General features: G+C 30.8%; 12 protein-coding genes and 1 long non-coding RNA gene across 20 annotated transcripts; 5 read left to right on the top strand and 8 right to left on the bottom strand.

The window, feature by feature from the left end:
• Positions 1-20,780: 20,780 nt before the first annotated feature.
• On the bottom strand, positions 20,781-22,645 carry LOC121175303 (uncharacterized). Its single transcript, XR_005892570.1, has 2 exons — positions 22,386-22,645; positions 20,781-21,566 (listed from the first exon to the last, which is right to left on the bottom strand). It is a non-coding gene; the product is annotated as an uncharacterized lncRNA (long non-coding RNA).
• Positions 22,646-35,878: 13,233 nt separating this feature from the next.
• LOC100788720 (CTP synthase) lies at positions 35,879-42,670 on the top strand. 4 transcript variants are annotated; one of them, XM_003531420.5, is made up of 22 exons: positions 35,879-36,272; positions 36,667-36,869; positions 37,363-37,442; positions 37,744-37,830; positions 37,927-37,977; positions 38,074-38,191; positions 38,505-38,561; positions 38,678-38,742; positions 38,936-39,019; positions 39,106-39,156; positions 39,245-39,307; positions 39,518-39,564; positions 39,720-39,789; positions 39,905-39,967; positions 40,140-40,229; positions 40,328-40,366; positions 40,497-40,724; positions 40,814-40,899; positions 41,108-41,156; positions 41,243-41,323; positions 41,416-41,509; positions 42,027-42,670. In XM_003531420.5, exons 2-22 carry the CDS (start codon positions 36,752-36,754, stop codon positions 42,236-42,238), a joined length of 1,833 nt encoding a protein of 610 aa, XP_003531468.1. In that variant the 5' UTR covers positions 35,879-36,272; positions 36,667-36,751; the 3' UTR covers positions 42,239-42,670. The 4 variants fall into 4 exon arrangements, with proteins under 4 accessions (XP_003531468.1, XP_003531469.1, XP_040874144.1 ...); XM_041018210.1 differs by lacking the exon at positions 35,879-36,272 and adding an exon at positions 36,294-36,580; XM_041018209.1 differs by lacking the exon at positions 35,879-36,272 and adding an exon at positions 36,294-36,589.
• Positions 42,671-50,972: 8,302 nt separating this feature from the next.
• LOC102661014 (ABC transporter D family member 2, chloroplastic) lies at positions 50,973-57,869 on the bottom strand. The gene is made up of 10 exons (XM_006585320.4): positions 57,303-57,869; positions 56,811-57,036; positions 56,315-56,382; positions 55,321-55,647; positions 55,023-55,187; positions 54,342-54,570; positions 53,629-53,867; positions 53,190-53,508; positions 51,952-52,220; positions 50,973-51,261 (listed from the first exon to the last, which is right to left on the bottom strand). Exons 1-10 carry the CDS (start codon positions 57,537-57,539, stop codon positions 51,067-51,069), a joined length of 2,274 nt encoding a protein of 757 aa, XP_006585383.2. The 5' UTR covers positions 57,540-57,869; the 3' UTR covers positions 50,973-51,066.
• Positions 57,870-60,778: 2,909 nt separating this feature from the next.
• Positions 60,779-61,299, bottom strand: PM41 (seed maturation protein PM41). The gene has a single exon (NM_001250240.3). The coding sequence runs from the start codon at positions 61,238-61,240 to the stop codon at positions 61,004-61,006; it is 237 nt and encodes a 78-aa protein (NP_001237169.1). The 5' UTR covers positions 61,241-61,299; the 3' UTR covers positions 60,779-61,003.
• On the bottom strand, positions 60,783-66,106 carry LOC100784835 (uncharacterized). The gene is made up of 6 exons (XM_003532846.5): positions 65,858-66,106; positions 65,554-65,688; positions 65,390-65,427; positions 65,073-65,139; positions 61,432-62,581; positions 60,783-61,322 (listed from the first exon to the last, which is right to left on the bottom strand). The coding sequence occupies exons 1-5, from the start codon at positions 66,038-66,040 to the stop codon at positions 62,201-62,203; spliced, it is 804 nt and encodes a 267-aa protein (XP_003532894.1). The 5' UTR covers positions 66,041-66,106; the 3' UTR covers positions 60,783-61,322; positions 61,432-62,200.
• Positions 66,107-76,455: 10,349 nt separating this feature from the next.
• IDH1 (NADP-dependent isocitrate dehydrogenase) lies at positions 76,456-82,101 on the top strand. 2 transcript variants are annotated; one of them, NM_001249274.2, is made up of 15 exons: positions 76,460-76,804; positions 77,218-77,261; positions 77,350-77,459; positions 78,449-78,486; positions 78,618-78,695; positions 78,785-78,838; positions 78,929-79,030; positions 79,216-79,307; positions 79,408-79,511; positions 79,635-79,703; positions 79,785-79,900; positions 80,021-80,055; positions 80,175-80,317; positions 81,347-81,469; positions 81,569-82,101. In NM_001249274.2, the coding sequence occupies exons 1-15, from the start codon at positions 76,756-76,758 to the stop codon at positions 81,660-81,662; spliced, it is 1,251 nt and encodes a 416-aa protein (NP_001236203.2). In that variant the 5' UTR covers positions 76,460-76,755; the 3' UTR covers positions 81,663-82,101. The 2 variants fall into 2 exon arrangements, with proteins under 2 accessions (XP_014633867.1, NP_001236203.2); XM_014778381.3 differs by lacking the exons at positions 78,618-78,695; positions 78,785-78,838 and having other exon boundaries at positions 76,456-76,804; positions 81,569-81,998.
• Positions 82,102-82,228: 127 nt separating this feature from the next.
• Positions 82,229-85,549, bottom strand: LOC100784301 (serine/threonine-protein kinase RHS3). The gene is made up of 2 exons (XM_003532845.4): positions 84,679-85,549; positions 82,229-83,372 (listed from the first exon to the last, which is right to left on the bottom strand). The coding sequence occupies exons 1-2, from the start codon at positions 85,512-85,514 to the stop codon at positions 82,493-82,495; spliced, it is 1,716 nt and encodes a 571-aa protein (XP_003532893.4). The 5' UTR covers positions 85,515-85,549; the 3' UTR covers positions 82,229-82,492.
• Positions 85,550-92,832: 7,283 nt separating this feature from the next.
• On the top strand, positions 92,833-95,351 carry LOC100788188 (pentatricopeptide repeat-containing protein At5g50390, chloroplastic). Its single transcript, XM_003531419.5, has one exon. It carries the CDS (start codon positions 93,096-93,098, stop codon positions 95,169-95,171), a length of 2,076 nt encoding a protein of 691 aa, XP_003531467.1. The 5' UTR covers positions 92,833-93,095; the 3' UTR covers positions 95,172-95,351.
• A 1,292-nt stretch (positions 95,352-96,643) lies between these two features.
• LOC100787657 (mediator of RNA polymerase II transcription subunit 22a) lies at positions 96,644-99,385 on the bottom strand. The gene is made up of 3 exons (XM_003531418.5): positions 99,040-99,385; positions 97,461-97,526; positions 96,644-97,033 (listed from the first exon to the last, which is right to left on the bottom strand). The coding sequence occupies exons 1-3, from the start codon at positions 99,208-99,210 to the stop codon at positions 96,794-96,796; spliced, it is 477 nt and encodes a 158-aa protein (XP_003531466.1). The 5' UTR covers positions 99,211-99,385; the 3' UTR covers positions 96,644-96,793.
• Positions 99,386-100,573: 1,188 nt separating this feature from the next.
• Positions 100,574-103,571, top strand: LOC100306509 (uncharacterized). The gene is given in 4 exon segments (NM_001249150.2): positions 100,574-100,792; positions 101,696-101,836; positions 102,492-102,560; positions 103,269-103,571. Coding segments are annotated over 4 exon segments (507 nt in total). The 5' UTR covers positions 100,574-100,615; the 3' UTR covers positions 103,389-103,571.
• A 2,605-nt stretch (positions 103,572-106,176) lies between these two features.
• LOC100787121 (ATP-citrate synthase alpha chain protein 1) lies at positions 106,177-111,206 on the bottom strand. Of its 2 annotated transcripts, none has more exons than XM_003531417.5 (13): positions 111,015-111,206; positions 110,667-110,816; positions 109,236-109,412; positions 108,952-109,113; positions 108,764-108,844; positions 108,558-108,609; positions 108,321-108,435; positions 108,104-108,185; positions 107,745-107,840; positions 107,121-107,222; positions 106,831-106,947; positions 106,623-106,739; positions 106,177-106,514 (listed from the first exon to the last, which is right to left on the bottom strand). In XM_003531417.5, exons 2-13 carry the CDS (start codon positions 110,763-110,765, stop codon positions 106,443-106,445), a joined length of 1,272 nt encoding a protein of 423 aa, XP_003531465.1. In that variant the 5' UTR covers positions 110,766-110,816; positions 111,015-111,206; the 3' UTR covers positions 106,177-106,442. The 2 variants fall into 2 exon arrangements, with proteins under 2 accessions (XP_003531465.1, XP_006585382.1); XM_006585319.4 differs by having other exon boundaries at positions 110,667-110,875; positions 111,015-111,204.
• A 4,022-nt stretch (positions 111,207-115,228) lies between these two features.
• On the bottom strand, positions 115,229-118,593 carry LOC100786575 (40S ribosomal protein SA). Of its 3 annotated transcripts, none has more exons than XM_041017618.1 (6): positions 118,456-118,593; positions 117,621-117,823; positions 116,742-117,004; positions 116,360-116,557; positions 116,000-116,222; positions 115,292-115,603 (listed from the first exon to the last, which is right to left on the bottom strand). In XM_041017618.1, exons 2-6 carry the CDS (start codon positions 117,769-117,771, stop codon positions 115,497-115,499), a joined length of 942 nt encoding a protein of 313 aa, XP_040873552.1. In that variant the 5' UTR covers positions 117,772-117,823; positions 118,456-118,593; the 3' UTR covers positions 115,292-115,496. The 3 variants fall into 3 exon arrangements, with proteins under 3 accessions (NP_001242462.2, XP_040873552.1, XP_040873551.1); XM_041017617.1 differs by having other exon boundaries at positions 117,621-117,904; positions 118,456-118,581; NM_001255533.3 differs by lacking the exon at positions 118,456-118,593 and having other exon boundaries at positions 115,229-115,603; positions 117,621-117,865.
• A 120-nt stretch (positions 118,594-118,713) lies between these two features.
• LOC100786062 (GPI mannosyltransferase 1) lies at positions 118,714-127,754 on the top strand. Its single transcript, XM_003531415.5, has 7 exons — positions 118,714-118,851; positions 119,247-119,435; positions 120,274-120,546; positions 121,259-121,441; positions 122,648-123,180; positions 123,383-123,693; positions 127,459-127,754. The coding sequence occupies exons 3-7, from the start codon at positions 120,276-120,278 to the stop codon at positions 127,460-127,462; spliced, it is 1,302 nt and encodes a 433-aa protein (XP_003531463.1). The 5' UTR covers positions 118,714-118,851; positions 119,247-119,435; positions 120,274-120,275; the 3' UTR covers positions 127,463-127,754.
• The last annotated feature ends 233 nt before the right edge of the window (positions 127,755-127,987 follow it).

Genomic DNA, 127,987 nt, shown 5'->3' with positions numbered 1-127,987 from the left:
TATGGTGACTCATACAAAATCATGATTAAATCACCAAAAAAGTAATTATTTGTTGCTTTCAAAATTTATGATGAGTTACTTGCCATCAGTCCAAACAACACACCCTATATAAATTGTGTGTCCAGTCCAAACATACACTAATTAAATTATGTGTGTCTACTCAACTTTAAAACAAAATGAAACCTATTTGATTAGTTGATTTTTATCAACATCGTGATATTTTTAGTAATTGCTAGAATTTACAAATTACTTTGATATTAACAAACAAAATTTTGTTTATTGAAACAATATTTTTAAAGTTGGGAAAAATATATAAAATAAAAAATAATAATTGGGAGAAATTATATATGAAATTTTAAACACTATATATAGAATTAAGAAAAATATAAGAGGTATATATTATAAAAGAGAAAAATTATGGAGAATTCTAAGAAAATGCATACATAATTAATTTCAGAAATAATAAAAAATTAATGTATTATTCATGGTTAGATAGGCCAAATAACAATGATACATTAGCCACTAATAATACTTATCATTAAAATTAAACATTGTACTTCTACGATAACTTTTACTTTGATATAATAAACGAATGAAACTAGCTAACAGACGTGTTCAAACTGGCCATGGAGGGGCAGTGAACAACGTTAAAACGAACATAGCCACAGCCACAAGTTAAATTGAATATAGGAGAAAGATATTTTGAGACCTATTCGGAATGTATATACTTTATTGAACAAGAAAGAAAGAAAGAAAAAATAGGATGAATAGAATGTTAAAGCTTCCCTACCAAAGAAAAAGGAAGGTACGGGCTAACTTGGATTTGAAAATGAATTGGAAAGATAAATTCATCTCGTTTTTTCTTTTTATAATATCGTTTTATTATACAGGTTGGCGGGTCTCAGTTTGTTTAAACATATAAGAAATTAAAAATATACAAAATAATAATAGAAAAAAGTGTAAAAAAAACCAGTATGATATTTTTTAAGAAAAATAATTAATGGGAAAAAATATATTGTGAACGAGAGTTTAAATTAAGAAATAATATGATTTAACTTTAAGTCATAATCATCATAAACTTAAAATTAAAAATAAAAATATTCCAGAGGTTAGCTCATTTTTCCTTTGATCCTTCTTAACGTGGATTATATAAGACAGGGTAAGCGGATTGATATATAATATTATCCCAGGTTCTAAGAAATAAAAGATAACATTTTTTTCTTAATTATTAACATTTTTCTTACTTATAATTAATTGTAGGATCTAATAATGATATATATTCTTTTTTTTTGTATATTTATTAAGCTATCAACAAATAAGTCATACTCATTTATTGGATTTAAAAAATAATCATTTCTTAAATCATTTAATGTCATAGATAATCTTTGTATAAAATTAAAATTTATGATAAATCAATCCATCTCATCACTTTTATTGATCTTGATAAATTAAAATAATTAGTTTTTTATATATAAGACCAAGAATAGTATATGAATTCCTACTTACAAAATGATAGGTTAAGCAAATTGACCCGACATGCCACATGTTTAATTTTATCATTTTTAAATCAGTGATATAATATGAAAAAGATTTTATTGGAGAGGTAAAACATTTCAATGATTTTTGCCTTGAGGCAAAACTCAATCCGCGACATGTTTGATTTCTTTTTTTTTTTTGCTATGAGGGCTTCTTGCTTTAGAAAAAAAAAAAACTATACAAAAGTTAGTATGAGAATATCTGAATTATCAAATTTTGTCTTTTTGAGCCTGATGCTTTAGACTTATAGGGCAATATATTCCAACTTTCGTTTAATTACACATATGTGGTTTTGTAGAATTTGTTTGTATTCGATCTTTAAGAAGAAAAAGCATTTTACATGAACTAACAAGTGTCACATGGGTGACAATAACACCCAACTTTCCATTTAGCAAACGAAGTTCTAAGTTCTATCTTTCCTTGCACATTAACTTGTTTGTCACTTTCCCCCGCTAGCTAGTCCACACACACATAGTCAACGTACACAAGCCTAACTTTTGAGAATCTAATCCTCAATTAGCTCAAAGCTGATGGGATAGGACTGCCAACAAAGGATATCGATGTCAAAGTCCAGAATTTTCAACCATAAAAAGAAGATTGTTATTATTAATTTTTATACATATATTTATAATATTTCTACAACTTTTGGTTATATTAAATTTAATTTTATATATTTTCTCTTCTTTTTCTGCAATTTCCCTAATTATTAAAATTTTATTAAAAAAATGTGTTGTATAAATAAGATTTTTATAAAAAGAAATGTCTAGTGTGATATACAATTCTCCCAATGATCACAAAGGGCAATATATGCTCCAACAAAGTGGGTATGGAATCTACATTTTTTTCTTGGTGATAATCGAACTTGGTTGCTTTTACTAGATTAAGAAGAGTTAGGCATCTATCTAATATCTACGATAAAGATTTGTGGACACCACATAAGATAATGTCCTTTTCCATATTTTGCCTTTACCCTAACATTATCGTGTTAAATTGATAAAGATTTGTGAACATCATAAAACAACGTCCTCTAAATTTGCAATATTTAACCTTTACTCTAACATTAGCGTACGTTACGTAGGAATGGGTAGTTGGTTGACCATGATACGGACAATAGTATCCACACACGTACGTATTGTTAATTGTTGCTCGTTAAAGGTTGCGTACGCGAAGGAAGAATATTACGTTCATGAATCATGTTTTACTGAGTTCTTTCTAATAGGATCAGTTGTAGGGTGCACAAGTGTGTTAAGTACATCTGTTATAATGCATAAATTATTTTAAATTCTTAGATATAACAATAAAATAATTAAGGGTGTAGATCTTGAGATTGTATCATGTAACAAGAAGCATATTATAATTTTTTTTTCTTCTAATTGACAATTTTTTTATGTAAAGCTCTCTCCCTCTCTAGCTCTTACAGTTTCTCTGTCTTTTTTTTCTAATTGACACTGTCGCTGAGAACGTTCACCACCACCACGTTCATGACCTCTCCTAGGTGACATCCAACCATGCGACCTCCATGGTGGTTTCCGTTTTGGGGAGGGGTGAGAGTAGATGAAGAGGACATTGTTTTTGAATCATCTCCTCCTCGCAGTGGTCACAGATCTAGTCACGATAGTTGCACTAGTGGCACTGCGAGCGAGTAATAGGAAACGAAGAAGAAAGGGGAGAGAGTGAGAGACAAAGAATAGGTTCATCTATCCATGTGTTTTTCCAGAGCTATGACTTAGGAGAATAAGTCCAATCAAGAATGATATATAGGTTATTTTATGTAAGCTTAGAAGCTTGGTTGAAAAGATTTAAAGCTTCATCCTTAACACAACAAGGCAAATATATAAGACTTCTCTCTCCATATATCAAATGGTGTAAAAAGCATAAAAGCATGGGACAAGACGGCACTACATACAGTCAGCGACAAAGTAGTTGGACACAAGTAATTTAATGTTAATCAGAGTCTGAGATTTGATTTCTTACTTGAATATGGAGTCATAACTTAAGGTATGGCTTGACCTCAAAATGAGTCAATCCAGTCAAAGGAGAATTAGATATAAGTGTCAAATAGAAATCCTAGATATATATACCTCCTGATAACATAAAAAAATACAAAGAAATGAGATAAAGCATAGTATTTTGTATTTTCAATTAGCATTTATTGCTACATTAAAATGCATCAATTTTCATAATCTCTTAAGAATGAAGAAGAGCTCCAACTAACATATTCAAACTCTCTATAAAACCTCAATAAAAGACAAACCTTACAAAGATTAGAAATTTGAGAAGTTGAGATAAACGAATGGCTTTAAATTCTTTGTGAAAACATTCTCCACAATTTAGATTACTTTCTTAGCACTTAGGCTATATTTGTACATTAGTTTGATAGGATGATAGCATGTAAATTTTTATTTGCCTTGTGACTTGGAGCACAAAAAGGAGGGCTTGGGAGGAGATTCAGCAGGTTAAACCAGCAAGTAATTTAAATTTTTGGTGCATCTTGGGAGACTTTAATAATTAAATTGCATCAACCGGCCTTCGGAGAGAAGTGATAATAGGAATCCTTCTTTAGGTGGCATAGAGTCTAGAGAGTTCAACAAGTCCGTTGTGATGTGGAAGTGGAGGATGTACCGTTGGTGGGGAGAAAGTTCACTTGCATTCAGTCGAATGGTAGTGCCATGAGTAGAATCGATAGATTTTTTGTGACAGGTTATTGGTTTAATGTTTGGCCCAGCCAGAAGTACTATCTATGTGTTAGAGAGAGACATCTTTAACCATTATCTACTATTATTGAAGGATTGCTATTTTAATTGGGGCCTGAAGTCGTTCAGGGCTCTTGATTGTTGATTGGAGGACAAGAGGTTCGAGAAAGTTATGCAAGATGGATGGTCCTTTTTGAACATTCAAGGGAGTGGAGCTTATGTCTTAAAGGAGAAACTTAAGGGGCTCAAAGTTTGCTAAAAAAGGTGGAATAAGGAAGACTTTGGAGATGTTCAAAAAAGTTTGGTGACTATTAGAAGAGAGATGAATTAAATTGAGGGAAAAAAAGTGAGAGGGAGGGTTGTTGGAAGAGGAAGTGAAGTTCAAGAGGTCTTTACAAGAGCTTTTTAGGAGTGTGGTGATATTGTTAGGGTTTTATTTCACATTATATTCAACTTATAGGTCAAATGTAATTCAATTATGATGTAGTAATTGAATTATCGTCCAAGTTGTCTCCTAAAGGAATAAAGGAGGAATTTCATGTAATTATTTAACTAAGGACTAGGTTTTTGTATTTTTAATTTGTTTTGTAATTATCACAAAATAAATTACAAGAAAAATTAAATGACAATAAAATAATTAAGTAAAGATAAAAATGATAGACTTGGATGATGATGTCGATCTTGATGAATGAATGTCTAGATTTAGACTTGAAATATTCTTGATTCACTGTAACTTCACAATTTTTTACTCATCTCTCTTGTTCACCTCTAATTCACTAATGTATTGTATTATTACTCCCGCATGATCGCAGATTCTAAACTACTTGTCTGATAGTCAATCCCCTGGACATACCACACAAGCAATCTAGATTAATGGTTGAGAATTAACGAGACTTAACCAAGATTATTATATCCCTAGAGACAATTCCAATTAAATACTTGATTCATATTTGGGTTTCAACAAGGCTTGCCAAAATGCAAGTCAATTTCTAAATTCATCTATAAGATGGTGAATCAAATAAAAACATTAAGTACAAAAACAAATAAAGAATTCAAGATGAAGTATTGAATTGATAGAATTAAAGCAAAACAAAATTCATCATTTCCTCTCCTAGGTGGAAGGAATTGCACTCATAAAAATAATAAAATGAAATATTGGTGACATCTAGTAGGTGCAAGTTCAAAATATAATTCTAAGAATTGTTCAGGACTTCTACCACATTACAATCAATGTCTAGCCTCATATTTATAAAATTGTAATTAGGTTTAATTAAAGAAATATAATTATAATAGATTACAAACAAATAATATTTCTAACTAATTCAAGTAACTATTTTCTTCCGCTGATTTATCTTTAAAAAATATTTTACTCTTGATTTTTTTTAGTTTATCTTCAATTTCTATAATTTCTCCTTCTAGAATTTTTTGATGATTTTGGGCCTTGAAGCTTTGTCGGAATGACTTGTTTTTGCTGAAAAATTATTCAAAGTTCATTAAAAATAATTAAAACATAAAATTTTACTTAAAACAAAGTAAAAAATGAATTTAAAGTTAATTTAATTCAAAACAAAACCTAAAGTTAACTAAAATGTCAAATAATTATCACTACAAAATACATATGAAAATCTGATAAATTTAATGTTTATCCAACATTTAATGAGAAAAATAAGAAATAGAAAAATGATGGTAACAACACTAAATCAAGAATGAGACGTATCTCTAATATGTGAAATTGATTATTTAATTCTTGAGTCTACCAATAATTTCGTGATCAACTCAAAAGAAAATGTTGGTTGGGAAAAAAGAAATATAGAGGCATATGCCCTAATATAGCATGTGATAATTTGCTTTTCTTATTTAGTTGTTCCGACTATTCTAGGAAGCCTCCACTAGAGTAAAATAATAGTTTTATTCTAATAAAGATTTTCTCTCAAAAGATGAGATGTCTCTACATTTCTTTTGTGTGAGGAATGTCTTTAAATCATTGAGTAATCCTCCAAAATTAGCTACTCAGTCATTTTGGTCATCCTGTAGTGCTAAAATAACCAGAAAAGCTAATTACAAATGATCCACTCAAGAATGAAAATCAAATCCTTTATATAGTCTCCACTAAGCCTTGGATGTCACTTACGAAATGAAAAACATTAAATGCATATGAATGTAACAACCAATTAGTAGAAGTGGTTTGACAACGACGATAACTAGGACAAAAATTAAACAAAAATGTGAAACAAGTGAAAGGCGCCGACTTGACTCCATAAAATATTTTTTACAAAAATGGGGTAGATTTATTTTAAAATTACCTAAGTAGTGTTGTTATATAAAAAAAATCCATGGAAGGTGTAAGTCGACACTCTGAATGTCAATTTTGGTTTTGTAAAACAAAATTTTGGACAATTTTTTCCTCTTTTCCAATGGTTTAAGAACACTACAAGTTTTATGGCTGCGAAAAACTGCCAAAATAGTTTCACTAAATTAACCAAAATATATTTTTAGAGTGGTGACTTACACCCTGCAAGGAATTTTTTTTTAAGACTAAATTACTTTGATAATTTCCCAATTACACCCAGAAATAAGGAGGACATGCAATTTAACATGCTCAATCCATGTGCATATATTGAGGTAGGAGGCTAGTGTTCTAGGTTAGACTTGAGACTTAATTCAAATAATTGGTCACATATGCCCATATGTTGGATCAACTCAAATTGTATGCGTTGATTAAACTCAGCCCTCAATCAAGTACAAGATTCCTAATATGCATTCAACAATCAAATAAAATATGTACTCCATTAGTTTCAAGTAAATTAATATTATCAAGTACATTAGTTGAAATTAACAATACTATACCCATACTTCATATCTCTTATAAATCCTTCTAGGTTAAAAAGAAGGTTACTTTTCTCACTTAATCCCTTAATTTTATTTTAGATTGTAATTTGGTCTCTTATTTTATTAAAAATTATAAAATGATTCGTTAGCACCAATCATTTTTTTTATTATGAGACACGATTTTGAATCTTTTAAATTCAGTTAGTTATCTTTCATTTTTTTTATTAATGAATAAATTCACATCTAATTGATAAAATTTATAATAGGGTAAAATATGTTTTGATCTCTTTAAAATTTCCAAAAAAAAAATTGTTCATGTTTCATCCCTCTAATTTTGAAATATATATTTTTGTCTAAAGCGCTATCTAAACAAAATTATATTTTTATCCCAACAATGTATATGGAAATATTTATTTTTTTGTAAGATAATTTTGAAATGTTTGATTTCCGTCTCAAAGCTATCTAAATCTCGTCCTAGAGCAAAGATACCTTGTTAGACCAACAAAGTTATTGTCTTTGAAAGTGCTTGGCACCGTGCTAAGGAATTTAGCCCTATTTAGAGTTCAAGCATTATTGTAGCATTTAAGCATTACATACTACTAGTGGAATTTTTACTACGTCAAGATATTTTTTGCAGATACCTCCTCATTTCTCATGATGTATCGACCTTGTCAAACATCTCACAGTCATTACAAGACCTCTGGCCATAGTCCACTCATAGACTTACCCCAATCAGCATTCACTACTAGAGTTCAATTTCAGTGAATAGTCCACGTACTTCAAATGAATAAGAAATGATGTAATGTTGGTGTGAGAAGAAAAAATAATAAATGTTATTTTTGAGTAAATTACTGACGTAGTCTCTTAATTTTAGTTTTATCTTAGGTTGTAATTTTATTTGATTTCTTATTTATTAAAAAAATTAAAATAATTTTTTGAAGTAATGTTTTTATAACAAGTTTGTCCTTTTCGAAACACAGATTATTTTAATTTTAGGACACAATTTTTAACTTTCTTTTATTAATTAAGATATGAGAATTATCATATTTGATTCATTTACATAAAAATTATAAAAATCAATTGATGTAATGGTGAGAATACGTAAAAAATAAGTCTCATGAGTACCAAAAAAAGTACCATGTATATTAGATGTTTTAGTTCTTCATTCCTTATGAGACACATTTAAAATTATGTCCCAAAATAAATAAATAAATTATATGTGTTACTTAAAGAATTATTTAATTTATAACTTTTAATAAATAAAAAACTAAATTGCAACCTAAAATAAATAATGGATTAAGTGATTAATTTAACTTTTTTAAGAAAAATTTGTAAGAGATTGTAATTTAACCTAAAAGTATGAGTATATTTATTGTTAATTTCAATCGAAGAATATTAATTTACTTTAAACTAATGGTGTACATGTACCAAAAAACATAGATATGTACCCAAAAAAAAACTAATGGTACGTGTACATATTTTTATTTTGGTTATTTGATTTATTCATTCACTTTTAATGAAATACAATTGAGATGATTGTTTTATGAAAAAAACATGAGAAACGAACATTAATTGTTCATGTTTGGAGTGTTCTCTGAATTCGAACTTATAATTTTTGTCAAACAATGTTACATATACATTGCATATTTTTACAATAAACTATACTCAAAGGATAGAGTCAAGAATCATTGAGAAAAAATAAAATAATATAATACAAAAACATTAAAAAAAATTAACATATCAATAAGACTATTCAATTTTTGTCTACCTGATCCGTTTGAATTGAGTACGTGCCTTGTCCAATCGACCATAATAACTGATGCTACATATCTATGTAGACATGTCTATGGTAACTCTTGGAGTCTTGGGTGTGTGTGGAATCCCTATGCATTCTGTCTCCTCCGATGCAATCAAATGTCTATTCGACATTCCGACAATGGTGTAAGCATCACACACCCTGTTGAGTGTTGATCATCCTTACATAAAATTTGTGACACGTTTTAGATAAAGCCTAAACACTACGTTTGTAATTATATATATTTTCCCTATTGTTCTTAATCTATGTGTCGAATTATCGTTGTAGATACCTTTACGGGCTTACTACGTTTTGTGTTGTGGATGAAGGTTTCGGGAGAATTCTGAATCTGACGTGACGCACCTCGCCAACTATGCATAGACAACCCCCCCAAAGAAAGCCCTAAGCATACCACACTTTGGGAAAGGCTTACCGTGACACACGTTGCTTCCTTTCTTGGAATTGATATGTATATATACATGTTATCTTTTACTAAAACAGTTTTAAAAGTTGTTTTAAAGCGGAAAAAGTTAATAATAACTTAAGAGGTTAATTTAAACCTGAAAAATTATCATATTAAATCATAAATGTTTAATAAAAACTAACTAAAAAATATACAATTACATCAATTTATATGTTTAAGTAATATTTAAGGATAAAAAGAAAATAAATATTATCTTAAATAGAAAAGTTTAAAAAAAAGTCTAATAAAAAAGAATAAATATAAAAAAATTATATTTTACAAAATGTTACTTTAAATATGGTCAACAAGATATTTTAATTAATTTCTAGTTATTTTTATTTGTTGAAAAATTTATTTGACTGTTTAACTAATCTTTTTTTTTAAATAACTTCTTGATAGATTTTAGTGTTTTTTGAAATATTACTTGAAATAATAAAAAAATTAAAAACAATAGTTTCTAGTTTCTAAATTTTTATATTTTCTTCTATTTTTATCTCCAATATATTTATTCAATTTATTGATTACCCTTTTTAATGAAACATAATTTTATTATTTTTTTGATATTTTAGATTTTTTTCTACTTTAATAGCTAGTTTTATCAAATACCTATAATTTAATAAATTAGCTTTTCAATATTTTTAGCTACCAAATATTTTTTTTAGCTTTCAACTAACTTTTCAGTTTTCAATTAATTTTTTTACTAATTTTGTCAAACATAACATAGCGTATAAAAAATACTAGAAGCTACTTAAAAAAATCAAATAAATTTTCCACCTAATAAAAAACAAAAAATTAATTAAAATATCTTGTCAAATATATTCATAGAGTCCATGAGTAATAGGTTATCTATTTTTCACGAGTTTTTTTTATTTAATACTAATCAAAGGTATTTTTTTATAAGTTATTTTGCAATTTTGCTCGGTTGTAGTGATTATTATAAGTAATAAATATTAAATGTAATCATATACTTTCTCTCTTCCCTTTTTATAAAAGAAAAATAAATTTTCTTTTGTATTAATTCTTTTTTCATCAAATATTCTTAATTATTTTAAAAGATTTTATACAGGAATATTCATTTTCATTAATATAAAATTCAACAAAAATAAATGTTATAAAATCTAACAAAAAAAAATTGAATTTTGGTTTTGATTTATATTATTAGTTCTAAAAATTTCTTATTGGCGAGAGTCACAACAATTACACCTATCAAAGCAACTAAAAGGATTATTGAAATTAGTTCAAAAGGAAAAAAAAAATTGTTGATGATAAATGTTGTGCATTCTCTCTTATAAAGATTGGAGAAGAAAATTAGCAAACATTAATTAATAAGATAAAAAATAGTTAAGTGAAAAGAGAAATATGATAAAAAAATTTAATTTTAAGGATAATTTAAAAAAAAAACATAATTAGTAACAAATTTAATACTGCTTACTAAATTAACTTTGTAAAAGGTGTAAATTATTTAGAGTCATATATTTAGAGATGAAGATAGGATTTAAGACTTCAATTCAAAATATCAATTATGTTGGAACAAGTGCTATATGGTACAAATACCATTTGCATGAAAATTGTATGAATACATGTGGTTAAATGCTATTGGCTGAATTTTATATTAAAAACAGAAAGTTCAATCTTTTATGGAAATTAAAGGGTGATTACTGTGTGATAAAAAAAATTACAAGGAAGAATTCGTACCTAATAAAAAAATGTTATTTATGACTTAAATGTTTTAAGTAATTATTGCTTATTATATAAACAACAATTGTTTATATCAACAATAGTCGTCGAAAAATGCACGACCAGCAGAAAATTAAGTGCATGCCAAGAGAACATGATGTAATCATATTGGTTAAGAAAGTGAAATGTCGTTGGCTATGTCAAAGGGTGAAGTCTTCTTTGTCTATCCATATCTCTTTTTTTTATTGAATTTCAAAGGTCCATTGAGATACTCTGGAAGCCAAATTAACCATTCGATTAGAATCAAAACAAATAAAGGTTTTCAATCGCGGTCAAAGGAAGAGAAAAAAGATAACAGGATATCAATCTGATGGTTTAATCCATAATCTGGGGCTGTCGTTATAAATTGACTTTTTTAACAAATATAAAAAGTAAGAACAAAAAATCATATAATGGTAGTAGTAGAAAAAATCCATTAATTTTTAAAATATTTTGTAAATATATTTTTCTTAAATTTAATAGTAGTAGTAAATATATCCTAATTTTTATTTTATATATTCTTATTTTGGAGGAAACAGTGTCATTATATAAAACTAACTACTAATTAGTCACGGCAAAAAAAGTGATTTGAGTGGTGTTAAATTAATTTTTTAATAGAGATTAATTATAAATAAAGTGGATGCATATTTTGTTGGAATTTTAGAAATCCTTTTAAAATATCAATAATCACCGAGAACGCATTATATTAGATTATCAATAAAGAGTTTTAGGGATACTAATGATTGATGAAGCACATTGAAATTTGAAGAACAATAACGAACAATTAATTTGATGAGAAGATGAAAAAATTATTTTTTATTTAATATATTGGATATCATAACCGTCTCATGTTTCAAATCTATTAAGGTTTTCATTATCCCTTCCTTTGATAGGTCAAATTAATTTTCGTTTATTAAGCTCATATCAAGCATTCATAATAGAATAGACTCACCAAATTAGATTAGTTATATTGAGCTAATAAAAAAATATAAATAATTAATATAAGTAATATAATATATAACCTACGTTAATTAATTAATTAAAAATTATAAAATTCGTTTTCACTTAATACTTATAATATGATTACTTCAAAAAACTATAGAATAATCTCTCCATTGCCCATGGCTACGAAATATTTTGCACAGTTCAATTGGATCTGACTTAATTAATGACTATAAGGATAAGAACACTTTACATGAAGGATAAGAATATATAATATTTTTATAAATCAAGTTTTCCTTGAGGCATTCCAAAGGTTCTTTACCCCCATTCCTAAATATTTACATTTCAATCGAAAGTCCAATAAATATTATTATCTTTAATTTTATGACACAAACACAATTTTATTTTATATATACCCATCTTTGGATGGCATAGAGTATGCTAGGTACGACAATTAGATGATGAAGTTCATCAATAATGAATTACCAAAAGGAGAAAAAGTATACAATTAATATTATTAAGGATATATAGCTGCTGGAGCTGTGGCTTCTGTTCAATTAAGTTTAAATCCAAGAAACAATTATTTTATTTGTAGATTTTAAATTTATTTTACAGTGTGGTAATCGGAGAATGTTAACTTTAATGAGTTTTAAAGGTTTAAAATACTAAAATGTAAACTGAATATCCATTTTTTTATCGTAAAGATAATACTATAAGTTTTATCGTAAAAAAAATAAGAAATGTCACATTTTAACTTTATTTCTCTAAAGTGCATGCACCTCTCATTAAGGAGTTAAAAATCATATTTTATTATAAAGATTAAAGTTTTTCACACATTACTATAAAGACTTTTATTTTTAGGAGACCGAGATTTTAAAAAGCTTATAGATACCCCTAATGCAATGTTATAACCTTTCAAGAACCTAAAATAGCAAAACAAATAAAATAGGCTTCAATGTGTTTTTAGTCTCCTAAATTTTGGATAAGTTTATTTTTTATCTTTGAAATTTAAAATTGATTTTTATAATCCTTGAAATTTGAAAGAAAGAAAATAAAAACTTATTTTAGTCTCTATGCACAAATATTGTAAGAGTTTTTGCTTACATGACTAATGAATTACAAGTCACTTACATGATAACCCAATTTGGTTATATATTCTTATTATCAAACACTCAATCATGTGTATTTTCCTTTTAAAGTAATCACACTTCTACTTTAACAATCTCTCTCTCAAGTATGAGTTTCCTCCACATGGTAATCTCTCTCTTGAGCGAAAATCGTTATAATTTACGAGTATTTTCTAATAATCATTAGAACTCACATATTCTAGATACTTACACCGTTACTCAACTCACGGGACATATTGTCTAAACCCACTACTAGAAAGACTTTCAATACAAAGAATCCTCAGGCCAAGAATCCATGGGACATGCTGCCTAGACCAACAACATAGAAAAGGTTTTTCTCTAATTCCAAGAGTGAGTTCTCTCATGTTTGCAAGGTGAGTTTCCTAAGTTATTTTGTGGTGTGTGATTCCTAGTGAGTTATTAGATAGTAAGTAAAGTGAGAAAGATCTCAGGATTGAGTTGTCAAGGTGGGTATACCTTGAGTGTAAAACAATTGTTACATTATAACATCTAATCAACTAGTGAAAAATTTTCAAACATGTCTTGAGAATTCGAGGTAGGTCACAAGTTATGATGGAACCAACATAAAATTATAGTTCATTATTCCAAACCTTTTTTTAACTTTCCATTTGTTTGTTTTGTTGTTATTTTTAAATAATAATAATTTTATTTTCTTATTTATTATTATATATGATTATCAAAATAATAAATTTTCTATATTTATTTAATAATTTATTCAATATTTATAATTTCTTTACTAATAACAATTATTTGTTTAAAATTTTGTATATTTAATTATTATTTTTTAAAATAATTGCTAGTGTAATTTATATAATTAATGGTTTGTAAAATAATTTGTTAATAATATTTGATATATTCTTTACTTAAATTAATAATCATCTTATTTAATTGGTTATTTATCACATTTAGTAAATATCAATTCTTGTTCACAAATCAATAAATAATGATAAAAATAAATTACTTTCTTTATTAAATACTAAGTTATATATTTATTTTAAAATCACAATAATAAATTTGTTATATATATATATATATATATATATATATATATATATATATAACGGTTACATAAGAATTGCTAACAGAAAAATATTTATTTTGATTATTATTTTCAATTATTTTTACTACTTTTGTAAAAAAAAATCCCTAATAAAATATTATTTCAATAGCAATGATTTTGAAAATTACTAATATATTTTTCATATTAAATAAAAAAAACATTTTGTTAAAAAATTTATAATAAATAGACATTAGCAAAGTCTTTTTCTATAATAGTAGTGTATAATATGAAAAACTTACTAAACATCTTTTTTCTAAAAATTAATTATTAGAAATTACCACGTTAACCGATTATTAACAAGTCAATTATTTTTCTGCATATATGTTTGTTGAAATTTTGAATATATAGATCTAAGTTTTGCTGTGTTTTGTTTACCCTTAAAATAATAATTAAGATAAAAATTATTGGATGATATTATATAAATTGAAAAATAATTCATCCTTAATTTTAGTTTTACACATACTAATTATGTACATATTCGCGATAGATATGCCCAATAAGAGAATTCATGGTTTTGGATAAGCGAACAACATTCTTCCACGTGTTTCGGATACTCCAAGGAATCAAATCTGGGCTCTTAAACTAAATTTCTTATTAACTAAATCCCAAATATTGATATTGCAAATGAGATTTTGTGGAGAATATTTATAATCATTAAACATGTGTTATTCTATTTATACTAAAAAAATTAAAATTATTCAAAGCTATATTATTTTATAAAAAATGTATCTTAGAATTTATATAGAAATTCTGCACTATCTAATAATTAAAACTTGTTTCATAATTTGATTCCGGTGACTTAATATTAAAAAAATACTGATTTTTTTTAATTTAAAATATTTTTTAATTAGGATTATTTTGATCCGATGGTCCAACATAATTACATCAGGTCGAATTAGGCCTAAAAATTACAGTCTTAAACGAATGTGTCTGACTCCTTTTAACTCTATAATTTTAGACTTATAATCGAACTTAATAATATTGTACCAACGTATTAGTTTTGTTCATTTATGTGAGTCTAAGTCTTTCAGATGAGGTCCAAAATATATTGTTATTTAATTTTATTGAAATTACTTTCTCTTTATTATTTTTTAATATTTAGGTTATTTGAATAATCTAGGTATCAATATCTACCTTTATTAATTGCTATTATCTGCATATTTAAATTCTCCTATTAAGACCTCTTCGATAACATTAGTATTACCACTATATAACTTTGTAATTGTTCTTTAGGAGGCTTTGTTCATCTACGTTAGCCTACGTCTTTTAGATCAGATCCAAAACATATTGTTATTTAATTTGATTGAAATTTTCTTCTCTTTATTATTTTTTATTATTTACGTTATTAGAATATATTTAGGTATCAATATCTGCCTCGTTTAGTATTTAATTAACTGTATATTTAAATTCTATTATTCAGACCTCTTCGATAAGATTACTATCACCACTTTATAACTTTGCAATTGTTCTTTAGGAAATTAAATGCTTCTATATTCTATAGTAATTTTAGTAACGATGTTATGCAAGTTTTATTACTTAACTAGTATTACCTCTAATCCTCTATTAATATCTTGGTCGACAACAACTTTTCATGACCTACCAAGATGTTTCATTAATATTACCATTTTGAGGTTAGTATTATGAATAGTTAAGATAATATTATTGATTATGTTTGGTAAGATATTTTGATTAGTTTTTAATTTTTTTATAAGTTTAAAAAATTTATTTAACTGTTTGATAAATAAATTTTTTAAAAATAATTTTTAGTATTTTTTAAAATGTTACTTAAATTAGCTACTAATTTTTTTTAAAATACTAATTAGCTTCTAACTTCTATCTTTTAATATTTTTTATCCTTAATATATTTATCAACTTTTTTAATTATTCTTTTTAAATAAACTATAGTTTTATGATTTTTATTTCAATTTACTCAGCTATTTTAACAACTAATTTTTTTTAAAAATACTTATAATTTGATAAATTAGTTTTTCAGTTTCTAACTACTACTAACTTCTAACTTTCAATTATCAACTAACATTTTAACTTTTAATTAATTTTTTAATTTTTAACTAATTCTCTCAAACATAACCATGATATGATATTGTTTAACATCAATATTAATTATTTTTTTAATCAATCAATATTATTATTTTAGTGCTAGCAGGAAACTCCCCTTGCATGCATCATGAATCGTCATCAAATTTCCTTTTATAACTAGAGACTTCCCATAATGACAACCTCACGTTAACGCGTCGTGTTACATATTTTTCTTGATGTCGGCACTTAACCACGCGTCACACGAATCTTAACGGGTAAACATTTTTTTTTCTTTCTACACATACATACATACATGGAATTGATAGATATAATTAAAAAAAATTATTTATATCTAAACCCAACACTAACCGAAACTATGAAAGCTAAAAGTCTTGGGATGAATGAATTAGAGGATCACCTAACATGGCCGACGGAACATGTCTCACACATCAAATAAAAACCAACTTGTAGTGTTGATCAGTTGAATATATTTCTTATTTACCATCATATGATAGGTAAGCATCTAGGGTTGTCGATGAACACAAAGCCATATCATATGAGTTGTGGCACACTGGCTGGCACTGAAAGACCCACCCTAGGGAAACACCGATGAGACCCACCACCACTACTACAAGATTGCTCTCCACGCAAACTTGACCAATTGTTAAAACCTACAAGTCATGACCATTAATCCTTGACCAAAATAAAGAGCCTTGACCGGATTATCCATTCTAGTTGCTCCATCAAATTGATCAAATAAGAAATATGTATGTAGTTTCATAATGGATTAGTGATTAATGCACTTCGTCCATTGAATCAAGGTTCAATTTTTTGTTAGAAGAAAAATCTACAATTAGTAGTGTTTTACAATATTTCAAACATGATTACTCTTGAAAGAAGCCAGTATTGCTTTAAGAATATGATGGATTGATTGCATGTGCATAGTACGGACTTTAATTTTCAACGTTTGCAATAATGATTTTTGGTTAATAAACAAATATTTATTACACGTTTTAAGAAAAAATTATAGTTTAAATATTTGAAAGACAACCTTTGATTAAAAGAATTAAGTCAATTATATCAATATAAAAAAATTTATAATCCTATAAAGGATAACAAAAAGCCCTACTTTTAAGTTTTAATAATTATTCGATTTAAACCAAACCAATTTCCTATGAGTTGCGTTTGAATAAATCCTTTGGCCCTTAATAAGGTGCTTCATATAATTTTTTAGTGTTTGAATATATGACTTTTAAAATTACATGCGTTATGGGTGAATATATTCTTTTTTTATTAAATACAATAGGGTTTGTTACATATCAAATGAACATATATACAAGTATATAAAAAGCGGTAACTCCCAAAGAGAATAGTTAGGTCTTCTTTCTAGAATTTACAAAAGTTTACTACCATCCAAAACCATGAAATTTCCATACTTTGTTTAACACCATAGTGTTGGGTACAAATTGAGAGGGAAAAAAAAGAAGCATCCGAAGAGCAATGGTTCTCCTCAGCTTGTAAGACACTTATTTAGTCTCTCCTTTGGTTGTAATCCTCTAGTAATTTCCAAGCAAATAAAAAGATTCATTTACCAATTAAATTGGTGTTCTCTTAAAGTTATGGAAAAAAATATAAAATTTGAAATTTAAATTTAAATATACAGAAAGTCAAGAAAAAAATGCAAATGTGAGAAATAAAATAAAATATAACATAATAGAATAAAAGAATGTTAAAAAAAAGTAAAAATAAAAATCGTAAGAATATCATATAACATTTATAGTAAAAAAACTTTTACAACAATAATGCTAATAATTTATCCACTCCAAACAAAATTCATTAAAAGTTTAGTTAGTAGGCTCGAGTAGTATGACCGATCAATGATAAAGACTGTGCATATTGCAACTACTTAAGTCACATTCAACATGTTTGAGGAAGTGTGTATTTTACTTACTTAGACAAAGACTAAGACATCGTATTCAGACATATATGGATTGAACTAGAATGTGTTTTTTATTTATTAAAAAACGTAATTGAATATTTTAATTTATTATACTTTTTTGAAAAAAAAATACTAGTACTTGTAAACTAATTATACATATTCATTATTATATATTAATATTTTTAATAATCATATTTTAATTTATAGTTTTTAGACTTTATTTAAATCAATAATGCATATATATTGCATTTCTTTTGTAATTTTTATTTTTAATCGATCTGTATTTTTATATTTTTCTTGAATTTAAATATTCATATGATAGTCAAAATATTTGCAACGTGATTCTTGTAAATTCATTATATTTTTACGTGGCCAAATTTTATCGGGCCTTAGTGCTATAAATAATATAATTTGTGTGAAAATACTTGCAATCAAAGTTAGATTAAATGATTATATTTTACCCAAAAAAAGATTACATGATTATATAAAAAAATTAAAGTAGTCACACAAAAAAAAAAAAGTCAAATTATATGATGTTTGAGGAAACATGCAGGTACGTATTGTTAGACTAATATTAAAATGTCCTAGTTGTTTTTTAATATTATATTAAATATTTGATTAAAATTCAATTTGAATAAAGTTATAGACAACGGAAAAAGAAAGGTTTACCAAATTTTAATACAATTAACTCAAATTCAAATCGATTTTAAATTAAAATAGGTTCTTACCAACTCATTTACACACGCCTTCAAACGTAAAATATCCTAATCTAATCCTAATTATTGTTAAAACAACACTTGACAGATGTGGCGGCAGCAAAATAAAAATAAAAATTGGTACATAAATTCGATTTGACTTGTGCAATATTAGTTTTATGCAGACAAATTTTATAACGTCATAAAGTTACAAAATTTAGTGTGCACTTAAATTAATTGTAAAAAAATAATAATTAATTATATTTTTATAATTTATAATTAACTATACAAAACAAATTCCATCTATAAATTTGTTAATTGAAAAATAGAATAATTTATTTCATTTTAGATTATTTAAAAGAAGCATTTTTTTATGATAAAATTACAAAAACGGATATAAAATTATTTGTAATAATTAATTGTTAATAATAAAATAAAATAAAAAAGTTCAACAAAAAAAATGTTAACTTTTAATCATAAATTCCAAATTTGTGTTTATCATGTAAAATTCATTTCCTTTTTTAAGATTATAATTATAATATATAATGATAATTTGAATTATCAAATACTTTTAAATAAGGATTAAACATCATTTTCGTCTTTCTAAATATGACACAATTATCCCCAATCAGTAACTCCATTAGTAGTACTTAAAAATGATATAATTTGTGACCGTTTAAAAAATAACTTGTAATGATTTAAAACTTCAAAAATTTTAATTTATAATTTTTTTCAGATACAATTTTGTTAAAGCTAACATATATTAGCAAATTTTTACCACAACAAAAATTTTCATTTCAATAATGTAATTTTAAACCACTCAGAACATTGCATATGCAAAATGCAAAAAGCATCCTTTTTTACTTATTTTTGGATACACATATTAACATCCCTCTTCTCATTCACTTTCATCATCAAAACATGCACAAAATATTAGATAAAAAAAATAATTTGTGCTCTATTCAAAAGAAAATTCATCGAAATCTACCATAGCTAGGCATCATGTACTCATGCACCGCTGCCTTTGCCACCATAGAGAAAAATGAAAGAAAAAACCATAAAACAAAAAAAGGGAGAGTGAACTTAAGGATTTGAAATCATTTATCTTTGCACAAGTATAGCCAATTGTTGCCGCATGAGTGGCCATAGTTATCCACTGCACATCAGTCGTCATCAACCTCTTTTAGACTCTTCTACTAAATTTTGTGTTGGCATCATTGAAGCAACTACTCATGCCACCCTTCACCACTATGTATGCTCGCCTTCTTTCCAACTGCTCATGCCACCCTTTACTCCTATCCTCTCTTAGTGGAACGCAGAGCCCATTTCCTTACCTCGTTCTCTTGTAAAACAGGCAAGGAACCACTTCTAAGGGATTCTAACCCCAACTAGCAAGAGTGTTTGGAGAGTTCTAATTTTAACATGTCTAAAATAGAAGAGGGAGAAAGGTATAAGTCCAAAGACAAAAGTTGAAATTACCAACTGCGTCCAAAATCCCTAAAATATGTTTGTTCATTCATTATTTGAAAGGATTCAATTATTCTAGAGTTTTATGTTCGTACGAAGTTGGCCACAAATGCACAAGCAATTAAAATGCTAAGAATAAAAGTCCTAGCCCTTATGATTTTAACTTATTTTTCTTAAAATCCTTTTGGCATACATTGAAACATGATTTTGTGAGGACCATTCAAGAATTCCATAAAAAATTATAAGATTCCAAGGAGAGTTAACTCTTCTTTTATTGCTCTCATCCCAAAAAATGAGAGCCCTCAAGGTCTTGGTGAGTGTAGGCCTATCTCTACAATAGGTAGTGTATACAAAGTTATGGCAAACATTCTTTCAAGATGATTGAAAAAGGTGATGAGGAAGATTATCCATGAAACTCAATCGGCTTTTGTAGGTGGAACAAGGATGATGGATGGAGTTGTAATTTCTAATGAGATTGTTCATGAAAGGAAAGTAAAAAAAAAAAAAAAAAGGTCTTGTTGTATCATTAAAGTGGACTTTGAAAAAGTGTACGATTTAGTGTTTTGGGAGTTTCTATTTTATATGATGGAGAGAATGAGTTTCAACAAAAAGTGGATTGGCCGGATAAAAGCTTGTTTAAAATATTTCGCAATGTCAATCTCCGTCAACAGAAGCAAATAATGGAGTTCGATGTAGGAAAGGGACTAAGCAAGGTAACCCTTTGGCTCATTTCCTGTTTCTGATAGTGGTTGAGGGCTTGGGAGGTTTGGTGTGAGAAGTTGTGAGCAAGAATGCCTTCTCTAGGGTGAAGATTAGTAATGAGAATTTCTAGATGTTGCTTTTGCAGTTTACTAACATTACTATTTTATTCTTCGAACCAGAGGTTAGGAACATTATCACTTTAAAGAGCATTCTTAAAGTTTTCGAACTAGCCTCTAGTTTGAAGGCTAAGTTCTTTAACAATGAGTTTGGTGGTTTTGCTTGGGAGGATCATTCACATGACTTTTGCTGACTTGTTACATTGCAAAACTAGGCCCATTCTATTTGTTTATCTAGGTATCTATGTAGGTGTTAACCCAAGAAGATTGAAAACTTGGAAATTGGTGGTGGATAAGTGAAGGAAGAGATTTTCATCTTGGAAGCATAAGTTCATGTCGTTCGGAGGAAGGATCTACCTCATTGACTCAATTCTTTCTTCCCTCCCCTAATTCTTTTTTATTGAGGGTCAGACACCCCCGAATCCAACCTAGAGCACGTACAAAAAAGATAATCAATATAATTTATCAGAGTTCACACTCTCACGATCTTCTCATATTTAGTGGTTATCTTAAGGTTCCAGGCCAAAATAAAAAAATTCACACACCATAGATAAATAGAGCCGAAGTTCACACTCACACAGTCTTATTCATTCAAAACAATAGTAATTTAGAAATAAATATTCAACATGCTCAATCATGTTTTTTCAGAAATTCAAACCCTAAATCGCTCAATTCTAGCAATTTTATAGGTTTAAGTCTATTGTCTTGTAATTTTGCTAGAATCAATTCTTAACACTAATTACTTCTTCCCCAAGGTTTTACCCATGTTCTAACTCCATTTATTATCTTACAAACACTAAATTAATTCATCTGATACTTGAAATTCTCCTGCTGTTCAGATTCACCAAATCTCATTTCTAAACTTTAATAAGATTTTCTAGGTGTTCTGAAAATCGGTTTTTCCTAAAACTTATGTGTTACCCTACATTTCATACCTAACAAACTCATTTTTTAGGTTAAAAATTCAAGAAAAAAGCCCACATAATACTACTAAAATTATGGCTTCCTAAAAATCTCCTTAACTTATTTTGCTCATAACTTTGTCTAGAAAATTTCATTTTAGACGCACCTTAAGTATAACCCTAGGTTTTAACACCCAAATAACTTATTTTTGGTATCAAAATCTCAAGAAAAATAGATCAGCACATAGCTCTAGAACAGGGCAGCAATGCAAAAATTTCAGGATACAACAATTCAAGAAAGTTTAACAACAAGAATACTTCAAGAGTTGGAGAAACCCTCCTTACCTTGATGATGCTCCACGAAATTTAGAAGGAAGAATGAGGGAGTTTAGATTCTAGTTTCCAACCTTCAAGAGTGCAAAAATAAGATTTTGAAACCACAAGTGAGAATAGAGCAAGAAAATGAAGTGCAAATCAAGCTTAGAATTGAAAATGGAGGTCATTTATCTAAGCTTGATGGAAGAAGGGCTCAAGAACATTTGAAAAAGCTTGGAAGAAGAATGGAAATTTTGTCTCCTTTCCTAATGACCAGCTTGTGAAATAGAAGAAGAATGACCAAGTTTTTGTGAGTTTTTGGGAGTTTAAATGAACTTATATAAGAAGCTTAAAGCATGGTCCATTGGATTAAGGTGTTGGCTTATCTTAATCATTCAATTTTGACTCATGAGTGACCTTTGCTCAACTATGGAAACCGTGTACATCTACTACCAAATGTGATGTTCTTCACTTTTAAAAAATTTTACTTAAAAAGGCTAATGTAGAGTTTTGCCAAAAATGGATATTCTCACTTTATGCCAAAATAGTAAATTATATCCTAAATGCCTTGATTATTGTGCTAATCTCCCTAAATTTACATGTTAATAGAGTGAACCTCACACAGAGCTAAATTACACTGCAACTCAGTATTTAACACAATTTTGTTACAAAATTAATTTTCGTTCAGACAGTTTTCATATCTCTGTCAAGCTAGACTAAATAAATTATTTACACTAAATATAAATATATAGCAAGAAAATCAATAATTAGAAGCATATAATCACTGCAATTAAATAAGCATAAGCATAAAAGATACAATACATAATTTCCTCTGTCAATCTAAATTGTAATTTTTATTAGGATGTTACACTTTACCCATTTTACCATCAACATGAAGAGTCTTCTAGTCATCTTATTTTCTCTTACACTTTATCTTATAAAGTTTTGAGTCAATGCTATAAGTGGGCAAGGTTTTGAACCTGCTCTACAGGAAAATTGTGTATCTCACTTTTGACCACATTGTGGGGGCTATATCAAGAAAAAGAAAAGAAAGATTTTGTGGTGTGTCTAGATGAACGATGTGGACTATTTGGTTACATAGGAACCATGTTATATTTAATGATATGGATATCATAGGAGGATAATTGTTGGACTTGATTACAATGAGATATTGAACATGATTTAAGGCAAAAATCATTGGTTTCTCTTGCTCTTTCTACACCTGGTCGATGGATCCTTTCTTGACATCCAACAACCATTGATTTTTCCTTTTTGTTGTTCGTAAGGGGCAATCTCTAACTTGTTCTTCTATGTTGTGTTAGGTCTAGTGGGGTATGGTTGTTTTGTAGGTATCACATATACTTTGATCTTGTTCTTCTTGGGTTGTACATTTATGATTGTGTTTCTTCTATTGATAGCACATTACTAGATTCTACAAGTAGCTTGTGCAGAAAAACTAAATTATCTAGATTTGTAGTGTAATTTATTTGCAGTTGCGATCTTTGGTTGTGTTAGTTCTCTTGTATTTGCTTCAATTGCTTCTAGTACCCTTGGTGCCATTTTATGCAACTAAGGGGGTAAATATTGAAGAAATTTGCATAAATAGATCATAAGTAACTACATAAGTAAATTTGATATCACACTTTAATTCAAAATCTTAAGATTTAGGTTTATAGATTTTTTTCTTTGTATTATATGATATTCAATTTTCATATTCTTACATGATGTGAGATTTTACCTCATATTTTACCAGCATGTCATATTATAAATATATTTATCCTTTTGTTGAAAAAAAAACTCGCCCAAAAGTTTCGCAACCAAATATATTGTGAGAGGAAAGAAAATGAAACACTAACAAAATCTATTAAAGCTACCTAGGAGTAGATTAAAAAATAAATATTTTATGCGTATAACTTATCATATTATTTTGAAGCACCATAATGGTACATGGATGATTATAGGAGGGTGCACCAATCACTTTTGGATCCCTGAATATTCTTCTATACCATAGAATCGTCCCTTTTGCAAGTTTTCAAATTAACCTTTTAACTTTGGTAATCACAAAGGGTCAACTTTCATTGGTTGTTTAATAAATTAATTCTCTACTTTCAAAAACAAAACATAAAAAAAGGCTCCTGATCCTGCTCCTGCTGTCACGCGCAGAAATTATTCCTGTATCCCCGGTGGCCGGTGAAAAATTGAAGATCCACATGTTGATAATTAAATTAATAAAAAATTCAAATATAATGAAATAAAAAGATAAAGGAAAAATAATCTAATATTAGTATGTAAACGTCAACCTTGTCCAACAATATAAATTTTCAAAACTAGATAACTTTATTTTATTCAACAAGCTAGCAACAACATATAATTTTAAAATTAATTATTTTAAAATAATACTTAACAACATATAAAAGTTTCTTTCTCTTTATACAAGTATCTCTATTTACATAAAACAAACCTATGAAAAATATATAATTTAAAAAATAATTAATATTCCAGTAATTATTCAATTTTATTTTTGACACATGATATCTTTTGAAATATAAATAGTTATTGGTTATGAAATCACATATCGATAAATATTTAATTTATAAAAAATTTAACTTACATTTTCTTTAAGATAATATTAGATTATTTGAGAGCAAATTTTATTCAACTTATATTATAAAATATTATTTAATGAAATAAGCATCTAATGGATTCCTATTGTCTCTCTATAGATAGTGATATAGGAATCAAGAGAAAGTGAAAATAAACTTTTAGTTAATTTGCAAGAAAGTTAAAAAAAAAAAATCATACATATATTCCTATTCTCTCTTTACAAAGAGAGAGGAGGAAGGAGATAGAGATCAACTCAGAATAATTTTTTAGTTACATTAAGAAATTTAAAAAATCATATATATAATTTTAATAATCACATCATAATTTAAAAAATCATGAGCATTCATATCTTAATCTTAATTATTTAAATATGATTTGATAGTTTATGTTTATGATTTTCGTTTCTCATTTATATATGTATAAAAGACATAAAGTGAGATGAGTATGTGTGTGAGAGGATGAGAGAGACAAATTTAAACTACATAATCATATATGAATACTTAGAGACTTGTATCATTTCCAACGAGATGCTAATATAAGTTGTTTAACCTTTAATAATGTTATTTAAATTTTTTATCCATTAGAGTAAATGACATAAAGTTGTTTATATAAATAATTGTTGCTTAAAATATTTATACCATAAATAACATATTTTTTAAGCATTGTAAGACTTGTAAAATTAAATTAAACCCTTATTTTAATAACTTTAACATTGAAGTAAATTTTGGTGTAGTGTTTAAATCCATGTGAAATTATAAGACCCTCAAAATTAATATAAGCAATCCATCTATGCAACTATGCATTATATATGTGACGTTTTAAATACTCATGTGATCATTAAATAATTTTTAATTCTAATAATTCATATATAGATATATGATCTAGATTTATTCTTCTTAGATACTCTTTTCTTCTTCTCACTTAATAGACTATATATATATATATATATGAGAAAGAATCAACTTACTTTAAGAGTAATTTTTGTAGAGTTATTTTTCATTCTCATCATTTTTTTAAAATTCAATTATTATAATAACTAATTAATCTTAATAATTAGATTTTAAAAAGTGAATGATCAAGATGAAAAATAAATCTTTTAAAATAATAAGTTGATCCTTCTCTCTTTTAATATATGAAATTTGTTAATATACACATACTCATCTTTTAGATAGAGTATATTAGTCATATAATCCGAAATATTTAAGGGGAAAAGCCCCTCTCTAATGAACTCAATTTGAAAAAGCATCTCAGAGCCCAATCTAATAAATTTAAATAATTTTATCTAAGATGCATTTTCAATAATGAATGGTTTTAATTTATTATTTTAAAGATACTTTTTCAAATTGAGCACATTAAGTCAATAATGAGTGTTGACATGTTAGTATTTTTTATTAAATAAATATGGCATTTGCTAATATGTTTCTGATGTGCCAATATATTATTTATTTAATATAAAATCTCTTAAAAGCATCCCTCGAAATAGTTCGGTAGTATTTTCTCAAGTTAGAGAACATATTAATGCACATGTTAAGATAGATCACTACTCACTCTCTCCATATATATGGTGAATTGGTGATGAGTAATTTAGCCGTAAAAACTTAATTTTACGGTAGATATAAATAAAGCAAGTGTCGGTTAAAAAAAAAGTTAACTAAAATTTTAATACACAAACTTTTGTTTGATTGGTGAAAATTTCTTTATTTTTTTATTAAGATTTTTAGTTCTTAAATTTTTATCTGATTAAAATTCTTCAAATTTTTTACATTAAGAATTTTAGTCTTTAATTTTTTTTAAAAAAATCACTTTTTAGTCTTTAAAATCTAATTAAATAAATAAAATAATAAATTCAAATTTTTGTTTAGGAACTAAAAATTAAAATATCTAAAAGTTTATAAATCTTAATTAGTCAAACAAAAATTTAATGAATAAAAATCTTAATGAAAAAATTAAAAAAACTTGATCAATTAATTGAAAGTGTAGGAACTAAAAATTTAGTTAATGCAAGAATAAAAAAGTAAAGATAGTGTAAAGTAAGTAATTTTGTATCTAGTTAAATGACTCATCCGACATTCCTTATAGTTCTTGTTTTTATCTTGGTTATAATTTCAAATCAATGTTAACGTATTTATTGACATTTTCATATATTAATTCGTTATTAAACCTCATATCAATTTAATTGAAAAGAAAATGAGTATTCTAGGTTTTTTTATGTGACTTGTATAAACCTCAATAAATAAAATATGTTAATGGATGTAATTATAGTAGTATTTTTCTACAATTTTGCAATTAACAAGGCTATAGATTATCTTATAATAAATTTATACGTGATAAGACTATGTATTTTTTAAAAATTATTATTTATAAATATTAAATGGGAGAGGTTCTATCAAACTTTATGAGTGTCTAACAGCCATATTTAAATTTTGTCTCTTCATAGACATATAGATAGAATCCAATTAAACTATGTAGATGCATGTATTGAAAGAAAGAAAAAACGAACGTAAATTTTTACACAATCTTGTTACGTAAGTTCACGTGAGAAGATTTAGTTTTATTGCTAATAATAAAAATATAAGTGTGTTTAAAATATCTTGTTTTAAAATTTTAAGGAATGTGGAATAGCACAAACATAGTTGAATTGAAACGTCAGCAATACTTTTTTTAGAAGGTCAGCAATAATTTTTGATAAATAATTTTTAATATCGTATGGTTATATGAAGTTTATATAGGACCGATTAAATAATGTTGATTTTATGTTAGAGAAATGCTAAATCTATTATCTAATATATTCTTTTCAACGTAGTCTTTTTATTAGTTAAAATTAATTAAAAATGAAAAAAAATTTATAAATTTCACATTATACTTAATGAATTTTTCTTTTAATTTTATAGTTTTTGATAAATTTTAACTAAAAAATACGTTAAAAATCATGTTACTATTCCTTCTCTTTATTTCCATAGATCTCATTTTATATTTATATTTAGTAAATCCAGTAAAGAGTTATTTTAATAAAAAAAGTTATATTGTTTAGATTATTGAAATTTTAGTACAATGACAATTCACTTATGATGAAAAGATTAAGTAAAATTTTATTGATATATATATATAATTTTATGAGTCAAGAAAATGTTTTAACATAACCCATACCTGGCTATTTAGAATTTAGAATGGGAAATCTCAACCTACAACTTAATCTCATTTACTCATCCTAACTTTAACATATCAATTTGGAATACAAATGTGATTGATATCGATTTGGTCACTCATCACGATCTCTAACTACCTGAGTACATTTTTAACACGTATGGACCTCGCATTCCATTGGCATCCGTCACTCATCGACCATCAGTTCACAATATGACTCTCCTAGCAACAAACAAATAGCCGATGTAAGAGAATCATCAAACACACCACCTCCAAAATGCTTATTATTTTTGTAAGTAGTCATCTCAGCACCACCCTAGTTTGGCAAAACGATTAATTAAATGGGTGTATTTTTTTTAATTACAATTTGGAAGTTCATTTTGAATTATTATCCAAAATAAAATAAGTCGTAATATTTGTTATGATTTCTGAGTTGAAAGTCGTAATTAATATTATATTTTTTTAAACTGAAATCATAATTTTTTTTTTGACTCAGTTATTTTTTTTAATTATGACTTCTAAGTTATATATCTTTTTTTGACTTTAAAGTTGTTTATGATTTCATTTTTTGTTAGAAGTCATAGATTTATTTACGATTTTTTTCTTCTTTTTTAGTAAATTTTTTAAAAAAATTTAAATAATATTTTAATTTAATTATTTAATTAACAAATGTTTTTATACTTTATTTTAGTTTTATTTTATATTTTGTATATATTTTTATATGATTTTATTTAATATTTTATATATGTTTTTAATATTCTTTTATTTAATATATTTTTTACTAATGTTAAATATTTTTATTTATTTTTAAATTAAAAAATAATATAAAAGACTTAAATTTAAATAAAAATTACATCTTCGTTCTACAAAAAATATTAATAGTAGGATTATATCTTATAATGAGTTCCTCCGTATATGCGTCAACGTCTCTCATCTTATTGAATTGGATTTGTCGGGTGGTAGTTATCTTCTTATTATACGACCTTTTCTTTCTCTCTCTTATATTAGGATGTTCACTTGTGTGATATTCACCACCATTTTTATATTTAAATATGATTTAAATATAATTTATTTTATAATAATTACTTTAAAAAATGGATTTAAGATAAATTTAATTGATAAAAATTATAAAAATATATATGTAAAATTTAACTAACATGTTATTGGTATGAGTAACACTCGACCTGAATCTCTTAAGTTTTCTTTTTTAATAAAAACAGCGAAGAGAAAATAATATTCATACGAGGCATAAGAAATGCCCCTCAGATTACACAGAAAAAGCCTGCATGTGTTTATATACCAGGAAGCTGTTTGATGATAGTTAATTATATTGAACCTTTAGCTCATTGAATTTCTTAATTAATGTCACATTCAAATTTTATAAATGAAAAAAAAATAATTGTGTTGATAAAGATAATCATACAGATTTTCATTTTCAGTAAAGATTAATCAATGTGATAAAATATTACATACTAATAATATTATATTATAAAAAATGTATAAATTAAATTATACTTTTAATAAAATAAAATTGAGCAGTATTGGTTCATTTGATCAATGCTCTCGTGCTATAAAATTAAATAAAATCATTTAAAAATATAAAAATATATTAAATAAAAAACATATAAAATATGAAATAAAACCTATAAAAAATATATACAAAATATTAAATAAAACTAAAGTAAAGTAAAAAAAACATTTATTTATTGAATAATTAACTTAAAAAATTATTTACAATTTTTTTAAAAATATATAAAAAAACAAAAAAAATAGAAAACAAAAAAATCCCATAAAGACTTTATAGTCGTAAAGAGAAAAAAGACAAAGGCATACAAGTCAGAAGTCGTAATTTTTTTAAAAAATTAACTGAACCCCCAAATTGTAATTATCAAAAAATTACACCTATTTAATTGTTTTGCCCCTTAATTTGGATAATAAATAACTTAATCACGATCAATTGACCCTCGATTAATGGAATCACATGTGTACTAGACAAGAACAATTTTTTTTATTACATAAAAATAGGCGAGTTAGGTGTTAGGAGTTCAATAAGATAAGTTTAGATGAGTTATGTATTTGTTTATCACTTATTAATGAAATTGCAATTGCTTATAAAAAGAAGTTTAGAATATATCTTCAGACTTAGATAATGTTTATATAGTTATTTATAAATTATTTACTAACAAAATTCTTACATCAATAACATATTCAAAATCATATTTGTGTAAGATATGAATTTGATTCTTACTAAATAGATCAATTTTTATTGACAGTGAAAACAAAAAATAGTATATAAATACTTTTGTATTAAAATTGAATAAAAACCGAAAAATAAGATGAGTTAGATTGCTAATAAAAAAGAAAAGAGAAGGAGGATTACGGATTACTTCTGTTAATAGGAAATTAACAATCTAATAATCTAACATTTTGTTGATATTTTTTAATAAAATTAATATAATTATAAATTATAGAGTAAAAAGTATATTTTGGTGAGAGTAAATAATTTCAAATGTTTATCAAACGAGTACGGTGCAAAGTAATTCTGATTCGATTCATTGAAGAAAAAAAAAAAGAAGAAGAAGTAATTAAAATCAATGAGCTCAGTTTTCGGTGCAGCGATAAGTTTATATAAAATAGTATAAAATAAAAAAGAAGTGATATGGTAATGCACACTCACATGTGAGTCAGGAAGCAGAACACAAGAAAATGCAGCAGCTGCATGTGGATTGTCTTTGTTCTTATGTGTTATTTAAAGACAACAAAACAAAACCATTTAGAGGCGCGCAGGTCCAATAAAGACAAATTGGTCCTTGGGATTCACCAACTTTCTTTATTTTTTTACTACATTTATGCCTTTTACCTTTAACTTCCTTTCTTGGACCATTTGATTTCATAACTTCCCTGGCTCCCAATTTCTAACTGAAACTATATTGCATGTGACATCAAAGCTATCTTAACAAACCAGCATGTGACATCAAATCAATCTTAACAAACATAAACGGTTGAATTATTGTTTAAGGAGATATATTTATTTGGGGGTCAAATATTGCATTAAAAGCTTAATCCATTAAATATATATTCAGTTGATTCTGTACCCAAAAAAAATGTTCATCTGATTCTAAGAGTCATGTGTATAAAAATACATCATGTTTGAAAAAAAAAATCCTTTTTAAGTTTGAATTAAAAAGAAAACATAAAGATAAAAAGTTGTTGGCACAAGTATTTTTACACTTAAATTTTGTTAACTAAGATTTGAAGTTTAATTTCTGATTTGGGCATGAAATTGCAATTTAGGATACTATTTACCTCAAAATGGGTCTCTCCATGGAAAATGATTAGTTAGGCAAAAGCCTCATACACCTCCAGTTAAACAAATAAAGAAATAACGAAGAAAAATTGAATTTTTTTTGTTTCTACATTTTTCTTAAAAAATTCAATCAAACCAAGAAAAATATATTATATTATCTTTTTTTTATTTTCTTTTGTCTCATCCAAACACATTTTTCCGAATCAAGTATCTCTCATAAAAAAAAAATCTTCTAAGGTACTAAAATATATTTAAAGAATTGATCTCTATCAATCGATATTTTTTTCATATGCACGGTTCAAAAATCAAAGTCATTAACACATGTTTAAATATTTAAGAGATAAAGTTATCCACCAATTATATCATTTTACATTCATCATCCAAACATATTAAAAGAAAACTTTTATTTTGTTGTATGAGCATATATCTTGAGGGACCGGATTAATTTTTTACGTACCAGATGAAAAGGAAAATTTAGATTACAAGACTGTCATAACTTTATTTTCATAAACAGAGAGTCTTGTGAACTCTACTTAACTCTACAAATTTTTATTGATCGGCTTACCCTCCTAAGAGATGAAAAGATATTTTAAAAAATATAAAAAATGACGTGTCGTTAACCATAATTAGAGAAAAGATATGATCTCAGTTAATGCAAAGCATAGTAAATAATTATACCTTTGCCTTAAAGAAAGGATATTATCTATCCTAAATAAAAGATCTATCCAAGACACAGTAACTAAGATATGGATTTGTTTATAATCTCAACGAAAAGAGATATAGATATTGTTTAACATAATCTATGAAAGATAAACAAAGGGGGGTCATAGATGTAACCTAAGTAAGGGATAATGTAAAAAAATAAGGCAAAAGAGATGAACGTAATATAAGGAAAGTAGGGTCTACAATGCAACCAACCACAAGGGATGATGGCATTTCGTTTTCTAGGGTTGGCATCAGGATCAGCAGCAAAAACCAATAGCCGCATGGCCCTGTGCCCCCAACAAGTAGGTTTTTTAATTTTTTTTCTTTCTTTCTTTCTTTGGGGATAATTTAATTTGAATTTTTTTAGGTTGCCAAGTGTTGCGTTATTATACACCCTTATGTTGAAAACTCTTGTTTGTCTGGTGTGAATGAATGACCATAGAATGGAGGAACAACAACAACGTCACCTTTTTTATCTTTGATTCTACGGTTATAGAGATTGCTTTTGTGGAACAAACCAATGGAAAGTTGTTTCTCGATCCGTGAAAAGAGGTGGAATGAGGAGAATATGATGCATGGGTTTCAAAAGTTTATTCATAATTTAATGGTGCTTTTTACATTCTCATACTTTGCGTAGAATGTACTCTTTTATGAACGATATAACCAAAACTTATATGACTATTTTATTAACATGTTATAATTAAATAATTAAATGTAAATTATTTATCATTTTTATTAATGATTAATTTTTATTCAAAAATTTAATTTAACACCTTTAATAAAAAGTTCTATTCTAAATTAACATTTGAACTCGAGACTTTACTAAAAAATTTAAATTCAATCTCATTTGAATCAATATAATGTTGGTAAACTATAACTATTATCATACTAATTAATTGTTTACATCAAGTTTTAAAAATATATTTCATTAAACTTAGAATTTATTTTGATATTTGTGCATATAAAGCTTTTTACCGTATGAATTATAAATTATTTCACATATAATTTTTAAATTAATTATTATAAGAATTAATGACCTTAATATCTTATTATAATGACAAACATTTATACTATGAATATGTTTTAATTAAATTCTTAATTTTAACACGTAATAATGTCTTACTATAGCTATTTATTAATATAAAAATATATCAATTAATCTATAGCATTATCTATAAATTTCTCTTTCAATAGTAAAATATAAGTTACATAATTTTATAATGATCTTAGTCAATACAAAAAGAATTGCTCCGTGTAAAGGATATTTGTCATCTGTATAAGTTACTAGCAACAACTTACGCCAATTAAAATCACGTCTCGCGTGCTAAAGAATATTATGTTAAACAAGTAAAAGGTTTTCTATATATTAGCCTTTTTCATCTAAGAATCAAATCAGGCACATATTATTAAGAAGTTATAGTTCAGTTAACAATTAAATATAATATATGAGTTGTTATAAATCTTTTAATTTTATTTTTGATTTTTATGGTTAAAAAAATTACATACAATATTATTTTTTTAATAAGAAAAGTAAGTCCCTAAACTTTTACAATGAATTATTTTAACTTTTAGTGTAAAGAAAAAGAAAAAGACTTCGCAGCCGTATGTATAAACAATAATAAAAAACAAGTTAAATCTAAGTATTTGCATTGGGTCAAGTTCAGTAAAATACACTATAGTTTATTACCAAGACCGAAATCGAAGTTGTGGTGTGTGCATCGTTGAGCCAAAAAAAAGAAGGAAAAATGTGTCAAATTTTATTTCCTCAAGATGGAATGAAACATGCCAACAACGGACTATGTGTCTATGTGTATCATACGTGGCAGATTTATCATTCTCTGTTTGTGATCTAATTTTGTAAAGCAAGTCATTAGTTACAAACAAACAAGTCAAATACCACCAACCAATAAATTAATATGAATTATTTTGATTTAATAAAATATTTTAAGTTTAGATCTTAAATATTTAATTTATCTTTCATATTTCTCTCACCTAGTTTAAATACATTATCTTTAATAAAAGATACATATAATCTTAAAAACACAAGTAAAATATGCATTGCTGAAGGAAAAATGAATAAAGGAGGATCATAAATAAGTGTAAAAATGATTTTGAGAAAACACTTTTTGAAGCTACACTGACTTTGATTAATGGTTCAAATAGAATACATGATTCAATGTTAACCACACCATCATTAAAAATAAAGTTTTGGTGTAACAAATAAAAGTATATCTAAGAAAATGTTTTGTCTGATATTTTCTATAAGTTTCTTTTAGAAAATTTGTCTCTAATTTTTAATATCATAATTAAATTAATTAAATTTCTTTTAATTAGTGATCCTCTATATATTAGACTAGACATAGTATAATAAGATATACAATTATTTAATTTAAAAACTTTGGATTTTTATATAACTAAAAATATATATAAAAATTAAAAAATTAATTTTTTTACAGAATAATTAAAACAATTTCATAAATTATATTAAACACTTCTTCACTAATATCTTTTCAAAACTTGTTAATAAGATATTTCAAATTATACGCACCCCTAACTTTTATTTATCTGTGTATTCAACTGGCCATGACAATTAAATTATATCCTGCAAGTATTTGTTTGATTACGACCTAACTTTTTTTTTTTTTTAAAAAAAAAATCCATTTTCATTAGGGTTTAAGATTAAGTTCAAAATTTTTCCACCTTTTAGAAGAGAGGTCGGGGGTCATGGATGTAAAGTGTAAACACCAACCCTTGAACTCATCTTGCACCATATTAATTTTACATATACACATATACATATTACACTCTATTTTTCTATAACTATTAAAAATATAAATTAATACATTAATTATGGCAATAAGTAAATAATTGAACTTATATTAATATTTAAATATTAAATTAAATTTATGCAATATATCAAAAAATAATTTAGCTCTTTAATTTATTATTTTTATTATTCATGTCGTTTATTAATTTTTATATATTATTTAAATTAAAATAGAATTGATAATTTAGTGTATGATTGATTTAAAATTATGTGTAAATAAATAATGTTTTCAAATGAGGTTAGATTCCAATTTTCTACACTTGTATGTTTTAAACCCACTACAGATTTTTTTTTCAACTATCATAGTTGTAGCTTTTACTCTTTAATGAGATACGAAGTATTTGATAAGTTTCGATGTTTTAGATTAACTATAAAATTAATCTTTGATTTTAAATTTAGTTATACTTAAAACTTATCATCTCTCTTTTCATAAACATATCCTGCAACCATCAAATTAAGTCATCTCCTACAAATTCAACTTATTAAATTAATTAAACCTAAAACCTGTCTTCAACTCCAAATAAAAATAACTTTGTTTTAATTACACTAACCGGAGTTGAGTTTTTTTTCCTGAATACTAATAGGAGTTAGGTTAAGAGAAAACAACTTATTTCTGAAAAATGCATTTATTATTTTTATTAAATACTTAAAACATTAAAATTTTCAGAAGATGAAATTTTTTATTTTCATCTAATAATTTCTATTTATTTTACACTGACAAAGTTCAAAAAAATAATAAGTACGGTCACCCTGACAAATTTGTCTCCGCATCAACGCAACTAACTACCACCTTTTTTCCTAATTCTTGGTTGATTTTTGATTGCGTCAAAAGCAAAAAAAAATTAAAAAAAAAAATGAAAGATCCGTTCTTTTTCCTATTTTTTATATTTTATTTGATTTACCTAATCCAATACCCAACCAATAAAGGAGTAAGCCATCTTCCATATTCACTCGCCGCCTGTAACAAAAACATCAAGAACAGAGAGAGAGAGAGAGAAAGAGAAAGAAAGAAGGGTACATTTTTATGCTTGTTAACCATAGAGGCAAAAACCCAAAAGAGCAGCTTCTTCATCTTGATCGAAGTCCAAACCTTTGTACCCTTTTGTGTTTCCCTCTCGTTTTTGTGTCACAACACAATCCTTAACCACACAAAACCTTTCCTATTTGTGGGGTTGATTGAGCCATTTTTGGAGGCTGCAAGAGGATATTTCCCTCTCTTTGTTGGGTGGCTATATAGGGAAAGTCTTTGGGTCCAAAAGGGGTGGGTTAGTTCCCAGAAAAAAAAAGCAGTGAAAGGAAGAACCTTGTAAACCCCGTCATTGTGAACAAGGTTCCTCATTATTCTCTCCCTTGTGGGGTTCTTCAAAGTTCCCACCTTTTTTTTTCTATTTTATTTTTTTCCTTCCCATTTTCCTTTGCTTATGATATCTATGTATTTAGTAGTTGTAGTAGTAGTAGTAATGTCATATGCCCATCTGTCTAATCTTATCCAAACCACCCCTACTTACTAGAAATCGCCACTCTTGCATTGTTTCCTTCTTGTACTGTTGTTGTCATCATTCTTAGTTTTATCAGAGGGCTAAAAGGGGTTTTCAGTGGGTCTCAGTATAAGTAGTGGTGCTTTGTACTTGAGTGGTGGTATTATTGGCATGTGTCTGTTTTTTTTTTTGTCCTAGGTTATGTGTTGTTGGTTTTTTTTTTCTCCTCATAGTGCTCATTTTCAGGGTGGCTTTGTGCGTTGGACAAGCAGCAGAGGACTAGTTTTGAGTAGTTTCATCACTGTCCAACTTAGAAAAAGGTGGGAAAAAAATGAAGTATGTGTTGGTGACTGGTGGTGTTGTGAGTGGACTTGGGAAAGGAGTCACTGCCAGTAGTATTGGGTTAATCCTCAAGGCCTGTGGTCTTAGAGTTACCTCTATCAAGATTGGTATTTTTCTTGTTCTTATTATTCTCCTTTGGTTTTAAGACTCACTAGTCACTACCCCTCTTCTTAATTCTCGAAGAGAATGCAGTTTTGTGTTTTTTGTTGTAATAGAGTGAGTATCAGTGAATTTGACTGGTTTTCTGAATGGCCAAGTTTTCGGTTTCCTTTGACTACCTGAGGTTCCATTTGAATGGAAATGGTTTTGTTGAAGAAAAAAGGGGATTTTTGTTTTGTGGTTTACAACTGGTTTGCTGTTTTTCTTCTTTGGTTTTTGGAGGATTCTTGATCCTCCTGCATCGCGTTCCTTTCTCCTCAGCGTTTTCTTCTTTTGTATTGATAAAAAAAAAGAGTAGATTCAATTTTTTGGTCCGTGTTTCTCTTCCCTCCTATAAAAAATTAAAATCTTTGTCCCCTTTTCTTATCATGTTATGTAAAATAATGAATGCTATTTATCCTTTTTTTTTTTAATTTTGTTTAATTTTTCTTTCATTTGCAGACCCCTATTTGAACACTGATGCGGGAACAATGTCTCCTTTTGAGCATGGAGAGGTTTTCGTCTTGGATGATGGTGGTGAGGTAAATAAATTAAAATTTTCTACCATGGGAATGCCGGTTATTACTTTCTTTTCTGGAATTCAATGGAAGGCTGAGATTGTATTTGTTACTCTTTAGTAGTGACATGCCATAAGCCATCGTGTGAATCTACCCATGTTGTTTTCCCCTGTTCTTTTCATTTTCTCATTTTACTTTGAAACTAAATCTAAATTTGTCTTTTGTATGTTTCTGATTTCAGTTCTGGTAAAAGAGGATAGCTGCAATTGTTTTTCTTTGAAGTTTTTTATTATCATTTTTATTCTTTATTTTTTGTTTGTTGTAGGTTGACCTTGATCTTGGAAACTATGAGCGTTTCTTGGATATCAAATTAACTCGTGACAATAATATTACGACTGGAAAAATATATCAGGTGAGTTCATTGCCTTTCGGTGTTTTCTTCTTTGTTTTTGTTCAGGTGTGCCTTATGTTTCTTATTGTTTTATTGTTATGGATGTTTATATTATAGTCTGTTATTGAGAAGGAGAGAAGAGGAGATTATCTTGGAAAGACTGTACAGGTATGTTTAATCATTCTGATATTTAGTCTTTGAAGCTATTTGTAATTGTGGTTGGTGCCATGATTTTGATTTTTTGGTTTTTTGCTTTATTTGTAGGTTGTTCCACACATAACAGATGCTATCCAAGAGTGGATAGAACGTGTAGCAAAGATACCAGTTGATGGGAAAGAAGGGCCAGCTGATGTTTGTGTCATTGAATTGGGTGGAACTATAGGTAAATAATACTCAGAGAGAACTTGTAATCAATACTACGATAGAACTTGGTTTTCAGTACTATTATAATTCTATTATCCATTCAATATTTTCGATATCTTAATTTTAAAATCATGGGTTAGGTAGAAGTAGAAAACTAGAAATTGAAAGCGACTTTTATTTGGCAAGGTGAGAGAAAATAGTATTGTTATTATTGTTACTGTGAAAACTCTAGAACTTATATATTCTGAAACAACCACCACCAAGCCTTTTTCCACTTGGTGGGATAGTCTATATTTTAAAAATCCATTTGAAATGACTTTTCTTTCATGCAGGGGATATTGAGTCCATGCCTTTTATTGAAGCACTTGGCCAATTTTCATACCGTGTAGGTAATGCCTTGTCATGCTTCAAACCTCATACTCTAAATTTTTATATATCAATTTGGTTATTGGTGTGCTTCAGTGAATCAATCTTGCTAATCTTTTTTTTTTTTTACTTTTTGTAGGCCCTGGCAACTTCTGTTTGGTTCATGTCAGCCTGGTTCCTATTCTCCATGTTGTTGGTGAACCGGTATAGTGTTAAATATGTTATCAGTAAATCATTTTTAATATTTTTTTATCAGGAATAAAGTGAGAAATATGAATGTATAATTGAAATTTTAATTTTCAATTTATTGGTCCTAAATAAACTGAATGGAATATTTTTGTTACATGTTTCAAGTGGTATGATCAGCACTAATTTAATTTGATTTTTTTATCTGTAGAAAACAAAGCCAACTCAGCACAGTGTTCGTCAACTTAGAGGATTAGGTTTGACCCCTAATCTTCTTGCTTGTCGCAGTTCTAAGGTGTGTTTCTTGTCTTCTTCTTTTTTATTCTGTTGCCTCCTTGGAATAATGATTAAATATTTATATCTGACTTGTCCTTTTATCAGGAACTTGATGACAATGTCAAGGCAAAGCTTGGTCAATTTTGTCATGTGCCGGTAATATGACATAAATATTGACAACTTTGACTTTTCTTATCACAAAAGCCTTATATGTATTCTTAAAACAAACTTTTGTATCCTGCAGCTGTCAAACATACTTACTCTCCATGACGTTCCAAATATTTGGCACATTCCTTTGCTATTGAAAGTAAGTAATTCTATTTTGAAACTCCTTTCTGTGACTATTTTCTAGGACTGCCAGAACCATATTTATGAAGTTTAATTTGTTAATTTTGTGGTTTGATATTTTTTTTTCTGTTAAAGTTGAATTGCATACTTTTCCATTTAGGTGGTTTAATTCATGCAATGATTCTAAACCTTTTTTTTTTCCTTTGAATTTATTTTCTGTAACAAATAGGACCAGAAGGCACATGAGGCGATCCTGAAAGCATTAAACTTGCTAGGGTTGGTTTTTCAAACTCATTCTTTTTTGGTGTATAATCCCCTCCCTTTCCCCATAAAAATCCTAATCAATGATGGTTCTCTGAAAATGTATAGTTTTGTGGTAGCTGTTAGTCAAAGTATTTGTGTCTATCAACTAATGCCTTTATTGTTTGCAGTGTTGCTGCAGAGCCTAATTTGAAGGAGTGGACTGCAAGAACAAAAGTTTATGACAGATGTCATGAAATTGTGAGTCTCAAACATCTCAAATAATTTCATCCAAAGAAAAAAAAATTACATATGAATAGATATTAATTTCCTGAGTAGGTAAGTGTTGAGCTTACAACCATTATGTGCTTCACAGGTTAGAATTGCAATGGTGGGAAAATACACTGGCCTTTCAGATGCATATCTTTCTGTTCTGAAGGTAATTTAATCAGTAATACATAGTAATTTCCATTTACTTTTTGCATTCTCTGCTACTTTCACTTTTACTACACAGGTTTAAGAGGCATATTGAACATTCTGGACTAAAATATTACTATTAACCTGAAACCTAGTATACCATAAGCTAATGTAATACTTGGTTTTTTGTAAAGGCACTTTTACATGCTTCTGTTGCTCGAAACCGTAAACTTATTGTGGACTGGGTTCCAGCTGGGGATCTTGAAGAAGCTACTTATAATGAGGTGATTACTGATCCTTCTGCTCTACTGCACATGTTGGTCGATTTTTTTTGGTTTTGCTTAATGCAACCCTCTGATGATTGATTAATGTACTACTGCAGGATCCTGAGGCGCATAAAGCTGCTTGGAGTCTTTTAAAGGTATTCATACTATTTAGATGAAATTTCTTTCTTCAATTTTCTGATTGTAATACTAATACATATTTTTTGTTTAAATGTATTTAAGTGATAGATTATTTACTGGTTTTCTGTAAATGGACTTGTGCTGCAGGGTGCTAATGGGGTTCTAGTTCCAGGAGGTTTTGGTGATAGAGGAGTGCAAGGGAAAATTCTTGCTGCTAAGTATGCTCGAGAACATAATGTTCCATTTCTTGGCATTTGCCTGGGGATGCAAATTGCTGTTATTGAGTTTGCACGATCTGTTCTCGGTCTGCATGATGCTACTAGCACAGAATTCAATCCTGAAACCAAGACCCCTTGTGTCATATTTATGCCAGAAGTATATTCTCCTATATTGATGCACTGCTTAAATTGATAACATTGTTCCTTTTGAAAACCTAGTTAAGCCGGTTTATATCTTATGAATAGGGCTCCAAGACTCATATGGGAGGAACTATGCGTCTTGGTTCAAGAAGAACTTACTTTGAAGTTGCTGACTGCAAATCTGCAAAATTGTAAGAATAATGAACCAAACTTGATAATGTGCTTTTGTACTTGGATTGGATTTGTTTAACTGAAAATATTTATCTTCTTTACACCAAAAAAGAGAAATCACTATCATGTATTGTAAAATAGTATTTCAAAATGCTAATTTCTGGATCTCCACTCCATCTTATGTTGATGTTGCATATATGTGATACGGTAATTTGGAATTCTTTATAGGTATGGCAATGCTAGCTTTGTTGATGAGCGACATCGGCATAGATATGAGGTAAATTGTGTTTGTAAGCAGAAACTTTCTTTATTATGGCTAAAGATGCAACCCTAGTTACTAACAATGATTGTTATGCCGAACAGGTTAATCCTGACATGATATCACAGCTAGAGAATGCTGGTCTATCTTTCGTTGGGAAAGATGAAACTGGGAGGCGCATGGAAGTGAGTCTTTACTTAACTGTATAATGCCATGGATCTTAAGATTTGTGCAAAATTAATAATTATAATTCTGGTAAATATGTGCATGAGTGCAGATAGTTGAATTGCCTAGCCATCCTTTTTTTATTGGCGTTCAGTTTCACCCTGAGTTCAAGTCTAGACCAGGGAAACCTTCTCCACTCTTCTCAGGTATTTTCTCCAGTCATTTCCCATATTTTTTTCATTCAAATTCATTGATTGGTGTTGTCATTACTATCATGAAATATTATGGTTATTGGGATTAGCCTTTTTTCTATGTAATGAGCTATTGATTTGTCCTTCAAATCTGTAATTGAGGTTCTTGTGGGTTTTCTTCACATGTCTATTATTAATGTAAACTTATTAGGGTTGAACTGTACTTGTTATTTACTGTGTTGGTTTAGACTGTTTACTTCATACCATCATCAGAATCAATCAAATTTGTGTCTATATGTTTAACTTGTAAGTTCCAAGCTTAGTTGAAAACTTGTAGTTCATTTAATCTTGGATGTCAAAGTCTCATCCATTTGGAATCTATGTGGGTATGATCAACAAAAGCTAGTGATGGAAAGATTAGGCAAATAAATGAATGAATAAATACTGCCTGTTTCTTTCGTATACTAGTTAGCTGAGAGCAACAACAGTTGTATTCTATGCACTAATTATTACTGCCTCATTGACAAAACAGGATTAATAGCAGCAGCAAGTGAACAAAGGAGTACAATCATGGTGCCAAGTAGTAATGGTCATGCCAAGTTAACTAACGGAAATGGAATGTACAATGGACACTCGCCGAAACTTAAAGCACACCAAAAGGGAAATGGCTTCAAGGCATCCAATGGTTCCTTAAATGGTATATATACCAATGGAAATGGGGTGTATGTGGATGGTAGTTGTTAGTCCTCATATCAAGTGTTTGGTGCATGCTAATAATCGTGGTATAACTATATCCAAGGGCATTCTTCTTGTGCTCGGTTGCTTGTACAGTTAGTAAGTGGATAGGTCTTTTAGATAGGGACTTGTCTCAAGCATGAAACAAATTTTGAGTCTAACAGCTTTTTTATATTTCCTAGTGCGGTTGTGCTATGGTGTGGCAGTTGCAGCCACCATTGGTTTCACTCTTTGGTCAAATATTGGCCAAAACTTCACTTGATCATGCCAAATATTTGGGCTTTGGTGGCTTTTTAAGTTGCTGTTTAGGATTTTTCATCTTATTAGTATACAGGCTGAAGGTTTAAGATTTTACTTTCAACTGAGTGTCTTCTTTTCTGAGTGGCCATTAATGTAAACTCTTATATTATGAGCATTTTAAGTTGAATTTTGTTTGGTGCACATGCACTTGCCTTGATCCTTTCTTTTACTTCCCTTGAATTTAAATGATCAGATGAAGTCGTAGACCATAGAGAAAGTGGTGTTCAAACAAACAATGGTGTTTCCTTGAACGACGACTATAAAAAATAATGAAAGACATGTGAAGGTTGTTGTATTTGGATAAATTTCTTCAACATTTGATAAAAGAAATAAAAAAGCTCAATGAATCAAAATTTATTCTTAAGTTAAAATCAACATACACATCAACTTTGGAAGAAATTAGACAAGAGTTTTTGTAAAGGTTGAAGTGTACCAGATGGTATTAACCTGTAAGGGAAGTTGAATTTATTATACTTTTTTTCCCTCTTATAAAAGTACTCACAGAAAAGTTATATATAATTTTTTATATATAGTTTTCTGTAAGTAGACACTTTTTTTATCTGATTAGTTAAAAACACTTTGAATGCATGCAAAAGAAATGTTAAAAATACATTTTTTAATATATTATCTCTTTTTTTTTTTCAAAGGAGGAAGTTATACATACTTATTGGTTGAAATTTATTAATTGTAAAATTTTGTAGGTCTAATGTCTGATTTACTGATTTTTTATATATATTTTATAGTTTTTTGATAAATTTTAATTTTAATTCTAAAGAGCGTTTTAGAAGATGATTATTTAATGGAATCTTATTGAATTCCAATAATATAAAGATGATAATATACATTTTCATGTTTATTATAGGTAGTAAAAAATATTTTTGGACATAATGCACTCCTAAAAATTTATATTACACATTTTTTTATCCTTTTATTTTTAGTAAAGAGGTGGCAACTCTCCCTCTCAAAAAAAGGTGGGAATTAAAATGTGTAATTGTCTAATTGAAGGTTACATTGACTTTATATATATATAAAAAAAAGTTAAGGTGTTGCACATTGTTAATTTTTTATGTACAAAATGATAAACTAAATGTGTCTTTTTTTAATTACTCTAAAAAGAATATAAACAACACATGTCTGCCAAATTATAACATCTTTTTGTCTGAATAATCGGCAAATCAGGATGCTTCTCTCGAGGAAACAAGGCCACACTGCTAATAGATTGCAGGTTGCACAATTTCCAAAACTGTTTTTATCTGAAAAGCACTGGACCTTTAAGTGTTGAAAGATTCTGAACCAAAAAAAAAATTATAGCCATGATCATGATGAATAATGTAAGATTGCCATACGTTGCACCTGAACGCAAAACATACCTTATATGGTCGTATGTTGAATGATTTGAATGTCATGTGAACAGAATGCAATATAATATTTTTTTTCTTATTTCTTTTTTATTTAATAAACAATTATATTTTATCATATGAATGTGTACGTCAGTGGACAAATTAAATATAACTATTTTGAGAATCAAGTTGGTGCTCTGGTAGTACCAGACTTTAAAATGATAATAATTCAATCACATGATTTTATAGTTATTATCGTCCAATATATATTGTAAAAGGAAAGAAAAAAAAAAACAATTGCGTGTCACAAATTTGTATAGAATATTTTTATTCATTAGAGTAGTTTTTCTTTTACTTTTACTTAACATTAATCAAACAAATTTAATTTAACACTTCATAATGAATTTTTTTGATAAACTGAGAGAGAGTAATAAAAAAAGGAGGTAACCAATATTATTCATCTGAAAAATTGATTTGAGTGAGTTATATCTGAGGTATCTAAAGACCTCCGAATTATGACTAACGATAATTAATCCTAATAGAATGTAACTAATCCTAGTAAGATATCGTTAGTAAAAATTAACAACCCTTACCATTTTTGTACTGTTGACTAGCACTAGATTGATGTTGTTAGCAAAAGCTAACAACCCTTACAATAATGATGCAAAATTATTTTTACAGTTAGGCATTTATATACTCCAATACCCCATTAAACTCGAGGGAAAGAGTTTTCAGAAGAAATACTCTTCACATTGAGTTTGCCTCAAAGAGTTTCAAATCTTGATGCAAAGAGAGGCTTAGTCAGAACATTAGCCCATTGACAGGAATAGAGAATTACTTGGCCAAAATCTTTTCTCTGACAAAAAACACATCAATTTTCATGTGTTTTGTTCTGCTATGGAAAACTGGATTATGAACAATGGAGACAATACTTTGATTATCACAGAGGATGACAGGAGTGGTGAAAGGGACTTATAATGAAAGGAACCAGTTTTAGAGATACTTAAACCTTCACCATTGCTTATGAAGATTTGATCAGGTCCATCAAAGTAAGTGAACTACTTGATATTTTGAGAATCTCCCGTAACATGAAAACTGGCTCCAGAATCTAGTATCCAAGTAGAGTTAGCTAGACCAGTCCCATAAGAGGACGAGTTCGTGAGCAAGGCACTAGGTTGACTATGGCCTAGACCAGTGGACTTAGAATTGGGATTAACCCAGGTGTTGGAGGTTCTACGTGGACCAGTGAAATAAGGAACATGTGATGTGTAGTAGGATCAAAAAAGGTTAGAAACTCATTTAGCTGAAAGCTAACATCAGTCTTGAAATGACAAACATTAACAGTGTGCCCATATTTAAGAAAAATTTGGCACTGGAAGTTAGCAAATCGGCCACCACTACGGCCTCTGCTAGGGCCACCGCCATTGCGTCCAGTACTCCGGTCAGAAAGGGTACCACAACCACCGCCAGGGCCATACAAGTCTCAAGAACCACCATTTTTGTAGGTGTTTAGAAGCGAGTAACCTTAGGTGTAATTTAACAACGCAAAACTGGTCGTCTGAGCATCTCGATTGTAGCGTGTAAGGTGAGTTTCATGACCATATAGGAGAGCTTCAATTTCGGCAATGGAGGGAGTACGCTTCTTACTTTCAAAAATAGAAATTACTAGTGCATAATCAGATGGTAATCCTTCGAGGAGCGCATCAATATACTCCTCACGATGAACAGGAACGTCCACGCCAGCTAATTCATCAACATAGCTAGCCTTTGATTTTGTGCAAGTATTCCTTAATCGATTTTTCATCAAGATTGACTACATGCATGGCATAACAAAGTTGTCACGCACGGAATTTGGTGTGAAGGTTGAAGTATTCATGAATTTTGTTCCAAACTTGATACGAATGATTGGAAACAAGAACTCTCGACAACACGGACTTCGAAAGGGTAGATGATAGCCAAATAAGGAGTATTTGGTCTTGAACCTCGTAGGTTTCATACTCAGGGTTGACTCGATTAGCAATGTGATCATCCTCGGTGAGATAACGAGGTAGAACGACATGATTAACAACAAATCACTGTAACTTGTGTGATTTGATCACTGGCTCATCGTGTTGACGCCAATGAAGATAATTCAAACCATTAAGTTTCTTTGCAATGGAGTTGGGAAACGATTGAGAAACTGAATTTGAAGGAGCGGAAGCCATGAACACACTGTACAAGACCTTGCAGAAGAACGATGCTTACGAAAGAATGGCTCTAGATATCATTTTCGATAAACTGAGAGAGAGAAATAGAAAAACAAGGTAACTAATAGTATTGATTTGAAAAGTTGATTTGAGTTAGTTACAATTGAGATATTTAAAGACCTATGAACTGTGAAACTAACCATAACTATTTCTAACTAATCCTAACAGAATATAACTACCTAATCCTAATGGGGTGTTGTTAGTGAAAACTACCCTTACAATTTCTATAATGCTGACTAACACTAGATGGATGCTCTTAGCAAAAGCTAATAGCCTTTACAATCATGATACAAGACTGTTTTCACAATTAGGCATTTACATACTCCAATAAATTTTAGATTTTATTCTTAAGAGGGAGATAACTTATTTTGTAATCCACGATTCCATGTCTCTTGAACTTTTATATAAAATTAACGGATTTTCCTAAATAATTAGTCGTAAAAAAAAACTTTTTCTTTTAATCAATGATTAATTCTCTTCAATCAACATTAAACATATTGAAAATATGCAACCCAATGTTTAAATGTTTTATCAAGTAAGTTAATATTAAAGTATTTGAAAGCGAAAAATGTTAAAAACATGTATTTTATATTAATATAGTTTTCATTAATCATAAATGAATTTTCAATCAATTAAAACATTCTTTTCATAATTTTTATGGAGTTAGATAAGTATTTTTGTATTGAAAAGACAAAAAGCATAGGGTTTAGAAAAGGTAGAAAGATAAAAAAAATTCTTTTTTTTTACAAATATCAAAAGCAAAATTAATATTTGCAAAGAAAAATTACTTAAACCTAGTTTTAACAAGGTATGCTTATTATTTAGGGACAGTACCACGAATATGCCAGTGAATCCTCTAGTTTTAGCCTATGTTCGGTTGCTAGGAAGAAAAAGTAAAGAAAGTGTGATGAATGAAAAAAAAAGAATGAAAGAGAGTTGAAAGTGGGGGTTGTTTAGTTGAGATGTAAAAGGTATGGAAATAAAAGAGTTTTGAATTAAAGTGATTTATTAGGGGGTGCTTTGATTGAAATTTTCTGTTTTTATTTCTTATTTCTGGAAAACAATTTTCATTTTTTATTTTTGAAGATTTAGAAAATATATTTGTTTTGACTTTTTTTTTTTCTAAAAATGAAAACATTGAAAATATGTTTGGGTTAATTAATTTTCACAAAAAATTTAAAAAATATTTATAAATTTTTATCAATGATCATTTTGCAAACAAAAAGTTATAAATTATAACTAATTCTATTTATCTATAAATTGTTGTAAATATTAATAAATACATTTATAGAAGATGAAATGTTATTGAAGATGTTAAAAATATATTAATTCGTTTACATTAACGAACATTTTACAAGTAAAAAGTTATATATTATAACTAATTGTAATTATCTATCTTGTTTGGCAAATTTTGGCTATTGCATTACCGTGGACAGTTGTCACAAACATATGAGTCCGTCTGTCACTGTAACACCACCAAGATTGAAGAATTGAGATGTAACCAAATACAAATTCACCAGAAAAAAGAAGATCCTCAAAGCTTGAAATTTATACTATTTTATTACATTAGCCTGGTGGAGATGACAAAATAAAAATAAAAAAAACTATATGTTTATAATTACCGTCCACGTCCACGCCACCGCGTTTTCAATTTGGCCTTCATTTTCTTTTGAAAACGTGAAAATGACTTTTTTTCTTATTTTCATTTTTTAGCACCTTTTTGAAAATGTTTTTAATGAAAACTTTTCTAAAACTCAAACAAACATATTTTCAATCTTGTTTTCTATTTTTTAAAATGAAACAGAAAATGGACTAACCCAGCGTCACCTTAATTTTTTGACTAAAATGTAATTTTTCTTTTCCTAATTTTTTAAATCTATAATTTTAATTTTCTTAGAGATATTTTATCTTTCACTTTTAAAAAATTCACGATTTTAATCTCCTTACATTTTAATTGAAACATTTCGTCCTCTATTTTTAAAAATTTATGATTTTAATCCTCTAGATCAATTTTAGACTTATTGACTTTATATTTTTTTAATCTTTTTAATAAATTAAGTTTATTAGTAATTAAATAATTTTTTTAAAATATTTTTCACCTGCATAATAAATAAACAATTGTCAATCAATATTTACATAATATATAGATTAGCGTTTGAAATTAATCACAAAAATTAAAATAATTAATTTTTTAAAAGTGAAAAATAAAATGCCTTCATAAAAAAAATGGAGGACTAAAATCACAAATTTTTTACAATTTAAAAAATGAAAAGACTATAAATACAAATATTAAAAAAATAAGGAGATAAAAATTTTATTTTAATCTAATTTAATTTTTTTAAGGCCAAAAAAATATATTAAAGAGAAGTCGGTAGAGATAAAAGAAAAAAGTAACACATGAAATCAACATGTGCCGTAAACCCAACTCAATGAAGCACACAAAATATGCAACACCCACCAGCCCTCTCAACCCAAAAGGCATGATTCAGAGGTTAAAATTGCACCTCCCGATCATCCAACGGAAATTAACCCAAAAATATCATAACCAACCAAAACCTAGAAACCCACCCCTCCATTCTTGAACTAATTTTGACAAGCTACTATAACCCTACCACGTCAAGTCTACCAAAACCCTTTCAACACACATACCTAACCCTTACCACACTCTTGTCTGAGAGAGAGACAAGATAAATGCTATATAGATGCTTGGATCTCTTGACACCCAACACACCACACATCCTCCCCTTGTAGGAAAGATTCTTTTTTGAACATAAATCTTATTTAAACTTTTACCATACAAACATAACCACCACCTCCAATGGGACAGGACAAGGTGTTCCAAAGAAAATCCCTGCTTCACTCCCATCATACAATCAGATCATAATATATGGTCACCATCCAATCCACCCAATGAACTTGAACTTTCCTTGAATCAACGTATGATCCCATACAAAAATATCCTCAATAAAGATTCCAACTTATTTATCATCCAAGTGGGCTCAATAAAAACATAAAGCATAAATAGAAAATTAACTTTCATGTGATGTGCATAACCACCACACCGCAAGCGCACAAAAAGAATCTGAACTAGCACTTTTGGTAGATATGATTGTCATTAATTGATTCTGGTTGTTGGTCAAGTTTTATCTTTTTTGGGTTGATTAAACACAAGAAAAAGATCATCGTGTTAAAATTTTATATTTTTTATGATCAAATCTAATTAAAAGTTATAACAAATCATAAAGTCTATTTTATCATAACCCTTATGTAGGTCATAAATAACTCACATGGGTGTATATTGATGATAAATTATCTATTTATGACATAGGGACATGTGACTGTCCTTCTTGGTATGTCACATCTAAGTTCTGGTGATAATTATTTTGTATAAGATAATTAATTCCATTCTTGGATTTAATTTTTTTGTGTCACTTCCAAATGAATATTTAGAACATTAAAATTGGATGAAAAGATTGACAATTGTTTATTCATGTTTGAAGTTTTATTAGATGAGTGCATATCATTAATGATGGTCTCAATTTTAATTCAATATCTAACATATATCATAAAAATTATTATTGTCTCCGGTCTTATTTATTAGACTCAGATTATAAATATTTCTTTATAAGACCAAATTTACAATGGTCCTTATATTAATTATTTTTAGACTATAAATAGCTTTATTTGAAAGAAGAGAGAAAATATATTATGTTTCTTTCTTTGTTTAAACCGAGTCAATCAAAGAGGGTCACGGAGTAAGGGGATTATACTTTATAGCAGATGACAAGAAAAACTTAGAGACACACAGGATAAATTTTAAGTGGATTGTATTTTTATTAAATCAGATATCACATATGTCTCTCAATCCACTGGAATACACTAATCTGGCTTGTGGTGTATGACTAATATGACCTAAGGATATTTTATACATAGAAGAAGTAGAATATGAATTATTTCGCTAAATAAGGATAAAATGCTCGTCATGTGGGAATATGTTCATGAATAAATAATCCATGAAACAAAATCTATAACACTAGAATAACATTTATGGGATTGTGCATTTGAACCACTGAATACTTGAAAAAATTTGCTTTCTTTGACCACCAGAATATGATAGTTAGCTGATTTCCACCCATGACTATTGTAGACATCTAGGTCTTACAAGTTTTTAATCGAAAAATGTCAGCCATTAATGTTTTGTTAATGAGAAGATTGGAATTCATGACTCCCCTAGTCACTCAAACCACCTTATGACCCTCCCATATATTCTTTTAACGTGTTCATGTTCTTGGTGACATGTTCTCCTTGCTTGATTTCTCCCATCTTCAAGTTCAGCTCTTAACATTGACATTTATTGCCCATATCAAAATATATCTGTGAAATAATCCCAAAGCTCCTTGGCAATGGAGTAGCATATGTAGTTGGAAATGATGTCTTCCCTGAGTTAACCAACCATATCATGATCTTGAAGGCTTTAGCATCATCCCAGACAACATACTAAAGACTATTATTGGCTGGTGGTTTATTATCACTAATCAAATACTCAATCCCTCTATAACACTTCATTTGTTTTGGGTAATTTAGGAAGGATGGAAATGAGAGGGAGTAAATTAGGAAGGAGATATAAGAGGGAAATTAATATAACAATGACATTAAAACAAGGAAATAGGAGAGATCCCTATCACAATATGAGTGTAATAAAGGCTGATTCCCTAATTTTCAAAATATTTAGTGTCTAATCTCATTAATCTGAATATTTTCAGTAATGAAATTAAATAAAAAATTATTTATTAATAGATTATAATAGATATTGACTGATTCTAATAAAATATTATAGCAGCAAGTTGCAAGGGAAAATGTACAGATTGACATCTTATATATCAAAATTATTGTTCAATGCAATTGAACCATGTGTGTCTCATGAGATGGTAAGCAGCAAAGCATTGCTAGCTCAAAGATTTGTAAATTTTAAAGAGGACTCGGGTCTAGTGGGTTCAATGGGTTCAATGCACCAATTTAGCTGTTCACTGTCAGAATTAAATGTGGATATGCTTAAGATCTTGTCGTGGTAAGCACATAAGGATGACCGATGGCCAATGCTGACATATGTTATGTTAGCTGCTCCAATCTTTTGGTACAAATGTACCTGTATGACAAAGAACAAGAAAATAAACTTAAGCACAACATCAACATGAAGCGATATATAATCATGATAATGATCAAAACAATATACTCTTTTGGATCCCTTTACAATATCACTCTAGTGTGTTTAGTTTTTGTTGAACTTTTATAATAAATACAACTATTCAGCCAAAGCTAGAGTCTCTCTATGGAGCGTTTTGATGATATCATTATATTCTTTTCTAAATATAAAATAAGCTCATCCAAGCATGTATTATCCAGTTATATTAGCATTGAAAATGATATTTAAAAACTGTAACAATGTTTCAAGGTTCGTGCAACAATACTTCACAAGAACTTCCAAGAAAAACCATTTAACATTAGCTGCAGTGATCTTTTTCAAAGAGTGATTTATTCTTATGTATTAGCTCTTAGAATCTCTATTATGTACTAGTAATTACATAGGCACATTCATATTCAAGCATTAGTGAGAATGTTGACTATGGTTCACAGATGTATGGAAAAGTTTTGTTTTGTTTTTCCTGAGGGGGGAGAGCATTTTGTTTTTAGTATAGACAAATATTTCGAATCAAATGCCTATATTATATTATTATATGAAATATCATAAACGTCTGATATGGGGAAGTGTGCTCAATTTATTAAATGACAAAAATTTCCATATAATATGTCAAGTGAACTTGGAATTCAACAATACCTCATTGACTTCATCAAGTGCACTTGTAGACTCATCCAGTAAAGCCAATTGAGGCTTTGAAAGCAAAAGACGAGCAAATGCAAGGCGTTGCTGCTCTCCCAGAGAAAGAACACTAGACCATTCATGTATTGAATCCAAACTGAAACGAGCCAATAAATATCCAAGGCGGACATCCTCTAAGACCTTTATCAGCTCGTCTGTTGTTGGCTTCATAGGCTTATCATTTGCATTATCCAAGTTTGGCAAGTTTGTCAAGAAAGGAAGTGCATCTGCAGACCAATTTTTAACACTCAATGAGCAAAGCTTACACAATATCCAGCCAAACTACTAATAAAATAACAGTGATATAAATTATGAACAATTTTTCTAGTTAATCAGATTAGATAATAGTATTTATTTTCAGTGTCATTTATCCATTGACTCAGCTCTTCAATAACAATGAGAAAAAGATGAACTATATTTTCTCAGTTAAAATTTGTTGCAACCTAAAAGTCAATGCTCATAATTGATCATTTTGATTGTATTTGTTCATTTTATTATGAAGCCCGGGTTCTATTTGTAGGGGAAACACATAAGAACATATATTTATGGACCAGGGTTGATCTTCACAAAAAAATAAAGGATTAATTTTCCGGAGAATAACCAAAATCAACTGTCTGACTAACAGCTAACATGGAACTAAAAGGAACCATCTTCACAAGATTCTGGACAGCTACAGCTTCATTTCATTGAGGTCAATGAAAGTTCAGTTTCAAGAGACGTTTTCTTCTATGAAGATTCAAAAGCTGTTGATTAGGCTTGCTTAAATGTTAGACAATCTTTGTGTAGGCAGAGTTAAATATATCAATAATTGTCTACAAGTCTCTTTATAGTTGCATGCCCAAAAGAACTTAGCTAATAATGCCTCAAGCATAGCAATCATATAATTTCATATTTCCTATATGTAAATGATCTTTTAAATTAATCCTCTATTTTATAAAGCCTTCCACAAAAAACTACAAGAGCATTTCTGGCATTCCTGCAGAAGAAATATATCCTCATCATTTCGGCATCACCAATGTTAGACCCACAACTACAGTAGTATTATCGTCTTAAGTCTCAAATTACAATAGAGCAAATGAAACTAGACAGATAGAGCACAACACATTTTTTTCTAATTTTAAAAAAAAAAGTATGGAATCTGCGTAAGAACTAAAAACAATAGGTGTTGGGGTGAAAAGAAACTAGAAATCACATACTTTTTTCTTTAGTACTGTCTGACATAGGAACTACGTCATCTGTCCAAGTTGGATACATTAATTGTTCACGAAGGGTACCCAAAACCATATACGGTCTTTGCGGAAGGAAAAAAATTCCAGATTTTCTGCTTAAGCATTTTCCACGTGCTTCATATGTGTCATTAGCATTATTTACTGGAGTATTCACATCTGAACAAATGGATTGCTCAGGATATTCTCCACCTTTTACATAGTATGTGATCTTTCCAGTTCCAGTTTTCCATAGACCAGCCATAGCTCTTAACAAAGAAGTCTTGCCACTTCCACTTGGTCCCATTACCTGTTAAATTGATTATATTCAGAAATGCATTTGTATAGCCCTACAGTCTTATGAACTTAACAATACAAAGTTAAACTTCTTAATATGTTGGTGGTGAGTGAGGGCCAGTGGATGTCTTACCAGTAAACTATCCTTTTCCTTGATCGTCAATGACAAGTCTCTAATAAGTGTAGATTCACTTGGTGTTTTCAAAATCAAATCTTCTATCTCCAGTAATGTCGCGTATTTTTCTGGTGGAGTGGATCCATTAGATTCCAATGCAGATGAACTACTAAAATCTTTGTATGTAATTTGTATGTCTTCCACAGTATCAGTGAGAGAATTAGAGCTACTTCTGTCCAAAACATCATCAAATTCACCTGCATAAGCAATACAATATATATTAGTCAGTACTTTTCATTACATTCAAAACAACAAAGCTAGCCTGTTAAGCACATACACATATGGATAAAAGAGAGTTTTAGAAGAATATATAAGACCACAGATGGAACGGATAAATTTCACAACGACAAGAGATTATAAGTACTTACTATATGAACTGCAGCGCACAAAAGGATGAGAGAGAGGAAATTGAGGATGGAAAGTATTCATAGACAAGGACAGTTATAGTTGGCTGACTTCACAAATAACATCTTTAACACATTGTAATACTTCTTTTTCTTTTCTGAGATCTTAATGTGTTTATGTAAACATAACCACAAATTATATCAAAATGGATCCTCCTTTTTCCGCAGAGTAAAAATTTGTAGTTCATTCACTCATGCTCATATCTATCATGAGATTTGCATATATCAAAATGTTACAGGAAAGATAAGGGAAAAATAATGCAGTACCTAACCGATTAATAACAGCAGAAAAAGCACTTATAGCTTGAAACTGGTACACAATGAGGGAAAAGTCGCCAAGGATATGATTAAAAGCAGAAAGTGACTGATTGATTACACCAAACTCGATTTTTCCTGAGAAATACAGGGGGGCAACAACAGCAGCAGGAAGAACTTGAATTAGATAGCGGTAGCCACTGGTGAAGAAATCCAGATTTCTGGAAGCAATCAACAATTGCTGTAAAAAATAAGTAACACCATACATCATTATGTTATCGCAAGTTAGAGGATAAAACTGCATTACATGACTTAATAAAGTAAAAGAAGTGATGCTGCAACAAGGTTAGATTGGTATTTAATAGAGCTTCTGAATTCACAAAATCTGGTCAGCCCACATGATTATAGCTTTCAAATGTAATATTGTGTCAACTACCTATATATTGAAGTTAAGATAATTTATAAAGATCTAGTTTTTCACTCAAGAAAAAGAAAACAGACAGTGTAGCTGCAGCATTCTTTACAATAAATGCTGCTAACCTTATGTTGATTATACAAAAAAATCTAGCAATATAAGAGTGAGAAATATATGCGATAAAACTCATGAAATCAATTGACCTTAACATAGATACTGATAATGAACAAAAATAGTTTTAAAAGTAAAATGGTAAACATAAAGAAGAAATATCTTACAGTCAGATTTTCAAAAGCACTTTTAAAGCGCTGCAGAAGAAGTTGCATTTCACTTTCTTCACCACTGTAGAAAGCAATTGATTCAGCATTTTCCCGAACCCGCACAAGTCCATAACGAAAGTCTGCTTCCTTTTTCTCTTGCAAGAAATTTAAATTCACCAGTCCCTGACATTTTTCACAACTTCCAGTTAATAAAAATGGAACTATCTTAAGGGTCCTTTCAGTTATTCGGGGGACAGGTGGTGGTTTTGCTTAATAATTTAAACTATCACTGAAAAAAGGTAGAAAGATTCATTACTCTTCCAAGGAAAACACTGATAGCTGTCCCACCAATCGAGTATACGATAAGAACAACAAAGAGTGGAGGATAGATCCCATACAAGATATTACTAAATGAGATTAAGTCTACAGCAGCATTAAAGAGAGTCAGGGAGAAAGCAAGGGATGTCCCAGTGAAAGAACTTAGATCATCAACAATTCGTTGGTCTGGATTATCAATGATTGATTGTGACTGAATTTTATAGAAAGTTTGATTCTTCAGATAGCGATCAATGTAATATCTTGTCATCCAAGATCTCCATCTCAAAGAAAGAGTTTCTCTTGCATAATCTCTCAACACAAAAATCTGCAATGCAATGATGAACAGGGTAAGAAACATGTGCAGAAGGTTGGAATAAGGATATGAGCATGACACACCAAAAACAATGCAGAACAGCAAGCATAAAACTTGTTTCCATTCACAATCGAAAAAGTTTAGAAAAAGAAAAAGAGAAGGACATGGATGTCAGTGTACTTGTTTTTCAGACCTACATAAACCTGTTAATAGCTGCTTCCAAAACAACTAAGCCATTAACTAAAAAAACCTTACCAACATTGCTATCAAACAATAGTCATGTATTTCTGTTACTTTATTTTCCCTTTTTATTTGAGCTAAAGTCTTCATGTACTCTATTAAATCCAGGAATTCATTAATTTCAATATCAACTACAGACTCAGAAGAAATGCTACAACAAAGTAAAGAAATAAAAATACTTCCAAAAGGAACAAAGGAGGAAATTTTTTTTATGTGTATTGTCCAAGTCCTCATATAACAAATAAATCCCCAAAACATGAAAGGTTCAACTTTCAAACTTCAAAGTCACATCTAGGAAATTCATATCTGAGTTAGTTCTCTTTTTCACTCTTGTTTCTTTCCAACTAAGAAGCTGGATCAAGCGACAGTACACATCACTCTAAGAACTAAAGCAAAGTATAGCAGAGCTATACCTAAGAAAGTGCAGCAATGTGCTCACCGGGATTCCTCCAGCAAAGGCACCCAAGTAGTAAAGTAGTTGCTTCGTGAATTGCTCTTGATCCTTGTCTTGCATTAATAAACTTACAAAGCTTCAGTTTCTTGTTGCCACTTCATACTACAGTAAATATCCACTAAACAAAAACAATAGAAAATCTAACATTCACATACAAGCAAACTATATGCCCAAAATATATGGTAAATGGAAGATAAACTCATAGAATTTGGGTTTGGGTTTAACTGAACACCACAAAACCCAACACTATCAGGCTTGATGTGTGAATAAAATAGTAGGTGCCCTGTTAATGGATATAGGGATCTAATATCATCTTAGAATTTCGGTTTGAGCCTAATTCAACCCCACATTACCGGCTTGTGGGATGAGGGCTACCCTCATTTATATACACTATTTTGGCCTCATCACTAGTCAACGAGGAACTTTGGTTTATCCTAATATTAACAAAAGCAGCTATGAGCACATATACACATGAACTTACTAGCAAGTGAATTGAAGAAGTCTCTCCCCAAGAAATTGAAGCCAACACTGATTCCAGTGGTGGCCAAAGTGAGAGCAAAAACACCAGCAAGCTGCAACCTTGCCGGTCCCTTGTCATCTGAAGTCCAGTAAGGAGCTGCCACCTTCCAGAACCTTCTGAAAAGAGTCTGCAGATCAGGACTCTCACCCTGTGCAACAACTACACCATCACTGTCTTCCCTATTTTCCTGCACTTCCAAACAGTTTTTCAAACTTTTCAACACTATTCATCAACCAAATCCTTTACACAAAATCCAAAGAAGAGGTGTTCTAACAACACACTTTTTTTCTAAACACAATCTCCACTAGTGGTTAAAATACATAGAAAACCACAAAATCACAAGTGACAACCATTAACTATTCTATGATTTCCAATAAATTTCAACCTATAATAAACAATGTATTCAAAAGAGCGTATTGTTTATCCAAAGAAACAGTAACAACACAAGCAAACCTTATCTGGGTCAGGTGGCAACGGAGCCTGTGCTGCAGCAGAAGAGGAACACCTGCTCCCCTTCCTCCTCCTCCTGTAAGGCCTTCCTTTGCAAAAGGGCATAATGGGCACTTGGGAAAATGGGGTAACCACACCAACCCCAACCTTGAGTTGAACATGGGGGTGCAATGGAGAATTAGACTTATAGGTAGAGGAAAAGGTGAGAAGTGGGTGCACTTGTTGAGTCAGCAAGATCATTTTTTTCCTTGGTGTTCTAAATTTGGCCCAAAACTAATAGATATGCATATTTCAGTGCCTGGTTTCCATGTCTTTTATTGTAACCCAATAGTTACCCAACATTCTCGGACTCTGTAAATGGCTATGGCTTCTGAGAATGAACGAGTTTTCGAATTTGGCGTGTTGGAATGTAGGATTTTTTTAATTATTATTTAGTGTTATGGTGATTGAATTGAAGGGAAAAATTGGGAGCCACATAGATTTGTTGTTGGGGAATTATCCGTACGGTAGGATTTCCTGTGAAGCACATTTTGCCACGCAGAGAATCAGAAATGGTGTGGCAATTGAACTAGAAGCTTTCCCTGACAAGTTACAATGACTTAATTAATTAAGAGTATTTAGTTCAATATTTGCCTATTAAAAAAATATAAAAGTATAATAGTACTCTTTCCAGAAGTCAAATATAAATAACAAAATAAAATTAAAAAAATCTCATGAATTGTAAATCAAAACATAAGTAAATTTTAACTATTTTCTTTCTTCTAAACGATAACATCTCTAAAATCCTCTTCAATATTTTATTTTCAATCATTTTTTTTTTGTTTGATATCAAATTTCAACGAACCAAAATTTAAGAAAATATTAATGCTTTAAATATGATTAATAAAATAAATTATGTTAATTAATTTTTATAGTTTTATCACTAAGAATTAAATATGATATAAGAAATTTATAATAATTTATATATATTATTCAATTAATTAAATTAGACTCATTCGATTACTAATTTTTTTAGTTGACACTTAAATTAATCATTTTTGTTTATATTTGAGTTCATAAAAAGTTATATTGATATTTTAAAACAATAAAACCTATTTTTTAAAATAAAAATTTAAAAACAATAAATTTGTTTACTGATATTAGACAACACGAACAAAGCCAGACTTATATGTTTAAGGAGGTCAACTATAAAAATTAAGGTTCATATAGGTATTAAATTTCATATAAAATATTCACATGTTCTAAAATATTAATTATATTATTAATTTATCAAAATATTAATAGAATATATTTAAATAGAAGACAAGCTATTTTTTTTTAAAAAATCCAATATTATAAATATTAATTATCAATATATGCCCCGAAGAAATTTAATCAGTTTATAGAAAAAGGTTGTTATCTATATTATATTCACAGTTTTTTTGGAAAAATATCCTATTAATTATGTTTTAAAAACTTATTAAAATAGAATGAGTTATGTTACTCACAAGTAGTCAAGAATTATTAACGAAAAATATGCTTATATATATAATATAATGAGAATGACTTTTTTATGCGAGAATAAAAATAATCAATTTCAATTCTTAAATTAAAATAGATGGTTGAGATTAAAAAAATCACTTTAAAATTCACTTAGATAATAATATAATATTATATTATTGTTATCATAATTACTACTATTATTATATATCAATCATTTAGTTATTTTTATTATTATTATCATTGTCATCCTTATTATTATTATTATCAATATCATTGATACAATTCATTCACTCTATATCATACCAATAAACTAATACAAGGAAGAATTCAGTTTTTAGTAGAAACTCTTTCATTATCTAAAAAAAATCGAACACAAGAGAATAGCTCCTGATTATCAAGTCCATGGATGTAACTCATGAAACTAGTCACGTATCATCATCTCCTATGGTGACTTCTCCAATTTAGTTAAGTTAATTGCTCGATCTGACAAAGCCTCATTATCTGCTCTCACATCATCGTCGTGATCATTAAAGTCAAACAAGAAACGCAAGCATAAACTCACATACATCAACATATCATGTATGCAAAACAATGGATACAGTCTATATCGTAATAACAAATATAAGATTACACAACATTTTCACATCAACAATCATATGAAATATACATACTATAGACTTAACGAGATGGATTGAGAATTGTATTAAAGGGATTTTAAAGCATATTCAGTGTTCATTGTTTAGTGAGTTGCGGCAACTCATTGAAAAAGTAACCATTGTTTAACTTTTTTTTTTTATCATTGAAAAAGATCTACATGTTTGATTTTAAATTTGATTTTTTTATTTAAGTTGAAAAAGTAACCATCCATGACTTTTTTTTTATCCGTGATATTAAATTTGATTTTTTTATTTAAGTTTTATAGATGAAAAAAATATAATTAAAAAAGATAATCCACTAAAGATAAAATGTCATATTTTTTAATAATTAATTAATGAGTAAAATGTCATATTCTTTAATAAAAATTAATTGTTGACTTTAATTATTGTCAAAGGCAACAAATGCTCCTCCTTACTAGTCAAGAGTCATTGAATAATTTCTTTTAAAGATGGTACTTTAATTATTGTCAAAGGCAATAAATGCTCCTCCTTACTAGTCAAGAGTCATTGAATAATTTCTTTTAAAGATGGTAAAAAAAAAGAATGTTGTATCATGACAAAAAGTCCATTTTAATTTTGATGGGATTGAAAGAGGTGTCTACATAATAATAAAAATAATATAATTTTGATGGGATTAATAGAAGTGTCAACATGATTTTGATGGACTAAAAAAGGTGTTAATAGAACTAAAAAAGGTGTCAATATAATAATAAGAATAATTATAGTTTTGATGGGATTGATAGAAGTGCCAATATGATAGAATAATAATAGAAATGATAGTAATAATGAATTAATAAAAAGTTAAAAAGTTATCATTTTTCTTCCTTCTCATAATAACTCAAGTATTGAGTCAGAAAAATATTGTTCTTCCTTCTCATAATAACTTAAGTATTTCTTTTGGGTTAGAAAAGATATTGTTGTCCCTTCTCATAATAACTTAAGTATTTCTTTTGGATCAGAAAAGGCAGATGTTCCTAAAGCCAAACTCGTTGAAAATAGAAAAATACAAAATTAGAAAATTAAAAAGGCAAATAATAGCAATAATAGATATCTTTTGAGATTAACCAATTTTATCATATACTAATTAGTTAACAAAACATTCATTTTAAGTTTTTAGCGAAAAAATATTAAATTAATGTTTTCAATAATAAAAAAATAAAGTGAAGATTTTGTAAAGATTTTACAAACTATATAACTAAAATAATCTAAACTTAACAATTAAAAAACTAGAATGAAATTTAGACGAGTCTTGCCTGGTTAAGTCACAACAAAACTAGAAGATGAAAAAGTCAGCAAAGAAAAAATAAAAAAGGAAGAAAATATAAACAAGTGAAGATCAACTTTGTACATTATTAACTTGTTTCTTCTTTCTTATTCCATTAAATACAAGGTCTACATACACGGTATGGAAGACTCAAACTAAAGTTTCATTAATTTACATAAACTCAAACCCAAAACAAAGATTTTGAAGCAGCACCATGATCACAAGAGAGACTAGTACTTTTTGGGTATATACTATACTCATACACTATATAGTATATAGTAGTAATATATATAGTAGGTTAATTAGCCTGTGCCAGTAACTCCAAGGTCTTGTTTGTCTTCATCTTTGCCAGCACCAAAGACAGGACCACCTTTGCCAGCAGGATCATGGACCTTCTCCTGAAGTTTTTCCACTTGAATGCAGCCTTGATCCTCCCTTGAAAGCAAGTCAGTCCTTGTTCGGTTCTCTCCTCCTTCTACTGACTCATATGTTGTTGCTGTTTTTGACTCCTTTGGTTGTGCTCCTTGTGCCCCTGACATCTTTCTATATATATGCTTATGTTGTGTGATCACAAATTCCACAATCTCTTTGCTTCTATGCTTGTTTTTGTGCTTCATGTGCCTATTTATATAGAGTTTGGTTGTGATAGCATGATAAAATATAAAAGACATTATACCAAGATCAACCCACGTGGAATGATAACATGAAATGGAATTACACGTGTTCTAACCTTGTACTACTCGGCACTTGCACTCTTATTTTCTGCCACGTTGTGGCTTTTTAGTATAAGAACCTACATTTATCAAATGGGTCATCAGCAAGTTTTTACATTCTATTTCTTTTTTATTGTTTTTATTCTCTTGAATGTTTTTCTGTTTGTATTTTTGAATTTTTTATTTCAATTTCTGAAGTTAAGAGATTTTATTAAATAATGATATGACTAAAAGATAAGTCTGAAATTTCCAAAACAATAAGAATTGAAATGAAAATTTTCTGATATAAAAAAGACTTGTACCAAAACTTTAAAATTTTATAAGGATTAAATTAATAAAGTGCAATTAGTGAATGAGCTGAATGTCATGTGGGGAACTATTTTTTAAAAGGAAAATAGTAGACACAAACATAAAAAAAAGTTTAATAGAAGAAAAAAACACATTTTTAAAAGAATTATTTAAGCTAATGTTTATCAATTATCATTATTTATTGATTGTTAGTTTAACTGAAAAAGATGTAAAATCAATAATTGATAAATTTTATATAAGGCACCGCAATACATAGGAAAAGAGAAGTACGTGTGTAACCCCCTGTTTGGATGGGTTTTCATCTTTAACTAATGTCCTGTTCTGTTAGGTCATATACAAACCTTAAATGTTTTGCTAAATGATAACCTAAACCTGTTGTCAACTTGGCCTTTTAATTTCCAACTCAGCTTGATTTTCAATTTAATAATCTACTTGTTGTAAGATATGCTATGAAATTATTCATCAAAAAGCAAGATTTTACTTGAAATTATACACAGCCAAAGCCACCAAAAAGCCTAGTAAAGCACCAGCTATGACTTCAATCTCTGTATGACCAATAGATTCTTTTAGTTGGGGTATACCATCAATGGCCAACTTTGATGAGATTTCATCTGCATCTGTTTGCCTTATTTTGCTTCCTGATTTAACCAATAGACCTCTATTTGTTTCTTGTGGTTCCAAAGAAGTGGCTTCTTGGGACAAAAGGGACTTATCAAGACCAACTTTTAGAGGTTTTGATAGTCCTGGTTGAGAGTTAATCAAATTATCTCTATCTTTGGAATGTAAAGAGTTGGCTTGCATTTGGAGCAGTATTTTGTTCAATGTCTTGGCATGAATCCCTACTTCTCTTCTTACACCCTGCAAATGACACAAACCACACTCAAGTGTTAGCTAAAAGATCACATTGATAATAAAGGGTTTGTTTGAAAAAAATTCTCTATAAGCACTGACACGAAAAGAATATAAGAAGGAAAAGTGAAATGTACTTCATAAGATAAAATTAGCTTATGCATAAACTAATTTGTAGAAGCCCTCATTACTTTTTATAAAAAATGATTTTTAGCTTATTTCATTTTTGTCTTCTTGTTTTCTTCTCCTATAAGTGCTTATGGAGAAGGTTATCCAAACATGCCCAAAAACAACCAAGTATACGGGAAAATGATAAGAAGTACAAAGTTATTCTTGGCCTGATATTAAGCAACTAAAAGTAGAAGAGTATATGGCACTAAGTAAAATAAATTGAACCAAACATGCACCAAGTATTTGACACATGATTAGAATATGATCAATATATGATAAGGAATAAGAATAGTTCAGGCTTGGAGTAGGTAATCTATCTCATCATTTGGCACTTGAAAGCTACAAAAGCCTTATCCCACTAGGTGAGGTCAGCATTTGACACCTAAAAGGCTGAAACAATAAACTAAATACTTTTGACAATTTTTTTCAAGTTCAGGCTGACAATAACTTTCTAGTCAGTTTCTGTCCCAATTGCAACCATCCATTTTTTACTTTCCTTATACATCTATTAAATTTCATTTCTCTTTCTTTAGGTGAAGCCTATATAAGGGAAAACAAAAGAATATCTGTTGCAATCTAACTCTAAGGATGAAACAAAAACCAAATTACCAAAATATTTTAGATGCTAGCAAAATAAAGGACAAGGATTGTCCAACTAAATATGTTACCATGTTTCTTGCAATATGATTCAAACCAAATCAATAGGATTGGTAAATGGTGAGGGGTTTGGGTGGCTTGCATCAAGTCATAGGATCTGACTTCATCGGCACCAATGTATAAAAATAAATTAGTAGACCCTCTGTATTATTCTTCTGCTGATACTGATATCAATGTAGTATCAGTACCCAAGGTTGGATTTCCTATGTAAATACTGAAACAGAAATAGATAACAAAAGGTATCCAATAGAACATGCACTATCCCATGTTCTTTTACTAGTTTCTTGCCTTTTTTAATTTACAAGCTGAAAATATACCCAAGTTTATTAAATCATCTTCCTAATCAAAGGAATGAACCCCAAGCAGTCTTGAAACAAAAAGAAAGATTGAAAACCATTAGAACATGGTATGATACAACGTAACATGAGTTAGTCTTGGATAATTCCACTGACCATGTACAGAGCAAACTTGCCAAAATTATACGATGCCTCTGTGCATCAATGGCTTGGCCAACGGAGAAGATCTTGAAAAGAAAGGTACCCTTGCTTTCTTTTGATATAAGCCTGATTAATGATGCAACTAGTTTCCTTCAATAGCAATTCCCTGACTGCATACAGGCATTACCATTGCCTTGTTCTGTTGCAAATCCTAATAACAACCTTCTTATACAACAATTCAAAAGTTAAAGCTTCTCTAACTCCAGTTTTATTAACCCATATATACAAAAAAATTAGTGCAGTATCAGACTACTACTTTTAGGAAAATCTTTTGGATCAAATTCTCTTGCTTCAATCTTAAGTAACAACTATACATTTATTAGGTCCACCATATTACTAAATCAAACCAAAAACAAAAGAAAAAGAAGATTTCAAGCTTAAATGCAAATGGATAGATTATCAGTGCTTGTAGGCAGCTGTTATATCTACCATGGTACATAATATCAAAATATCAGAAGTTTATTATCAAAGTGTTATAATAAGTAACTTGTGTTTACTTTAGGGCTTTAACAATGACACACATCCAACCTGACAAACCTGCAGTGTAACACAAGGAATTCTCATGGAGATTATGTGGTAGAAGTCCCCCAAAGTATAAACCTATATATATATATATATTTTTTTTTCTCAGCCAGTATAAACCTATATAAATTGTTAATTCGGAAATATGGTCATCTTATATTATTTTTTACAACGAAATTTTGTGTCATTTTCTCTTCTACATTACTTCAGTGTGTCAGAATATTGCAAATGTTTAACCAACATATGTAGTTCCAGATACATAACATGATCAACATCACATATAAAGCAAGAAGGTGTAAGCAAAAAATAGAATTAAATCTGTTTCTGTTTGCCAATACCACAATAGTAAGAATTCCACAAATAGTTTATCATTTATTAGAGATAATCACATAACAACAGCACTCAATATCTTAGCAGGTCTTAATTTAATCCTGCTTGAGACTCCTCCATTAAGTTTGAAATAGCCTATGGAGCACTACGGTGTTTGCAAAATAGACCTGAGAAATTCTGGGTTTATTCTAAGCACAGTTTAAATCTAGCACGGTTAAAAAGAACATAACAAAAGACATTCATGTGATACAAATAAATAAAGGAAAGTAAATAACATCAAAGACTAAAAGAAAAGCACCATATTTGACAGAAGAATATCATACCTGAGCATCATACATAATGAGACCGGCATACACAACTGCAAGACCAAAAATAGGATCGGAGAAGCCTCTGCATTTGGAAATTACAAAATTACAAACATCACAAGAATACATACATACATTCTTATCAAGTGAAAATTATTGGTTATTGTGATTAATGAAAACTATGAATGTGATGATCCATACAACTGTACATGAATAATCAAAGCAGCTACATGATTGCTTAAATTTTGATGTTGACAATTTAAATATAATCTAATGGTTTATATTTACTGTTCTTATGAACCAAACACCAAGATGGCACGAACGGATTATCTTACCTCTCAAGGCCAAATAATGTTGCACTAGCCACTGTTGCCTATGCATAGGAAAATGCAAACAACTTGGTGAGAATCATGAAACACCACTTGGTGAAAAATCAACAATTTCAAGTAGCATCATGAAAAATAGGATTAACTGATTAAAAGGTTTCAAAGGGCCATACAGAAGAGTGTGATGAAGGGAACCCTCCAGCTTGAACAACTGCTCTGATATCAAACCCTTTGCCATACAGAAAAACAGAAGTGAATGGCTTAGAAAGCTGACCAATCGCCACAGAGACACCAGCTGCAATCAGAACCTTAGCAGAAAAAAATATCAAAGAAAGAGAAAACCAAAGAAGAGCCAATTCAGCACATAAAACAGCAAAACAAGAAAGTGGGATTGCCAAAAAGAAAAGGAAAAATCAAATTTTGAAAGATACCCAGAGTTTGTGAGACATCTAAACATTGAATTTCGAAATGGGGTACCTTGTTATGAGCAATTTGGACGATGTCATCGAAGAAACCAGCGCCAAGAGAGGAAATTCTTAGGGTGGAGGCTTTGGGCTTTCTAGGAGAAGGAAGACGGTGAAGAGATGGGTTCCTTTGTTTGAGTGGTGGGGTGAAGTGAGAGGGAGGAATGGCACAGAACATAGAATGTTGCAGCAACATTATGGTTTGGTATCTATCTTGTTCTGCACCACTCTTAGTCAACCACGAAACATGTTCTAGTAAGGTGTCACCGGATGTATTTAAAAAAACAATAGAGAAAAGAAGAAAATAATAATAATAGTAACAAATATTTAAATACATTTATATCTAATAGTTTATCTAGATTTTGATTTTGTTTCATGTATTTTTTAAAAAAGAAAACAATTTTCAATTATGCATTCATTTCAACAAACTATTAAATTATGTGGAATATTTTTATAATCACAATAATATGTTTTTTAATTATAATATGATAATATGTTTTCTATAATTTTTACTTGTTTTTTTTCACAAACATATCTTTGTAGAAAGATGACTCAGTCTTATATTAAATATTATTTTTATAATTGACTCAAAAGATGGAAATTTACGAGATGCCCAATCAGAAAACATTTTTTTTACTACATCTAATCAGAAAATTAAATATCTTAATTAGAGTATTTATTAGAAGAAGAAAAAATATCATTAACGTGTATTGATTATATTTAATTGTTTGTATTTATCACTATTCATTGATTTATATGGTACACTCTTCGACATATTTTCACCAAAAACAAATATCGTACACTCTTCATTTTCCCTTCTACATATTTTGTGCACGGCTATGATACTTATACTAATTAACAAGTAATTCCATTGTTTTTCTTCACACGAAATCTCTCCTAACGATTTTGTCTTGGCATGTCAGTTAGTGACCTTTTCAGTTTGATTTTGGATGCGTTTGCAGAATTTAATTATAAGTGTTGCCTTTGACATGGTTTACTAGGGCTGCATTGTTTCTCATGATGTCCTTTAATACGTGTGCATGTTGTGGGGGGGATTTGGATCACTTGCAGCTGAAGTGAGAAAGATAGCGTACTATTAATTTTATTTTTCAAACTTTATAAAATTAGTAAAAATAAAAAATAAAAATGCAGTCTTACATAGTAAACTGCGTCAAATTTGACAACAGACAATCCAGACCATTACATAATTAGCATCTTAATTATAAAAAATATTTTATTGGTAATCATTTAAAAAATTACTAAGTAAAAGAATTAAGAATGCTAGAAATATTTTATGGTAGTGGCAATGCATAAAATTGGCTTAAGTGTACTGTGTAGAATTTGGAATAAGCATTTTAGAGAATGAGGTTTCGTAACTTGAAATAAGGCCTGCTAAGTGTGCATTCTCTTGAGATAAAGTCCCTCAAGCTAGCATGTTAATATTGTAATAAAAATACACACTCATGTACATAGGAGAAGAGTCTCTCACTTTAATCTCTCATATTCATTCACTTTATTTTTTTTTACTCTACACAAACGGTTACAAAGGCAGCCTTTTATAGGCAAAACAAAACAATAAAATAAACAACACTTAATGACTAAGTAACAACTCCTATTAACTTCAGAAATATTGTAAGCGATGAAGGAAATTCCCAACGTCTACAATATTTTTGAAAAAGTTAAAGTAAATTTGTTTTAATGATCATTAACTAGTGGTGCAGCAATTGTAATGTTTGAATTCAACTTTTCAAACTTCTCCAAACTTCTAGTAAAGCAGTGAATTTTTTTTAGCTTGATTTAATTAATTAACCTGACATTGCCTCCCTTAAATCAAGTTTGTATTGTTATGAGCATTTTCTTCAACTTATAAAATAATTACATATTTAATTGTTCGTAAAAATATCCGTTACTTGATCTTCGGTCGAACAATAATTAATTTTCACTTCTTTATCAGTTATCAACTCTCGAATCTTGTGATATTGAATATCAATGAGCTTGGGCCTCCTATAAAATTGGATTTTTACTTAATGCAATGGAAGACTTGTTGTCACATAATATTTTCGTGGGAGTATTTTGCTTATGATGCATCACTTCTAAGATTCTTCTCAACCATATTGCTTGCGTGGCATAACTAGTTGCTGTAATATATTCAGCTTCAGCCGTTGAAAGTGTTATAATTGGTTGCTTCTTTGAAGACCATGATACTACACCTACACCTAGATGAAATATGTACCCTGACATGATTTTTCTTGTTTCTATATCTCTTGTCCATCATTGTTTATGTATCCAACAACCTTCACATCATTATTGTTGGCATAAGAAATTTCATCGATCAAAGTACCTTTATATTATGAAGAATTTTCTTCGCTCCTTGCAAATGGCAAACATGCGACCCTTCCATAAATCTATTGAGCGGGCCAACTCTAAAGACTATATCTAGTCTTGTGGTCGTCAGGTACCTCAAACTCCCAATCAAACTTTTGTATTGAGTTGCATCGGCTATTTTTTCGTCACCTTCCTTTGTTAGCTTCAACTTCTCTTGGACTGGTGTGGAAATTGGTTTTGAATTTTCCATCTTGAATTTCTTTAGAATATCACCTACATATTTCTTTTGGGATATAAAAATCCCATCATTTTGTTGAATGACCTCAACATCGGGAAAATAGGACATTAGGCCTAAATCTGTTATCTCAAAATAGCTTATCATAGTCTCATTGTATTTTGCAATCATTATTGAATTATTACTAGTGAAGATTAGATCATCAATATAAAGACACACAATGAGAATATCTTTAGGATAAAAAAATTGACATATAATATGTGCTCAAAAGGACATCGTTCGAAACCATGTTACACAAAATAGGAATCAACTTTCATATACCAAGCTCTTGGTGTTTGCTTCAACCCATATAAAGTTTTCTTCAATCTTTAAATTTGTCTTCTTTTCCTCTGAACACGTATCCTGCAGGTTGTTCAACATATACTTTTTCTTCTAGAATACCATTCAAGAAAGCATATTTAACATCCATTTGATATATCTTCCAATTATTTTGAGCCAAAAGAGAAATAATCATGCGAATTGGATCTAATCTTGCAACAAGAGCAAGTACCTAAAAAATAATCAATACTTGGCTTTTGCTTATATCCTTTTGTAACCAACCTTGTTTTAAAGCGATTAATTTCTCCATTGGGATTGCACTTTGTCTTGTACACCCATTTCACTCTAATAGGCCTTTTATTTGCTGGCAAACCTATTAACTCCCACGTATCATTCTTCTCTATAGCATGAATCTCATCATCCATGACTTTTCTCCAATTCTCACCACTTGAGGCATCTTTAAATGTCAATGGCTCACAATTTGCAAATACAACAAAATTGATAATCTTCTCATTAAATGTGTCATCATAATTAAACATGACACAATCCTGCGATCTGGTTGGTAGTTGAGGATTCCTCTGTAGCCTCCTAGATTATTCTAGTCCATTAAGTGTTGGATTTGATTGTCTTTCATTCTCTTCATAATTGTCAGGAATCACTACTAGCTCCTTCTGGGACTTTGAAGGCCAATCCTACATAGCTTTCTCATCAAATGTCACATCTCGACTGATAATAACCTTATTTGTCTCCGGATTGTAAAGTTTGGATGCATTTGAATCTGTGTTATAATCAATGAAAATGCACCTTTCACCTTTGTCATCCAATTTCTTCCTTAGTTGGTCTAGAACATGTGCATATGCAATGCACTCAAAAAATTTGAGATGTCTGATTGATGGTCTTCTCCCACTCCAAGCTTCTTTTGGTGTCTTATCATAAACACTCTTTGTCGGGCATTTGTTCAAAAAAATATAAACAGAGGTAACAAATGCTTTCACCTAAAACTTTTTAGGAATCTGTTTGGCATGCATCTCACCATGTTCATGATTGTTGTGTTCTTCCTTTCAACAACTTCATTTTGTTGAGGTGTGTATCTGGTTGTCAGTTGATGTTGAATTCTATGTTGCTCAAAGAAATTTCTACAAGCGAGGTATTCTTGGCCTTTGTCTATTCTGAGTACTTTAATTCTGCATCCACTCTGTTTCTTTGCAAATGCCTTAAACATCTTGAAGGTATCACAAGATTCTGATTTATGCTTCAAGAAGAAGACTCAAGTCTTTCTACTAAAATCATCAATGAAAGCGATAAAATATTTACTATCATCATGTGTTGGTATCTCCACTGAGCAGAAATTTGAATGAACTATCTCCAACAACTTTTCTGCCTTCCAAGAATTTTCGGTTGGAAAAGATCCTCTATGTTTCTTTCTAATCTCACATATCTCACGTACTCCACTAGGAATATTCACAATAGGCAAACCAGATACAAACTATTTTCTTGACAAATAATTCAATCCAAAAAAATAAAGTGTCCAAAACCCATATGCCACAACTAATCATCATTTGGAATCATAGAACTCAAGCAAGACAATTTTTCATGATGAATTCTCAAAGGGATTAGGTGATTGAGAGTCATTTTTACCTTAGCCATCTTCCATTTTCTTCAATCAACTACAATAGCCATGATGAATTTGCATGTTGTATCCCTTCTCTAACAATTGTCTCATACTCAATAAATTGTGATGAAAACCATGAGCATAGAAAACATCAGACATAAACTTTTGAGAACCATCCTTCAACTTGATAGTAATTTGGCCTTTCCCCATAATAAGGATGTAACACTCCATTTTTTATAAAATAAATTAAAAAATATTCTATTTAAAAATAAATAGTTTTAGAAAAATAATGAGGTTTTTATAATTAAATAAATAAGGAGAAATAATTTTATTAATTAAAATAATGGTTTGAAGAAAAATAAAAATGATATTTTATTTATTCATTTGATAGAGAGTAAAATACAATTCCTTTTTATAAAATAATAAAATAAAGAAAAATAAAGTAAGGAATAAGCCGAGAGTATCCCAGCTATAAATAGATATATTGGGTTAATTTTTACATTTACGATATATCTCTACACTCTCTCTTCCTCTCAAATCCATTTTCCCTCCTCTTTCACCCAAAACCTTTTTTTTTTTTTGCTTATATCCAAATATGTTCTAATAAAACTACAATCCTAATCTCCTTAACCGTTGGATCGTCATGAAATTTTAACACTAGGTTTAGAACTAATTTTTTCATATTATAACCGTCCGGATTTTCAAAATAATGACAGTGGTGAGAGAAATATTCCTCGCACGTAGATCTCATTTTCTTGCATACACCCAAGTTGATCCGAGTAAAATTACGATCTCAGACTCATTAACCATTGGATCATCGTGAAATTTGAACACCATGTTTTAAATTACTTTTTTCACATCTCCATCATTGGAATTTTAAAATAATGTCTATGGAGGGAAAAATGTTCATCGCACACAGACAGTGTAATAAAGACTCTAATCCTTTCTCCTTCTTTCTAACACTTGGAAACCTTAGCAGAGCAACCAGAGAAAAAATTTAGGGAATTTTAGGAAACCACTAGAGATGCCTCTGTTACTGCTGGACTACCCATGTGAGCCCGCTTAGAGGTAAATGATAAGTTTATCATAATTGTGGTTAGAATGAACATGTGTAGGAATTCTTAGAGAATCAAATTGAGGTTTATTTTGGGATGTTTATTGTATTATAATTCTTCCTGTATGATCATATTTTGTTTGTGTTTTGGATAAGACTTACTAGATTAGCGTGATAAATTGTTATGTTGGGATCATGAAATTGTGTGTAAGTGGTAAATTGAATATATGTTAATTTGTGAGATACACGTAAACATGTGATGATAGATTGTGACATGTTAAATTGTGAACATGAGATATGGTTGTGAATAAATGTGTGGTTAATACTTGATGTGAAAAATACTTGTGTTGTGAGTTGTGAATTTTATAATAATCCGAATAGTGTTTACCTTGAAAAAAGTGTTTATGCGCGATGTGTTAAAATGAAAGTGTAGGGTTCTAAGTTAGGAACCTGAGGTGTTAAATTATAGCGCAACGCGCAAGGTGTTAAAAGGAAAGTGTAGGTCCAAGTTAGAAACCTGAGATGTTAAATTGTAGTGCAATGTGTTAAAACATGCTTGAAAACAAGTGAGATCATGGGTATTATATAATTCATGAACAATGTCTACATGAAAAAGTTATTTTAGGGGTTATACCTGAATCAGGAAGGTGAAACCTTAACGGATTCTTTGGAGTCTAAGCCTTGGGGTAAATACACTCGGTTTGAGTGCTCCTTTAAGTATATGTTGATCCCATATGGTTGGAGTATTTTCACAAAACAGAGTGACTTGACATACTCATTGTGTGATGTGTCTTGCTATGTACTTATAGGCGCCTTGGTGTTGTTTTTCACTAACATGTACTACATTACATATAAGATTGAGTCTTGGTGTATTTGTTGCATAACGCTTGTGTAATGATCACTGTGACTTGCTATGTGATAGTAGGTAATGAATTATGTGAGCGTGAGATGTTGTGTTGTACTTGAGATTTCTTGTTCTAAACACGTGATTTATGTGAAGGTGTGAAATGTAATTTTTTGATTAAATCCTTGAGACAACTGATGTTACACAATGAGTGGTAAAAATATGTGAATTATGCTAAGTTGAGCTTGTTATACTATATGATATGCATATCTACATGTTGTCCCACTCCCCGTGTGTTGTTTGTGTTTGGATTTCATGATGATCTAGAACCTTGTGTTCGTGGGAGCATATGACTAGGTGGATTGCTTCAAGGAATCTTATGTTGGAGGATGTCAGGACACAATTTTCTGATAGGATGTGACATTGGGGCATGAATTTCTATTTTAATTGTATGATGTTCTAAACATGTTACTTTATGTTATTTTGTTGCTTAACTTGTTTTATTTTGTAAAAAATGGATGACCTTGTTTAGGGCCAGAGATATTTTCATATCCTTATTTGATAAGTTTTTAATTTGGTAACTGAAGCAAATGTGAACCTTTTACCCAGGTGAGCTCCTTTATGTTTATTGAATAAAATTATTTTAATTAATTATGTATTTTCATATATGATATTATATAAATATGTATGCCAGGGTAGAGGGTGTCACAAGGGATATTTGCATTGTTTCCAAATCTCACGATAGGTTTTACTATTTCATCTAAAGAAGAAAACAACTCCTTTTTCCCACACATACGATTACTACACCCAATATCCAAATACCAAACATTTTTATTTTCAAAACAAGTACTACTAGCTAAAAATAAACTTTGTGGGGTAGAAGAATTATCACCAACATTTTGGCTTTTTGCAATGTTTGTTTGTTGTTTAAATCTACAATTTGCAGCTTTATGCCTGAACTTTCCAAAATATAAGTAGTTAAAATTTGCCCAACCTTGGTAGTTGTTACCTCGACCTCTTCCTCAATTAGTCGCACCAAAAGTATTTTCACCTTTTCCTTGGTTGGATGGTTCAAAATTACTATCTCTTCCTTGATTAAAATTTCCTCGACCTCTACCTTTAGAATTTCCTCATCCTCAACTGTTGAAATTATCACGAGCTCTATTTTTGGAACTCTGACTGGTTTCCACAACATTGTTGAGATTCACCTGACTTATTTCGTGCTTCTTTATTTACTTTTTCTGTCTTTTCCAAGATTTTGCTCACGTGGCTTTTAATGCTTCCTTGCAACTTTGCTACTGTCATGGGACTCAATTATTGTAGTCACCACACTTCATCGGTATCATCCGTAAAATTTTTTCTACCACCTTATTATCAGGGATGCCTTCTCCGTACATCATCATCTTGTTGACGATACCTGTAATACATGAAAAATATTGTTCCACGGATTCAGAACAAGACATTTCGTACCTTTCGTATTCCTTTCGCAGAGATTGCAACTTTGATTTTTGAGCCTTCTCCACACCTTTGTAAGACAACTTCAAAATATCCCATGCCTTTTTAGCAATTTTGGCATTTACGATTTTGCCAAAAAATGGAATAGTCAACTCCTTATTGAATATGTGACAACATAACCGATCTCTCCTCCTAGCGGTATCATCTGCTCTTTCCGCTAATCCCATCTCAACAAAACTCCAAATATTATGAGCTCTTAGATGTGTGTAGCCATCAAAGTTTCCCAATAATAAAAATCTAGTTTCCCATCTAGTTTGGGAGAAGGCCATACAATATTGTAATTGGTACCCATCTCTCTCTCTCAAGTGTATCAACTCTATTTTTTTTTACATAGTGAGAACACTCTCATTCCTCATGCACTCAATTTTTTTTTACTCACACTACCACTCAAATCCTTTGACTCTGATACCAATTGTTGACATTGTAATAAAAATACACACTCATGTACATAGGAGAAGAGTTTCTCACTCTAATCTCTCTCATATTCATTCACTCTATACAGAGTCAGTCTTTTATAGGCAAAACAAAACAATAAAATAAGAAATACTTAATGGTTAAGTAACAACTCCTATTAGCTCAAGAAATATTTTGGGCGATTCAATTAGGCGATGAAGGAAATTTCCAACATCTACAATATTCTTGAATCTATTTAAAGTAAATTGTTTTAATGATTATTAACTAAGATTAACTGGCGGTGTAATACTTGTAATGTTTGAATTCAACCTTTCGAATTTCTCCAAACTTCTAGTAAAGCAGTGAATGTTTTTTAGCTTGATATAATTAAGCGACATAGAAGTTAATATTTTAATGATGATAAATCACTATGAAACAAAATTATAAGTAATTGAACTTAGTCACTAATACTTTTTTTTAGTGTTTTTTGTTATAAGACAAAATAAATTCAGAAGTATTATATAGGTGTGAAGTATAGGCCTACAATCAAAGTTCTTTATGATAGATTTTGCAATTAGAAACATAACTACCAGAAGGAAAGCTCAATAGAGGAAAGATAATTGTATTTTTTTGGGTCAAAGTACAAATATTGAAAGTTGTGTATGATCAAATACATGATGCTGGGATAACTTAAGTCAAGGGATAGATATAAGAAGTTACACATGACTTAAGAATTATCAGAAGTTGTACGATAAGGATGTTCGTTACCAATCCAAAAACACACACTAATCAAGACATGCATCAATGCTTTGACAACACTAATTCTGAATCTATGAGTTCCATCATTATCTTTGATGATTTTAAATCAATGGAACTCAATGAGACAATTTTCATGGTAAAAGAATAAGCAACCAAGTATAATGAAGGTTGTGTCACATTGCATTATAGTAGCAAAGCATCTATAGAAACCCTGATGCATTAATCATCTTTAGATAACTTCCTATGATTCAGAAAAAAAAATCATTTATAGTAATTTATCCTCCTCCTTCTAAGAGGAATTCTTTTTATTATAGTAGCTACTTACTACTTCATTAAATGGGTTGAAGCGCAATATGTGATGAAGAAATATGTTGTTTTGTTTGTCCAGTACTAAATCAGGTACAAATTCAATATTTTTGAATAAAAATATTTAAATATTTATAAATATTATTAAATTATTTAAAAAACTAAAAATAGTTAGCAAATTTATTCTAACTAAAAATACTTATATGCATAAAAATGAGTTTTAATAATAATATCCATGACCTGTTTTTTAAATTTAACTAATCAAAATTATTTTTTAAAGTAAAATTTGTATTTATTCATTCATTTTTTAAATATTATCGATAGTCATTACTTTCACGTGTGAAATGGATTGGTGTACTGTACGGTGACCATTTCCTAATTTTTTTGCGGCGTGTAGTGAATCAGGATGTTAAACAGTAGTTTAAAGTAGGATATTAAAAAACAAAAACCAAATTATTTATAAACCGTTCAATAAATAAATAAAAACTGAAGATCACTTAAACCGAAAATCACTACAATAAAAATTCTAAGAAATCACGTATATTTTGTGATTTAGTTTGATTTTCGTATATATCCAATCAAATCCAACAAATCATATATTATAATTATATTAATTTTTATTATAATAATTAATAATAAGTGTTAAATACTTTATTAATTTTCTTCTGTTTTATAATTAAAATATATATTTTACTTTTATATTTTAATTTTTTATTAATATTGTTAAAAAATAATGTTAAATATCATGTGAGGTACAAATTAATGATAAAAAGTGATCCCTAATTCTTTATTATATTAAAAAAAATCGTAATATTATTTTATATTAATATTAAATAAAAATAATAATTTTAAAATAATATGTTAAACAAAATATAATGAAAAATAAAATTTATTTTTAAAATAATATATCATGTATGTAAGTTTAGTCCATAGATTAGAGTATGATAATAAATTTAAAAAAACAAAAAGAATCAAACTGAATTAAATAATATTGTATTAGTTTGGTTTGATTTAAATTTGGTGTTATATTTGAATGGAACTAAATTAAATCAAATTGTATTTTATTTTTATCTTATGTTGGGTGATATTTTTATCTAAAAATTGAACCAAATCAGTTGTCAGCATCCTTAATTTAAAGACATTAATTATAAAATAAAGGTGTAAAATATTTATTAAATTAATATGGTAATAATGTAAATCCTTAATTAACATTATTGACACAATAAAACTTTGATGAAAAAAGGAAGAGGATGAAGTGGTGGAAAGAACAAACGTCCATAATGTGTTGTCTAGCATTATTGATCGTTTGTGTGGGTGTGTCTGTTTTCGTTGTTTCCCACTTTCCAAATCACATCCAACGTGAATCCGTCATTCAACTTGATTGAAGTACACACTAACCTTACTGAGTGTGTTCATTGGGAACTGGTTCATTCCACACATTTTATTTAAGCCAAAAAAACCCACAATTTCTCTTAGTGTGTGCTTTTTTGTTGAAATTGTTGTTTCTTCCTCTGAGTTCCAACTTTCACCTCAGCCAAATACACAACAAAATGGGGTTTCAGAAGATAAGGGTGGGCAACCCCATCGTCGAAATGGATGGTATGTTATGTATCTCACTCTGCTCATCTCTTTCATATGTGTTTCTGATCTTTCTACCTCTGGGTTGTAATTAATGCTAATAGTGTGAGAGTGCTTAATTCTCTATCAGTAATGAAAATTTTGTCTGCTTTAATTATTTTGTTCAAGTGGGGTCTCAATTACAATCACCCCTTTTCAAGTTTGAATATGCTTCTAGCGTTTTTGGGACTTGAGTTCATATGGGGGTCTCTTCCTTTCTTAAATTTTGTGTTTTTCCTTGATTCAATCATTATTGAAAATTAAGTTCAATTGGGGGTCTCAGTCTCAGAGCATTTGGCTTTTGAATCATATGATCTTTCGATAGGTGTTTAAAAAGTAATCGACTTTCAGTTTCTTGATCTGAATAATCAGTCTTTCATTGTCTGCGCATGTAGGGGATGAAATGACCCGAGTGATTTGGAAACTGATAAAAGATAAGGTAGTTTTATCTTCTGTAGTTATCTTCTTGAATCAGGGAAGGCTATGCTGCAACTTTTTGTATTTTATCCCCTTTTTTTGTATTGCAGCTTATTTTCCCTTATTTGGAGCTGGATATTAAGTATTTTGACCTTGGCCTTCCTCATCGCGATGCCACTAATGATAGAGTTACTATTGAAAGCGCTGAAGCTACACTCAAGTATGTGCTCTAATTTTTGTCTTGGAGGCTTCTTTGCACATCTTCACTCTTGAGATTATGTATCATTTTATTGTTGCTATCAGTTTAGCTTGATTTTTGTATCAGTTTAACATCTTCACATCTTCGCTCAAGAATTAGCTGTTTTTTCCCCATGATTATTGTTAAGATAAAAATTACAATTCTGTTAAAAGGAAAATCCACCCCTATCTTCTTTATTTCCTGTCCCAAAATAGGATTCAATGTAAAGTCATGACTCTTCACTCATTTGGATTTTGATAAGACAATTCGTTTATCTAGATAATTTAGATAAATCTTTTCTTAGTGAAAATTATGATTAAATTCTGAACAGTGTATAAATGTGTTGCTCAATTGATTGATTTTTTTTTTCACTCTCTTAACAGAGGATAACTGAACTCAGGCTTCTGTGCCACAAATCTGTTGGTTCTACAGTAGATGAATCATTCCTCTAAGTTTGAGATTGAGTCTCACCTGTAGTCCTTTGAATTCCTGATATAGTCATGTCCCCAAGATAAGTCCATTGGGGAGGTGTCCTGTTATACAATTCTTAAAATTGGTGCTGTCTGCTGTGGGGTTCCTCTAGATCCATGTGATGGTAGAAAAGGGTGCAATGTTCTGTCCCAGTAGTAGTGGTGTAGCCTAACTGACTTTATACTAAATAAGAAAAGTATAATTTAAATGGTGATGAAGACTAAATATTTAATATGCTCGATACTGTAAATACAATACTGAATATTGAATGGTTAGAAGAAGCTAGGTTTGAAGAAAAAAGAGAATGTTTATAGTCTGGCAAGAGGATTATGGTTTCTGAGTGTATTTGGTTTTGGTTGATATATTATCAACTTAAATAAACCAAACTAATTCTGTAGAATAGAGTAGCTTTCCTTTTTGTTATTCATTAATTATTAGAGAAACTTGTCTTACACATTCAGGCCTCCTAATGTTTTCATGGATTTTTTTTTTCATTGCAGGTATAATGTAGCTATCAAATGTGCTACTATAACTCCAGGTATTCACAATTGTTCTAATCTCAAATGATGCATGCTTTTCCATGTCATGTTAATTGTTAACTTAAGGTTGTGTACTTAGTTGACATGCATTAGAAATAAAATTCGCATGCAACGGTTTTCTTTTTCATAGATGAAGCTCGTGTCAAGGAGTTTAACTTAAAACAAATGTGGAGAAGTCCAAATGGGACGATCCGAAACATTTTAAATGGTAACTAAATTTTCTAATGGTTTTTGTATTCCTGCTTCGTGTTCTGAATTTTAGCTGATATTCAGGGTTTCAATCTCTATGTCTTACAGGTACAGTTTTTAGAGAGCCAATTATCTGTAAGAACATTCCTCGTCTTGTTTCAGGTACATAATAGCTAGAACTTATTTGATATTTGAAAATTTTAATTTTACTTTAAGATATTGAGTGTTAGTTACTATCTGTCTATTGTTTAGGATGGACAAAGCCAATATGCATTGGAAGACATGCTTTTGGAGACCAATATCGGGCAACTGATACAGTTATAAAAGGCCCAGGAAAGCTAAAATTGGTTTTTGGTAAACTCACTATCCATTCAACTGTTTCTCATGACTCAAGTAGTTTAAGAATACAACCCTGATGAAGTTGCAAAGTTGCTCAATGAAAATTGAGACTTTGATTTCTGTCAGTTCCAAATGGATAAAAAGGTAGGAGATGTCTGTAAAATTAAAGCATCTTATGGTTCTTAGTCGTGCATTTACAGCACCCAGTGGAAATGAAGGCATTAAAGAGCTAGAGGTCTATAACTTTACTGGTGCTGGAGGCATAGCTTTGTCCATGTATAATACTGATGAGGTTTGCATCTGCATGATGTTTTCTTTTATTATTCTTCTCAGAAAGAATTTTTGACTGCCTTGGTGATAATAAGACTATGTTGTATTTGGTATTCAAACAGTCCATTCGAGCTTTTGCTGAGGCTTCAATGAACTTTGCTTACCAGAAGAAATGGCCTCTCTATCTTAGCACTAAAAATACCATTTTAAAGAAATATGATGGAAGGTATGTATATTTATTGCTCATCTTTCTTTGTATTTAATTTCTCTTCAATTCTAAGTGAGATATCATTGTAATTGTAGTTAATCAAATCCTCAAGCACATTTTTAATTCTTTGCTTTTGTGAAGATTCAAGGACATTTTCCAGGAAGTTTTTGACACCCAATGGAATCACAAGTTCAAAGCTGCAGGGATATGGTCGGTAGAAATAGAATGGCTTGTCACTTTAAGCAAACCTGTATCACAAGTAGATTGCTAATTCATTTTCTGGATTCTTAGGTATGAACACCGTCTTATAGATGATATGGTTGCTTATGCTCTCAAAAGTGATGGAGGTTATGTATGGGCCTGCAAGAATTATGATGGTGATGTGCAGAGTGATTTCTTAGCTCAAGGTGGATATCCCATATGCTCACAACTTTCACTTAGCTTTTAGTTATTGACTGTTTTGCTGCTTCTGTTGATGGATGGGCCACAGTTTCTAGAAACTCATAATAATAGTTTCTGTTGAACAGGATTTGGTTCACTTGGCTTGATGACGTCAGTACTGGTATTGCTTTTCTAACCCTTTGTTGTGTTTCTCTTTATAATGCCCTTTATTTGTTTCTCTCTGTTCTTCCTTTGGTCACATCTCTAGCATGGATGTTCAAGAAGCTAAGTTTGATGCAGGTTTGCCCAGATGGGAAAACCATTGAAGCAGAGGCAGCCCATGGCACTGTTACCCGTCATTATCGGGTTCATCAGAAGGGAGGTGAAACCAGCACAAACAGTATTGCTTCAATTTTTGCCTGGTCGCGAGGTCTTGCACATAGGTAAGTATTGCAATTGAAAGCCATATGGTTAAGTTTTCTTTATGTCAGAATCCATACATATACTGAAGGAAGCTTGAGTGGATTAAGGGGCTGTTGTTTGTGTTTTTTTTAAAGGAAAAGTGTTTTTTAATATAAAAGAAAGGTTTAAAAAATTTACGATAATTACACAAGGTTTTTAAAACAAAAGCAAAAATCTAAATAAAGATGTTCTAGTGCTTTTCTCATTAGATAAAAATGGAGCTTCTGCAAAAAAAGCTCTAAAGCAGGACCCATTTGTGCTTTTAAAAATCATGTTTTTTTTTATTATTAAAAACAGGTTTAGAATTTTTTTATAATAATTATAAGTTATTTTTAGAAGAAACAAGTGAAAACCTAAAAGAAGTTATTTTGATGTTTTTCTCATAAGCTAAAAGTAGTTGCTTGTTGAAAGGAAATAAAGCTCTAAAACATATCATATGATCCGTGGTTACTCTTTTTTGGGACTGCATTGAATGCTGAACTCCATTTTGGTCATTGCTGGGTTCTAGTATTGTTTCTTGTGTCTTCACCAATCGCTTCAACATTCGCTTGAGCTTAGATAGGTTGCTGGTCCTTTCCTTCAAAAACCTTATGAATTGTCCATTTTTTCTCCCAAAATTTGGATCTGGGGTTTCTTCAATCTGGTTCCATCCAGCTGGTAGGCTGGACCAATTTGTTAGGAAGCCATATTGGAAAATAGAAGAAAGAAAAGAAATATTGCATTTGTTGATTGCAAAAGAACAGACAGTAGTACAGGTAACTCTCCTCCAAGGGTTTTCCCTTCACAGAGGATTTCTCCTTTCACAAAGAACAAATCTCAATTCTCAAATGATATCAGGGATTGAATGAATCCTTTCCCCTTATAGCCTCCTATTTATTTAACTCATGACCCCCTTAACTAATTAATATCCTAACTGTCTTAACTAACCACCTACTCCTAACACATTAAAAAACTATATCATACAAGTGTGTCTTTGTTAATCTTTTTCAAACACACCCTAATTTTTGCAGGGCAAAATTGGATGGAAATGCTAGATTGTTGGACTTCACAGAGAAACTGGAAGCAGCTTGCATTGGAACAGTTGAATTGGGAAAGATGACAAAGGATCTTGCACTTCTTGTTCATGGACCTAAGTAATTTCTGACTCTGGGATTGTTCTTTCAGAATTCTAGCTATTGCTTTTGCTTTTAATGCATCACAAATTAAAACTTGGTCTTTTTTTTAATGTATAGGGTTTCTAGATCCCAGTATTTGAATACTGAAGAGTTCATTGATGCCGTAGCCGAGGAGCTGCGAACAAGATTATCTTCACAATCGAAGCTGTAATGTTCAAAATGAGTGTGCCCAATAAATGTTCTCCATTTCCTTCATTTTTCCTTTTTCTTTCTTGAAGGAGGGAAATTCTATTGCTTGAGTTAAACATTTTAGAGCAATAAGGTCACCAAAATTCTGATGCATCACTTATTGCATGTTGCTTCCTTCAGCCATAAGAACTCAACATTTGAAGAACTCATACCATGTACCACAAAATCAATACTATCTTTTCATTGTCAAAACAACAGTGCTACTTTGGAAGTCCTTACAACAATATTAAAGACATTGTAAAAAAAAATAGGGAAAAAAAGCATCTTCGAATGAATTTACATGTCTGTTTACAATCTATATTTCTCAGGGATGTCTTCAATTTTCTTTAGGGAAAGAGGAGGTGGAGGCGACAGTTTGTACTGTATATTCTTGTCAAAGAAATATATTTTTTAACAGAATATATGACTTTTACTACTAAAAAAATACTCAAAATCTATGTAAGATCACCAAAACTCTAATGCATCATCACTGATTGCACTTTGCTTGAGCCATCACGGAACTCTACATTTGAAGAACTTATGTCATGCACCACAAACATCTTTTCATTGTCAAAACATATTCTGAACACTGAGTTTTGCAAACAGTGCTACTTTGGAAGTCCTTACAACCAGTATTAAAGACATTGTCAAAAAAACATAGGGAAAAAAGAATGTTTTTGAACGAATTTACATGCTTGTTTACAATGTATATTTCTCAGATGTCTTCAATTTTCTTTTGGGGGGAAGAGGTGACACTTTGTACAATATATTCTTGTCAAAGAAATATATTTTTTATCCATAGGACTTTTACTGCTAAAAATACTCAAATTCTATGTAAGAATCAGTAGCACTGTTGCTGTGTTTATCATTAGCAATATCTGCCATCTTCTTGTCTGGTGGGGGTGCTGTGTCTTTGCTAGCATACTTTGAGAAATCTATAACCTCTGGTATGTGGGGAGGGGTGGCACTTCTAACCAGAGCCCAGTTCATGCCCTCAAAAAATGGATGTTGTTTTATCTCTGTAGCTCCTCTCTTGTATGCAATTCTCTTCTGAGGCTCTTTCACCAACAACCCTCTAATAAGGTCACGAGCCACGGCACTGACTTGGGGAGTTTCTGGGAATCTAAGTGGTTGTCCAACAACATTGAAAAGTGTGGCTTTATATCCTGAACCCTTGAAAGGGGTTGTTCCATGCAACAACTCATACAAGAAGATCCCAAAAGTCCACCAGTCTACTGCACTACCATGACCCTCTCCTTTGATAATCTCAGGAGCAAGGTACTCATGTGTCCCTACAAATGACATCGAACGCACATTGGTGGGTTCTGCCATCAGCTCAGGAAGGCGTCCTCCGCCAACCAGTATGCCAAAATCTGACTTTGCCTTGCGGTTCTTCTTCGAAGGCAAAATGCGTGGGAAAAAACTTGATACCTGAGTAGTGCTTTGCACTGCTTGGTCATCGGTTAATATGCTGCCAACATCGTTGTTGCTGCCACTACTACTGTTGCTTGCATGGGCAGAAGAAGACTTGACTAGTGTAGGGTTGACGGAGCAGCGAAGGGATAAATCAAAATCTGAGAGCATGATGTGCCCTTCGTCTCTGACTAGAAGATTCTCTGGCTTTAAGTCTCTGTATACAATGCCAAGCATGTGCAAGTATTCCAGAGCTAACAAAACCTCTGAAGCATAAAATCTATAACAAGATATTTGAGCACATGAGTTCTTAAATTGGTCTACAAACTAGAATTGGCAAGGTGAAATCAAATGGTTAAGAGAAATTATGAAAGTGGCATGGGGTAATATAACTCATTGTTAATATGAAAAAGATTTAAATAGGCAAATGCTAATGAGTGTCCATCTGTGATTAAGAAACAAAAGTAGAAAGTGTTTAAAAAAAGATTGTTTACTGTATCAAAATCACAATATATTTATTACTTACTATTTAAGTAATTAAAAACATTTAATTGCGTGTATTTAATTGTTTGGAAGTAAATATTTTTTTTGCTTTCATTTTTAACATATTTTAATCAGAGATAAAAAAAATGTTTTTTAACAATTTTTCCTATTCACTAATCACAATTATCAAAATAACTATTATCCTTATAAATTAAAGTATCTAATACCAATTTTAACTTATAACCCATACTAATATTTTATGCATATAAAATCGTGTCATTTGTGAACAATGAATAATAATATTTTTAAATTGAAATATTATAAATTTAATACTTCAAAATAATCAAGTGAATCTATTTAACTAACGTATATATTCATCCATGGAGTGATTACTCAAATAATCATTAATAAATTTCTTAAAATTAATTAATTCACTTAATCAAGTACACTCAAACAAATCAATATTTTCTATTTTATAATCTATTTGATTTATTTATATTTAAAACTATGTAGAAAAAATAGTGTTAAATGAGTATTATGTTCATGCATATTTTAACTTTTATCTATTGAAGACCGATATTTAATGAAATAATATTTTTTACTTTACTAAAAATTACTGTATTTCTTATTAATATTTTGTTTAAAAAAATTCAAAAAACATAATAGTATTAAAAATATTTTATAAAAATGAAATATAAAAGGTCAACAGAAAAATGTTCCATGAGACTCTTTTAGAGAAAGAACTCTTAGTATTGTAATACAAATTTAATTAAAATATATTTACTGTATAAAAGTTTTAATAATAAATTGTTATATACAATAAAGAGTGAGTTTGTTTAAACTTATTTTTTTAATAAAATAAATATATATTTTTATTTTTCTGATATGTCTATCTAAATTATTTTCACTTAAAATAAACAATTATTTTAATCTCCTGTCTGTTTCTTAAAAAAATGCCTTTTAAAAAGTGTTTATTTTAAAATTACTTGTGAGTTTAACCCAAATTAATAACTTTATTCTTATTTAACAGTGTAAAATTTACATCGGTCACAATGTCTCAAAATTAAATTTAGAATATAGATGAGGTTGTAGTTTGTACTAACCTTGCAGCTTCTTCAGTGAAACACTTATTAGGTTGCTTCTGTCTAAGAGAATGAAGATCACCCCCACTACAGAATTCCATGACCAAACAATAGAACTTACGAGTTTCAAAATAAGAATACAAAGTTGGGAGGAAGGGGTGATCAAGGAGTCCAAGAATCTCCCTTTCTGTCTGTGCCCTCAGAAGCTTATTTCTGCTTATAAGAGCTGCCTTGTCCATAACTTTCATAGCAAAGTAGGTCCTTGTTCCCTTAAGTTCCACAAGGTACACACTTCCAATGTCTCCATAACCGATTCGCTTGAGAAGCCTGAAATGGCTGAGATTGAGAGGGCCAACCCTTGAAATCATGTTAATAGCTTCCCACCTCACATCACCACCAGTGTGTGGCCTAATGGGTGCACTTGTGCTCTCTAAGCTGTCACTGCGAGAACTAGCACCACTTCCTTGACCTTGAAGATTATTCGTACTACTAGTCTTTGTTTGAGGGGTAGACACAGACATTGCCTTTGCATGAGGAGGATGATCAGAATTTGAATTAGGCTTATTTGTGCTTGGACTTTGATGTTGTTGAGGGTTGAAATCAGATATGTTCCTGCTTGGTGGAATTAACTTCTGGGGTCTGGATTTACCTTCCAATTTTGCTTGATCAGTTTTGGAAGCCTGGTCCACATGTCCAGTTTCATTTCCTGAGTTGTGGACATTTGTTGTTGTTGTTGTTGTGCTGGTGTCTTTTGGTTCTTGGTTCACATTCTTGGGATGAGTTGGTGAGTTGTTTCCTGAATTTGAACAGCTACTATGAGCACTAGGGTGTGCCCCTTCTGACAACTTGTGCTCCATCTTTGTCTATGGATGAAACATAAGTGTTGGTCAATTCTCACAGTCATGAATCATTTTGTCATGTTTTATTTTTCCTCCAGAAACAATGGATGCATTCAAGGTTTTAAATTGCGGCCGCATTCATGGTTTCATTGGGTTTTTTGATATTGCGGGAATTTTCTGACAAATGTGACCACAATTGTGGTAATGCTACAGTTGCAGACAATCCAAAAATCTTAATGTTGTGGTCAAATTTGCGGTTACGGACCACTTTTTAAAACCTTGTATGCATTATGGTTGCTTTTGCTTGGCAATTATGAGGATGTGTAGAAATGATAGCCATGACCATGATGAAACTCTTACCTCACGTAAATCAGGCATCTTGACAGGATTTGATGTCATCAACAGGCAACACAAAAACACCCCTCAAGAGGAATTCCTGCCAAAGAAAAATGAAAACACATGAAAATGAGTTATATATATGGAGGTGCAACATGGACTACAGAGACAAATCCACATGACATATAAAGATTCAAACAAAATTACATTTAATATAAGAAGCTAGTTGTTGGTCTTTCCATAATATAACAAACCAAAAGTACTCGGTTCTTGTTTAGTGCCTTTAATGCGAAGCAATGTAACCACAAATGATTAAGTTCTATTTGTGAGCGAATATGTATAAGTTAATAGGGGGAAAAGGACATTATTGTTGAGGATGCACGATGCCATGATATGAACGTCAAGAGCATAAAGAACCAAAAACTAAATTCATGGTATCCACGTAATGGAATGTGATGCAGACCAAAAGACAAGGTCAAAGTCAGAATGCAAGAAAAATGATATTTTTAATGATTAGAAACCAAATTGGCAAATCGGCATCATTATTAATACAAATCACAATGGCACATGAACAACCCTTTATGGTATACATATTGAAGATTGATTTGACATTAAAAAAGAGACAAAATTACCCATCAGAAAAGAGATTGATTTCAGGTTATCTAAGAGGTATAACAACAATGTTTCAGATGCATTGACAAATGCATATAACAGCTGCTTTTTTTTTCCCTTTTCAAGAAGAGAGAAAAATGATTGGGAGAAAAGGGGAAGAATAAGGTTGTTGGTTTTAGGCAGGAAATGTCATGATGAGGGTGTTGAAAATGAGCTGGTTCTTGATTGAACCACCACCCATCATCAAAAGCACTAGGATATCTTGAGAGGAAATTGTGGAACAAGAGGAGTAGAAGATAGCAATGTAACCACAATTAGGAAAAAAACCAATGTTTATATATAGCAAAAAGGGCAAATAAAAAACTATAGGAAAATCAATGTGATTTTATTAATTGGCACAGTGGTTCAAACAATAGAATGATGGAAAGAGAGAGAGGAAATGGTCACAGCTATGAAAAAGAATGGATATGCGTCATATTCTCTGTGAAATGGAAATGGCGGTTTAACTGCCACCCTCTCCTCCTTCCCACTCCTACAGTGTCCTTAAATTGACATCAACATTTAGATATGTATGTTGTCACCACCACTGCATATCTCCCACGTAACAATATCATATTTTTCATGCATTTTTTTTTAACCATGATGCTATTTTGGACTGCACTTACCACTATGCCATGTTATATAATATTACATGGGGAAAGTGGTAACTATGGGAAGATAAAAGAAGTTGGGTTGTTGAACAATTATAAAATATTGAATAATTTTAAATTTTATAATATCCAAGTTTAATTCTTAAAGTAAATAATTATTGATTAGACTTTACTTATATTTTAGTTGAATTTCTGATTAGTCGGATCCCCTTCATGTATTAATCTTTATATGTGTTTTGTATGATAAATACTGATTTTTTTTTATGTTTTTAAAATATTAAACATATTCATGTTTCCATCTAATATTATTTTATAAAGTATTAGAAAGATTTGTATTAAGATTTTTAAAAAAATATAACTTTACTCCTTTTACTTTTACTAATATGGTAATCTACATCACAATTATTAACGGTGTATGTAAAGATAAGCTTGTATCCGAGGCTTGCGATTTATACTGTGTAATGGCTGTCAAGGAAATTTCTGCTGATGTTGTCACTTATAATTCTCTAATTTATGGCTTATGCATTGTTGGTAAGCTGAAAGAAGCAACCAGTTTCTTAAATGAAATGGTATTGAAAGCCATCGTTTTCGTGCCTATAATATATTGGTTGATGCATTATGTAAAGAAGGAAAGGTAAAAGAAGCCAAAAATACGTTAGCTTTGATGCTGAAAGCACATTTGAAACCTGATGTTGTAACTTATAATAATGGAAGGCTATTTTTTAATGAAGTGAAGAATGCAAAACAAGTATTCAAAGCTATGGCTCAAAGGGGAGTAACTCCTGATGTTCACTACAGTATCTGATTTAACGGATTTTGTAAGGATAAAAGGGTGGATGAAGCTATTCTCTTTAAGGAAATGCATCAGAAAAATATGGTACTTGACACAGTGACTTATAATTCTCTTGTTGATGGTTTGTGCAAATCTGGGAGAATCCCTTATGTTTGGAATCTTATTGATGAGATGCAGAGGTCAACCAACAAATGTAATAGGTGAATTACTGACTGATCCCCAGTTCAGTTTTAAAAACCAAACTGAAGAACAATTCAGTTCAGTTTTTATAAAGAATGGTTTGGTTCTTTCAGTCCAGTTTGATGCAGTTCAACACCAGTTTGGTTAAGTTCAGTTAATTTTGAACAGCCCTATCACAGACCATGCTGAAACTGAGACATAATTATTTGGAATTATTTACCTCTTGTAGTTGATTCCATATACCTTAACGTAATGAGTAGACCTGTTTTACTCCCCCCCTGCATATTTCTTGGCTTTTACAGAAATCAATGAGTTGAAAATACAAGCATATTTTGTTTCCATGATCTGAGTTGTCTTAGGTGTTGAAGTTGCTGATATTTTCCTAGAGGCCATTGAGGTATAATTAATTGCAGCTTTTTCAAAGACTAATAGACTATGGTTTACTTTGGTGGTAGTATTTAAGTTCATTGATGGTAAATCTGTTTTGGGGTTCACTTGTTGCTAACAATCAAAGCTTGTCGTGGCACTTTTTATTGTAGACTATCAAGCCTTACCTCGTTATTGCTTGCTGAAACTCTGAGGGATTTACTTCATTGAGGCTGAAGCAATGATCTTTGACCAGTGACCACCAAAGAGAATGAGCTAATACCTCACCTACAATCTCGTTAGAGTATGAATCAGATTTTGAAGTTGCCTTTTTTTTTTATAAGTTTGTTGGGCAGGTCCTTTTTTTTATCCATAAGAATTAAACTGGGTACCGAGAGATCTATAATACTCACACACCTTACTCAACTAACTAAAGTAAATCCCGTTAGTGGCATGTCATGTTTTAATATTTTTTAGAATGGTTAAACTTGTGCATGTAGCTGTTCCCTTTTTTTATACGAGGGCTAAACTTTTATACTTGCTTAAGTTTGAGATTCAAGAGTGAGATTTTAGAATCAACATGATCCATTCTCTTGATTTCAAAAGGAGATTCCAAGTGATATGGGTGTCTGTATTATCACATTACAAAGGAGATAAATGAGAAAACTTGATTTGATGTACAAAAATCTCTAGGAGACCATGTGTTGATTGGCATAACAACTTTTGTTAGGATCCATCCAATGCGTGGCATGATATCTAATAAAATGCTGATAACATCCAAATTTTTTTTAGTTCCTGCCAAACACATGCAGTGTAATCTTTGGAACTGTTTGGTAAGGTTGGATTGATTTTGCATTCTCACTATGTTAATCAAATTAATCCTGATATGTTACATACATTGCATGTGGTGAAAATTAATTGGACATGTGCATCACGTGTTACATATGTTATAACTAAACTAACCATTATGTACACCTATGAGTATGTTGAGCATTTGCATGATTTTTTTTATAGAGGTTATTGAGTTTACTATTTTGTTCTTATTTTTAGTTTCTTAAAAGAATTTTGTCCTTACTTTTAATCCCACGAAAAAAAAGTTAAAGGACTGAAAATAACAATAAAAAATTGAGAGACTAAATATAAAAATCATAAAAATTTAATAACTAAAAAAACATTAAATCCAAAGTTATCTTAACTTATGAAAATTACTAACGATTCATATAGATATTTTTAGCCCTTTTTTAACAACATTCTTATTAAAAATTATTGAAATAAGTTTTTTCAACATATTTCAATTTGTTGGATTTGACTCCTTTAGCGTGTGGGGACACATTTTAAAGGATAAAATTCATTTACAATCATTGTTTTGTTTTTAAAAGAAAATTTACATTCATTGATTAGAAAATCAATAGTTGAGAATTGTGACAAAATCGAGTTCATAGATAACAAAATTTGAAGTTTATTACAATCTTGATCCTAGATTTTCTATTTAATGATTACTATTAATTGCACTTTTTTCTCTAAAGTGTGTTGAATTCACTTTAGAGGAGTCAAATCCTAATTTGCTGCAAGTAAAAATTTAGAGTTTAATTTTTATGTATTTTAGTGTAAATGATTTTACAGTATCAATCAATTCAATAAAAAATTATTGTTATAATATAAAATTAAAATTTATTATTAATTAAAATCATAAAAAATAAATAAAATTAATTATTTGAATATTTTTAAAATTTTGAAGGAATAAGATTAAAGGCAATGAAATTTATTAATATTATATTATAATAAAAAATATAAATTATTTAAGAGCAATTATAATATTGTTTTCTAACATTCATCATGTGCATAAAATATTTATTGTTAATTATGAAATTATGTGTTTAGTTAATTTTAATAGAAAATCAAATAATGCATATAGGGCCAAAGAAATATTATACATTTTTTAATTTAAAATTTTCAATTTTGAAAAAATAATGTAGATAAAGTTAAAAAGTTTATGTTAAATATTTGGAGGAAAAATTATGTCGCTCATAATAATTATATCCAACTCAAACAGAGTTAATTCAAATGAAAGATATTTGTGGTTTGAAAAAAAAATATTTTCTAAAATTAATTTCAAAAGGATATTATGTAAACAATTATTTTATCATGTAAAGTTTATTAAGTTTTAAAAATTGTTCCCCAAAATAGTGTTTTAAAACGGGAAGGAAAAAAAAAACAGAAACATCTAAAGATGTTTCCATTATCATTTCTTATGACACTAAATGTATTAAAATATCTTATGTTGATGGTGTATTTCTGCCTTTGTGAAACTTTGTTTTCAAATTAATAGTTTTTTTTAGGAGAATTTTCAAATTAGCTAGATATATGACTTCATTCAAAATGACTAAAACATAAAGTGTGGAAAACGTAAGTATCAAATGATGAGTAATTAAATGAAGTTATAAAAAATGATTAATTAAATTTAAAAATTGATGTAGTGTCATTCAATTACGCAAATCATAATTTTTATAACTTTTCTAATAGTAATTATAAAAATTAATAAACTTAAAATATATTATAATTTTTTTGAAAGGCAAAATTGTATTATATATATGATTGTAGCAAAAGCTACATGCACAAGGTGTGCATATACAAAAGATGTAACAATCTAAGTTAAATGTATTTCAAAAAGTCAATCCAATATATATATATATATCAGAAGGTTTTCACAGCTTCTTACACAACCGGATTTAAGTACCAATTTGATATGGAAATGAAATGACATTTCATACGCTTGTATAGTAGCCATTGCCATGTAATAAAGCGTATGAACTCAAAAACTTCAGCAACCTTGACAGCTTGTTGACGAAAAGCGCGTTTGTTTTTTGCGTTCCAAATGCTCCACATTTTTGCATGCCAAATCACATGGCTGCATTTGTTTTTTGTCCTTCCAGAAATCTGGTGATCAAATTGTTCATACAGCTGAGCTGGTTCAGCAGGTATAACAAAGTTCACATTTAACCAATTGAAAATTGCCTTCAAAATCTGAGAGGCGATTTCACAGCTTAGAAATAAGTGATTCCTCGTTTCTAAATTGCTGCCACATAAAGAGCATGCATTTACTATATTCTAAATGTGGATGTTTCTCCTTTGCAATTGATCGCAAGTTGGCAGCTTGTTCCACAATAGTCTCCAAGAGAATGTCAACACTTTGGTTGGTGTTTCACACACCCAAAATTTCTTTAAAATGTGACATATCTCCTGGTGCTCCTCTTCCAACACGGTGGCTTGTAAATGGTTGAATGCAGAAGCCACAGTAGATTGATTCCCACTCGGCTTCCATACCCAACCATCCTCATCAATGCTGAATTGCAATGTTGAGCGAAGTTCACTTTCCGGCTGCAGCAATAGCTCTTCTTCCCACAAAAATAATTGGAGGCGCCAAACCCATCTGCAAGAAATTCTATTGATGTTTGGTTGGATAACCTCTGCTACTTTGGCTTCCTTGTTGTTGGCTACTTGATAGAGCCTTTGATATTGTCTATACAGCGGTTGCCGATCACACCATGAATGTTCCCCAAATAAGGTATTCTGGCCATTTCCCAACTTCCTTGTGATGCAATCTTCGAAACCAGACAAAGCATTTGGAGGGTTGATTGCTTTTTGTAAGTCTTTCCACCATTGGGAAGATTGGGTTGACAGATTTGCAGAACTCCTTGAATAATTGGGTCAATAATCACTCTATATAGTTTTTGGATTGGTCATCCATTTGACTTGGGATGACCTAACCTGACTGATTAATTTGCGATAAATCCGATAACTCAGACTAATTATTGATTCATTAGATCAATTACTAGTTCATTGATTAGATCACTAATCCATTGATTAAACTACTAATTCACTATTCACCCAGATTCATAAATTTGCTTCACACCCAGATTATCCTTTTTCTTTGAAACATACTTTTTTTACATCAAATCATATTGTAAAATTATTTAGGTGCAGTTTTACTTTTTTTTTCTCTCAATTTCTTAAGATACTTTAAAAAAAATTCTAATGAGTCATAATGGATTAAATAAATTTTTAATATCTTATCTACATTTTAAGTTTGAATCTCATCTCTTAATTTTTAAAAATCTATTCTAATCCTTACGGTTTATCTATTCAATCAAATTATCCTTATGTCAGTTATTTTAAACTAACAGTGTTAGTGTTAATTTTGTTTGATGCGACATCTGTCACAATCTATCGTGTGTCACCAAATTGATGAGATAAACAATAAGAAGGAAATTATTCTGACGTAACATGGAAATTCTATTTTAGTATCTAAGAATCGAAAACACATAAAAATAATTCGTTTTTAACAGTAAACCTAAAATATAAATAAAAAAACAAATTTCTACTTTAGCATCTCAGAATCGAAAACACATAAAAATCTTGCAGTCTTGCACCAATAGTGGATGTTCCAGAATTTCCTACTCCTACTTCCAAGTAACTAACTACCAAACCAAACTGAGCGGAAACTCCAATGTTCCTGATGCAGACTCGTTCCAATTCCCATTCTCACTTTCTCCCATTCTTCACTTTCACATTCAAATTCCCTTCTTCTGTTATTCACTATGATGAATAGGAGCCCCTATTCTCATTCTCGTACTCCTATATTGACCACAATTGTTATTGCCAATGGAAATTGCACTTTCCCCTCACAAATCCCAAACCTCTCTTCTGGGTTCTTCCTTTCCCGGGAATCTTTCCTCTTTGGGGTGTTGTTTTGCGTCAAAGATGAGATTTTTGTGCAACCCATTTTCCCGGATTTGTTGTTCCTCCTCCATGGATCAAAAGCTGAAACCCAAACCAAAGAAAGTTGAGTACATGGAAAGGAATGTTCCAGTTTTGGAAGACACCCAGATCAGGAAAACGTCCCCTTCTGGACTCTGTAGTCAGATAGAAAAGTTGGTTGTGTGTAATAGGCACCGGGAGGCAATGGAGTTGTTTGAAATTTTGGAACTTGAACATGATGGTTATGGTGTGGGTGCTAGCACTTATGATGCTTTGGTGAGTGCTTGTGTCGGTTTGAGATCGATTAGAGGTGTTAAGAGGGTGTTCAATTACATGATTAATAGTGGATTTGAGCCTGATTTGTATGTGATGAACAGGGTTTTGTTCATGCATGTGAAATGTGGTCTCATGCTTGATGCGCGCAAGCTGTTTGATGAAATGCCGGAGAAAGACGTGGCTTCGTGGATGACTATGGTTGGTGGGCTTGTGGACACTGGGAATTTCTCAGAAGCTTTTAGGTTGTTTTTGTGTATGTGGAAGGAGTTTAATGATGGAAGGTCTCGTACATTCGCCACCATGATTCGGGCATCGGCTGGATTGGGTCTTGTTCAGGTGGGAAAGCAAATTCATTCGTGTGCTTTGAAAAGAGGGGTCGGCGATGATCATTTTGTGTCTTGTGCACTGATTGATATGTACAGCAAGTGCGGTAGCATTGAAGATGCTCATTGTGTATTTGATCAAATGCCGGAGAAGACAACTGTAGGATGGAATTCCATTATTGCTAGCTATGCACTCCATGGTTATAGTGAGGAAGCTCTTAGTTTATACTTTGAAATGCGCGATAGTGGCACTACAGTAGATCATTTTACAATTTCAATAGTGATACGAATTTGTGCTAGATTGGCATCATTAGAACATGCAAAACAAGCTCATGCTGCTCTGGTTCGTCACGGTTTTGCCACTGATATAGTGGCGAACACAGCACTTGTAGACTTCTATAGCAAATGGGGTAGAATGGAAGATGCCCGGCATGTTTTCAACAGGATGCGCCACAAGAATGTTATATCTTGGAATGCATTGATTGCTGGATATGGCAACCATGGTCAGGGACAAGAGGCTGTAGAAATGTTTGAGCAGATGCTTCAAGAAGGGGTGACTCCTACCCATGTCACTTTTCTTGCTGTCTTATCTGCTTGTAGCTATTCAGGATTATCACAAAGAGGTTGGGAGATTTTTTACTCTATGAAGAGAGATCACAAGGTTAAGCCCAGAGCAATGCATTATGCGTGTATGATTGAACTATTAGGTCGTGAGAGCTTATTAGATGAGGCTTATGCACTAATAAGAACTGCTCCTTTCAAACCAACAGCAAACATGTGGGCAGCATTGCTAACAGCGTGCAGAATGCACAAGAATTTAGAGCTGGGGAAGTTAGCAGCCGAAAAACTTTACGGGATGGAGCCTGAAAAGCTGTGTAATTATATAGTGCTTCTGAATCTATACAACAGTTCTGGTAAATTGAAGGAAGCTGCTGGCATTTTACAGACCTTGAAGAAGAAAGGTTTGAGAATGCTTCCAGCATGTAGCTGGGTTGAAGTCAAGAAACAGCCATATGCCTTCCTTTGTGGCGACAAATCTCACTCCCAAACAAAAGAAATATATCAAAAAGTGGACAACCTGATGGTTGAGATATGTAAGCATGGTTATGCTGAGGAGAATGAAACTTTGCTTCCTGATGTGGATGAAGAGGAACAGCGCATTCTAAAATACCATAGTGAAAAGCTGGCCATAGCTTTTGGACTCATCAACACTCCACATTGGACCCCTCTGCAAATTACTCAGGGCCATCGTGTGTGTGGTGATTGCCACAGTGCAATTAAACTTATAGCCATGGTTACAGGACGAGAAATTGTGGTAAGAGATGCTAGTAGATTTCACCATTTTAGAAACGGTAGTTGTTCTTGTGGTGATTATTGGTGATGACTGATGACAAAATTGTTTCTTTCAAGTCACAAACCTATAAACTGAGTGGCTTGTTGTTAGCTTAGCTCACTTCCTCTCCTTGCCCCCTACCTTAGCTACAGTTTTGATTAGGATACAATTTTGTAATACATGCAATTTATTTTTGTGATCCATTAATAAAACTCCTATTTTCTTCTAGCACTTTGCATTCTTTTATCATGTTTATTTTGTGGCAATTATTGGTTTGGTTTGCTGAAAGGCTTGAAGGTGTAATTTCATTGTGCTAAGTTTAATTTTTATTGACTATTAAAAAGAAATTATGTTTAGGATTTTTTATTATAAAACTTAATAAACTTACCATACATAAAAATATATGAAAATATAACAATTCCCAAAACTGCAAGTGCATTTATAATAAATTCTTGCGTTTTTGTTTTTCTTTTAATCGGATAACATCTTCAAACTCCTAAAACTTAAAATACAGTCTACAGTCAATATTGCCGTATCATGTGAATGTAACTGATGCCACAAACAGCAATACATGCATATCAAAAACAGCTATGAACTTCTGTCACGTTCGATACTCTCACACAAAGCAGGTAAACAAGACGCAAACATGTCAAAGCTTAGATAGAGTGTGACGTTTGCCAAATTGTGAAAATTTGGCGAGAAAATGTCAAATTGTGAAAAAAAAATAGACACCAAGAGAGCTTTCTTTTCTTTTTTCAATGCTCTCTTTCTCATATGGGTTAGTAGTATGTTTGGTGGCTAAGTGGTAGAATATCATGGTATGAACCACAAAATAATTATTTGTCACTTCCAAAAATCCTGATGAGTTCAACTCATCACCAATTCAAACACACTAAAATTTTTAGAGTATATGTGTTGTAAACTTTAACAATTTAGTATATGCAAGAATCAATTTGATCTAGAGACGTTATCACGAATCAAAATTAAAGTTTTTAAAGTTAGGAGATTAAACTGAAACTGAAAATAACATAAAAAAATCAAAATAATATTTTAACATATATTACATAAGATTTTTATGATTAAAAAAATGTAATTATCAAAATCCCCTTATTATATATTGTCAATATTGATACGTGGATAGGGAGTGTACGTATATAAAAAATTTTACGGAGTAAAATTTGTTCCCACCACCACATGGGAATCCAACTTTCCCACGCCTATTCTTAGGAATAAAATCCAACTATAACATGAGAAATATTATTATCCTTCTAACAAATCTGAATTTTTAAAAAAAAAACCTGAAAATAAATATCCCAACCTTCGTATTCTCATAAATGCAATTAGATAACTTAACAAAATATGTACCAAAAAATATAAAAATGTCCCCTTTTATTCTATCCCATCTTATTATATCCTAACCACCAAACATGTCTTAAACGATTTCAGATAACAGAAATTTGTTACAACAGCCACATCATTTGAAATTCCTTGCTTATCAATAATTATAATCATGCTTTCCATTTCCTCGGTAAAGAAATAACAGTTTCTACTTCTTAATCCTAATCCAAACAAGGATATTACAACGATTTTAAACCAAAAAAAAACCTATTACACTAAAAAAAGCATAATCCATCAAGTGATAAGTGCTCATTGCATCGATAGATTCTTAACTATGGCTGCAGGTTTTGCATAGTCTTCAGTGCAGAAGAAGAATAATGAGATTCAAGTTCTTTTAGGCTAGCAGCAGCTTCCTCCCCTACTCTGGATAATGTGTGATCTGTTTTTTCTGCCAGCTGATTAAATTCAATCCTTCTTTGTTCTACATGATCATTAAGAGAGGCAAATCCTGAAAATATTGCAGTTTGCTTAAGCTCTGACACCAACTTCAATAGAGAATCAGCTGCCTGGACCTGTGTAATCAATCAATATAAAAAATGAAAAAAAGAAAAGAAAAGAACTCAACAACCTTAAAATCCAATGCTAAACCTTGTCAGCCCAACCATACTTAACAAGACTTGCAGAACAATGGAGAGAAAGCTATTGTGGCATTTGAACGAAATAATTTAATATAAATTGAATACAGAAATATATAAATTATAATTCAATTAACTATAAGCATGAACTATATAATCCACATAAAAGAGCTAAAATTGCCAGGTGTAATATTTCCAGTGTTGTCAGACACAATCTATCACTCCAATAGGCGGTAAGGAACTGACAAGCAAACTTCTCTTCACAGAAACCCTTAAAAAATTTGCATAAAATTCAAGCAAAAAACAATATATCTTTGTGCAAATGCTTGTTCAGAAGCACAAGAATCAACAAAACTGCACTTACCATCCTAGCAGCACGCATCTCCATCATAAAAGCTTCCTGTGAATTTCTAACTAGTGGATCATTTACCTGCAAGAATGTAAGATTGTAAGTAAACAAATTACAAGTAGAAACTTAACATTATGCACATAATTTTAGTATGTTAGGATATTGCAGACATTTCCAATTGTCCACCCTGGGATCAGAACTGGGATTAGACCAACTTAAAAAGCTAAATCATCCATAATCCAAGTATCCCCATGTATGCATAGTGGCTCTTAACTGTCCACTTGGAACACACCAGTGCGACAATGAGCAGGAAAGAATGGATGTATATTGACTATCAAAGAAGAGAAGGTTCATCTTCACCAACAATATCCAAAGGAGAAGATGTGAACACCAACTATTAACCATGTTTGAGAACAAGAAACTAATCAATTGGAACTAGTAAATTGGAAGAGACTACATTCTCCTTTTTCTTGGAGTCACAAAAACTAAGAAAAGGTATAAGAAAGAGTAAATTGGAAGAGACTACACTCAGGCCATCTTTATCTTAAAATTATAATTGAAATTTGAAACATACACAATTTTCTATTTCCAAGATTAACCAACTCAGAAGAAATCTGACATTGTCAGTTTCAATAGATTATGTTTATCTTATCTCTAAATTCCATTCCAACCTCCTAGTATCCCTACTTAGGCCAGTGGCAGGCACCAGACAGGGATACAATCATAACAGGTCCTCAATGCAAATGGAAATGGCATCACCAAAGTTACTTTAAGATAGTTTTTTTCATAGAAGCCTCTCCCATTATGAAGACTTGGTCCTTTTGCCATGCCTTAACGGCAACTTCCCATTATTCCAGCCTCTCAACGAATAAGAATATGTTCAGACTTCAGATAGGCATTTGAGACAACCAAACACACAGTTGAGAGTACCAAACACAATTTGCCCAAAAAAAGAAAAAACATTGATGATTTTATCAAACCAAACTTTTCTTTGATCCTAAGAGCATGTTAGACAAGAAGCAAAACAACACAGCTTTTGTGTTGAGTTGAGAAAATTTTACTACAAATTTCAACATAAATCACATCACTAAAAATTCATTTTCAACCAAAATCAATTTTGCAAAATTAAGATCATCTAAAATTAATTCCGTAAATGTTAACCCAAATTCACACCAACACAACAGCAACCAAAAACATCTAATGATTTCTCACCTTAATTGGTTCTATAAGACAAATCATTTCAAATTATTTCTCACTACAGTTGATTCTATTAATTAGACAAATTGTTTCGCTCATCTCAGTGTCGTCCCTCACTGTCTTCTTCCTTCAAACCAAGGTTCTAAGGTTTTCAGCCACAATGTCAAGGTTTTCGGGGTCTCTACTCTCTACAACAGTAAGCAACCACAATTCTTGCTACATCAGTTGTCTCTACTCTCTACATCAATTATATGGTGTCACAGTAGGTGTGTGGTTGATTCTATTTGAATACGCAATCAAAACCGCAATTTCACAAAACACCAGATCAATAGAATCCAAAAGTGAGTGAGCGAGACAATGGAAATGCAGAAAAAAAAAGTTAATTAAATAAATATACCCTTGCAACGTTGACAAGGTGGCTGAAATTGTCGACGATGTTGGCGATATCGCCTTCGACTCTTTGCACCAGAGTCTTCCGCTTCTGCGCCGCCGCCGCCGCCGCAGCCGCAGTGGGCCCGCTTCCGGCGCCAGCGCCGCCCCCTAATCCTCCGGCTGCACCTTTGTTCATTCTCAATTGTTACTCACTGCTAATTCTCAGATGCTGGAAAAAAAAAATGAAGTAAGGTGTCTCTAGTATTTGGAATTCGTGGGATTCAGAAGATGGAAAACCGGTGAAAAGGTGCGTAGCGTAGCATGGAAAGGAACTTACTTTTAAAAAGGAAAATGTTTCATAGAAACCTACGTGTTTGACAGAGAAATTTTTTTATGATTCATGTTTTTTGAAAATCAATAAAAATCTATTAGGTTCACCATAGGTAATATTTAGATAATTTTTTTTAAAATCGAAAAGTTATATAATATTTTTATCATTTAATTTAATGTAATAAAATTAATATCATTTTTTATTATAGTAAAAAAAATAAAATTAAACTTACGTAAATAAGATTTATTTAACATTTATCCTTTGTTTGGTGAGAGTAAAAAAGAAAAAAAAATGTGAAGAGAAATTTTCAAAAAAAAAAATGAAAATCTACATTTTCTCTTCTTTTTATTTTTTTTTCTCTTTTTCTCTAATTCATTTCTATACAACCAAACACTCCTATGCTCTGACCATATCTTTGGGGAGTATTTTGTACTGCAATTTGGTGGAGGAACTTTAGGGAAAATGTATCAGGTAGCTCTTGAAGCATGTGTGCAAGCTGGAAATGAAGGATGCCATTTTGCCCCTGAAAGTAATGAAATTATCCCTGAGTTTAGCAAATGGAGTCTTGAATTAGTTGCTGCTTCTGAAATATGGAAGGAGATCAAATTTGAAAAGCAAGGGATGCAGAGAATTTATTGCAATGAAACTCTACCCAATTTTTTCATAAAAGAATTGAATCCAATACAATACTACAATATAAAGATACTTATTATATATATATTAGTTTTGTTTCGTATTGGAATAGAAACGTAATAAGCAGATCAGATTTTACTAAAAAAGTTATTTCAATTTTTAAGCAAAAACGGCTATTTCCTTTTTTATGTGAATTTCACATAGGAAGGTTGTTATTTTTTTAACTTTTTTTCTATTTCTATATTAAATTTATATTTTTTATTTTTAGATTTGGGTAATTTTTTATAAGTTTTTAGTTTAAAATTAGAATATAATTAAATTATATATTTAAAGAATTTTTATAATAAATTATAAATAATTAAAACCTAATAATAATCAAATTTCTTATATTTAAAATAAAAAATATAGTTTTAATGAAATATTAATATTTCATTAATATTATATTTTATATTTTATTCGTTTTGTTTTTTGGATTGTATTCTTTTACAATAATATTGCCAATAGTGTATGAAATAAATATAATCCGACCGTGAATAACAAGAAAGGTCAAGTCAAAACAATAAATCCAAAGAACCCCATCTCGGCATTTCGGATTGCACAACAATACAGTCACAGAAACAGAGAAAAAACAAAGAAAATGGATGCAGAAACGGAGTCTCCGGCGCCGGAAACATCGCCGGCGGTGATCCACCCGGCAGTGGCACCAATCTCCTACCTTCTGGGCACATGGAGAGGCCAAGGAGAAGGAGGCTTCCCCACTATCAATTCCTTCTCCTATGGCGAAGAGCTTCACTTCTCACATTCCCCCAACAAGGTTTACCTCTCTCTTTCTGCATAAACACTATCTGGGTCTCTCAAAGTTCTCTCTTTTATTACTGGGTTTTGTTTTGTTTAGAGTTTTCTTTTTTCTAGACCACCTTCACCAAGACAATTCTTTTGGAGGCGAATAAGATTGCCATAAGCGAAAAAGTTCTCCCTCCAAATATTCAGCTTAGCTGTAATCCGAGACCTCTGGATAAGCTGGAAAAACCATGCCAGTTGATTCACATGTTCGGTGATTTTTAGAGTTTAATTTTGATGCACCAAAAGTATATGGCTGTCAATGAATTAAAAATTATTCCACCACCTAATGCGGATCAACTAGCAATGAGTTGTTTCAGTTTAACTAGTAATCTAGAGTTCGAGTTTGGATATGCAGCTGTGTTAAGGGAGAGTTTTGTCACTCAGTGATACTAACCAACTCGAGCAAGATTGCTTTCCAAGGATGTTACCTTTGGTCTTTAGCAAAGAAAACTTAAAAAACTATCCAAACACACGATGTTTTAAATTAATTATTACAAAAATGTAAATGATTTCTAATTGAGAAAAAAAGGTTATGCAGTGACAGTGCAAAATAGTTCTATATTGTCATCTGATTACAAATTATCATGTATGGTAAGTTTGTTGACTTTTACAAACCAGCGGGTGATTGGATGACAGTGGAAAACTGTTTTGCACCATCTGTGCATCACTATTAAACCTTTTCTAATTATATGACAACGAACAATTGGATTACACTCTTAGTGTTTTTCAATTACTTTCTTTTTTTTAATCATTTATGATGATATATGCTGAGGACTTCAGTTTAACTCCTCAAGTCTCTCTTTTTCTTTATGTGTGTGAGATTGTGCACTGATTTTGTTTATTTGGTTTGGTTGTGTGTGTGAAATGGGTGTAGCCCGTGATAGGGTACACTCAGAAGACATGGAAACTCAGCTCTGGAGAGCCTATGCATGCTGAGAGTGGATACTGGCGTCCTAAACCTGATGGCACTATTGAAGTTGTGATTGCTCAAAGCAATGGTCTTGTGGAAGTTCAGGTACTATTTGCCAATTTGATTTGGTTTTGTGTCATGGATACACTGTTTGACCAATTGGCTTCATGTGTCTCTATAATCTTTATGCTAGAGGAATGGTGGGTTTGGAAGCTCCATGGACTCTTAATTACTATAACTCTGTTTAAATTTGCAGACAGCTCAATTTGAATAAAAAAGTTCATGCCCTGATTTGATTTTGATAAGTATTACCCTTTGATCTGGCCTAACTCCTTGAATTTTTCCTTACTTGTCAAACTACAACAAGCACATCTCTATTATTTTCTATTTACTACAAATAAGCTCCTATGGCAAAAAAGTTCATCCCTTGCTACATTTTTATTCCCAATTTTCCTAACATTGTATGCAATCCATTGTTGTCAGCTGTTTGCAAGAGTGATATAGCACTTGCATAAATTTCTTTCTATATTCAATGATTTATAAGTTATATAAAGCGTTACGTTTATTTTGTTATGTTAAGATATTCTTCCAAATATTGGCTGGATTTATAGTTTTCTTCCTTATTGAATTGTTTAGACATAAAGATCTTGCTTATTTCATTGTTTTTAGGTCCATGAAGCAAGTTATTTTCCTGTTTTTCATTTTTGATTCCCTTTGCCATTTTCTGCTACTAAAGTGCTACTTGATATTGTGCCAACAGAAAGGAACATACAGCGCTGAAGAGAAAGTGATACAGCTTCAGAGTGAAATAGTGGGGAACGCTTCTAAGGTAATCCAAATTGGTCTTTCCCAAAAGCAACAATACTAATGTCTCATGCTTATAATTGTGTTGTTCACATTCATTACATTCTGATAGTGATTGAATGGCTGCCTTTAGGTTACACTTCAAAAACAACCATCTTAGTAAGATATCTTAATAAGGTGTCTTATGATATAATGAATGTGTCAAAAAAATTGTATAATGGATATTTTATATTTTTTTGAAATGTTCTTTTATCATCATATGTGAGGTTATGGTTGCTACAAACAGAAAGCCAACAGAACTTTAGAGAGCAGGTGTAGGGGACTGTAGACTTTTGAACATTTGGTAGATGAAGAAGTTATTCAATATGTTTTTCAGTTTACTTGGATTTTAATTAAGTTGATAAATCATTGGTTTCTTATAATACCTCATTTTGTTTTTTACTTGGCCAAAAGTTTTACGTGATATTATCATATTACCATGCTCATTCGTATCATTGCTTTTTTTATTTCTCCCACTAAATCATATGTTTTATTTACCATAGGAAATAATTTCTCTGCCATACTTATCTCTATACCCTATGGTAAAACAATTTAGATATCCACTTCAGATTAAGGAAACAACCTTACTACCAACCTTACAACCTTACTACCAGCTTTACTACAATATTGAGATATCATTTCTCGCTCTTTCTGTGGTACCTAAATGTTTTATGCACTGATTGCATTCACACAGGTTAAAGAGATAAGAAGATGTTTCCAGCTGGTTGATGGGAATCTTTGTTATGACGTTCAGATGGCTACCAATAAAATAACTCTTCAACCACACTTGAAAGCGTCACTGAAGAAGCTCTAAAGCAAACATCTTCCCCAATTACTTGCAGAAGGATGTACATCAGTAATATGGAGCCATCCAATGTGACTCTTTTTTAACAACAATTTAGGTCACCTTGGTAATTTTCTGTTAATTAGCAAAATGATCTCCTTTACAACAACCTATATGCAAGGTTCTGTCTGACATGTTCACAAGTCTTTTATACAAGGTCTTCAAGACCTAATGTTTGAAGAACCTGACATGACATAGTTTTATTGGAAACAACCAAGCTGGAAAAATTGTGCTTCTCCTATTCATTTATAATATATGCTTGATTTTAACTTCTTTATTTGAAGCTATTGTGGTGCAATAATTACAGGTAGCATTTGATGTTATGCTCAAAGTGAAATTATGTTTTTACCATCTAATATTTTTTATGAACCTGCAAAAGGAATTACTCATCCTAACCCTCAAACTTCTCTATGCTGTTATAAACCTTTTAGTTTACTTTTAGAAGAGCAATCTTCACCATCGAGGTTATAGAGCCAGAAATTTTCAATTGAGTGACAAAAGCAGTATTTGCTTGGAGTGTAAAACCTCACTCTTGTAGTTGCTGAAGAGATAATCAGGTTCATTGTTGTATTTATCTATGAAGGTATATAAATGGAAAACTGGTTATCATTTCACAAACGGGGCTATGTGTGTATTTATATTTTCTAATTCTGGGGTTGTAAGATAATAGATATAGCCACGTATCGATTACTATGTAACATATAATGCAGAAGAAAATGCTAGAAAATAAAGATTTTATCAACAAAAGTTTTATGTAACATATGAAAAATTCAAAAGGTTGACATAATGGTGTAACTCTGTTGTGTTCTCATAAGTGAGAACGATTTATTTAACGAAAGAATCGTGATCAATTTTTACTGTGTAAAATTCTCTTAGATCAATGAAAGTCATAAACCGTGAACGGGATTAATCTCTGACCTAGTGGGTTAGTGGACACTTATGGTTTTTAATCCAGGACTAAAAAAAATATAATGCATCAAAAAAAAATTCCAAAATGGATCAATCGAAGACCTTTTTGTTTGGAACATATTTGAAAACAACACAATAAGGTGAGAACAAAAACTATAACGAATTAAGCATGCAAATCACATATATGATGAATTTGGATTAACTTCTAGCTTATGATATTTTTCTTAATTTTAAAATCTTAAGACAAGATCACCGAGACTTTTAAGACAAGAATGTCAAGCTCTGCTAGGTTCATAAGCACTTTTCAGTGTGTATGTTAATTTTAAATTACATAAGAAGTTTGATTTATTTTTGTTTCCTTAATTTATTTTATTTTCATCTCCTACAAATACTTATGAGAAAGTTCATCTAAATCAACTCATTCAATTTTACTTCAAGAACAGAACATTGGTTTCTATTACATTCCATCAACTTGTAAAGCTTCTATCATCATTGTGTTGGTAACCTTGTCCTTATGGCCAGGAACGTGGGCAAATGGGCAAACTTTACATGCTATTCTACGATTCAAATCTCACTTAACATTACCTTATGGCCAGGAACGTATAAGTCATGATGACCCCAACGAGAATTAGTACCACGCCTCATTACTGAAAGGTAGACAATAGACAACAATCCAGAATCTGGAGAAACATTAGTGTTTATCATATTTGAAACTTCTTGTACACATTTTATAATTTGATTATTTTTAAAGCTTTGCCATAAGGGTTTTGTGGGTACCAACCAATATTTTCCTCAAATTAACTCAAGCATGCTTTATTTTCTCTTCAGAGAAGTCATAAAAAGCTTTAGTTTTTATAAATGACAACAAAGTGAACCAAAAAAAATATAAATCAAATGACAACTTAAATGAACAAATCGAGAAATGGTCCAAGTTTTATAGATTATTGGTGAACCTTCTACAGTTTGGTTCATTAATGCTAAAGCTTGATTCTGTTTTAAAAGGTAAACTATGTTATGTTGTTTATGATGGTGCTGCATTGTTGATTGCTCTCTTGTTGCTAAATTGTTCTCTAATAAACATTAGTGCTGTATTGTTGATTGCTCTCTTGTTGCTAAATTGTTCTCTAATGTTTATTAGAGAACAATTTAGCAACAAGAGAGCAATCAACAATGCAGCACCACACAATTGTTATGCTAAAGTCAGACATAACAATTTAGCAATATCACCTGATTTCTTTCTGACTTCAAAATCCTTTTCCAACAATTGTTATGTCTTATATGATAATGCTAAATTCTGCCATGCCGTATTTATAATTATGATGAATTTTAAACTCTATCATGAACGTGTGGTGAAATGTCTCTTGGAAATGAATCTGCCTCTTGATATATTTTATAGACTCGAGAGGCAATCACATGCACATTTTTCCCAAAGCAATTGAATTTGTACAATTTCATACTCCTTTGTGCTTCATAATATTTGTCGTCATAAGTATTTTTTTTACTCATGCTAAGAAAAACTAATATATTGATAAAAAAATAATAATAATTTTACAAAATTAACCTTATCATCATTAATTCTTTTATAATTTTTGTGACCCATCATTAATATAACAGTAAAAGATATATGTAACCAGTAATTAATATTGTATTGAAAAATTAAAATAATTAATTAATATTGTATTGAAAAATTAAAATAATTATTTTTAGACTTATTTTTTGTTCTTACACCACAAATATTATGAAAAGGAGGGAGTGCATAAATATTATTGAAAGACCCTTTTAAACCGAATTTTTAAATTCCCATGAAGTGGAAAGAAAATCAATTTACTTGCTGAAAGTAAAGCCGAGAGCCATGAAATTCCAGCTTGACATAACATAAAACAATTACACATTCCAGTTTATTGTGCCAAGACTGTACTATCAGAATTCTAGACGATACAAAACCCTCTTGACCACTTTATTGGATGACTAAATGACTGTTTTATAACATCCTATGCTCTAACTCACCAAAGTTACCAATTCTGAGAGTTGGAAAGGGAACCAAGAATCAACAATCACTTCAAACTAGCCATGAAAAATACATGTAAAAAAAGGGATTGGCCTAAGAATGGATAATTAAGCAGCAGCAGTGATGCATTGGATTGCCTGTTTGCATATACCAGTCATTGTTGCCTCAGGTCCATAAACCTGTAAAGAGACCAAATACTAGATCAGAGAAAGTTCCTAAAGAAAATTGAGCATCGGTTTAGATGGTTTGTTAATACAATCAATAAAGGAATCAGTTAGTTATATAACCTCGATAGGAATGCCAATCTCCTCTCCAAGTGCCCTCATTTTTGCTAGACCCTTCTGGTAGTTGGGACCTCCTCTCCTCACGTAGATGTGCATCTTTGCTTCTTTTAGCTTTTGTTCCTGGTTTGTAATAGGGTCAACAATCAATTAACTCTAATATAAGCAAATTAATACGATATTATAGAGCAAAGCTTCATGATGATAGGCTCACCTTCTCCTTCAGAGCACGAATTATGCCACTGAACGTAGCAGCAACATCAGTAAAGTTAGCTATTCCCCCACCTATCACAAGGGCTCGCTTTTGGCCATCAGGATTTGAAGTTGCACACTGCAAAAGAGATTGTCATAGAGATAAAGAATCACTATATCATGTTTCAAAAGTAGCATGCATTTGATAAGCTATTTTCACACACTCTAAACGAGAAATGGCTGATCGCATAAAGCAAAAATAGTTTATCCATAAATATGCCAACAATGATGTTTGAGATAAGAATCGATTACATCAATCACAACTCTGGCATACTGCAAGACCTCATCTTCCTTGGGTGCACCACTATATTCTGCATAGTTTCCAAGCTCAGGAGCATAACCGAGATCCCCTACCTGTTTTAATAAATTAGTATGTAAGAAGTATGTTGCTTAATTTTATTTTTTTTTGGAAGGCAAAGATAATTTATATTAGAATAGATAAAGTACCAGAGGTACTACAAGGTACAACTAATAAGATCCTGTAAGATCAGGAGTAGAAAACACCCTACACAAATCAACACCCTACCAAACAGGAAACATTAGCTAAAGACTATAGACATTGCTGAAGACCAGCAATGGAAAGGAACCTTGTAGTCCCTTTCCCAACCCCTCAGCCAAGTCCATAAAAGGAATAAAGTGCTATCTGTCAGCCTAGTGATATCAAAGGATTGATTATGGAATATCATATCATTCCTGAGTCTCCAAATTGAATTTGTAACTGCTATCCACCACATTTTCCATCTTCTGTTAGAAACCTTTGATGCTGCTGAAGAATAGTGCTGAAGAAAATCACCCCTCAGCCAAGTATGTTGCTTAATGTTACAAGAGATTGGAAATTAGCAAGGAATTTAACTTTTAAGGTAATAGGAAACACACCGTATCAGCATAGATGACACTAGCACCTCCCCCAGCTACCATTGTCCAAATTCGGCCCATTGGGTTTAATACTGTGAATTTCAAAGATGCACTTGTCTGGGAACAGAAAATAAACACAAACATCATAAGCGTATATGTAAAAGAATTTATAGCGCCATGATTACTAGAAGCAATAAAATTGTGATTGATAAGAGATTAGTACAGGGAGTTCAATTGACCCTGAAGATCTGCAGAGCATGCATTAACAGTTAACAGTATTTGCTAATGAAGAAAAAGTGATTAAGATCTGAAGCTCATGGACAAAGTTATAAATGAATTGAATCTGATTGAAGATACACGACAAAAGTATATCTTTTTACCTTTTCATCTAATCCATGAACAAAAGCCTCTGTAGTACTCATAACCCTTCCAAATGGCAATGGAAATTCAATGTTTCCCCATCTGCAAATATTAATAACATGCATGGTTTATAAATTCTTTTACTATGAAACATTATTCAGTTATACATGATGAATTAGAGATATGATATTCATCCTTCAAATAATAGTTGATATTATTTTGAGGGAAGAAACACACTTCTTGAAGTTCTTGAAAGCAGCAGTATCATCAAGCTCGCCTCTCATGTCCAGAGGATAAGGCTTTCCATTGACCAAAGTGAAAGGATTCATCTCCAAGAAAGTAAAATCCAGATCTAACATGAGGAAAAAAAATAGGAAAAAAATATGTTTAAAACTTTAAATTTAAATGCTACAATCAATGAAGTTGTCTTCTAAAGCACATCTAATGCTAGTAAATGCATATTTTGTAATATACCTTGAAATAGAGCGAAAATCACCTTTAGAAATCCCTCAATTTCTCCCTTGATCTGTAAGCATGAATGAAGTACTTTTAAATAATTGAAACAAAGTGTCCTCTAACAAAAGAGCATGTGATATTCAATCCCATGGTTCTACTGAATAATTAAAAAAGAAACAAAGTTAACTTATTCAGAAAATAACATATTAGTAAAATTATCATACCTCTAAGGGAAGGGTTGCAACAAGTGGGGCAATACTCTCTGATGTAAGAGACACTCCTGTTGGCATAAATACAGTCTTGACCTGAAATATGAACAAAACACTTTGTAGCTTATGGGAATTACGAGGAAGTATGAGCAGAATTTACTTCAAGTAATATTTGTAAGGTCAAAAAGTATGAATTTTGGCACCTTATCCCAATTCTCCTCAATTTCAATTCCTCCACATTCAGAAAAGCTTATACTATTCCCTAGTCTCTCTGAGACAATGTTAAGGTAAAACTCCTCATTGTGAGGGATAAAAGGTTCAACTATGAAAGTTGTTATAGGTCCTTTGCATCCACCCATCTCAACCTACATCATAGTGAAAAGAAATATGAGCAAACACTTAAGGTAGATATGAAGTACAAAGAAAAAGTGATTATGAAAAGGGAAAAACAATTTAAGGTTTGGAGGGACAGAGGAGAGAAAAGCACCTCTTTGCCAAGACGCTCTTTCACAAAAGAATCAACTTCTGCCAAATCCAGATTCAAGGCAACCAAACCACTTTTGCCACGCTTACCAAATAGCATGTCAGGTTTCACAACCAATTTTGAAGATAAAAGCCAGGGTTCCTTCTCTGTTAGCTCATTGAAATCGGTGGATTCTGTAACCTAGGAAATAAAACACACAACAAAATTATTATTCGAGTTACATAAGCATGCTGCACTGGCTGACTAGTAAGATACAAATTTGAACTTTTCCACATATCAGTTATACATCATATAGTCTTGCACAGCTTAGAGCAGTGATTCAATTGTTTTATTGAAGACACACCATATCAACTGGATAAACAATTTTTTTCGACAGAGGTTCAGATTAGATCTATTCAAGTATAAACTTTTGCACATAATTTGTACAAGGCACACCATAAGATGATATCAATCATATCATGTCCTGTTTAAATTTACTCATTCAGGAAAACAAACCAAATACAATAATAACATTGTTTACAGTAAGCCAGTAAGCTGCAAGATTTGAAGATTGTTATCTGACTAATGCAATGCAATGAGATGACAGATAGAACAAAGAAAGACTTGGAAGTACGATCCCTTGAGTCATGCACCAGATTTTAATAGCTATCATGATCTAGGACAAAATCCAAATGGTGTTTGAGATATCAAATAGGCTTCAAATAAACACAGGGTCCTATATCAAGAAAAAGATAACGAAGCTCAATGTGTGATCCAATGTGAGTCAAGAAACAATTTTTTAAAGTACAAGATTCACAACCAAGCCAACACAAGAAACAGTTTTGAAATCTACTTTAACCCACAACATAGAGAGCACAACTTTCACACTCCTCACTCCCTCAATTAGACATTCTCGATATTCTCTCTCCTCTATTCCTCAATTAGCTCAAAAAAATCTGTCTCAACTATCACAGACTACCCTTCTTTTATTTTTATCTCTATATTTGATCTTCTTAACACGGTCTCTGATCTACCGTCCTTTATTTCTATCTCTAAATTGAATATCAATATTTTTTTAAAATAAAATGCCAATAGTTAAAAATAACCTTGTATCACAATTTAAATTATTCTTGTATAGACTAAAATACTAGTTCAAATATAGTAGGCTGATAGCAATTTACAGACTAAAACACTAGTTAACCCAAAGGATTGTCGTAGTCCTCGTTCTATTTACATGAGTGGGATGAAAGCAATCTATTTAGCGGGAGAACCCGCATTCGGTCTCCACCATGTGCAAGAACTTCCTTAGGCCAACGGCAGCCATGCATTGCGAGTAGAATTAGTCTCTGATCCAGTGGGTTGAAGGACACCCGTAGTCTCAGACTCAAGACCAAAAAAAAAAAAACTGAAACACTAGGTAAAATTAAGTAATAACCCCATGATGAGAATGCTTACTTGTGCGGACTTGATGGGCAAGTCCTGGCCAGAGAGTCTCTTAAAGTGCTCCTTCAACAATCTCTTGGAGTCATACTCTCTGATCTTCTTGCGTGCCATTGCTTCTTACAAACTCACCACCAAAAACACACACAAAAAAAAAGTTCTTCCCTTCAACACAAAACAAAGAAAAACCCAGATCAAATCAGCTTCTGGGGCCCTCAGAATTCCTATCAAAATCAGATTTTTAGCATAATCACGTGCAATGCAACAAAATCACGCAGGAGAAAAATGAACATGAAAACAAATGCTGCAACAACAGATTGAAATGGGAAGGAACTCTAGAGAGAGAGGGGGCAATGCAGTTACCGTTGGAGAGAGAAACGGAACAATGGAGAAGAAGGTTGGAGATTGGTGGATCCAATGGTGGGTGTGTATTGCGTTAGTACGTTGCTGGTGGCATCATGGTATATATATATAACATAACATAAGCTTTGGAGAAAGAACAAAGAAACAGAAAAACAAGGGGTACTGTATTTTGAATAATTTAACGTTGAATACTTTATTTAACATAACATTGATTTTATTTATTACTTTTTAAGAACTCGTGCATCGCACGGTATGGTGGGGGGAGGGGGCATGTACAAAAATACAACAACACTGTTTAGGCAATTGCCTCTTCATTTTATTTTGTTTTTAATTTTACTTTAGTCGCTTAAATTTAAAAATTATTAGTTTAGTCTCTTTACACTAAAGGTTTAATATATCATTAGATCCTGAACTATTCTCTGAATTAAAATAAAATGTAAATAAGTCATTAATCTTTTACAAGTTTGTTTCAGTAAAAAAAAATCTTTTACAACTTTTATAATTGAGTATTTAAAGTTAGTAAAACTGTCACAAAATTGTTATTTTTTTCGGTTTTAAGTCCTATAGATCTAATTTCGAAAATTATAGAAAATTAAGAACTTAACTATAAATTTTTAATTCAGAGACTTAATTAAAAAAATCAAAATTGATAAGGAAGTACTAATACATTAAACTTATATTTACTCTTAGTAAATTTACATTTGATGTGCGTCTCTCTCATTGTAAGCATGAAGAAAGAACAAAGGAAACAGTAAAATGAGGGATAGGTTGGATATTGCAAATAATATTGTCACGTTTCATGATCAAAAAAGAGAAAAATATTGTCACGTTTGTTAACCCGTGGATCGCATGGGATGGGATGCATGGGCGATGTACTATATTAGAACAATATATTTTTTTTTATTACTAAAAATTTGTGTAAATTGAATTTAAGATAAATTTATTAAGATAAGAATGTGTCTCAAGACTGAAAAAGCACTTATATTATATATGTACTTATAGCGAAAAATAAAACTTATATTTTTTGAAATATGAATATGTTTTTTAGCAACTAAAATAATATATTTTGTGTCATTTATAAATAATTATTCAAATTTGACAATAATTCTTACTCGAGATGAAACTGATAATAATGATTTTCTTACTATCGAGTAAGAGTCGGTTGGTCAGGGATGATTTTAACCAAAGTTGAGTTTTATAAGCACTTCCTATAACTTTGTTAAAATTCCGTAGAAAGAATTTTACCGTTTTTAGTAGTATTAAAATGAATAGGATAGATCATATCCAACAAGAATAATAATTCCATAAAAAAAGCAAGAATAATAAAGATAATTTCACGTAATTTGAAAATTTCTTGTTAGAGCGTGAAAATTTCGCCGAAAAATTCTGTCAAGATTTTTTGTTTAGTATCTTGTGGTTAAGTTTTTATATGTTTAATGTTTTTTTTTAAGTTAGACACGAATAGGTTAAAAAGCAAAAAAAAAAAAGAGTGTAATAAGTGAATTTTCTTAAATCTAAGAGTTGATGTAATTAAGGGCCTTATATTATCAGCAAAAGAAAATTAAGGGCCTTATTGTTATATAAAATTATGGTTTGACTTTGCCTATTAGCCTACTTAAAGGCTTATATTATATTAAGAGATGCAAGTAGGTTAACAAATTAAATTTTAAATAGACCAATAGACCAAATTTTTAATAGGCCAACAAGTTAAAAAGCTCATCAAGTCTAGCTAGTTTTAAATATGTCAAACAGAAGTCACGAAATATTACAGAGTAGAGTAAATTTATATTTAAATCTAAATTTTATGTAATTTATTTGGCATGAGACTTTACCATTGTCCCAAACAGAATCCCACAAAATCAAACAACATCTAAAGTTATTTTGTAGTAAAGCTAAACTGCATAATCAATTATGGATCAATATTATCAGCATTAACTCCTTTTAGTAAATATGTTGCTTGTTGTCCTACCTCCTTCTCGTTTTTTTTTAATGTTTAAGGTTATTACACATAAATTAAGAAATTTTTAATAAAAATTAAAAATTATTTTATTTAGACTAAAATATCCTTATTTAATATCTTGATTTTTAATATTTGTATCACTAGTAATGAATAATGAGTGTCAAATAAGGATATATTTAAAAAATGCATTAATTAGATTTTAAAATCCTAAAAAGTTAATTGTGTTGAAAAATAATAAAAAGCTAAAATGTCAAAATATATGGAATAGGAGTAGTATCTTCTAAGAAAATCATAGGCTTCTATATTACTGAACATTTTCTCAATATATAAATACTATTTTAACATATGTAATAATAAACATAAAAGAAATAGTCGCGGTACATGAAGGAGTACCATAGAATTGAATTACAAAGCATACATAACAAGATCAATAATTATAAATTCACCTAGACAATTGAAAGAGAAAACATAGAGTGCAAATAAAAAAAGTGGTCCACTGCTCTTGCATCTACCCTTTTTTTTGTTTTTGGGGAGGCAAAGGAAACATATATTAATAAAAGGTGTTGGTAGCTAAATCACAAGTTGTGAAGTACTCTCAACACGGCAAACATAAACGTTACCAAAAAGGAAACATGAAAAACAATTTGGTACATACTAGAACTAATAAGACCCTCAATAAATTATGATAAAATTTCCACTAAAATATTACCATTAAGTCAATCTTATAATCCCACTAAAATGTAACATTAACCATAAAAAATTTACATAATTAACTTCCTTTTGAACATCTTAACATTAAGATGAATTGTATTAATCATTAAATACAATATCTACCATGACATCTTAACAAAAATATTTTTTTAGACCATGAGTATTTCTAGAAGAAACAATCTCACTTAAGTTATAAATAAGATTATTATATGTGATAAAATTATTTTTTAAAATATTTAATGTAAATACATATTTAAGACTCATACTTAATTGTTAATTGATTCACATGGTCAATGTTAACAATAATATGATTACTTGTAACAGTGAGATTATACTCTTTTTTCTTCAAATGAGAGAGTTAGATCACGGGGAGGGATATAGGGGAATGGAAATGGGAGAAAAATGCACTGCATACTGATTTTCGTACCCTATAATTTGTATCCTTTAATTTATCTAATTCAACTGACCTGAAAGGACGCACCACTCCTTGTTTTTTTCCTTTAAGAAAAAACCCTTGAAAATCTTCCCTTTAGCTTGGGTAATTGATTTGCAATTAGGACTAATTTAATCAGATCAGTACATTTTATTCCCCGTAGGTTCGATTAGTCATGCTTCATGTTCAGTCACGGAATTTTGTAGGGATTGGTTCAATATTATCAAATGACAATTTGCAAGGTTTTGAAAACATGTAAATTTGAATTATATCATCTTCAATAAATATAATAAAATGATTGTCTCACATCCCATTAAGGACTCTGAGATGATACTACAACTGAGGTAATAGAAAGAGAAACAAAATGCGGGTACCAAAGAATGCGACGAGAGAAATCAAAGTTGACAAAATGACAATACAACACCAAATTTAAATTTTATTCTTGTAATTCAATTAGCTTATACCTATTGTCGAAATTATACCCATTGAGACACTTCTAATTGTGCCTCAAATTTTATGCTTTTAATCCAATTAGCTTATGCCTAAATATTAATTTTATTTTAACTTAAATTGAATTATGAGATAGGATCCAATTAAAATGATATAACTTTCATTAATTATTATACTATTTAATAATTTTTAATTAAATAATATTTTCTAAAATCTTAAAATTGAAAGTTATTTTCACATTAATTATATATACAAAATTTTATATCAATCCAAAATTATTTATTATCTTATTCATATAAATTAAAAACAACATATATAAATAAAATTCAACAACTTGATTAATAAAAATTACATTCTATATTAAGTTATAAAATAATAAAATAATTATTTAAATTATATCAATATAATTTAACCATTCCTCTTCAATATAATAAAATAATGATTGTCTCACATCTCATTAAGGAGTGTGCGAAGATATTACGATTAATTAATGTAATAGAAAGAAACAGAGTGCGGATGCTAAAGGAATCCAAAAGAATGCAACGAGGGAAATCAAAGTTGACAATATAATATCATATGTAAATTTTAATCTTATAAGCTTATACCCTGCCTCAAATTTTAAGCCAGCCATTTTTCACTCTTCGAAGAGCAATTATTATAGAACTTAACTCATTAGCATGTGGAATAGAATGCAACACTTCTAGCAAACGGTATAAAAACCTATTTATGAAACAATTAAATTACTACATTTAAATTTTAAACGATGAAGTTTCCTTCAATATGTCAACAAACAAAATTTTACTGAGATTCAATATCAAGTAAATGATGTTTCTTTTCTAACAAATAAAATCTTGGAAGGGAAGTTTCTGAGCCGAGGGGAAGAAAAACTATGGTTTTGACACCATGGAATAAAATCTCTTGTCAAAAGCTAGTCCCAGCCAGTAGCAGGAGGAAAAGCTTGAGCTGGAGGCGCACCAGCTTGTGGAACTGGAGCTGGAGCAGGAGCTGGAACAGCCTCACCCCAATCTCCTGCAGCTGTAAGAGGAACTTCAGTCAAACAAATTGTGATTACATAAATTTCAAAATAACTATAAAAACTGTTAATAAAAAAGGCATGTGCCCCATCATCTTATCAATGTATCAAAGTTTATCTCATCTTTGTTGGCTAGGGGGAGAAGAGGGAACTGTTGCAACATAAGAATGAAGGTATTGACAGGCACATAGCAAAGTCAGGATAACAATTACATTTTTGCATACAATTTATAAAAGGAAGGCTGAACAGCAAACTGCCTTATTTCAAATTCAAAGCCAATAAACAGGCTAAATGACCAAGATGAACTCATTTAAACATTATCATAAGAACAATGCATATATAACTTAATCTGACATAATCATCAAGCACGTATCCAAAATCAATTCAATAATTCGTACCAGCTGCTTCTGGTGTCCAGTTAGTAGGAGCTGCTGAGATTGGTTGTGGAGCTTCTTCAGTCCAGGGTTGTTCGACTGCAGCAGGCCATTGGCCATCAGTAGCAGGGAAGCTGCCAATGCCAGCAGCATTGAAGTCTGAAATGGCATAATCTTGGGCAGGTGGTGCTTCATCTTCCTCTTGTTGCTTGGCCTCTTCAGGTTCTCTATAGAAGAATAAATCCACCTGCATAAGAAAAATTTGAGATATTTAGTTATTAATGTTAAGAGCTTGCAGGAAACTCCCCAAAATAATACTAATTTTCTACAGGAATACAGACATATAAAACACCATTCTATTCCGAAAAGGAACAAGTATTTTACCATTACATCCCACTTGTGCCCTGGACGAATAGTGCCCCGCATCTGCAGTACCATCCTTGCTAATAGCCAAAAGAGACAACCAATGCTATGCTTCCCCTTATTATTGGCAGGGATCCCGACATCAACATACCGCATTGGAGAATCAGTGTCACAAAAAGCAATAGTTGGAATATTTCCAAGAGCACCTTCCTTGATAGGCTGCACAAAAATCAATAACATAAGGCAAATCATGGCAGGACAGGCACAAAAAAACAAGATCAGTTACTGTCAGAAATTTCAAACCAACCCTCAACAAACATCCTTGACGGTTAAAAGTTGAACAATATAACTCCTGAAAACACCTTTAATACTCTCTGGTTATAACTTCTAAAGGGGTAATAACCTGATGATCTGTTCTTGGATCAGTTAGAATCAGAAGACGAGGCTCATTGTAGGATTGCTGCATCTGATTAGTGAATGTTCCGGGAGTGTGCCTTCCTGCAATTGCATGAGCTCCAGTGTATTGAGCAAACTTTAGAACTGCCCTCTGGCCATAAGGCCTGGCGGACTGAACGATGATATCCTGTGGGTTCTCAATGGCGACTATAATCCTAGCAGCAAGCTGAAGCTTCTCCCATGTCTTTCCAAGGTTAATTATGTAAATACCTGAAAAAAACATAAACCACAAAAATTCAACAAAAACTCCAAAATGTCTCTATTTCAGTAGCAAGAGGAAATCTTCATAACAGCGGTACAAAAAAAAAAACCCAAAGACTACCATTATAGAAATTCTAATCAGTAGTTAAACGAACCCTTTGAATCACTTCTTAATAGCACCTAACACCTTTATCATGGTCATGCAAAGTTCACATCCAATTACCAAAAAAAAAACTGAGAAACAACTGATCATACACGGAAAAGAAAACATATTTCTTCAGAATTGAATATTGAAAATTCGTACAATTATCAAAAAGCTGAGATATCTGATCTCTCGAAAAGTTTTCAAAATTTAGACCACTCGTAAAACACACATAGATATTACAACAAGCCCATGGCCACTATGACAGCGCTTCTGAGGTATCCAGAATTCTACATTTGAGTAATTATATATTTAGAATAATTTAACTAGAACATAGTGTTGGTGTATCAGAGTAAAACTTAGTTACATTACACACACATATTATTCCATTGTAAAAAATAAAACACTATGAACAATGCAAAGGAAATCATTCTTTCAAAAATAAAATCAATAAAAAGGAAAAATTGAGAATGGAGCAGAGACCATCGGTGCGGCGCTTGAAGACGTAGCGTTCCATCTGAAAGTCGCAGTTTTTGGTGCCGAGGTGAACGTCGGCGGCGAGCATCATCTGGATGTCCGTCTCCCTCTGCGAAAGCTGGCGTGACGAAGCAGCGGAGGAGTCGGTGGCGGCCATGGCTCCGGGAGGTAGGAGAGGCGGTGGTGGTTTTGGTGTTGCCGGGTGCCCTCTGAATGTTTGAGAAATTAGGGTTTCTGAAGGTTCTCTACTATTATGCAAAAATGGGCGAGCGAGAGACAAAGACAAAACCCTAACATTGAGAAATGACGTTAATGCCCTTTCAGCATTTACATTTGGGCCTCGAGGCCAGGTCATTTCTACCTGCCATAACTTTTTAGGGATTTATATTTCTCTTTTTCTTTTTTTACTTATGCACTTTTTTCTGTTTTATTTTCTTAAAAAAATGACCTTTTAATTTTTCAAATTTGTCAATAGTTGTTTTATATATTTGTTATTTTTTTTGTAAAAAAATTTAGGGGAGGGATGACGGTCCAGTCAAGAAAAACGTTTTGTTCTCAAAGAGAGTGTTTACATATATATTTACATTTATCTCATTCCAAGAAGATAAGTGGGGGATCAAACCTGTAACAGGTCAAATGTGAGACACTACCAAGAACAATATAAAAGAACATAAATAAAAAATTAGAAATACTAAAGCTAAATTTAAAAGTGTTTCCTTTAAGTTTAAACAAACTCTTGGGAACCAAAAGAACATGAATAAAAAATTAGACATATCCTCCTACTCAGTTAAAATTTGACACGTATCAACACTTCAAAATTTATTATGTTTTCCAAACTTACCCCTCTCTTTACAACCAGTTGCCCACTCTCTTCTCGTTTTTCGACACGCGCACACTACTCCGCAAGCGTGAACGAACGACCCCCTCCGCCGCCGCGCCACGACGGCCGGCGATCCCGTCGCCGTCAAGCTCATGGACTCGGCCTCCCTTTAGGTTCGACCCCAAACGACGCCGTTTCCTCCTCGTCTATCATCTCATGCACAACGGTAACCTCCACGACTCCCTCACCTCACGCTCTGGAAAAACCGCATGCTGGTAGAGAGAACACTGCCTCGGATTGGATTGGATTGGGAAGGAGGTGAAAAAAGAAAGGCCGAACGTGGTGAAGAAGATAAGTAGGAAGAAATTGGGATGATAGTGGAGTTTTTTGAAGGAAAAGAGAAGGCCAGCGAGAAGGGTAAGTTTGGAAGAAAAAATAGTTTTGAAAAGTTAAAGATGTGTTTAATTTATATTTTTATTTTTTAAAATTATTTTTATTTTAAAAAGATTAAAATTTTAAAAATATGTTTAATTTGATTTATTATTTTTTACTTTCAAAATAAAATATATTTTTAAATTTACTTAAAATTACATTTCATTAAATTTTTATTTTATATAAAACAAAATTTTTAATTTCAAATAAAAACAAAATTTTATTAATTTTTAATTTATTTAAAAAAACTCAAAATATTTTCAAAGTTCAACAAAACATATTTTTATTACTATTTTGTATTTTTATTAAAAATAATCAAACCAATCACCCCTAAAATTTTATAGTTAATGGATCACATATTTCTCTTTTTAATTGGGCAGGTTTATTATTCGGCTTTCACAATTCGGAAATTCGTAAAAAACTCTAGAAGCGTTTTCGGTTGGGTTTCCGGGTCAAGCTTTTTATTGAACCGAACCGAACCGACCTGAATCCACAGTGTGCTTCCTCGTCATCTCAAGTTTTGCTCATCATTCTCACTGCAGCTATTATTGACTCTGTTTCCAAAGACGGTAAAATTTTTGTGTTTCTCTTTTACTTATGGCTTCTAGATCTAAGAGACGTGTAATAAGAATATGGTTTTCTTCTGTTTTGCATGAGTAGTGACTGAATGTTTCTTCTGTTCTGTTCAGTTTTATTCAAATCTTATATATGCGCTCACCATTTCCTGGGTTACTCCTTAGATGCTAATTTCAGCTTTGATTTCATGTTCTTGTTTGATTTTATTAATATTTTAGTCAATGCATCGCAATGTTGCTTTTAACTATTGGCAATTTCTTTTGGAAAAAAACTAATCAAATTCAATTTAGGGATACTTAGTTAAGAAAACTAAGTATACACCTAGGTTTTAAATATCAGTCCCAGTCGCATTTTGGTTTCCTGTTTGTTGATATCACGGCAAATCGCGGACAAATGTGGCCTATGCAGTCCCAATTGTGGTTGTGTTGTGGTCGCCGACAGTTAAGAAACCTTGATGTTGCGGCCTAAATCACAGTCCACAACTGTTTTTTAACCTTAAGAAAAAGGAAGGTAGTTTAAGATGATCAAGAGAGGAATTTTAGTTAGTTGCCAAGGTAGTGTGTGAAATGCACATCCAAATGAGAGAAGAGAGGATATTGAAAATGTCTAGTTGAGAGGACTGAGAGCCCCACTCTTCAAGTTGTGTATTTTAATTTATAACACAATAGTTGAGTAGATTATGGTGAAATATGTTAGTTTTTAATAGAAAGAGGAACTTTAAATGCAGAGTTAAAGCATACGTGCAAGTTCTGCTTTATTGAGGTAATTAAATTGTGGTTCTGAAGCTGAGTAGTTAGTTTTTCTGATGTTTGTTTTGTTGTTACCTTTCAGCAATGGCATCCTTAGATATTCATTCACTGCTTTTATTCTCTGCCATTTTCCGTGTTATTTTGATTGTGTATGGAGAGTGGCAAGATGCTCATATGGAGGTTAGATACACTGATGTTGACTACCTTGTCTTTTCTGATGCTGCTGCTTTAATGGCTGTGGGCGATTCCCCTTATAAGAGAACCACTTATCGCTATTCTCCTTTGCTTGCCTTTCTTCTCATTCCAAATTCGTTCATCCATCGCTCCTGGGGAAAGTTTCTTTTCTCGGCTTCAGGTAAGGTCAAGTTTTCAGATATAGTTTCTGCAAACACTAGTGTACAATCAACCAAGTTGAAGCAATTTGAATTGCTTGTCATAAAAGCATATTTTAATCTATGGTTTTATCTTATATAATTGTATGTATAAGGCTAGATTGATGGATTATATATGGCAGTAATTATGCATATTTTAGATATACAAATTTGGCTCCTCTAGAATGAGGGTTGCACTTTAGGGACAAAACGTGCATAGTGGTAAATTGTTTATTGGAAAATCAACAAAGTGAATTTTAACAACTTCATGATTTTTTATATGTGTATGAATGTTATCACACTCTCAGTCCATTGGTTTTCCAATCTACAGTCATATTTTGCATTTTTCTCTCTAAAGGCACTCCCGACTTTAGTGGAGATAATTTGCTCCCCACTTGAGTTAAATAGTTTTGGTTGCATCCAATGTGACCATATGTAGTTAAGGAGAAAGAAGTATTTTCTATCAAAGCCAAAGTAATGGAAAAGGGAAAAAAATTGTTTCATACTCCAATTGATGTTACAAAAGGCAAAAATATTCTAACTGTTAGACTTGGGATATTGAGAAATTTCCATCATTTGTGAATTTAAGTAACTATTTTGTCCCTTGCATTATTTCAAATCAATTTGTTGTTAGATAATGAATATGATGAATATTTTCTACTCACTACATCTAAGCACATGCTATCTAAAATGCAGATCTACTTGTGGGATATTTCATCTATTATATTTTAAAGCTACGGAAGGTTCCTGAAAATTTGTGCAACTATTCTGTCATGACTTGGCTCTTTAATCCATTTACCTTCACCATTGGGACACGTGGGAACTGTGAACCTATTGTTTGTGCTGTGGTATTGTGGATTATTATTTGTCTTATGAAAGGTATGGTTCTGCTTCTGTATTGACTTAAATTGATGGTGTTGTAAACTTGTAATAGTAATGTTTAGTTTGCCATCTTTTAATCTGTAATCCTCCTTAAGTCCTAACAAGTGTAATAGTATAGATGTTTAATTGGTGGTCTTCTCTGCTAGATAAAGTCGAAAGCACTTTCGGGAAGAAATTTTACAATCTCTATTGCAGTGTACTAGAGAGAATTTAACCAAAATAGTTTTCTATCTTCCCATTTTTTTCACATTTTTCTAAACACTGATCACTGAAAAGTAAAATCTTTTCCTTTTAATTTTCGCTCTCAATATTTTTATTTCCTACCAAGCATTCTAAAAACTCAAACACTAAGGTATAATACTATAATTTAAGAGATTCTTTGGTACCCTCTGTTTTATGAGGGTACTGGTACGTACCCTTACCAAATAGTGGCTAACTTTTAGCAATGTATCTTATTTAATTACATACAAAAAAAATTGCCTTTTTTTTTAGCTTTCAAGTAAGTGGGACACATAGACGATTAATCCTTAATTGTTAAGGGGCATTGTCTCAGAAAAAAGGGTGGGTACTGGAGAAACCTTGTGTTGTATATGGGGGGATAGATAGAGACTAAAGAAGAATGCCTTTTATCTGGTTTTCAGTTTTTATTTTTATTTTATTATTATAATTAATTTGAGAATTTTATTGAGTCTTACATATATTGCCCCCAGCCCCCCACTATAATTTTTTTGTTCTTAATAGTTAATAGCCCCCTAGGTTGGCCACTTAATACGATGTATATATAGCACATGTATCAGGTGAGAGATGAGAGTGTGAAAAGAGAAAATCTTAGCTGTAAATAAAATAGATGGTTAAAGTTAGATTGAACTAAAATAATCTTCACCATTCATGCATGCTTACATGGCCAGGATTAACATTAACTTTCTCAAGTTGAACTAAGTTATATTTTTTTTATGCGTGTGTGTGTGTGATTTTATGGTGTATATTAAACTTACGATAGTAATATGTTATATTTTAATGCTACATATTTATATATGTGTGTACTTTGCCCCTATAGCATAAAATTTCTGGGTCTGTCATTGTTGGTTAATACACCAAAGAAAGCCTTTTTCTTAAAAGGTATAAAGAATTAGATATTTGCATATCTCATGGTGCCTTGATGGTATGCCTTTTTTCCATTTCCTTCTTCCCTCTGGTTTGCAGGTAATGTGTTACAGTCAGCATTTTGGTATGGACTTGTTGTCCATTTCAGGATTTATCCTATAATTTACTCTATTCCTATAATCCTGGTTCTTGATCCGAACTTCTTCCCATCTAATCAGAAACCTGTCCTAAGGAACTGGAGTGCTGTTCAGGGAGAGAGACCCAAAGATGGTTGTGGCCAGCATACTTTACACAATCTATTTAAAAACATATTCACAAGGAACAGACTGATATTTGGACTGGTCTCTGGATTGGTTTTCCTCTTTTGTACTGGTCTTTTCTTCTGTTTATATGAGTGGGAATTCCTACACGAGGCGCTGTTGTACCATCTTACTCGAACAGATCCAAGGCATAACTTCTCCATCTATTTCTATCACATATATCTCCATTATGGGCAGGATACTTCAGTCGTGGAAAAGCTTATCTCCTTTTTGCCCCAATTTTTTGTTCAGCTGGTTCTTATCTTCTGCTTTGCACAAGATTTGACATTTTGCCTATTTGTGCAGACTGTGGCCTTTGTGGCATTCAATAAGGTTTGTCAAGTAATAAAAAAATGCTTAAATTTTGGATAGTGCTACTCATTTACATTTTAATTGAAGTCCTTATCTAGACTTCAGTAGATCAGACTGTTTATTTCAAGCATAGTCATATCTGTATTGGAGGTCTTTTTGGTTATGGCCCCTTTAAATCAAAGATGTTTCCTTATAGCAGATCTGATTTCTGTATATTATGCAGGTGATTACAGCACAGTATTTCGTTTGGTTCTTTTGCTTGTTGCCTCTAATACTTCCTTGGAGTAAAATGAAACTTAGATGGGATGGATTATCTTGCATTCTTGTGTGGATTGGGGCTCAGACCCATTGGTTGATGTGGGGCTACCTGCTTGAGTTCAAGGGTAAAAATGTCTTCTTACAGCTTTGGGCGGCAGGCTTACTGTTTCTAGCAGCCAACATATTTATCCTCGTCATGATTATTCGTCACCATAAATATGCTTCAGTTTTCAAAGCTTTAGAATATGCTAACTCCAAGAATGCAGCTAAGCTTGAGTGAGTGACCCTGACACTTTGTGAATGATTTTCAATTTTTATCCTTGTGCTTGTTGCCCTACTGTGCTTCTGTTTTGGAAAGTTAAGATTGTAAGGTAATGGCTGCAGTTGAATTTGAGAACCATTCATGTCAAAATTCATGTTTTATTATTATTTTTTAAATGTGAACAAATAGGTGAATCAATGTATTCTTGTTTTGTTACCCTGTATTTTTTTTTTCAATACATAATCTTGAGCAATGAATTTTATTTTTATTGCTTTCTTGTTCTTGATCTGAACTTGTAAAATTGACCTTAAGATCTTTTGGGAAACTCCTCTTTTTTCCCTTCATCGTACGGATAACATGTCAATTACAAGTTCATGTTTAATCAAGGGTCGTCTTCAGTTACTTAAAACTATACCAAAATTCTGGTCAAGTAACCCCTGAACTAGTTTTAAGGGATAAAATTTGTCCACTTATTATCCCTAAATCTAGATGGTAGAGGCAGTTTGCCTGTTGTAAGTAGTCAAGGAGAAAAAGTAATTTATTTTATGAACGAAAGGGAAAATTGTAGCTTACTCAGTTCTCATCGTTGCCTGAAATAGAAAAGATATTTAGACTTAAAAGTTTGATGTAACTTGTTACTCCATATTTCTATGCATTGATCTCACCACAACAAGTGAGGCTAACTCTTTATAGTATAACCATATAACAGCCATATACATTATTATTAAAGTAGTTTTATTCTATACTGTACTGTTTCTGTGTACAGCAGTAGTCTTGTAGGACTTTTTGCCAGCTATAATCTCTAACTAACTGATAGTTAGTTAAGAGTCTGTTAGATAGTTTGGGTCTAGTATAGTCCATAGTATAAATACCTTTTGTAATCCTTTTTCAGTTGGCTTGAATAACAACTTCATTGCTCTCAAATAATTATCTCAGAATACTCTTTGAATCTGTTTGTTATTAATGCAATGCATTTAAAGCATTATCATCTTCTATCTTGGCTAAGACACTGTCATATAAAAGCACCAATCATTATTAAAATCAAGTTCCATCCCACTATTACATACAACTTCAGAACATCCTACAGCTTAAATTGACAGGAATGTTGGAAATAGAGAAGTTGCAAATTTTCAAATTAGTTCTAGCATAACATAGATGCAAATTTTCGAGTAAAGAAGCCAATACGAAGCATGGCATAACATGCATATAAAACCAACAGCCAACCTCCTTCAGGCTCCAATTTCATACTCCAACATTTTCTTGATTCCTGCACAATGTCAAATACAAGGTGAAATTTTACCCAAAGAATAATGCAAGATGAGAATTGGCATGCAGTGGAGATAAAAACATGATGGCATCTGAGGTATAGACCATGTGAGATGTGGTGTACCTATACAGCATCAAGTCATTGCCATTGAATTTATTATTGCTTCAATTGGTAGCTGAGATTCGTCCTCAGTGTTGTCTAGCATGGGCAAAGCTCTTGGTTGAAACCAGACCACACATTGAGATGAAGGATGCAAGTGACATCTTGGTGGCCAAACTAAATAAATGGCTCATTCTATGAACATTCCACCAGCATTCTGATGCTGAAGCAGATTGTGTCTGGCAAAGTGTTACAAGGTTAGAGATGAGGGACTCATTTGTTGGGGATCTGCTTCTGTGAGCTTGGGGTTTTCCAATGTTGGAACCCTGGAGGCCCCAGGCATGGTCTGACTAAGGATGTCCTTTGGCCATTGGAGAGACCTCACATACAGAGCAAAATCATATTGGACAATTGGCAACCACCCCCAATGCCAAAAAAGTACTGTGATTCACTGATTCCTGCAGTTTCACATATTTCTAGAGCAACTGATTGATATAAATAAATGTGTATTAGAAATTAGAAATCGTTACGCTGAAGTGCTATGGGAAAAAAATAGTGACGAAGCTCATTAGGAGATTCTTGGAAGTATGCCTATCCTTGATTACAAGGATGCATTAGCCATGCTGGTCAATGGTTTTGGTTCACAGATTCTTAGCTTTGACCCTTTTATGATTTATCTATATGTTTTCATTTTGTATGTTTTAGCAAAGTGGTGTATATGACCTTAGTAGTCCCTAATTTATATGGTGGGTTAACTATATATGAGCATAAATTGATGAAGGGTGATATTGATTTAATGTTTGTGATCAAAACAAGAAAAATATGCTGATGGGCAACTTGAATTGTCTGAAGTTTTTTCATTGTTGTTTTTGTTGGATGCATTCTTGTATCTTGAAAGATGGCTAGAAGTTCTAAAAGGTTAAGAGGCCATAAAACTTGAACTATCTTAGAATTTGTGCTTAAGGCATAACTCAATTCCACAAAACTGGCTTGTAAGGTGAATACTGCCCAAGCCTTATTTATAAGCATTACTTAGGCCATATCTCTAGTTGATGTGGGATCCAACCACATTGGCTAAAATTCCAGGCAATATGTAATCCATAGTGATTGAATGAAATGTCCCTCAAAGTGTTTCTGTTGAATTGCCTGTTCATTGATCAAAATGACTAATTTAAGAAGCACATTCACTTAAAATAATTTACATTTATTGGACTCTAACCAATGCTTACTAGAGAAGGCAAGGAATCATTCTCAACATGCCAGATTTGTGTACTAGGATTATCTCATTTTTCTACAGCAAAGACCTAGAATTTCTTAACAGAAAAATTTGTCATTGCGACTAACATTGAACTCTATTAAAACATTATACTTTTATTGTTGCTCATGCTCTTGATATTTGTTATTTAAGGTGATGCTTGATGAAGGTATATCAAAATTTGGCATTTGCAAGGAATTTCAACATATTTTGAAGCTTATGCTTTAATGTTTTAGGTTAAAATGAAGATATTAAAATAAGTTGTCTGATTTTTTCAATTATGAGATAAGGGGAACAAGGTGCTTCTCAAGGACATCCCATCCCATCCCCTGTCGCTTCATCTTTTTTGTAGTAACATGGTTCTTGTCATTGTCTTTCTTGTTCCTTTTATAACATGAAGAATTTGGTATGCAAATTTTTCTCGGGGATTCCAGTGGTCTTTTGTAATCTTAGAATTTGAGCTTAAGACTTAATTGAACCTCTCAAAATTGGTTTGTAATGTGAGGATTGCCAAAGTCTTATCTACAGTCAAGGTATGAGGCTGCAATGGAGGCAGCCAAAGAGGCCAAAACTAAGGCAGGTCAGGGTGATCACAAACAATTAAGGCAACTTTCCAACACACCCTCACATGTAGTAGGGCTATGGGTTCGGAGTGGTAATGCAGGTGCGCCAACAATGAATTGAAGGCTCTGAAATCTTGTTAGAATTGGAGTTTAGGGCCTTACTCAACTTTACAAAATCAGCTTGTAAGGTGAGGATTGTCCAAGCTTTATAAAATATTACATTGGCCTTATCTATAGTCGGTGTGGGACTAGACACACTCTGCATAATGAAGCCAGAGGCTGCAATGAAGGTAACCCAAAGAGGCCACAATTAAGATGGGCCAGACTGCAATTAAGGCGACTTTTCAATATGAAACCCTAATTCTTTAGTCATTAAGATAGATAAAGTATGTGTTTGAAGTATTGCTAGTTAACATCTTATAACTTTTAATGATTTATAGTTTTGGAGTGTTTTCTTTTCTTCTAGTTTATGATGTCAAAAAGAGAGAGGAGGTTACCGTACAGGCATTCTACTTTTTATGATGTCCTCTTATAAACTTAAATTTATTCTACTTTAGCAGTAATTGACAAATGTTTATTGGTCCTTTTTTTATAGATGATGGAGAGGGACATAGAAGAGGAGGTTACCGTACAGGCATTCTGCTCTAATGAAATAATGAACTAAATACAGAAGACACTGATCGTCCAAGGATTTTTCTTAACTAGTTAGCGAGTTGGCCATACATAAATACTATTTGACAATGTTGTTTTTCTTTCAGTTTCAGTGGAGAGTGAATTGTAAAAGTTACTTCTATGCTTATGCTTACATTGCTGAGCTCTAGAATTTTCAGAGAAATTACACACCTTTTTTGAGGTATGAGAAACATATAATATAATGTACTGTTTACAAAATGACAAAATCTTGGGGCAATATGTTGCAATTGGTTTCTGGCTGGTGTAACTTTTCTCGCATTTTAGTCCAATGGTTGCTGTATAGCTGTTGCTTTTGGAAGGAATACAGAAATCTGTATAATGCATCTATAAATAAGGCTGTGTGTATATTGAGTTATTCATAGCATATCACTTTTAACAACGAGGATACCATTTTTGTTTTTCTTATAACTCCCAGTAAACAAGCTTCATAT

This window comes from Glycine max, chromosome 8, assembly GCF_000004515.6.
Source record: "Glycine max cultivar Williams 82 chromosome 8, Glycine_max_v4.0, whole genome shotgun sequence".
NCBI classification, from domain to species: Eukaryota; Viridiplantae; Streptophyta; class Magnoliopsida; order Fabales; family Fabaceae; genus Glycine; species Glycine max.
Note: the sequence above shows the minus strand (reverse complement) of the source record. Positions and strands in the feature narration are given on the sequence as shown.

Bases quoted from the DNA above. Each gene is read 5' to 3' on its own strand.
- LOC100787657 (XM_003531418.5), bottom strand. From the start codon at position 99,210: ATGAACAAAGGTGCAGCCGGAGGATTAGGGGGCGGCGCTGGCGCCGGA. The intron at 97,527-99,039 runs GTATATTTATTT...ACATTCTTGCAG, and splicing joins ACCTTGTCAACGTTGCAAGG to GTAAATGATCCACTAGTTAG. The intron at 97,034-97,460 runs GTAAGTGCAGTT...TTGATTACACAG, and splicing joins AGATGCGTGCTGCTAGGATG to GTCCAGGCAGCTGATTCTCT.
- PM41 (NM_001250240.3), bottom strand. From the start codon at position 61,240: ATGTCAGGGGCACAAGGAGCACAACCAAAGGAGTCAAAAACAGCAACA.
- LOC100786575 (XM_041017618.1), bottom strand. From the start codon at position 117,771: ATGGCCGCCACCGACTCCTCCGCTGCTTCGTCACGCCAGCTTTCGCAG. The intron at 117,005-117,620 runs GTCTCTGCTCCA...TGTTTTTTTCAG, and splicing joins CTTCAAGCGCCGCACCGATG to GTATTTACATAATTAACCTT. The intron at 115,604-115,999 runs GTACGAATTATT...TTCCTCTTACAG, and splicing joins CTGGACACCAGAAGCAGCTG to CTGCAGGAGATTGGGGTGAG.
- LOC100788188 (XM_003531419.5), top strand. From the start codon at position 93,096: ATGGAAATTGCACTTTCCCCTCACAAATCCCAAACCTCTCTTCTGGGT.
- LOC100784301 (XM_003532845.4), bottom strand. From the start codon at position 85,514: ATGGAGCACAAGTTGTCAGAAGGGGCACACCCTAGTGCTCATAGTAGC. The intron at 83,373-84,678 runs GTTAGTACAAAC...ATCTTGTTATAG, and splicing joins TTCACTGAAGAAGCTGCAAG to ATTTTATGCTTCAGAGGTTT.
- LOC100787121 (XM_003531417.5), bottom strand. From the start codon at position 110,765: ATGGCACGCAAGAAGATCAGAGAGTATGACTCCAAGAGATTGTTGAAG. The intron at 109,413-110,666 runs GTAAGCATTCTC...TTTATTTCCTAG, and splicing joins TGCCCATCAAGTCCGCACAA to GTTACAGAATCCACCGATTT. The intron at 107,223-107,744 runs GTGTGTTTCCTA...TTATTAAAACAG, and splicing joins GTGTCATCTATGCTGATACG to GTAGGGGATCTCGGTTATGC.
- LOC100784835 (XM_003532846.5), bottom strand. From the start codon at position 66,040: ATGTTGCTGCAACATTCTATGTTCTGTGCCATTCCTCCCTCTCACTTC. The intron at 65,689-65,857 runs GTACCCCATTTC...TTTTCTGCTAAG, and splicing joins TCCAAATTGCTCATAACAAG to GTTCTGATTGCAGCTGGTGT. The intron at 62,582-65,072 runs GTATGATATTCT...TGTCATTTGCAG, and splicing joins TCATTATGTATGATGCTCAG to GGTGTAAGAAGAGAAGTAGG.
- LOC102661014 (XM_006585320.4), bottom strand. From the start codon at position 57,539: ATGATCTTGCTGACTCAACAAGTGCACCCACTTCTCACCTTTTCCTCT. The intron at 57,037-57,302 runs GTTTGCTTGTGT...TTGGAAGTGCAG, and splicing joins TGCCACCTGACCCAGATAAG to GAAAATAGGGAAGACAGTGA. The intron at 54,571-55,022 runs GTAAGATATTTC...TATTTTTTACAG, and splicing joins GTGCTTTTGAAAATCTGACT to CAATTGTTGATTGCTTCCAG.
- LOC100788720 (XM_003531420.5), top strand. From the start codon at position 36,752: ATGAAGTATGTGTTGGTGACTGGTGGTGTTGTGAGTGGACTTGGGAAA. The intron at 39,565-39,719 runs GTTGGTTTTTCA...TATTGTTTGCAG, and splicing joins AAAGCATTAAACTTGCTAGG to TGTTGCTGCAGAGCCTAATT. The intron at 40,900-41,107 runs GTAAGAATAATG...AATTCTTTATAG, and splicing joins GACTGCAAATCTGCAAAATT to GTATGGCAATGCTAGCTTTG.
- IDH1 (NM_001249274.2), top strand. From the start codon at position 76,756: ATGGGGTTTCAGAAGATAAGGGTGGGCAACCCCATCGTCGAAATGGAT. The intron at 78,839-78,928 runs GTACATAATAGC...TCTATTGTTTAG, and splicing joins CATTCCTCGTCTTGTTTCAG to GATGGACAAAGCCAATATGC. The intron at 80,056-80,174 runs GTATTGCTTTTC...AGTTTGATGCAG, and splicing joins GCTTGATGACGTCAGTACTG to GTTTGCCCAGATGGGAAAAC.
- LOC100786062 (XM_003531415.5), top strand. From the start codon at position 120,276: ATGGCATCCTTAGATATTCATTCACTGCTTTTATTCTCTGCCATTTTC. The intron at 121,442-122,647 runs GTATGGTTCTGC...TCTGGTTTGCAG, and splicing joins TATTATTTGTCTTATGAAAG to GTAATGTGTTACAGTCAGCA. The intron at 123,181-123,382 runs GTTTGTCAAGTA...TATATTATGCAG, and splicing joins CCTTTGTGGCATTCAATAAG to GTGATTACAGCACAGTATTT.